The sequence below is a fragment of the Pinus tabuliformis genome, chromosome 9 (assembly GCF_031772625.1).
Source record: "Pinus tabuliformis cultivar Carrire ecotype Pingquan chromosome 9, CPIR1, whole genome shotgun sequence".
In the NCBI taxonomy this organism is placed as follows: domain Eukaryota; kingdom Viridiplantae; phylum Streptophyta; class Pinopsida; order Pinales; family Pinaceae; genus Pinus; species Pinus tabuliformis.
Window position 1 is genome coordinate 266,853,095 of NC_142307.1, and position 144,179 is coordinate 266,997,273.

General features: G+C 37.7%; 3 protein-coding genes and 1 pseudogene across 3 annotated transcripts; 2 read left to right on the forward strand and 2 right to left on the reverse strand.

The window, feature by feature from the left end:
* The first annotated feature begins 20,489 nt into the window (after nt 1-20,489).
* LOC149148227 (ABC transporter G family member 36 pseudogene) lies at nt 20,490-52,377 on the forward strand (annotated as a pseudogene).
* Nucleotides 52,378-57,823: 5,446 nt separating this feature from the next.
* LOC149148228 (ABC transporter G family member 37-like) lies at nt 57,824-58,964 on the forward strand. Its single transcript, XM_089442107.1, has 4 exons — nt 57,824-58,096; nt 58,343-58,455; nt 58,614-58,661; nt 58,802-58,964. Exons 1-4 carry the CDS (start codon nt 57,824-57,826, stop codon nt 58,962-58,964), a joined length of 597 nt encoding a protein of 198 aa, XP_089298233.1.
* A 16,922-nt stretch (nt 58,965-75,886) lies between these two features.
* Nucleotides 75,887-80,242, reverse strand: LOC149148229 (uncharacterized). The gene is made up of 5 exons (XM_089438037.1): nt 79,378-80,242; nt 78,829-79,242; nt 78,416-78,698; nt 76,588-76,698; nt 75,887-76,499 (listed from the first exon to the last, which is right to left on the reverse strand). Exons 1-5 carry the CDS (start codon nt 79,738-79,740, stop codon nt 76,315-76,317), a joined length of 1,356 nt encoding a protein of 451 aa, XP_089294163.1. The 5' UTR covers nt 79,741-80,242; the 3' UTR covers nt 75,887-76,314.
* A 26,018-nt stretch (nt 80,243-106,260) lies between these two features.
* Nucleotides 106,261-109,875, reverse strand: LOC149148230 (uncharacterized). Its single transcript, XM_089442108.1, has one exon. The coding sequence runs from the start codon at nt 109,873-109,875 to the stop codon at nt 106,261-106,263; it is 3,615 nt and encodes a 1,204-aa protein (XP_089298234.1).
* Between the last annotated feature and the right edge of the window lie 34,304 nt (nt 109,876-144,179).

Below are 144,179 nucleotides of genomic sequence, written 5' to 3' on the forward strand. Positions count from 1 at the left end.
GTCACACATCCATAGCATTGAAAATAAAAATAATAATAACACAAGTCTTCAAATTAACTCTTCAATCCAAAGGTGTCACAACATAAAGGTATAATAAGTCAATACATAAGCCATCAAAGTTTTGGACTTTAAATAAGAAGTCTCATGAAACAAACTGATCTATATTCACTCAAACAAACCCATATACTCTCATCCACCTATCTAAGTTGAATTCATTACTCCCATCCCAAGAAATATGACCAATCCTATAGAATCTCAAAACTGCCCTATTTCTATGGGATTTCTGAATGACTAGTCATGATTGACTAGCACCAAATGGGCCTAATAAAGCTTGTTCTGTTCAAGCTAAGCATAGCTGGCTTAGTCCTAGTTCCCAAGTTGTCCATCCATGCATTCAATTCGTGCCCAAGTGTCCTGAAACCATATCAACCATAGAGCTATTACGGGAATTTCTGAATCTGCCAATTTTGCACTAAAAACCAAACTTTCATAAAAACTTTATAAATTGAGAAATTAAAATTAAATACCTAAATGGATATCAAATATACATCAAAATGGGATGAATGAAGGGAAAATGGATGGAAAATATATGGATTAGTAAGTTTCTTAGAGCAAAAATAAGACCAAAACTAAGGCCCAACAATCCCCTCAAGTTTAAAACGGGACCTATATGCTAATTCCAATACCATAGACGTGTGCCTTAGTCCCTATAACCCTAGGATGTTGAAGAGTTATTTTGTCATTACCTTAATAACTACCCCTAAATCAATTAATGTATTAGTTATGGGCTTATTACCAATGTAAACAGTGACAGTAGGATTCCCTGGATCATTGTATTTGGTTAAAGGGGGATGATCACTCATCAACTCGGACAACTTCACCATCACATGAATAGTAGTAGGGTCCTTAGGCTTCCTTCCAGGTTTTTTAACACATAGTTCCGTTACTGGTTTTGCATAAATAGGTACATCTCTGATAGCCTGTAGTAGGGGAATCCGTATGTGTAAATTTCTCAACTCCTTAAGGAAACTTGATTCCAGGTGTGAATCCCTACTAGTTTTTGCAAGCCTCCGAGGATATGGGGGGTCTTTAGTTGTTATGGTCAAATTGGTTGTTTCAAGTGTATCAACTTTGTTTGAACTTGTTGTTACGAGTGCAACAGCCCCTTCCGAATTAGTTGTTATAGGTGTGATAGCAGCATCAAAATTTGTAGGAACCCTCCTGGGTGACCCACATTATTCTTCAGTTATATCAGGGGAGAGATTTGAGTTAACTACTTTCCCTGACCGAAGATGGATTTCATTACACCCGACAGGAGCGATACAATAAGTCTGGAAGGTAGTCGAAGGTTCAATGTTCTGGACTACCTTATTTTTCTGGTTAGGGTTAGGTTGCATAGGTAATTGGGTTCGTATAGAAGGTATAGCAATATGTGCTTGGAGAGGTGGTAGTTGTAACTGTTGCTACACTGGCATTATAGGAGGATATGGAACTAGAGAATTTCCTCTCCAATTTTGAGTCCAAGAATATGGTTGCGATGGAGGGAATTAGAAAGGTGATGAGGGAGACCACTAATTCCAAGGTGAAGGATATTGTGTCGGAGGAGGGGAAGAGTACTTCCATGGAAATTGTTGAGTGTTATATGTATTATTCCATGGATTGAAAGAAGAGAAGTCTTGAGGCATACATGGGGGTCACGATTGACAAGGTTTCCTGGATCCGATGAAGTAGGAATATTGAACCTCTTCGCTTGATTCCTTAAGCACAACGTTCAATCTGGGAAGCTCCCGACAATGACCTGTGTAATGTTCTAGATCACAAATGTTGCATAGGCTGGTGTTGTTCACCCTATAGTCCTTCCAGGAATGTTTATCCTTACATACTAGGAAAAACATGGCCAAAGCTGCATCAACCTCATTTTGTTCTTTCTTCACTTGTGTCATCGTTACTTGAGCAAACAAGTTACTGAGAAGATCAGTTTTAAGATTCTCAAATAAGTTCCCGATTTTTTCCCTGGTCATGCCACCAGTTTCATATTTCTATATCTAGGTAGAGGCATATCGTATCACGCTTCTCCCCTTCAATGATCCTCTAGAGCATCTCAAACAAAGCTTTACTATCTCGGCAAATGGTTCCTGAGATATGCCCCCTTCTCTAATATATTTAGGGTATCAAGGAAATCATCTCTCATTCCCCTTATGGATATGGTCTTCAAGATTTCTTGATCTAAGTCATTATGTTTAGATCTCTCCAAATTGTAGTGGAATCGCTCCACATAGTCGTCCAAGATTTCTTCCTCCTTTTGTGTCATCCTAAATATTTCTTCCATCAAGTCCCTGGTTCTACAATAATCTTGATACTTAGATAAAAATGTCTTCTTCATGTCACTCCATGTTTGAATGGAAGAAAAGCCTAATCCCATGAACCATCTCCAGGTTGATCCTTTTAGAGTAGTAGGAACTAATTTCAGTTTATGAATAATATCTAAAACATAATCATAGCTCCTGCATAATACATCAAATTCAAACAAGAAGGTATCAAGGTCTTATACAGTCATTCCTTGAAATGATGGAAGAGATGATAAAGGAATGTTTTTCATGGGAGCCTCACCTCTCATATCCCCTATTGGAAACTCAAAGGTGGTGATGGTAGCATCTGTTTTAGTGTTTTTGTTATTTTTTTCCCCCATTATTGACCCTCCTAATCCTTGTTGTGACAAGTCTTCTTCAGATCGTTCTAGTGATTGTCTTATGGGTGAAATTGATAGCTTAGGCTACTTTGAGGCTAGTTGTTTCACTGCACTGCCCAAATCCGGATATTGTTAAACCGATAAATGCTCCCTTGTTTCAGGCTTCTAGTTCTCCCCCTCATTTTCCATTATCCCTCGGTCCTAAGCTCCTATTCACTAGCTTCCCCCCATTGCTCCTAATTTGGATGCTTAGCTTTGGGAGTGTTCACACTAGTTTTAGAATGATATGGTCTGGAGACAGAGGAATTGGATGCTTTTGTTCTTATTATGGGAGTAACAACTTTTTGTGGCCCTATTTTCCTTGTGTCCCTTTGAGAATTTGACTTCTCTTTTTCTTCTTTTGAAATCATCTCATGAATAAATGCTTTCCTCCCCAGATCTGTGCTCTTCTTATTTCTTTTATGACCTGTTTTTCCTGTGATTTATTAGAGTGGTTGTACTTTGGAATTTCTATTATTCCTACACTTTACACATGGACCCTATGTGTATTTATTCAAGCCCTAAGTGTCTCATCTTATACAGTGGTGAGCCCACCCAGGTATGTTAGAGCGATGTGCAGGTTCTTACCTCTCGTATTACTGCCCAACACTTGTAAAGCTAAGGACACATCTAAAGAAAAATCAAGGAATTCACACACCCTAAGCATTCTAGTGACCACAGTAGTGAGCCCGCCTAGGTATATTAAAGTGATGTGTAGGTTATTACCTCTCGTCTTACCACCTAGCACCTGTGCACTAGAAACACTCTATTACAAGACACGCTTGGCTAATTGCATTTTTAGTTGCCTTCCCCGGCAGTGGCGCCAAAATGTTGAACCGATTTAATCACCATTAATTGACTAAAATGCAACCATTAATTGTCAAACCAGGGTAGTTCTGTTTATTTCAAAGAAGCATGCACTATCTGTGTTGATACACTTCATCCAAGAGTAAACATAAGTCAAAACAAATGAAGTTAAACTTAATTGCAGAAAGTAATCATTTATGCAGAAATCAAAAACATTCTTCAGAAATGAAATCAGACTTCATGTCACCAAATAAAAGGTGTGCCACACATCGGGATACTAACTAAGCTTTCTAGATGAACAGTATGCTTAAATCAATCATGTGTCATAGCATGTTAGAAATCTAGAAATAGAAATAAATTCATCCTGCAAATTCAAATTACACAGTGACAAGAATAGTTTAACACTTGCTGAAAAGAACCAATAATTAACCTACCACTATACTACTTCAATCCCTACTAAAGAGGAGGGACCTTCCGTTATGAAATTAGCTCAAAAAAGATAGAATGGATAGATCAACGCCATCAAATTCAGCCTCTTCAAGGGGGCAACTTCCTTTACATTACATAAATGAACAATTCTTGGATGATTCAAATGACAAAAACTCCTTTCTATATATAGGAGTCTAAGGAGTCACAATATAACCCAGCCAACCTAACAATAATAATATAAAGCCACAAAAATAATAATAGAGGGATTCTATGGGGCACAGTAATAACAATATGTGGACAATAGGGGCATAATAATATTAATAAGGGATCCAAATACAATAGTAATGGGGTAAGCACTAGTATTATAGGGACCTAACATGCCCCTCTCGTTCAAAAAAGTGTTTTCCTCAATGCTTGAGTAGTTCTGGATGCTTCTGTATAAAATTTTCATCCTCCCATGTGGAATCTTCAGTGGATAAGTTCTTCCACTTGATAAGATACTCCAAAATTGATCGATTTCGTAGTTGTCGAGTTCTTGTTTCTGTGATTGCTTTTGGTTCCAATATAATTTTTCCTTCCTCGTCAAGTTCTGGAAATATTGTTTGAACTGGGAGCTTGTCGCCTATAACCTTCTTTAAACATGAAACATGGAAAACTGGGTGCAATCAAGAAGTTGCAGGAAACTCCAATTTGTAAGCCACAGTACCAATCTTTTGCAATACCTTTTATGGACCATAATACTTTGGTGATAATTTATTATCCTTCTTAGCTTACTTGAGGTACATTTTCTTATATGGTTGTAGCCGTAGGAATACCCAATCACCTACATCAAAACTTCTTTCGTTGTGATGTTGATATGCATGTTGTTTCATTCTATTATGTGCCAACAAGAGGTTATCCTTTAAGAGTTGGAGGACTTGTTGTTGATGTTCGATGTGATGTTCCACTGCTTGAACCTTATAATTTTCTCTTAAATATGATGTGATGGATGGTGGCTGATATCCATAAAGTGCCATAAATGGGGTCAATTTTGTTGTTGTATGGAAGGAAGTGTTATACCACTATTCAGCCAAAGGCAACCATTTGACCCATTGTGTTTGTTTATCAGATACAAAGCAATGAAGATATCTTTCCAAACATTTGTTTACTATCTCAGTTTTCCCATCAGATTGAGGATGATAAGATGAGTTATGAGCTAACTGAGTACCAAGACAAGAAAATAATTATGTCCAAAAATTTCCAGTGAAAATGGGATCTTTGTCACTTACAATAATCTTTGGGTTTCCATGTAGCTTTTGAATTGTTTCCATAAATGCAGTAGAAACTGTACTAGCTTTAAATGGATGTGATAATGCAAAAAAGTGTGCATACTTGGTAAGTTTGTCAACTACCACCATAATGACACTCTTTCCCTCAGACTTGGGTAAACCTGTGATAAAATCCATTGAAACCTTATCCCAACGTTGGCTTGGAATGGATAAAGGTTGTAATAGACCCGGTGTCTTAATTGTTTCAACTTTATTTTGTTGGCAAACCAAACATTCTGCCACAAAATTTGAATATCCGATTTAAGGCCATCCCAAAAAAATTCCTTCTTAACCATGTGGTAAGTTTTTTAAAATCCTGAGTGCCCTCCTAAGGGAGAAGTGTGCAATTCCATAAGAATCTTTTGTTTTAGTTGGGAATTCTTACAGAGGTATAAGCGATCTTTGTACCATAACGAATCATTTTGCCAGCTAAATGTATCAGATGTACTGGAATCTTGTTGTAACTTTCGAATAAGTGCCCACACTTCTTCATCATTCTTCCACTCCTCCCTTGCTTTGTTTATCCAATCTGGTTGGATAATAGAAATGGCGCACAACAATGCTTCCACATCCTCATCCTTTCTTGAGAGTGCATCTGCCACCACATTTTGCTTCCCTTTTTTGTAGATGATTTCAAAGTCATAACCCAACATCTTTGTGACCCATTTTTGTTGCTCTTCAGAGGATAATCTTTGTTCTAAAAAGTGTTTAAGGCTATCATGATCCGTTTTTACCTTGAAGTGTCTTCCGATTAGTTATGGTCACCATTTCTTAAGTGCATGGAGTATTGGCAACATTTCCTTCTCATAAATAGCTTTGTGTAAAAACTTTCCCTTGATTGGATGACTTTCAAAAGTAATGGGTCTTTCATCTTGCATTAAAACAGCACCAATTCCATTTCCTGAAGCATCATATTACACAATAAAGGTTTTAGTGAAGTCCGGTGTAGCTAAGACCGGTGCTTGGCACATTGCCTCTTTAAGATTTTTGAAGGCCTTTGTTGCTTTTGGAGTCCATGAAAACGCATCTTTCTTCAATAATGTTGTTAGAGGTGCTGCTATTCTCCCATAATTCTTAACAAAATTCTGTTAATACCCTATCAACCCAAGAAATCCTCGCAAATGCTTTATGGATGTGGGGATTTTCCATTCCTTAATGGCTTTAATTTTGCTAGGGTCTACCTTAACTCCTTCATGAGATACAATATGACCCAGATATTCCACCTCTTGTACTCCAAAGAAGCATTTGGATGTTTTTGCTTATAATTTTTTCTCCTCCAATAGTTGTAGCACCCTGTCAACATGTTCAACATGATCCTTCCAAGACTGGCTATAGATTAGTATATCATCAAAAAATACTAACACAAATTTTCTAAGGAAGGGTTTAAAAATGGAATTCATCAAACCTTGAAATGTAGAAGGTGCATTGGTAAGGCCAAAAGGCATGACCAAAAATTCATAACAACCCTAATGAGTTCTAAATGTTGTTTTCGGAATGTCTTCAGTCTTCATTCTGATTTGATGATATCCTGAATGAAGATCCAACTTGGTGAATTAAATTGATCCATGCAATTCATCCAGTCATTCATCAATGACAGGAATGGGAAACTTATCTTTAATAGTGAGCTTGTTGAGCTCCCTATAATCTAGAGACATGCACCATGATCCATGATTCTTGTGCACCAATACTACTAGAGCAGAGAAAGAACTTTGACTAGGTTGAATTATACCCGCCTCTAGCATTTCTGCAACCATACGTTTAATTTCACTCTTTTGGGCATAGGGATATTTGTACGGCCTGATGTTTGGAGGAACACTTCCTAGAATTAGATGAATAGCATGATCGTGATCACGAATAGGTGGGAGACCTTTGGGAGTCTCAAATACCTTGGAATGATTGTCCAAGACTTTTTGGAGATCTGAAGAAATATATGATTCCAATGTGGAAACATCTAGTGAACATAATTGTGCAATTACACCTCTTTGTTATTTTTTAGAAGCTTTTTCATACCGTTAGAGTTGATTATCTTTCCTGGTTTCCCTACAATACCCCTTAATTCAACTTCCTTTCCTTCCACAGAAAATTTCTTGGAAATTAAAAGCTATTGTACCCAAGGATTGTAGCCATTAGACTCCTAGTACAACATCAGCACCTCCCATTGGAATGGAAAGCATTGGGCTATTCAATACATATTCTCCCATGGATAGCTTGATATTATGGCACTTTCTAGAGAAATTTATCGTTCCTCCATTTGCAACCATCACTTGACACTCTGGTGCTGGATATAGGAAGCAATTCAATTCTTTTGCTATCTTACAACGAATAAAATTGTGGGCACTTCCTGAATCAATCAACACTATTACCTTTTTCTTCTTGATTTTTCCTTCTATCTTGATGGTTTGAGGAGCGGTAATTCCATCCAATGCGTTACGAGATATGGTCGGATTCATTTCTTCTTTATCTAGGTTTTTTTCCTGGAGTATATCCTCTTCTTTTGACCTTTCTTTCTCCTTTTCTTCTTCCTCTTCACAATCGATGTAGAATAATTTCTTTTCAGCACACTTATGACCTTTAGTGTATTTGCTATCACAACTACAACAAAGCCCTTTTTCTATTTTTTCTTCCAATTGTTGTGGTGTCAACCTTATAGGTTGTGGAAGACTAGGGGAAACAACACTTCCATCTTTATAATTGTGAGCGGTATGCTTCCTGGTTGCCATAATTTTGATTTCCACTTTTCTTGCTAACCTGAATGCCTTCTCTAATGATTCATATTCCCAAAGGCAAACATCATCTTGGATATTATCCTTTAAAGTCCCTATGAACACATTAATCCTATGCTCCTCTGGAATATTTTTTACCCTTATGTTCAATTTTTGAAACTCCTCAATGTGCTCCTTTATTGAACCCTTTTGTTTGAGACTTATCCATTGGCTAAAAAAGTGTTGCTTTTGTATCCTCATAATGTGTTGTCAATTCTTCCGTAAAAATTGTCCAAGTGATAATTTGTTTACGAGAGCAATGCCATTGATACCATACAAACTGGTTTGGTTCCAAATATAAAGTTTCAATATGTACCTTTTGTGTGTTTTGCACATTATTGAGATCGAAAAATTGCTCCATTTGTAATATCCATGTTGCGGGATCCTTGCCATCAAAATTCCTCATATCGATTTTTGGAATATGGTGGGTCTTCGGTCCAACATTAGAGTCTATGAAATTGTGATTAACATTTATTTTTTTCTTTTTTTTTAACTAAAACGGTTGTGAATTTTATTTATATGTTAAAAACAGAGAGGGACTTTGCCGAGGCAACCCTGCATACATGGCTATAATCCTACTTTTGTTGCCTTTGGAGAGAGGCAGTTTCACAATTTATGATAAAAACTTTCCCCATTTACATTTAAGATCCCTTTCATGAGAGTGCTGCCTAAGTTCGTCATGTGGTCTGCTTCCTTGTTGGAATTTTTGAGAATATGATAAAATTTATATGAATCAAAACTCTGTAGGACCATCTTCAATCTGTCCATGATTTTGTTCAGCCCAGCATTGTTGAAATATTCCTCACTGATTAGTTTTTTGATTAAAATTTCTGAGTCTCCAAAAACTTGAATATCTTTGGCTCTTTTCTCTCTGGCAATGTGGCAGGCCTTAAGCAGCCCCAGAATCTCCGCTTGATTGTTTTTTTTCTCGCCAAGGCCCCAGGCAAAAGAAACAGTGGAGAGCCCTTCTATGAAGTAGATGATCCCACCAGCGCCTGTAGCTCCAGGATTCCTTTTAGACGCTCCGTCAAAGAAAATAGTAGTGAGATTTTGGGTCCTCCACCAGCTTTGAAAGATGTCATCAGTCTCTCTTTTTTTCCAATTTGGGTTTGCTTTCAGGGGAGAGATTCTATGCTTTCAGGGATGCAGTTCCAGGGCAAGCCACCTCTTTTCTTCCAGCCTGAGCAAGGAGTCTTCCTCGAAATATTGTTGTTGAGCCGATACCAATAGAAGGGCCTTAGCTTTTGTGGCAACTTGAGACGGGGAGTGCTGCACGTCTTTGAATATCTGTTGATTTCTTGTTAACCACAGTTGCCAACATACAAATTTGGGCAGCGCTATCCATATTCTGCACCAAAAGGACTTGGGAGGGATGCTTTTGGGGTAGCTGGAACTCCAAGTCGCAAATAAATCCGGGACAGAGGTTTGCTGAGGGAGAGAGATCTTAAAATCATGGAGAAGAAGCCCCCATACCTCCTTGGCAAAGGCGCAGTCTATAAACAAGTGCTGGGCAGTTTCTAAATGACATCTGTAAAGTGCACATCTGTGAGCCCCTTCAAACTTCCTTTTTGCCAGATTTTCCCTTGTCAATAACTTGTTCTGTACCAAGGTCCAAAAGAAAAAATTTATTTTTGGGAGAGCTAACAGCTCGCAAACCTGCTTCCAGAAGGTGGGAGAATGGTGGTTGTTCTTGTGTCCTTGAAGAGTCTTGTAACCCTCAGCTGAGGTGTATACTCCAGACTTTCGCCATCCCCATCTATCCTTTTTGACTTTGCTGACTGGGGTGGCTTCTTCGAGCAGGTTCTCGAGCTGAATCGATTGGTCTCTTAGGTGCTCTGGGACTCCATGGAAATCCCATATTATCCATTCTCCATGATTCTCCCAGCTTGCTAGATCGTAGACTCTATTTACTCCTGCTCGTTGCAGCCAATTTCTGAGCTCAGCGATATCCTCTCTTTCTTCCAACGGTTCTTTTCCAATAATGTGATCTTTCCATAAGTGAGTGGACTTACCATTTCCAGGAATTTTGTACATGTGTTTTTTGAATAACTCGTTGCTCTTACAACAGAGCCTCCATACCTGGGAACATGACGCTATAGACTGCAATTGCATTTTTCTTAGCACTTCTTTATCTGTGTATTTTGAGTGTAAAATCGTGCTAATTGGATGGGAGGGGTCGCTGACTATTTTCCACAATAGCTTGCCGCCCAGCGATTTGTTGACTAGGGAGGGGTCCCGAATTTGAAGTCTGCCCTCATCAATTGGCCTCTTAACCGTGTCCCGGTTAAATAAATGCACCTTTTACCGTTACCTTTCCCGCCTTGCCATAGGAAATTCCTGAGGAGGGTGGCAATCTGATCCGTGACATGTTTGGGGGCAAGGAGAAACGCTGCCTGATAAATGGACACAGCTAACAGCTGAGATTTTATTAGAGTGGATTTTCCACCTTTAGTTAACCAATATCCTCCCCAGGCAGCGATTTTGGATTTGATTTTGCTGATTATATGAGTCCATAGAGACCTCTTGTTCACCCCTGAGGAAATGGGAAGACCAAGATATTTGATGTTGTCCCATTTGGCTTGACCTTTGAATCCGAGGATATTCGAGATATTGGTGATCTCTTGTTGTTCAGTATTCCAACTGTATATTTCGCTTTTGCTCTCGTTGATAAGAGCACCAGTCACCTTGCAGAAACCTTTCAGCACATTTTCGAAGGTTTTCTCTATTCTGGTGGAAACACCTCCGAGGAGCAGAGAATCGTCCGCGAAGAGGGCATGGTTTAGAGAAGTTGCTGCATAAGAAGGTTTGAGCCCTGGGAGGGAGCCAGCGGTTTTTTCAGCTGCTAGCTTTCTGCTGAGAGAGTCGGCCATGAGGATATACAGGTAGGGAGAGAGTGGGCATCTCTGCCTGATACCTCTCTAAGCTTGGAAGAAGTTGGTTGGACGACCATTGATGAGAGGGGCAATCCACAGGGATTCTATGCATGCTTTAATGAGCTGGACAAAATGCTGAGAGAAACCAAAAGAAAGCAAGACTTTGCATAGGAACAAACGATTTACTCTATCGAATGCATTCGCCATATCGAGTTTGATCAACATACCTTTCTCACCCCGATGTTTGCTTGAATGGATGGTTTCCTAAACTTGAATGACATTGTCCATAATATATCTGCCTTCCACGAATCCGCCTTGAGTGCTGGAAATCAATTTTTTGAGCAGTGGCTTGAGATGATTTTCTAGGAGTTTGGCTATAATTTTCTAAGAAGCATTACACAGCGAGATAGGCCTGAATCTTGCAAAGGTGACTGGATTAGTTTCCTTGGGGATTAAAGCTAGATAGGTGGAGTTGATACCTCCTCCTATCTTAGCTTTTCTCATAAAACCTCTGATCATTTTGAGGAGATCATATTTGATAACTTCCCAATAGGACTGATAAAAGTGGATTGTGAATCCGTCAGGCCCAGGGGCCTTATCAGCTTCCATTGACCAGATTACTTTGATAACCTCCTCATTTTTTATGAGTCTGCAAAGGGCTGTGTTTTCATCTGCTTTAACTAGATGGGGAATATTAGATAGAAAGTCATGGACTTCCTCTTCATCGCCTTGAGTTCCTTTGTTGTATAGATTCCTGAAGTGTGCTTCAACAGCACCTTTCACCTGATCAAAGCCTTTGCAGACATGTCCCTCCAAAGTTTTAATCTCTACTATATGGTTCGGGACAATCTAGCTCTGTATTTTCTGTGGAAGTAAGAAGTGTTTCGGTCCCCTGACTTTAACCATAAACTTCTGGACTTTAATCTCCATTATTCTTCTTCAGTTCGGAAGGCCTGGTAGGTGGATCGTTGTGCTTTTACTTCCTCATCCAGAAGTTCTGTTGTAATATCTTTGATCTCCATTTCCATTTGCATTGAATGCAACCTATAAACTGCCTCTTTTCTCTAGTTGGTTGGATTGGGGTCTGGCTTTTTTATCCACTCCTTTAGCGGATATTTCGTAGCCTTCAACTTCTGTTCCCAAATGTAGCTAGGGGAGCATGTGATGGGTTTGACCCATGTAGCTTTCACTGTCTCAATAAAACCTGGTTTATCGATCCATAGAGGGTTGAATCGAAAGGGAACGGGGCCCAGATCTTCTTCGTCTTCCAATAGAAGTTGTATTGGCTTATGATCCGAAGTCGATTTGGGCAGGATTTTTGTGTTGGCAATGTTTTTGTTCATCACAAGGGCGCTTTGGATCATAAATTTGTCCAGCTGGGCGGAGATTTGTTCCGGCCCAACGCGATTATTCTACCATGTATACAGCCCATGGACTGGAGGGAAGTCTAAGAGATCCCAGTTCTGAACGAGCTCCTCCACCGTGGCCAGCATGGAGTCTCTGAAACTGGTGCCTCCCCTCTTCTCCTTTGGCTTCAGAACTATATTTAAATCTCCTGCTATGATAATATTATTTGGGGAATGTTGTTCTAGATAAGATGATAGAGAGTACCAGCATTCTCTTTTTTCTGCGTAGTTGACTGTAACATACAAATTGAAGAGAGAGACAGTCAACTTACTAACTTTGTGCGTCAATTCAGTGTATATCCAATGTTGGGTTTCTTGACAATTATTGAGCTGGAATGTGCTATCTGACCAAAGAGTAGCCAGTCCTCCAGAGGTACCCCTTGTGCTAACTACCTTGCCTGTATTTTTATTCCATTTTAGCCTGCTGATATCTAGAAGGGAATGCCCTTCAATTTTGGTCTCTTGGAGCATGAGGATGTCTGAGGGTTCAGCTTTAAGAAGATCCTTGACTGCTTCTAATTTTGCAGGGCTCCCCAGTCCTCTGCAATTCCAAGGGACGAACTTCATTATTTACTTAGTGGAGGGGTTGGACCTCCCTTGGAAGGTCTCGGCCTAATATTTCGCCCAATGATAATTTCTATTGTGGCTTGGCTCCCTTGGGTTTTAAGTATTTCGGCCTCTTCTTCTCTCATTTATTTACGGGATTTTCTTCCAACTCTTTTCGAAGGATGCTCGTAGGCTTCATCCTCCGAAGATCCTAAACTTTCTATTGTTTTTTATCTTGTAACTTCTGCATATGAATGGTTGGACAGGCTGCCCTATGAGGCTTCGACCTGCTTTTCTTTCTCGCCTTCTTTTCTTGGAGGGGTGCTTTCTACATGCACCTGGTTTTCTTGCTCCGGGTCTTTTGGGTTGATCTGTATGCTTGTTGTCCCTTGTACATTTGCTTCCTCTTCTTGGATGGGCTTCGAACTGCTTGGCTTCCCTGCTGTCTTTCCTTTTCTAGGGCCTTTTTTTGGGTGTGTTGTTTTCTGGACTAGGGTCCATTGTTCCTCTTTTTGTTTGTCTGTTTGCTCTTCTGCCTTCTTCTTGCAATACTTCGCGAAGTGTCTGTGCTCGTGGAAATGTCTGCATTTGAACGGGAGTTGTTCGTAGTCCAGTTCTTGAATATGCACCCAACCTGCAACTGTAAGTTTGATTGCTTCCGGTAACCCCTCCTCCAGATCGACTTCAACACATATTCGAGCGCATGAATACTAATCTTTCCTTGTAGCTTTGTCAATGTATTTACCCAGTGCATTGCCGATGTTTTCAAGGGATTTTTGATTCCAGCAATGGAGAGGCAGGTGGGGAAGTCTCACCCATACCGGGACTGCGGAGGGGACGTCTTGGGAGGGGTCGAAGTCTGGGGACCATTTATTCAGATACAGGCCCTGCGGTCCCATAAAATATGGGCCATTTCTGAAGATTAAGCTTCTGTCTTCCGGGTTTTCAAACACAAAGACAAAGTATCCTTTCCCGACAAAGTAGCTTTTCACACCCTCTTTGATCAGGGGGCTCCAATTTCTTTGAGTCCAATCTTCTACTGGCTTTGGTGAAGGCCAGATGCCCGTGAACTGGCCGATGAGGCCTCTCTCTGCCAGATTCAGTGCTGCTTTACACATCTCTTCTTCAGAAAGGGCAACTGAGGGGATCTTGTCCATCCTCTTGATAAAATTTTGTTGAGCCATCGTTGGGACTCTCTTCGGGCATGCTTCAACCAGTGCTTTGAATGCCAGAACCTCTGAAGGAGGGGGGGCCGAGCCCCCGTTGGGATCCATGTTCTCTGAGGGGCGCCTCAGGACTGAGCGCAGGGGCGCAGCAGCCACAAGGGCGCAAGGAGAGATCTCTGCGGTCAGAAGGAACAGACCCTCCGCGGCAGGCATAGGGTCGAGGCAGCCAGCGGCCTCTTGCTCAGGAGAAGTGCGATGGCTAGGTCAGGGCCGCAGCGCGAGAGTGATTAAAATAGAGATGGTCCATGATTAACATTTCTTTTGTTCTCATCATGAGTTTCCTTTACTACCCTTTCACCATTAGTAAGAATTTCTTGTAGAAACTTTGTCAAATCTATCTTCAATCTTCTATGCCTATCTTCAAATCATCCATCTTAGCTTCCATGCCATTCATCTTAGCTTCCATGCCATTTATATTAGCTTCTGTTAGATTTTGTGAGAGTGACATTTGTTGCACTTGGTCTTGTAATTTTGATATATCATGTAGCATTTCTTCCTCTTCTTCATGAGTCATACTAGCACTTTCAGGTTGCTTACTAGGTGTTTACATTTTCTTTCCTCAAGGCATCAGTTACCGATAATAATGCTCTACTATGCCCTTTGAATTCTTCAAAATAATTTTTCAAACCAAGCTTAAGAAAAAAATTTAAAAAATCTACACACCTTTTTTCAATTTGTAGGAGCTCAATATTTCCTCTAATGTATCTCTGTAATTTTGGATCATCCAGTTTTGAAATTGCGACCTGCAGTAGTCCTCTGTGTCCTCTTTCCAATGCAACCAATCTGATTCAAATTGGATTCTCCAAGGAATATTTATGCCAAATCTCCAAGAGTGACCTGATTATAGACTAGTTCAGTAGAACGAACTTGTACGACGTTCCACGAGTCACTGTTTTGACCTTTTTCTCTAAAAAATATATACAAGAAACTACAGTCCATCCTCTTTCTATACCTTCCTACGAAATTTCAATCTAATGTTCAGAGAGAAAGTTATGATGATTTTCCGGAGGTCACCTGTTTGGAATGTAATTCAAAAGTCTGCAAAAAGACCAACTTCCTCAGATCATATCTCCACAAATATAGCCCGAAAAGCTCTGAAATTTAGACCCGAGGTTCAATGCGATTTCTTCTCAAATTTGTTTTTTTTTTAGCTTCTGAAATGTCGCAAAAAAAAAAAAAGTTATAGCAAAAATGCCACCATAACCTATTTGGAGCAGCGAAACTCTAGAATCCAAAGCTCTGATACCAAATGTTATGAAACTAGCGCAAAAAAAGATAGAATGGATAGATCAACGCCTTAGAATCCAGCCTCTTCAAGGGGGCAACCTCATTTACATTACATAAATGAACAATTCTTGGATGATTCAAATGACAAAACCTCCTTTCTATATATAGGAATCTAAGGAGTCACAATATAACCCAGCCAACCTAACAATAATAATATAAAGCCACAAAAATAACAATAGAGGGATTCTATGGGGCACAGTAATAACAATATGGGGACAATAGGGGCACAACAATATTAATAAGGGATACAAATACAATAGTAATGGGGTAATCACTAGTATTATAGGGACCTAACACCTTCCCCCTAGAAGGGCGCAGGGATGAAATACGAATTAATAAAACTTCAACACCATAGTTAAGAAAGCATCAACAATGCTACTCTTTGTATTAAGAAATTGATCATGAATTACATGAGAAAAATAATGATATGCCTCCCCTCCTGTGTTTACATGGAACTGAGTTCATTTTATAATTTTGACATGTCCAAAATAAGAAACGGATCAATCATGAGAATCTCACGATTCTCATGCTGATCAATATAGAGAGAAAATAAGAATCGTTACAAGAAGTTCTAAATAAAAATCTTATTGTTGTTACATCATTCTTCAAAATCACAACTATCTTGATTCCCTAGATTCCTATGGATAATACAATCTTCGCGACAGTTGTCATGTGGAATAGTACCCACAGTCCTTAGACGGTTGCAAAGTAGTCAATGTCCCGCGATGTAACAACAACGCTTAAGGTGTAACAGCAACGCCTGAGGTGTAACATCAGTTTGGAGTGTAACAAAAGTGTTTGAGGTGTAACAACAAGTACTCAGAATCCGCTTTTCATCCTTTGGCTATGGTCTTGGAAGCATCACCTGAAAGAAATAGAACCATAGAGCCTTTTCTCCATAATTGCCTTGGTTAGCCATCAAAAAGGATATCACCTCATTCATATCTAACAAAAATGGAAAAATAATATGTTATGACAAAAATGAATTCTTATAACCAGGAAAAAGGTAATTGTGATGTAAGGTCCACAGGTTCGGAGGTGAAATGGTCAAGGATGGGGGGAAAAAGGTACTCAAAATATGCACAAATCTTGCACCTAACAAATATCAATGAAAGAACCTTAAAAAAAGTCTCATGTTTCTCTTATTTTGTGAACCTTGTTAGATGTAAATATGCATTCTTATTTTATCTAATTGATGAAATGTTCTACAGTGTGATGTCTATTACATTTACAAAGTCAATATTACTCATCTAAACTTTCTTATGCTTCTAAGGACCTCACAACCCTAGTTGCCTTGCCTCGAGTGGGAATCCATCAATTATGGTATTGATATGTCAACAAATACCTAAGCCTATTGGTCTTGTCTACACTTTATTAACATTAGTTAAACCATTATCAATTTGTTAGGTACCATATGCCTTCTATTTGATATTTCTCAAATATTGAAACAACTCCAATATGAAAGACATTATGATTAGGATTAGTGTTAAGAGATATTGATACCCTTATCTAAACCTTGCAAAAATAGGGGAATTGTTTACATAAAACAAGTTATAAAATTGGATTAGATGAGGAAATATTGCACATGAGCATATTTAACAAGCAAAATTTTGGAAAAATATCATAAAGTTCACTAGATCTATGAATTGTGCTAAGGTATAACCACAACAATGCTTCATTAGCGAGGCTTCTACTCAATGGACCAAATGAGGGGAAATTTCACGTGATAAAATGCACCTTTGTTATAAGAATATTTGGCAATAAGTTTTTGGAAAAAAATATTATAGATTTCACCTTATTGATGAATTTTTCTAAGGTATAACCACAATAATTCCTCATTAAAAGAGCCTTGTGACTTGGACCAAATGAGGAAACATGGAAAATGAGAAAATTCATCTTTGATATAAATAAATTGCAAAGAAAATTTTGGTAAACATATCAAAGAGTTCACGAGATTGTTGAATTGTACTAAGGTATGACCACAACAATGCCTCATTAAAATAGGCTTTATGGCCTATGCAAAGAGGTTGAATTTATATGCGTTCACCTTTACATTCAGTGCTTAAATGAAAAATAAGGTTATAATCAAACTTGTATTCAATTTTGTATCTTCAATTCTTGAAGAATATAAGGAATGGTATGCTCTTAAGTTATATCAAAGCCTCTTGTGTATTCGAAATTATAGTAATAGTTGTAATATAAGATCACCATGGTGAATCATATGGATTAAAGGTTGTAACATTTTATTGGTTACAATTTAGGTCGTCACTAAGATGTAGAGAAACTAAAAAATTATCAATTGAGTAAAAGGTTCCACCATTGTTAAAAGGTAAATGATAAGTTATTCAAGTAAATTTTCTATATATTTTTTTTCTTAAATTAGCTATTGTGACATGGAGGAGGATGGTGATGGTATGTGTTAGTCCCTTACAATTTCTTAGGCTAAGGAGGAAATTGAGAAGGGTAACCTCAAACCACTTCAGCTCAGTAGTTAGCCCTACTGAGCAAGAGAGGGATCTCTCAAAGTTTTTTATCAGTGAAATGAATATAAAGAAAATAATTTTTAGGCTAGATGTGTATAATTGTTTGCGTTGGTGAATTTTAGATTTTAGTGTTTGTTGGACTAGGGTTTGGAGCCACATATTAGGTCTGGGTTGTAAGAGTGAAAAAGCAAATATGGAAAGGAGCTAGATATCAAAAGGCCATGGTGTATTTGGAATATTGTCAATGTAGTATAGAATGGAAAGTGTGGAAGAGACTAATGAGCATAAGTAAGCATGAGTTCATTAGCTTTTATAAGACATAAACGTAACTATGAAAACCATATAAACAGAGCTTGAGATCAAGAATCCTATTTATTTCACTGCAAGGAATCCATAGAAAGAAGACATATCATGTGGATAAAGACATTTTAACCATTAGAAAATAGATAAAAATAAGAACAAACACCATGAACTCACTGGGCTAGAGTTCCTTAAAAATAGTTGCAATTGTCTCTGTATTAGCTGAGAAGATCATTACATGCAAGCCTCCTCCAAAAAAGTCCAACCCTTCTCTCTAAAAGAGAAATGATATATATAGTCTCACTTATACCACTTTCTCACCTTCAGGAGTCTAATTCCTAGGTGGTGGCACTGACTCCAAGATTCTCTCAACCAATAGGTGAGAGTGAGAAGGTGAAACTCAAACACTTCTTGGAGAGTTTGTTTAGGAGTTTGCTTCCTTAATGAGGCCTATTAAACATCTAAAAAAACCTATCATGAATAAATCACCTAGCCTCAAAACAAGTGCCATTACATTAAGATTTTTTACTTTGACCAAGTCAAATTGTAAGCTAGAAAATTTACACAGTGAAATTTACAATTAAAAACACAGGAAATTGCAGAAGCGCGGTGCCAACATTGAGACCACTTTACGGTGTCTTCCTAAGGTCCAAATGAATATATGAGAGAATGGTCAACTATATTTTCAAGTCTAATTTCCATAACACCTTGAATTTTTTAAAATGACCCATGGGAAGGCCTTAAAAAAGCTATTCTCCCAAGGTCGCTCTAAGAGCGCAGTGCCTATCAAAAAGAGGTCTAGAACGCTGATTTTTGGCCACTTTTTTCCACTTTTCTCAAAATTTAGGCCTCCTCTAGAAAATCTGAAGAAATGGGTTTTTATAGGATGCCAAGGGATTTCCAAAAATTCAATTTTTTCTTAAAATGGGTGCCTGAGGAAAAAGCATTGCTGATTTTCTGAATTAGGCCTCAAAATTTGTAAAACCAAAACTGATCAGAATTTCCTCAAAAAAGGTCAAGAGCTATAAAATTATGCATGTTAAGCCCTCATATATTCTTTAGCAAACATCTCTAAGTTTCCTTCATCATTTTGGTCATTTTGGGTTTCTTTGAGCTTGTTTTCAAGCTACTTGACCTTGACATTACAAATCATGTTTTGAGCCTGGTAATGGTGTGCCATGTGCCTTAGCAGTTGATTGTCTCTATTGGCTTTCTCTAGAAGCTTCTCCAAATGTTCATTGACCCTGTTCAACCAGTACTCTTTGTCTTGACTCACCTCTAAAGCAATTCTGTCCTCTAGGTCTAGCTCTTCATTCAGTAAAATGTGTTCTTCTTCTTCTTGTAATGCTTTCTTAAGCCCTTTAGTTCTTGGCCTTTTTCTCTTGCCTTTCCCTTGTGTTCCTTCAGGCTCATTTGTCTCCATGACTGATTTTCCCTTGCTGACCTGCTGCAATAGTTTGGTTTTCTCTTTCTCCATGATCAATTGTTTTTCTTTCAATTGACTATTTTCCTGTTCTAGGAATGAGATGATGTATCTTGCTCTTGCCATGTTGACTGTGAGTTCCTTGATCTGATAATATTTGTCTCTAATCATCTGATGCATTCTTGAAGTCTCATTCTCTTCCTCCAATTCAACCAACTCAAAATCATGCTCAACCATGTCCCTATCCTGCACTGATGGTCCATGTTTTGTTGATGTAGAAGGCTTGGCCCCTTTCTCACCATGAGAAGCAAACACAAACCTCTTTCCTCTCTTATACATCCTGGTCATATCAGGTTTAGGTGCTTTAGGGATTTCAACTGATTTTCTAGAAGAGCCAACTTCCATAGGTTGTGTTGATGTGTCTTGGTGATGGCTTGGTGAAGTAATCTCATTTCATTTTTGAAACCCTAGATGATAAGAAAGGGGAAAAACAGCAAGGGATGAGTGAAAAATGAAATGATGGGTAGGTGGAGTGGAAAAAATGGCAAGGGAAATTCTAGGAGGTGGATATGGACAGTAAGAAACTTATGAAAATGAAATGAGGTGGAATGAAGGAAATGAGTATTTGTAAAAAATGAAAAACAGAGTTTTTAGGAAAACTATCCAAATTCTTAGGAATGAGCTAGGGTTTCACTTTTAGTGAAGTAACTTAATGTTTTGAGGTTGGTTCAGTGGTTCATATAACATATTAAATATTTTTAGAGGTGTACGAAGAGATTTTACATGTTTAACATATGAAAACTAGACTAGCCATCATCAACCCTATCATCATTTCATGGCAAATTCACTTAAAACCCTAAATGAAGAAATCTTCGGCTTGAATTCGTCTTCCAATATAAAAATGTGAGTAAGATGGTGCACTTACATGTGGATGAGCTTAGGATTGCAATCAAACAGGTGAGAAATCTTTAAAATTCAATTTGGGTGAGTTTCGGGCAAATTTGAGGTACTCTGGAGCAAGTGCAACACAATCTTCCTTAGTGCAATGCAGTGTTCTTGAGCGCAGCACTGGCCTCCCAAGCGTAGTGGAGTGCCTCTCAACGCAACTCCATCTTCCAAACCACTTTTGGAGGCCTTAAACTACTCCAAATTGATAACTTGATATCTTGTTGGAAATCTCTTGAAGTCGGCTATAATATGGACTCCTCAAGCATGTAATTTGGACATTCCATCAGGGAAAAAAATCGATTTTCCGAAGGTCACTCCAAAAACCCAGGGTGTCTCTGACAAAAGCATAGTGCCAACTTGAAGAGCACTTTTGGATGCCTTTCTCTAATCCAAATCATGGGAAATATTAGGATGTCTACTACACAATATAGTCCTTAAGCATTACCAACACCTGCTCCAAACCCCTGAAACACTATATTGAAGTCAAGCTGTTCAAAAGTGCAGCAACTCTCCTGTAGCAAGTGTAGTTTTGGAATTTATTTAAATCATAATACCTGTGCATAAAGTAAAGGAGGTTTTTGTTCTTGGGCATATCATTGACAAAAACCTCTTTCACTTTTGTAAAATTCTTCTCCATTTGGTCAAAAGCATATTTTAAAAAAATGTCCCTATTAAGAATGATGAGACGAGGTAGTGTACTGCAGCATTGTCTTATTTGAAATAAAACATTACCTTTACCTTTATTTTGCTTTCCCTAAGCTTTTAACTCCATTTACCCATTGAATTACATGATGGACATGTTTTGTTTTGGCATATTGTATCATGACGACACATGGAGTGAAACCCTATACCATGACCTAAAATGAGGAATTTAACCATTTCATGACCCAAGACACTTAAATGAAGATATGATACCTTGAAGAAGACAATGACCATGATGAGTGATGAAGACCATGAGTAATTGAAGGGAGCAGCAGTGACCTAGACACAACAACCAGTGACCAAATTTTTATTTGAAGATTCACTGAAATGACAAAAGTTTGACTTGACATCGTAACAACACCTTGTAAGAGCATATTTGATCACTAGTGACAGGTTGAACTGGATGACACTAACAGTGTGCATGATAACAAAATAAAATGTTCCACCATTATTAAAAGGTAAATGATCAGTTATTCAAGTAAAATTTCTATACTATTTTTTCTTATATTAGTTATTGTGGCATGGAGGAGGATATTGATGGTATGCATGATAACAAAAGAAAAGTGTTATAACTATTAGGAGCAATAATGAAATTTACACTTTAAGATGATACTATGTATATATGTGATACTATGTATATATGTGTTCCTGGGACATCTCAAGCCTTTTCAAGTGTTAGAATGCTATAACAACATTGCAATAAAATGGTATACTTCAGTTTTACATGATCAATTGTCATCCTTCATCTTGCCAAACTTTTCACGTGGTACTAATGCTTAAGTTCAATGCATTGGTCTTTTTACACTAACATCTAGTATGATTGGTGCTAGATCAATGTTTGTTTTAGTAAATAGTAAAAAGTATGATATTTATATCATTTTAATATGAAACTCTACCACCATGACCATATTTGTCTCAAGCCATGAAGTAACTTGTCTCAAGCCATGATGTTACTTCAGAGTATTTCAAAGTCTACTTAAATTTACACTAGATTTTGTATTCACAAAAATCTCTCTATGTCCCATCTCCGATGTCAATATATGCAGTTTATGGTATTTTTGCTAAATTGTTTTAGTTGATAGTATGTGTCAAGATATGTATTGTATGGTAGGATTGTTTAATTGTATTAATGGTTTGTTGTTGAAATTTGCTTACACAAGGTAAATGTTAGTTGTGTACTTAAATTTTTCGATATTATCACATTAATTAGTGAAAATTATGTATGAAATTTCCAGCCTAAACATATTTTGCGTATATTATGCTAAATTTGTATATTGAAGTTCAATGATAATGACATTCACCCCATGTTTATTGTATTAACCATACAACTCGGCATTCCACTCATTACCTAAACATCATTTTAACTATTACTGCATTGCTATATATCTATTCGTGATTTATTATTAATGTTTCAATGCAAACTAAATATATAATCGAACTTGTGTTCAAGTTTGCGTCCTCAATTCTTCAACAGTATGAGGAATGGGGTGATCTTTAATTTATAGCAAAGCCCCTAACATAGTTAGAATTAAATTAAAATTTGTAATGAAAGAACACCATCGTAAAACATATGGATTGAAGGTTGTAGCTTCTTATGGTTGGAAAAATAGATCATCACTGAGAAGCAAAGTAACTAAGAAGCTATCAATTGAATGAGAGGTTCCACCATTGTTAAAAGGTAAACCATGAGATATTCATGTAAATTTTATATATGATAACTTGGTTTGTAGTTTTTTTTTTTAATTAGTTATTGTAATGTGGAGGAGAACGGCGATGATATACTTGATAATAAAAGTGAAGTGTTATGTCTATTAGGAATAGTAATGAAATTTACATTTTAGGATTATCTTTGTATATATGTGTTTATGATCTAAATTTGAAACTACTTGTAAATTGTTTGCAAGGTATTCAATTCAGAAATATACATGTTTAAAAGATTTCCATCTCTTGCAGAAAAAAAACAAATGAAATTTTCAGTTGTTCATGACCCATTTAAGCATAGCAGATTTATTTCATTTTACTGTTTAACACACAAACAAATTTGTTCTGCAAAATAAATCAACCACAAATGCAAAAGAAGTTGATAAAGCAGTTCACCCCTCCTGGGCTACGTCTACTGGGTCCAAAGCTCCCAAATGGGCTTGTCCTTGTTTTCATTAAATGCTCAAATTGAATATACAGTTGAATAGAAGCATCTATAGGTGGAATATATGGTAAAAATAGATTCATAACACTTGAATCCTTCAGGATTGACTACTGGTTCACCTCCAATGGATACCTGCAACCCTATACAGTCTTCACAATACTGGGCCCTAATGGCTCCTAGAACTTTCGTGGCTCCAAAACCTCTGCAAATGACCTTAGATTGCTATAAGACCTACACCAATGGATTTAGAAGGTCGAAAATATCCAAAATCAAAAAACAATTCGTCCAAAACCGCCTTTCATAGCCAAAGTTATGGCCAATTAAAGTTTTCCTCCAGTTATGCCTAGAAACACTCCAGCTAACTTTAGTTGGAGTCCAGTTAGGCCCGCCAAATATGGCGGGCTCGCCAATTTTGGTGCTCCGCCAATTCTGCCGCCAGTTTGACTGCAGTTGCATTAACAGCGCATGTGACCATTTCCTCGGATTGCGCGCTGGTGGTTAGTTCTAGCGGTTGGGGCTTAAGCCCTTGGTTCTGGGCCCGCGGTCATATGAAATGGGGGCCTGGCCCCCTTCGGGCCCCGCCCAACAGAAAGTTAAACGTTAAATAACATTTTTTCCACCCTTTTAACAAGCAGTGATACTGTGGCCTAATGGTAAGTCGTTGGAGTATCGTTCCATAGGTCGTGGGTTCAAAACTTTGAACTCCCAAAAATTTTGAATATGCGCCCATGAAGCTTGCTGACATCATCTGGGAGCCACGTGGCGGCCTCCGGGCCTGCCACGTGGCAGAATTATATTGGCTATGTGAAGTGAATATTCCCTGGAATATTCTGTGAAATATTCATTTTTTAATTTTTTTTTGAAAAATTAAAATTTTCAATGTTATTGACAAATTCTTCTTTTTGCCATAACTTCCTCATACGGCGACCGTTTTTCGAACCGTTTGCGGTACCGGAATCAGGAGGACAAGCACTTTAAAATCTTTCAACTTTGAAATAGTTTTGAGTATTTTAAATTTTGAGCATTTTACGACACTTAGGACATGAGCACCTGATCACGCCTCCCCATTGGGAAGCTTTTGGACCCCAAAAGCCTTCAACTACCTGTTAAATAGGTGAGGGTATAGCTCCCTCACTTTGTCCACCTCCATCCACTTTGCCTTGTTCAGTTTGTTGCCTTTGAAACCAACCCGAACATAATCTACACTGCCCCTCCTTGAAGTGTGTGTCCTTCTGTCAAGGATTGTATCTTCTTTCAGCTCATCTAAGAATTCTGGCGAGAAATCTTCTATAGATGGTAGCTGAACATCACTTTCATGATCAGCAATCAAAGAAGGTTCATACAAACGTAAGTTCTCCACATTGACAACAGAATACATTTGCATGTAGGAAGGAAAATCTAATTGAAAAGCATTATTTCCAACCTTCTTGAGGATTTTGAATGGACCATAACGAATAGGCTTAAGCTTTTTACCTTCTCCTTGCATCATTTCCTTACTAATGTACAGCCATACCTCATCCCCTTCTTGAAACTTGTGATCGACTCTATGCTTGTCGTGTCTTTCCTTGTACTTGCCTTGACTCTTCTCAAGTTGTTCTTGAATTTGCTGATGTGTTTGCTGAATTCTTTCAATGAATGAACGAGCTTTGTCAATATCACTATGTCCCTCAATGGCAACATCTTTCTCAAGAATGAAATCAAGAGGTGATTTTGGCAAGTAACAAAAACAAGCTTCAAACGGTGAGGTGTTTGTGGAAGAGTGCTTGGCACGACTGTAAGCATGTTGTAGGTAGTGCAAATGTTCATCCCATAGCTTGGGATGCTTGCTACAATATCCTCTCAAGAGGTGCACAATGGTTCTGTTCACAACTTCTGTTTGTCCATCTGTTTGCGGATGAAAAGCAGTACTTTTCTTCAACTTTGTGTCCATCATCTCCCATAGGTTGGACCAAAAATTCCCCACAAATCTGGAATCCCTGTCACTAATAATGGAAGTAGGCAAACCAAAGTGAATCCATACATGATGAAAAAATAATTCAACAGTTATAGTTTTCTTACAAGGCATAAGTATACACATTTCGCTGAAACAATCAACTACTACATATAAATAATCATGCTGCTTTCTAGATTTTTGCAAACCTCCTACAAAATCCATAGAGATGCTCTCCCATGGTCTAGAAGGTACCGGCAAAGGAGTATACAAGCCAAGTTTCCTATTGCTAGGCTTGCTTGTAGCACATAGAGAACATCCTCTTATGAACCTTGAAACAGAATCTACCATGCGAGGCCAATAGCAATACCTCTGTAGATGTGCAACTGTTTTGCTTACACCAAAATGGCCAGCAATAAGAGAAGAATGAGCTTCTCTTATGACATTTATTCTCTCCCCCTGTGGTATACACAACTTGCCCAAATGAAACAACAAATGGTTATGCATGTGATAGTCATTTTCCTCTACATGATTCCCTTTACTCAAGTTAGCATACACATCTTTAAAGTCATCATTAGATGCATATTGTTCTATGTAACTATCATGTACAATGGAATCATTCTTAAGTAAAGTAACAGCACCAATAATAGTTCTTGAAAGCATATCAGCAACCTTATTCAAAGTACCTTTCTTGTACCTTATTACCAAATGGAACTGTTGCAAGAAGCCCATCCATCTGAAGTGTCGTGACTGTTGTAACTTGCTTTGTGATTGCAAGTACTGTAAGGGCTGATGGTCGGTATGTATAATAGTTTCTTTTCCCATCAAATAGTGTTTCCACTTTTTGACGCTTTGTACCAACGCATACAACTCCTTATCATATGTAGGATAATTTACAACAGTACCATTAAAAGTTTCAGAATGAAAATCAATAGGCTTACCATGTTGTAGAAGAACTGCACCCATGGCATAATCACTAGCATCGGTTTGTATCTCAAATGGTTGTCGCAAATTTGGTAATGCAAGGACTGGAGCTGAACTAATCTTCTCTTTCAAAGATTCGAAAGTTTTTTGCTGCTTGACCAAGTCCTCTGATATAAGGTTTTCTTGTGACCCACTATCAAAAAGTGTGTCAATTTTAGTATGTTTTGAAATCACCCTCACATGAAACAGTTCAATTCTTTCTTCCTCATTAGGGGCTTGTACATGGCAGTTTGAGGTACTAGTGCTGGCTTGAGTTTCAATTTCTTTTCCCTTCAAGTTTTTCAAACCCATGGCTGCAATTTTAGTTTCATCACCTGAATCATCACCTAAATCTTGTGGTGTAGATATAGTAGCAATAGTTTTCTATTTACCTTTGGATTTGTTAGATTGAGGTCTTTTTTCAGGATGTAATTTCCAACAGTTTTTCTCCTCATGGCCTGGTTTAGAACAGTGTTTATAGATCACTTTCTCACTCTCTTGTTTGACAGATGCATTCTTTTTGCCCCTTCCCTTGGAGGTTTTCTCTTTGTTTTTCCCCTTGGGGGGCTTGTTTCTACCCTCTTCAAATGTGTTTTTCCCCTTGCCTCTAAATGGGTAGCTTGGACACAAACCTCGTCCAGGCTAGTAGGGTTAAACATCAAGATGGTGTGTCTAAGGTAGCTATGCAAGCCACCAATGTATTTCAGCAAGGTTTCCTGGGTCTGTAAATCTACCCCTAACAAGAGAGCTCTTCTCCTGAATTATTGGGTGTAGTCTTGGACACTCTGACCCTTAAGTTGTCTGAAATTTTTCCAATTCATAATGGATTTTTGCATGTGGGCAAGAGGATAAAATTGTTTTTTAATGGCTAACAGAAATTCAGGCCATGTTAAGGTAACCTTAGCAAATTTCTTGATCTCCTATTTAGTCTTGGCCTCCCACCAGACCCATTCTACTCCATCCATTCTCAAAGAAGTCAACTGAATCTTTGTGGCATCATCATGCATATTCTGGATCCTCAAGTAAACTTCCAACTGCCTAATCCAGTTGCCAAGCTTTTTTGCATTCACTTCACCATTAAACATAGGTAATTCGAATTTTACATCAAGCTTCAAAAAGGACTTTTTCTATAGGATCTATGCTTATGCATAGAAGAAGAAGAAGAGGATGAAGAGGAAGAAGGTGACGATGGGGGTGGTGGATCACCATTTCCTCCATGTCCTTTCTTGGAATGATCATTATCCTTCTTACCTCCTGAAGAGCCCTCTCCTTCATGTGGATGTTTGGACCCTTCTCCAGCCAATTTTTCATTTCTTTCTTGATACAATATCCTCACCATTTCAGTGAGGTCCAAGAAAGCCTTTCTGAAGACTCTTTCTTCTTCTTTTGGATCCATGTCTGCAGGAATTTCTCCTTCATGTCCATACATTCTTGAAGCTTCTGTTGAGACTCTTGAGGGTGAAATTGAAGGTGGAGGTGATGGTTCTCTGACCTTCCTTGACTGAGGATTCTCTCGTTCTCTAGTCAACTGCCCTTCCCCTCTTTTAAGTTTCAACCTGGTAAGCATCAATACTTGCAAGACAGTTAGAAGATCTTTGCACAAAACCCTGAGCTCTGATACCAACTTGATTTGAATTTGAAACTACTTGTAAATTGTTTGCAAGGTATTCAATTCAGAAATATACATGTTTAAAAGATTTCCATGTCTTGCAGAAAGAAAACAAATGAAATTTTCAGTTGTTCATGACCCATTTAAGCATAGCATATTTATTTCCTTTTACTGTTTAACACACTAAAATGAATTTTTTCTGCAAAATAAATCAACCACAGATGCAAAAGAAGTTGATAAAGCAGTTCACCCCTCCTGGGCTACGTCTACTGGGTCCAAAGCTCCCAAATGGGCTTGTCCTTGTTTTCATTAAATGCTCAAATTGAATATACAGCTGAATAGAAGCATCTACAAGTGGAATAGATGGTAAAAATGGATTCAGAACACTTGAATCCTTCAGGATTGACTACTGGTTCACCTCCAATGGATACCTACAACCCTATACAGTCTTCACAATACTGGGTCCTAGTGGCTCCTAGAACTTTCACGGCTCCAAAACCTCTACAAATGACCTCAGATGGCTGTAAGACCTGCACCAATGGCTTTAGAAGGTCGAAAATACCCAAAATCAAAAAAAAATCGTCCAAAACCGCCTTTCCTAGCCAAAGTTATGGCCAATTAAAGTTTTCCTCCAGTTATGCCTAGAAACGCTCCAGCTAACTTTAGTTGGAGTCCAGTTAGGCCCGCCAATTTTGGAGCTCCACCAATTCTGCCACCAGTCTGACTGCAGTTGCATTAACAGCGCATGTGACCGTTTCCTCGGATTGCACGCTGGTGGTTAGTTCTGGCGGTTGGGGCTTAAGCCCTTGGTTCTGGGCCCGTGGTCATATGAAATGGGGGCTGGCCCCCTTCGGGCCCTGCCCAATAGAAAGTTAAACGTTAAATAACATTTTTTCCGCCCTTTTAACAAGTAGTGATACCGTGGCATAACGGTAAGTCGTTGGAGTATTGTTCCATAGGTCGTGGGTTCAAAACTTTGAACTCCCAAAAATTTTGAATATGCGCCCATGAAGCTTGCTGACGTCATCTGGGGGCCACGTGGCGGCCTCCGGGCTTGCCACGTGGCATATTTATATTGGCTGTGTGAAGGGAATATTCCCTAGAATATTCCTTTTTTAATTGTTTTTTGAAAAATTAAAATTTTCAATGTTATTGACAAATTCTTCTTTTTGCCATAACTTCCTCATACGGCGACCATTTTTCGAACCGTTTGCGGTGCCAGAATAAGGAGGACGATCACTTTCCAGTCTTTCAACCTTAAACCAGTTCTAAGCATTTTAAATTTTGAGTATTTTACGACACATAGTACATGAGCACCTGATCAGTTTACAATCAATGTCAAACTTTTTTAAAGTTTCAAAAATTTCAAGTAATGTTATGATGAAATGGTATGCTTTATTTTTACATGATAAATGGCCATCCTTTTTTCTCCCCAAAATTGGTAATGGTAGAGAATTAATCCTTAGTGATATACAAATACTCCCTACTTATTTATAGAGGTGGTAGTCATTTTTCTCACTCAAATAATAAAACTTATTTTATTCAAAATAATAAGTTTATCCATTCATAACATCAACACTCGAGAGTGAACCAAATGGTAAAACCAAAATAATAGAATAATGATTTTAACTAGAAAACGCAAAGTAATTCATCCATTCTGTCATGATCATTCATCAAAATAATGTAAGGAGATATTTGAAGCAACACCATAAGATAAAAGGCAAGGCAATAGTCTTTTGCACATAACTTTAAATGGTTTCATGCATTTAATTTCATACGAATGTAAAAGAGACACATACTCAATATCTCATGCTTTAATGAAAGTAAAAAATCACAAAAGTTATGAGCTCCAGAATAGATCTCTATGAAACCTATTTTTAAATCATAACACAAGTTGATTGATTAAAATCAAATAAATGTTTGCAAAACAACACTACATAATATCCCTGATACTTAAAAAATCAAGTAAGAAAGTGTTTATCCTATTGGATTGGGATGGGGATACCATGGACAATATATATATTAGTAGAGGAAACTTGGAAAAGAAAAAGTAAACAATCAAGGATCAACCTTATAGACAGATTACATAATGGGGTTGGATGATCAGAGATTGAGAAGAAACAAAGGGAAATGCTTCTAATGGAAGTATACTCACAAAATTAGACGTGGGAAAGGATGGATGGATCAATATCTTCCAACTTTCTTCTCCTTAGAACTAGTCAAACATGTATCTTGGACCATGACCCTACCTAGCACAACCACTTCATGCATCTTGGAAGTTATAGAACATTAGTTATTGTATCTAATTCATTTTTGAGCCAAGTTTCAATATAATATCGTAATGATGCTATTTTTATATCGTGTTTGACTTATACCAAAAATAAATCATCTTCAATATATTTATGTATGGAAAGTATTTCATGTAACATTCATATGGTTTGTATTGTCATTCACAAAATTAACCAACCATATTTGGATTTTTTCTTCAAGGAAGTTAGTGAAGTTGTCAAACTCACTACCTCATGAAACTTTGGGTATATTTAACTTAGATTCAATTTGATATTTAGTTCGTAACATGGAATCTATTATTGTTGGTGGGACCTTAAGTTATTTTACTATATCGAGAGCTTTCATAAATCTTGTCTTCCCCTCCAAGGTGTCACGACTAGTTATTATTTGTTGAAGGAAGTCAATCCTTATGAGACAACAAGCCTTTATTTGCATTATTCCTCTTTTGGAAGGGAGATATATTGCTTTCTTGTGTAGTCATTGACACCTAATACCCTTGCCACAAATTTACCTAATGCATTTTTCTATAAAAAAATCCATGATTTTTTGAATCCTTTTGAATATAATAAAAAAGACAAGAAACTATACTTTCCAAATTACTTCCATGAACACCAATTTCCCGTGCTTCTATAATTGTGTTGATCCATTTATTTATGTTTTCAGTAACATTATATGTTATAATCCCAATCAATAACCCATTATCTTCTTTTACTTTAGAACCTAAGCCTAATGTTCTTGTAGGAGTTTTGTCTGGGTAATGATAGACGCTGGTTCCACAAACAGCGGTCTAGGACTCCAAGCATCTGCAAGCTCACTTATTTATTTTCTGACGCTGGTTCCACAAACAGCGGTCTAGGACTCCAAGCATCTGCAAGCTCACTTATTTATTTTCTTTATTTTCTAATTTTTTCTCTATTATTGAGTGAATCAGTGTGTCACCAGTGGCTTGATGAATTTTGAGAATCTTGGAGGCTTTTAATTCCTTTACCTCAATTTATGAGTTCTACTTCCCTGTAACTTTCTTATAATTTGTAATTATATGGTCTCTTTATTGTACATCATATGGTGTAATTTCATATATTATTCTTAAAAACAACTAGTCCTTCATGGGCTAACTACTTTACAATTCATTGGAATTTAGTCATTTGTATTTCCACTTAATCGAGGACTTTATAGACATTATAAATTTCCATTTATGCCATATTGACCTCTTGGTTCTTAGTCTCAAGCACATTTTGTGCTAGTGATTCGTTCTCTTTTGTGTTTTCTCCAGTTGAGAATGAGGAGGATCCCAACCATCACCATATGCTACATATTCGTCATTAGTCTCGATTATCTCTACAATAAGTTCATGACTCGTGGGTAAAAAAGGAACTCTTATGGGGGAGATGGGTATAACCAACATTAATATTTTTTTTATAGTTTCTCTTTTGTTTGTGTTTATATTGCCCATCATCCTTTTACGTCTTAACCTCTTTTTCATTGGTATTCAAGTTGGCTCATGTATTTGCATCTTCATTATAAGTTTGCTTCTTTTTAGTAGGAGTAGCATTGTCAATGATGGGATCATCAATATCAACTTCTTATATTATTTCTTATTCCCTTATGAAATAACTACTATAACCAACTGAAGATAGATGAGTTGTGAAAGTTTGTTATGGATCAAAAACCTTATATGTTTCAAACACCTTCAAGTGAAAAGGATTCAAAAACCTAGCTACCTCAACCAAATTTTACACGTTCCTAATTGAAATATCATCAATTTTAAAAGGTAAATAAATGAGTTGGCACTTTATTTTCTTGTAAAAGAAGAAATCCCAAAATTTATATTTTCTACAAACTTCAACAATGAAAATCCTATCACAGACAAAATAAGGAAGGACAAGAGGTTTTTGTTCAAAACAAATAAGTTTGATATGAGTAAATTCTTGTTCATATATATGGATTCCATATTTTACCAAAATCTAATGTTGATTCTGTGTGCCTTTTGAGCTCTTCTCCAGTGGACATATACATGAATTCTCTAACAAACAAATCTTGAACTTGGTGAAAATGAAATGGAGCCTTGTGTCTCCATAATGTAGGGTACCAGAATTGAATTGGTTCTTCATCAATATTAGAATTCCCCCTCAAGGGAAGATCATCAAATTTATTGCAATATATCGGGACAAAAACTAGAGATGAGGTCATGATGAACTACATTGTTTTCATAAAATTGGAAAGTTGAATCAATTTCATTGGAGATAATACATGCCTAATTAAATATTGTTTCCATCTTGTTAATTTGGAAAATCATGGACAAATTCCCTCCTTTGGATAATTTTCCTCATCAATAAATACCCCTCCTAGCCCTTGGAAGAATTTAATTTGGTTAAGGAAAAATATATTTTAATATGGAAGCCCACATGTAAACAAAGGACAAGTCAACCTAACAGAAAAATTTGACACCCTCGGAAACCTATAAATACAAGTCAAGCACCCCTCATTTGGAGATTATCATTAAGTATTTTCTTCTCTCTTTTTTGGTTTGGCTCGCATAGATTTGAATTTGGTTTGTGGAAATTGGTTTATACAAGTTTGAGATTGCAGGGTTTGAAGCTCACACACGTAGATTAGGGTTTTTGTCTACAGATGCGGGATTGTCACATGAAATTTTTGGTTATAATCGCTCGCATGTAATCCTATCCGTGCAACCGAAACACTGCAGCCGCACACATGATCGTTTTCTTTGTGCGGCCAAGAACTAGGGTATCTTCTGATAATTGACTACAGAGTCCAATAGTTGACCACAAATGTTGATAGTTGACTACATGCTTCTGAATCATTATTTTAATTATCATTTTTGGGTTCATCTCTAGGATGTCATTTGGGTGGTTTTGTTGAATAGTCTTGTGAATGAAGAATTGGATCATTGTACTCTCTCTTGGATGCACATTTTATGAAAATCTAATAAGGAGAATAATTTGAAAGGGTTTTCCCCCTTGTGAGGTTTTTCATTAGTATCTGACCAATCTTGGTGTCTTTGTGTGAATGTTTTTATTCTTGTTCCTTTATGTTCCATTTCATTGATGATGATATTTTTCTTTCTATATAGTTGCATATGTTGCTAATGATGTTATGATGTGTTGGGGTGAATTCAATATGTAAATAATGAAATGTAATTATCAAAGCAAAGAACAATATATCCCTAAGGAAAATTAACATGGTTTCATAGATAAGTTGAAGAAAATTCATTAAAGATCACTTCGGTGAAGACATCATTGATGGAAATAAGAGAAGATGGAGGAGACCTAAAATAATGCTAGGGTTTGAAGGAAACCCTAGGAAATTTATTTATTATATCTTGATGCATTACATGAGGTTAGGGTTTGGAAGAAAACCTGGAGTATGAAAAGGGTTTGAGTTACACAGTCTTGAAACCTAGCATGATCAGTGAGAAATTGTTATAACACTTGTGATATATTCAATGTAACCCTAGATGGGCTAGTCTCAATTAGGCCTAGTTGTCGATGAGTCAATTGGAAATATTGAAGGAAACATCGTTATATGGATAATGAAAAGTAATAACTCTTGAAGGATGGTTCAAGATGGATATGATCACCTCTCATTAATGACAAGTACCTTTTAGATTTATGTCTTCATGACACAATTCTTTTTTTTATTATTGCTTAGCCTTCCTGAATATTTGAGTATGTAAAAACTTCTAACCTAAAGACGATATGTGATAAGCATATCCTTATTGAGGATCGTCTAAGTTGCAGGAAAATAGAGCTACTGCAGGAAGAAAAGAGTCGGTGCTAGAAAAAAGAAATAAGTACTCAAGGAAATTTTTTGAAAGTTTTCAAAGTAGCATCCGGAAATTACAATATGCAAGTGCTACAGCTAACAATGGAAAATAAGTGTTACAAGTTACAAAGGTATATGATTGTTACAAGGTATGTATAGTATTTTGTTTCAGTGTTATGATTTAGCAAGTTAAGCCCTGAGGTATGACGAGAACATTACCTTTATAAATGACTCACGCATACATATGAAAGTAAGTTTGATTTCTAGTACATGTGATATATTGGTGCTCTTGATATTTGGAAAGTATCTTGCATGGTGGATTTCATGTTGATACATTGATTTTGGCTACATGGTAACCCTGATAATAAAAGTGATACTAATGATCTTCTTGTTGATCTTGGTTAGGTTTTGATAAGCTTAGTAAATTTAACAATGCGGCGAAATTGGATTCCCTAACTTGATGTTGTGATTATGATCCTTTAAGTATGAAGATACACCTATATGAAACTAACCCTTGATGAAAATTTGTTGATATGTTCATTTGTGATCATAAAGAAGTTGATGATGATTTGTTATGACTATGATATATATATATATATATATATATGTCTAAGAATTTGATATAGCTTGACTCTGTGATCTAACAGTTTTGTTGATGTATGGAAATATTATGATAGACAGATTGATGTCTTGATTCAAAGAGAAACTATCCATGAGATCCCATCACCTATTATTATTTAAATTAATAGAAGACTTTTTATTGTCGAAGCAAGGTTTCTAGACATGAATAGGTGATCATCTGATGTTGTTGAAGGAAGAAGTTTTGGCAAGTTTTGATCTGAGCAAAGAAGGTTTCTCCTAGTCTAAGCACTAGGCACTAGGAGAAAGGCTTAAAGGTGCATTTATAGGCCTCCCAATCGCACAGGGAATTTTTTTTGGATGCAGTTGAGCCTGTAGGATACAAAAAATAAAATATTATGAATGAGACCAAGGGTGCACTAGGAGTATGAAAAACCTACAAACATAATGCAGATGATAGATCTACATCATGTTTGACTTGTTTTAGAGAATGTGAATGTCTTGACTTATCTTGTGTTTGTAAGGGTCTGTAGTATGCAGTGATTTTTATTAAAGAAATCTCACAATGAATGAATGGCAAAAAAAATTGTGATTTTTCCTTGATGTATGCATTTACATTTAGTGACAAAAATGATTCATATTTTATCATGTGGATGGCTTGATATTTATTGGTAAATGACAATTGTTGACATTACAATAGATAAGGTTGTAACCTGGTACTTGGGTGTGAGCTCTACCTAGTACTTGGACTGAAGAGTTTGACAATAATATTGGCATAAACTTTCATGGCTTTGATATTAGTTTTGGTTTAGCATTTTAAGTTTGATAAGCAGACTTGGTTGATTTGATTACATTGATTTGTTTGAATTTTGGTATATTGGTTTGGTTAGTGTTATGTTTGCAGAAAAAAGAATTGTATGGTTTGAAGAAAGCTCCCCAAGCCTGGTATGTCCACATTGACAATTACCTGGTAAATATTGGAATTAGTATTGATCTAAACCTCCACTTCAAAGTGGTCCAAGGTATGCCTTTGATTTTGATTTTACATGTTGACAATCAATTCTTGATAGGTAATGAGCCTCTAATGATTAAAGTAAGAGGGAGTTGGGCTCTGAGTTTGAGATGAAGGATCTTGGCATGATACATTACTTTTTGAGAATAGAAATCTAGCAAAAACCCTGAGAATCTTCCTTTCTCAAGGAAAATATGATGTAACATTATTGGAGAAATTTGGAAACATGGAATACAAATCCTTAGACACCCTGATGGAATTGAATTTCAAGAAATTATGCAGATTTGTTTCTACACTTGACTTGGAAAATTCATTTGAGTACTGACAATTGATTGAGTCATTGGTGTTCCATGAAAACACCCGACTAGATACATTGATGATGGCTAGACAGGAAACATTATTAACAAAAAGAACACATATGGGTGTTATTATATCTTAGATGAGTATGAAATATAAATTTGTAGATTTAAGCACGGTCGAGGTTAAATACATTGTTGCTAGCATGGCTAGTTGTGAGGAAGTTTGGTTGAGGACGCTTTTTGAAGAGAAGCTTGAGTAGGTTCTAGATATTTGTTGTAGCGGCTACAACCACCCTCCAAAATTTTTCCTTAGCCTATTTTGGAACCTCCCTACCAACCTTACACAACACTTTGTCTTGCTTTGTCAAGTACTCAAGCTTCGACTATTTTCCTCGCACAAAGGCAACCTGTCGATCACAATTGATCCATTCCCCTCACAAGCTACTCACATGCACTTGGTCCAGCTGCAGGTTGAGCATCTTTCCCTTGAAAATTGTGCATTTCTGGAGGGAAACTAGCCTTCTCTCCAGGAATTTCACAATCCTCTCTGACAGCCTACTAGGCTCTAGGATTGCGCAATCCTTCCATCCAACCCTCCCAGCAGGATTTGCGTAAATTTTCCCAACAGCAGGCTATTTAGCCCAGGATTTGCACAGATCTAGGTAGAAGTTAGTGGCTCTGCCCAGGAATTGTGCAAACCCCCTGGGCAGTCAACCCAGCTCATAGCTAGGAATGCACATTATTCCCAAGCAATTGAGCAACTGCATGCATGAACAGTTTGATTTCCCAGTTCCACCCAGGACCGAAGAAACTTGACTTGCATGCATGCATGACTAATTCTTCCTAAAATAGCAAGAGACAACATGCAAAAGGAATCCCATGATTCAAGGAGCTATTTTTAGCAGTCGTGGTTTACATGCAAAGTTGTTTTAGAAGTTTCCCACCAAGTGTCGCTTTCCCTAGATTTGTGGCATGCGCGTCACAATCTTGATGTTATCAAAACTCACCAACCAAACGTTGCAGAGCTCATTCCTCACATCAATCTTACAACTCTGACATCCCACATCGTATCTAGGAGCAATTGGCACATTCAACTCAGTTGTTTTGGGGTAAGCTAGTTTCTTGTGCCTTGTGTTGCATTTCAATCACTTTTTGTGTTTTCACTTGTATGAGTACTGTTTTCTTGATTTCTTTGAACGCTTGCTATTGTTTACATGTGTACTAGCTTTTCCTAGCTTTGTTTCAGTTTTCATTACTATCTCAATGTTATCGCATGCATGAAACTGTTTTGCACGGACATTAGCCCAACCGACGAACTGCCTCACCCACATGCACGTTAATCTGTTTGTTGCAAATTTCATTCATGTTTTGCATGCACTATCAATCACTTCTTCCATCACTTAGTGTCGCCATGCATTTACTATCTTATTTTCTTTCAGATGCTTGTCAGCGAGTCGAGCCAACCTTGGCACAGGCTCTACCATCACCAAGGTTGCATTGCGCAATCTAGGAAAGGAAGGCTCACCTTCCTCTCCGGTTTCACGCATTCCTGCCTAGCACTAGCCTCTAGGAATGCTTTGCACATTTTTGGAGGACAGTGGCTGCTTGGCCCAAGAAATTGCGTAAATTTGTCCCCAGGCCAGCAGTCCTTCCGAGATGGAATTGTGCATTGCGTAATCCCAGCAGCTAGCAATCAAACTAGATTGTTCATTACACAATCACAGCAGTCAATCAATCTCCCAACAACCTAGACTGTGCTTTGGGTAGTCTTGGCAGTCGGTCTCCCGACCTCCCAGCCGAAATTTTCCAACCTTTATGATCATTTACACAGGTATGTTGCAAGTAAATTCTCAAGTTCATTTTGGTTTTCTACTAACAAATTTCTTTCCATGTGTGTTTCCACATCCCCAGGTATTGCAGGTTCTCATATGCCTCTCAGCAGTGCAAGTACAATGGTTTCCAAGAGAGCAGAGTCGAAGACACCGTTCAGAGCACACATGGAGATGCAGTCGATCAAGTGTCTATGAGCTTGCCTTCTCACGAAGACATCAAGTTGTTCGTAGACAAGGACATCAAGATATGATAACAGTAGCATCATAGCAAGAAACATCATGAACAGTAGCTGAAGGTAGCATACCGAATGCAGCGAACACAATGAATGCAAGAGGAAGGTTGTTGACAACACAAAGGCCGAACAAAGTTGCAATATCAAGCTGATCCACTAATAATGAAAGCAACTTTGGAGACTCAGGCTATGAGGTAACGATGCAACATGAAGGTCATGCGAAGACAGAGAATGGAAAAAAGAAGGAGTTGCATGTGTTGAAGCAACAACTCAAGGAAGAACATGAAGTTGTACAGAAATATGAATGAGTTGCAGCAGGATCAGGAACAGTAGTAGGCGCAATGTGCACTCACAGATGAAACTGCGCCCGTACAAGTTAAAGATCCATCCCAACAGCTAACACAGAGCAAACATGGTGAGAAATGGTGTTGATTGCATGCAAGGGAGTCAGCAGCATGCATGTCATTATGTTCACGCATGCAACCCAACCCATTCAGCACACTCACAAAGGCGAAGACAAGAAGCAAGTCCAACTGGAGTGGAACATGTACTTTAGCAAGTTTATGCACATGACCACCAATACACACTTGAAGATCAGCACAGACACTATGCATCAGTGTGCTACCTGTTCAGCCACACCAAAGAAGACCATGTGCATGTTAACAAACGAGTTGGATGAAAGGGTCGAACTAATGCACTGGTTGCAACGAAGGCAAGAGTTAGCTTCAGCAAGATCTCACCATGAGTGCATGCACACCATCACGAACGACCAATCTTGGCATCAGCTCACCACCTTCACCATCACAAGCATGTCAAAGAGTTGGTCTCATCATAGCGCACCGAGTGTCAGATTTCTTGCATGTCTTGCTCAAGCCATGTTGTCTCACATGATTACATGTGCATTGTAATGTTGATTCATATAAATTGTAAGTCAAGTGTCAATAGTTGGATGTAACAATCATAGAGTAGGCGAAGAGTCATGAGGGTAGTTGAATGGTCATAAAAGGGAATTTCAAGGGTCACCCCACCCTTTGCTTTAAATAGTCCCTCACAACTCATTGTAAGGGATTTTTGGCTAGCCAAGCTTCTACTAAGACTATCTTGAAGAAAGCTTGGATAATATTGTAACGTGCCTTGGCTTCTCCACTGCACTGAGCTAGTACATCCCTTTGGAGGAGCAGGCGGATGTGGCTGTAATGTTCCACTGTTGGGGCTAGCAGGTTTACATGGATATATTGTATGATTGAGACTTACACTTCTTTATATAATAAGAGCCAACACATTTTCATGCATATGTTGCTATTGTAGTTGAACTGCTCATGTTGCCTTAATGATATATGTTGTTTAACTTACGTACTTATGTATGAACTGATTCACATGTAATCATATGAATCTTGTTGTTAATGTGTTGTATAAGTTGTTAATGTTGTCACCGTCCTTGTTGACTTCTTTGCCGGACATTATATAGACCTTTCACATGAACCTTGTTGTAACAATTGTTGCACTTGTCTTGGACTGATCCATGAGTGTTGTACATGTTATCTTACCTTGTATGATGTGACTGCCGCATCTGAGTGGACTGCTCCACCGAAAGTTGTGCATGTCCTTTTCTGTTGTGTGTTCCTAGCTGAGTTGGTACTAATCCCTTTCAACCTGGAATTCACCTTCACCTTCTTCTCCTTTCGAAGTGTTAGAACCTCTCATACACCTTCATTGACTCACTGCATCAGTCACACCCTTGCTACTGATAGAGTTATCTTACTTGCCTCTGTGTGACATCGTGGTCAAGGCATTACCTTACGACCCATTTTTGGGACTCCTACACCAAACAGTCTGAGGTATAATTGGGATTTCTTACTGGGAAGATCCCCTTGACATGTTGGTGGGTCCAACATCGTCAACAATATGACAATGATATTTTGCGACAACAAAAGTGGGATCCAATTGACAGATAATCATGTATATAGCTAGGACAGAGATATCTTCATGAATTGAGATAGTGTTGATGTATGAGATAGGCTTAGGTTTGTGGTTGTTGCCTCTGTGAGAGGGAGAAAGGATGGATAAGGTATCTTTTTATGACATATATTTGTTCTAACATAATATTTGATTCGTTTTCCCCTATGAACAGGAAACCAGAGGACTATTTCTCTTGGTAATATATAAGGCAGTGTGATTAAACTCTTTAGTGAGTTTTTTCAGCCAATATCAAATACGATCACCGTGATATGTTTCTAATCTTCAGAGAGAAGCATGGATTGATGGATGTGACCCTCCTAGAAAAGGGTCTAGGATAATCGAGGAAACTGAGCTTTCTCTTCCCCTCTGTCTGAGCTATTTGGGTGAGGAATTGAGTTTTATATATCCTGGGGTTGTGGGACCTCTAGATTTGACAGAGTATACCCTAATTTGCATATGTCTTTCCCACCCATTTGCCCAATGGGTGTTAGCTACTTGAGTTATGTGTGATCCTTACCATTTATGGTATGTGGCATCCTGCTCAACCTAGAGATGCAAGTGTTCTACCACTTGAATATTCGGGGTCCTGATGGGAAGATCAGCGGACAATAGGATAGATGTAATCCTCACCTCTTGGTTGGTAGTATCTTAACTATTTTTCTAAATAATAGGAGAGTTGTGATCCTCACCTTTTAGTGATTCGTATCCTGCCTATTGTCTACATGTAAAGGGTTGAGACGGGCTCCCCGATGTGGTTCCAGGTTGGGTAGGGCTCCCTGATTTTGTTCTAGATTGAGCTAAGCTCTTTGATGTTGTTGAGGGTTGAGCTAGGCTCCCCGACTATGATGTGGGTTGAACTGGAACTCACTGATGATAATGTTTCCTAGGTAGTAGCATTAGGCTCCCCGTTGGAAAAGTTTCTCAGGTAGTAGCATTGGGATCCCTACTAGTAGAGTTTCTCGAATAGTAGCATTGGGATCCCCGCTGGAAACGTTTCCCAAGTAGTAGCATTGGGCTCCCCACTGGCAATGATTTTGGGTGGTAGCAATGGCCCCCCAATGAATAGAATGTGGTAGTTTGGTTTCCTCTCTGATTTCAAACTCTTCTTCGTTTATATTTGAGTGTTCAGCATATGAGTAGAGATGAGCACAGATGAGTCAAGAAGAGCAGAGACGACATTTGATGATGATGAGATATTTGTGATTGGACATATGCTGTAGTCAGTAATTTCTCCCTCGCTGAGAGGGAATGTTAATTTGGAAACTTAGGGACAAATTCTCTCCTTTGAATAATTTTACTCATCAAGAAAGACCCCTCCTAGCCCTTGGAAGAATTTAATTTGGTTAAGGAAAAATATATTTTAATATGGAAGCCCACATGTACACAAAAGGACAATTCAACCCAAAAGAGAAATTGGACACCCTTGAAAGCCTATAAATACAATTCAAGCGCCCCTCATTTGTAGATTATCATCAAGCATTTTCTTCTTCTCTCCTTTTCGGTTTGGCTCGCACAGGTTGAAGTTGGTTTGTGAATATTGGTTCATATAGGTATGAGGGTTTTGGTCTAGATTCGTAGGGTTGTCACAGGGAATTTTTGGTTGTAGCCACTCATATGCAATCATGTCTATGTGGTTGGAACAATTCAGTCGCACGCATAATCATTTTATGTGTGTGGCCAGGGAATAGGGTATCTTCTGACAATTGACCACAGATTCCGATAGTTGATCGCGGATGTTGACAGTTGACTGTAGGCTTCTGAATCATGATTTTGATTAGTATTGTTGGGTTCATCTCTGGGATGTTGTTTGGGTGGTTTTTCTTAGTAGTCTTGTGAATGAAGAATTGGATCATTGTACTCTTTCTTTTTTGAACATTCTATGACAATCTAATAAGAAGAATAATTTGAAAGGGTTTTCCCCCCTATGGGGTTTTTCCTTGGTCTCTGAACAATCCTAATGTTTTTATGTGTGAATTCTTTTCTTTTATTGTTCCTTTATGTTTTGTTGCATTAATGATGATATTGTTCTTTCTATATAATTTTGTATGTTGTTAATGATGTTATGACATTGTGGGGTGAGTTTAATATGTAAATAATGAAATGAAATTATCAAAGCAAAAAACAATATATCCCTAAGAAAAATTAAAAAATCTTAAGGTAGAAGTGTATAACATATAATACTTACATGGTAATATATAACAGTTGAGCCCTAACCAACAAATTGTGAGAAAATCTAGCTAAAATCTCAATATGGATGGGATAGAATGCATATGTCAATTTGAGATAGATCTATCATGACAAAGGTTTGAGCTAAAAAATATTTCAAAAAAATCACTCCACCACCCTTGGAATCAACAAAAGACTCAGTCCTAAGGAAATACTTTATACAGAGTTGGAAATCAGAACATCTTTCTAAATATGCTTAGAGTTAAAAGAGCATTGACTCCTTCCTTCTGCGTGGACTTCAATAATCTTATTTTTGGAATCAAATATGTTCGCACACTAGGAAACAAGTTATTTGAAGTCAAAATCTTCTAGCATGCAAACATCTTTGACTATACTAATAGGTCAAACTTCATTAACAAGGGTGGACTCTATGCAAAGAAAAGATTAACATGGTTTCTCCACATTGTAAGTAAAGGGAAATGAAAAATTAAACTAAGTGTACCATCAACACAAGCTAATATAAGCGTAAGTTTTGTCAATCCCTTTATGACAAATGTGGAGGATGAAATCCATGTGGGATGTAGAGCAAAGTCAATACAACAATTCTCCACATATCACAAAAGAGACTCAAGAAAATGACTAGGTGTGGAATAAGTGTATGCCTTTTAATAAATGATATGAAAGAGGGATATAATATGTACGTGAAATGCAGAGGATAAAACATGACTTCCTTCTCCATCCACATGAAAAAGAGGATAAATTAAAATGTTCAAATAGGAAAATATAGCAATAATCCTTCATCTTATCAAACCCTTCATGTGTGACCAATGCCTAATCCTCAATGTATCAATATTTAGCACCAACATTCAACGTGATTGGTGCTAGTTCAAAATTTATTTTAGCAACAGCAAAAAGTGTTATAGTTATATCTTTCCAAAATGAAACTCCACCATCATAACCATACATGTCTCAAGCCAAAATCTTATTTCACAATATTTCAAGCTCTACTTAATTTTGCGCTATACGTTGTATTCACAAAAACCTCCACAACTTACCAATTTTCAATTGAAATGCATTTTATGGTATGATTGCCATATTATTTTAATTGATATTCTATATCAATATATGTATTTATGGAAGGATTTCTCAATTGTTTTGATGTGTTATTGTTGAAGTTTCCTCGGACGCGATAAGAATTAATTATGTCCTTAACTTATTCAATATTGGTTTTGATAAATTCTTTCGGATTAATCACATCCTCGGGACAAAGGTATGATTGTTAGATTGTTTTAATATTGTCACATTAATAATATAACTAGGTATGAGAATCCTTGCCTAAACATTTTTTTGCTCATACTATGTTTTGATATGATACCATACGCATTCTATGTTATGATTGCTATATTGTTTTAATTGACATAGTATGATACCATATGCTTATACTATGTTATGATATCATACCATATGAGTTTTATGGTATGATTGTTAGATTGTTTTAATGATCTTCTATGTCAATATATGTATTTCATGGAAGGCTTGCTCAAGTGTTTTGATGGTTTATCGTTGAAATCTACTCAAACATGATAGGTGTTAATTATTTCCTTAACTTTCTACAAATTTATTCTCTAATTAATCATATAGGTATGAGATTCCTAGCCTAAACATCTTTTGGTTATACTATGTTAAATATCTCTATAGAAGTTTCCTCATTATGTCATTCATACTATGTTTATTGTGTTAATCATACAACTAGGCATGCCATTCCTTACATAAACATTACCTTTTACTATTATTGCACATCAATAAATCTGTCCCATGTCTTGCTATTAATGCTTCAATGAAAAATAGAGTTATAATCAAACTTCTATTCAATTTTGTATCTCCAATGCTTGAGGAATACAAAGAAGGGTATGCTCTTAGGTTATAGCAAAGCCCCTCACATGTTCATAATTAAATTGAAATCTGTAATAAAATATCACCATGGTGAAATATGGTTTGAGGTTGTAGCTTCTTATCAGTGACAAAATAGGACATCACTAGGTCATCACTAAGAGGTAGAGAAACAAGTTATCAATTCTATGAAATGATCCACCATTGTTGAAAGACAAATGATGAGATATTCATGAAAAGAATATATATGATAATATTTTTATAAAATAAAATAAAAATTAGTATGATGATGATATATATGATAATAAAGGTGAATTGTTGTATCTATTGGGAAAAATGATGAGATTTACATTTTACACTGATCTTTGCATTTGTATATTATTGCAATCCATATTTTCATTATTAAGTTTCATCCTTCCTCTCACTATATCCTTCATGTACAGCCATATCTAAGCAACGTTGGCTTAATATCTTTTAGGGAACAGTAAAAAGTGTTATCTTATTTTTTCTATTTTTTGTTATCTTTCCAAAATAAAATTTCATGATCAAAATCAAACTCCATCATCATAATCATAAATGCCTAGAGCTACAATGTTATTTCACAATGTTTCAAACTCTACTTAATTTCATACCAGATTCTGTATCCATAAAATTTCATCTAGCTTCACAAACTTCCATGTCAATATATGCAATATATATTATGATTGCTAGATTGTTTTAATTGAACCTTTATTTCAATATATGTGTGTAGGATCACTTAATCCTCTTAATGGTAAATTGGTTGAAGTTTGCTCACACAAGATATAGTGTTAATGTCCTTAATCAAATTAGGTATGTAGTTCTTAGATTAAATATTTTTCACTTATAATAGTTAAATTTGTTTAATAGAAATTTGTTTGTACCATTAATATTATTTTTAATGTGTTATCATGCAACGATGCATGTCATTCCTTAACATCATTTGTATCTAATATTACCCTCCTATAAATATGTTCCTTATCATACTATTTCATTTTTTTTTCAACATAGCAAGTATTGTTTTTTGAAAACTCTTCAGAGAAAGTTATGGGATAGTACAACTATTGAGCAACCATGTTGACAAACTGACTAACTCAACTTTCTAGACTAAACACATCTTTCACAGATACACTAGATTAATTAAATACTCTCATTCTTTAACCGCAAAGATTAATTAGTCCCGAGGTTAGCTCAGTTGATAGTTTTTGTAATTAAGCACATTTGCTCTTGAAAAGTCACGGATTCAATTTCTCTCAACCTATTAAAAAAACTATAAACTATATATATAAAACAAAACTTACAAAAAATAATTAAACAATCGCATTCCTCAATTGCAAAATTAAACTTCACTTCTCAATAAATGAATACGAACCATCACTACCTTACATTGCATGAATGAATCCAAATCCAAAAACATTAGAATATATGGCCATGACAATACCATAAATATAGTGGTTTCCAAAACTACATTTATTGCAGTTACAATTTAGGTTTATATCATGCATTTGAAGAATACTTAGATTTAGTGATTATTTTTCCTTTTTTACAAGTATTTTTTTGCTACCACATTTAAATTATAAATTAATTATAGGGTAGGGTGAGAATTACTATGTGGAAATAAAACTGTTTTATGGGACATTAAGACTATAAATTAATTACGCCGTAAGGCGTTCCCTTTGAAATAAACTTTTCTCTCTGCCTACGTGTCATTACTTTGCACCATTAGATGATATGTTAGACGATTGAGAAAAGCTAAACCGTTCGATGATTAGAAAATAGTTACGAATTTGTTGAAACCTTGTTAAGTTATGGTATGTTCTATGCTTATAACAGTTTACTTCTTTTTCTTATTATATTCCACCAATTAGCAATCACATGTACATAAAGTAAAGTGTAGATAGAACATTAAACGATCGACAGAAAACAAGCCAAGACAAGAGACACAAGATGTGGCGGCTAGCCATGGAAAAACCCCACAATGTGTGGGGAAACCCTTTGATCAAATCTTCTTTTATCTTCAATAATTCAGCAGAGAGAAATAGTACAATAAATCTGATTCATATCAGCAATAGCAAACCATAGATCAGTAGCATCAGCATTAGCGGCTTCATTATCAAAATAGGGCAGACCATATCTCACAAACCAACAGTCGGATTGACTTCATTCCACCACTAAAAGTTTCGGCTTCCAGACGAGGTTCAGATGAACCTACAGCGCAGTTCAGATGAGGAGATCTTCTAGGCCATGCAAGTCAATCTTTACTTCTGCAGTTGCAGCTTTAGTTTCAGCAGTTTCCGGCTTCAAACTAGGGCAGTCGATATCTTGCAAACCGTCCGTCGGATTGACTTCATTCCACCACCAAAAGTTGCGGCTTTCAAAGGAGGTTCAGATGAACCTACAACGCAGTTCCAAAGAGGAGATATTCTAGGCCACGCAAGTCAATCTTTACTTCTGCAGTTGCAGCTTCAGTTTCAACAGTTTCCGGCTTCAAACTAGGCAATCAATATCTTGCAAACCGTTCGTCGGATTGACTTCATTCCACCACCAAAAGTTGCGGCTTTCAAAGGAGGTTCAGATGAACCTATAGCGTAGTTCCAAAGAGGATATCTTCTAGGCCACGTAAGTCAATATTTACTTCCACAGTTGCAGCTTCAAATTCAACAGCTTCCGGCTTCACTTGTGTGAGAGAGAGAGACCCATTGCAGCGCAGTAGAGAAGAGACTCATATCTGCGCAGTAGAGAGAGAGAGATGTGATGAGATGAGTGAGTCCAAATGAGGAAAAGTCCTCTTATATTTGTACACAACTTTGGTGGGTGAATAGATGCGACTGTTGGGCTTCTGAGCCTACATGAGTTGTAGGTCGGCTTGATAATAATTCCATAATCAAAATAAATTCATATCTCTATGAATACTTATCGGAATTGGATGATCTTTATATCAATCCTACACCTCTCGACGAGAGGAATCTAATAAAATATTATTAGCCATGAATAAGATGACCCACATGAAGTTTTTCCCTGGTTTCCAATTTTAACACTCCCTCTCAACCATGGAGAACTTCATCTGCAATCTGTCTATCGGTCGTTACTATTCATCCATCAAATGCACTGCCTTGTACAGCCTGACCCTTGCCCTGATCTGCTCTATTTTGCCTGTTCTGCTTTGTCTTGTTCTGCCCTGCACTGATCTGTATTGTTTTGTTCTGTTCTGCTCTGCTCTTGCATTGTTCTGTTCTACTCTACTTTTGTCTGAATTATGAAGAAGAAGAAATGATCGAGGATGTATCATACTGGTCCTAGACCAGTCTCAACCAACCCAAAGTCAGCGTCATAGTGAGTACAACTCCAATGGTCCCAGACCAGTCTCAACCAACCCAAAGTCAGCGTCATATTATGGTACAACTCCTACCACTGGTCCCAGACCAGTATCATTGATCCCAGATCAATGGAGGTCATCCTAGCCTAGGGAGTACGGTAGTTACAACGATGCGTCCATCGGTACTACTATGGTCCCTAACTTCATTTCCCTGCTCATTGATCAGATGAGAGGTACTTCCCATGAGTCCCAGACTGCATGGGTAGGATGCCTCGACAGGAGAACTAATCAATCCTGTCCTCACAGGAGAACACATCAATCCTGCTACAATTGCCATGGAGAACACATCAATCCTGCTACAATTGCCATGGAGAACACATCAATCCAGGCCTCCATGGAGAACACATCAATCCAGGCCTCCATGGAGAACACATCAATCCAGGCCTCACATGAGAACTAATCGTCCTGCTACACAGGAGATCGAATCATCATGTTCCACAAGAGAGCGAATCATCTTGTCCCACAAGAGAGCGAATCATCTTGTTCCAGTGTGCACCACCAGGGGAGGGTGAGTCACCCTGTGGTCGTATGTTGCTCTAGTAATAACCGCAAGCCCTTAGAGCCCCCAGAGCTCAATGTATGCAACATGCAGGACCCTTGTACAAGGGTTTCTTACCGACTCCAAGTCGTTTGGGAAAATCACAGATTAGATCTTTCATCGGGGCTTTGACAAGGTGTATCAACCTGTACATCATCTTAATGCGATGGAGCCTCCTTGCTCATCAACTTACCATATCCAAGATGATGTCTATCTGCTGGAGCAATCGACGAATACAGGATTCCTCAATAATCGAATCCCACCTCTGGTTGTTATAGAGAATCACAGTGGTATCCAATGTAAATCCAAACAGCTCACTGAAGAGCTTTCGCAACCAGACTATCTCACACGAGGTTATGCTAGCAAAAATATATCCTGCTTCGGCGGTGCTCAAAGCCACCGACTTCTGCTTCCTGCTCATCCAGGATATCGAAGTAGATCCCAAGGTGAAACAGCACCCGGAAGTGCTCTTACGGTCCACCACACTGCCTGCCCAATCAACATCAGTATATCCAAGTAGTCTCACATCTCTGGAAATGTATCTTAACCCATAAGTGATAGTGCCACAAAGATATCTCAGTAGATTCTTGGCACCAATCCAGTGTATGTGGTGGGGTTCAACCATATGCTGGCTCAATGTATTGACTGCAAAGCATATATCTGGATGGGAGTTCACTAAGAACATTAATGCTCCGACGGGTTGCCGATACTCGGTAGCATTTCGTAAAACAGGTCTAGCAGCACTACCGCTTAACTTCTTGAAGTCAAGCTCCATCGGAGTAGTTACAAGCTTGCAGTCCACCATTCCGAATCTTTCCAATATCTCCACCACATATTTTCCTTGAGATAGGAAAATTTATCCTGGATTTTGCCACACTTCAAGTCCTAGGAAGTAGTGTGTCAGTCCTAGGTCTTTCATTTCAAATTCAGAGGCCAGCTCCCTCTTACATTTGTTGTTGAATTTGTCATTCCTTTGATTGCCATCAGAGGGATTTTGATCATCGTCCTAGAGTGAGTCCTTTCTATCAGGGCACTCCCTTGCATAGTGACTTGCTTTATCGCAAATGTAACATTGTCATTTTCTTCTAGCCTTAGGTCCAGCTTTTCTTTTCAATTTAGACCCAGAATTATTTCTTTTCTTAGCATGAGAAGGAAAAGCAGCAGGAGGACCTTTAGGCAAGGGCATTTCCTGCTCTTCTACCCTTGTTTGTTCTTGAATGCATCTAGCCATTAATTCCTCGAAACTAGGAATTACATTATTGTTCAGAAGAGTAGTCCTGAACACATACCATTCAGATGGTAATCCTCCGAGAGTTGTGAGTGCCATTTCTCTGTCAGTAATGGTTTCCCCGATAGATAGGAGATCGTTCTTGATCTCGGTGATTCTTAAGAAGTATGCTTGCATACTTTCATCTTTACCCTTCTTTATTTCCCTCAACTTATTTCTAAGAAACAAAACTTGATTTGCATCATTAACTTTAAATAAACTCACCAGTCTGTCGTAGATTTCCTTGGAGGTGTCTAGATCAGAGATGTAGACAACCAAGCACTTGTCGATAGAGTCCCGAATGATCTTCTTTGTTTTGACTTCTCCATTTTTCCATTTGTTCCAGGCAGCAGCAGATGCATTTGATGAAGGCTCAACAATATTGCCTCTTACATGGTCCAACACTCCTTGATCTTCAAGGATTAGATCGATAGACATCTTTCATCTGTGATAGTCAGCTTTCTCACGGAGCTTGTCTTCGGCAGGAAAGAGAGTTGAGGACCCCATAGTTCTTTTAGGATAGCCTTGCCAATCTTCTCTTCAATGATTGCTCTTGCTCTTGCTCAGGCTTTGTCTTCACCTCAGCTCCGATACCATGTTAAGTTATGGCATGTTCTATTCTTATAACAGTTTACTTCTTTTTCTTATTATATTCCACCGATTAGCAATCACATGTACATAAAGTAAAGTGCAGATAGAACATTAAACGATCGACAGAAAACAAGCCAAGACAAGAGACACAAGATGTGGCGGCTAGCCAAGGACAAACCCCACAATGTGTGGGGAAACCCTTTGATCAAATATTCTTTTATATTCAATAATTCAGCAGAGAGAAATAGTACAATAAATCTGATTCATATCAGCAGTAGCAAACCCTAGATCAGTAGCATCAGCATTAGCGGCTTCATTATCAAACTAGGGCAGACCATATCTCACAAACCGATAGTCGGATTGAATTCATTCCACCACCAAAAGTTTCGGCTTCCAGAGGAGGTTCAGATGAACCTACAGCGCAGTTCAGATGAGGAGATCTTCTAGGCCACGCAAGTCAATCTTTACTTCTGCAGTTGCAGCTTCAGTTTCAGCAGTTTCCGGCTTCAAACTAGGGCAGTCGATATCTTGCAAACCGTTTGCCGGATTGACTTCATTCCACCACCAAAAGTTGCGGCTTTCAAAGGAGGTTCAGATGAACCTACAGCGCAGTTCCAAAGAGGAGATCTTCTAGGCCAAGCAAGTCAATATTTACTTCTGCAGTTGCAGCTTCAGTTTCAGCAGTTTCCGGCTTCAAACTAGGGCAGTCGATATCTTGCAAACCGTTCGTCGGATTGACTTCATTCCACCACCAAAAGTTGTGGCTTTCAAAGGAGGTTCAGATGAACCTACAGTCCAGTTCCAAAGAGGAGATCTTCTAGGCCACGCAAGTCAATCTTTAATTCTGCAGTTGCAGCTTCAAATTCAACAGCTTCCGGCTTCACATGTGTGAGAGAGAGAGACCCATTTCAGCGCAGTAGAGAAGAGACTCATATCTACGCAGTAGAGAGAGAGATGTGATGAGATGAGTGAGTCCAAATGAGGAAAAGTCCTCTTATATTTATACACAACGTTGGTGGGTGAATAGATGCGACTGTTGGGCTTCTGAGCCTACATGAGTTGTAGGTCGGCTTGATAATAATTCCATAATCAAAATAAATTCATATCTCCATGAATACTTATCGGAATTGGATGATCTTTATATAATTCCTACACCTCTCGACGAGAGGAATCTAATAAAAATATTATTAGCCATGAATAATATGACCCACATGAAGTTTTGCCCTGGTTGCCAATTTTAACAAACCTAGTATTCGATTCACATAAGTAAAAACCTTGCGAACTCCAGCAGCGAGCTCTTCAATTTGGTTGTCGAAAAGAGGATATTGAAAGAAGAGAAAGCAAGAAAGTATTTTCAGCAACTGATTTGCGCGGTTGATTTCTTCCACAGTCGGAGCAGGGGTGTGTGTCACCAAGATTTGAAACCATAGAACCTGTTATTAGACGAAAATGGCGATATGAAAGTCACCAACGGAGCCAACGCCGACATCTGGTCGTGCGGAGGCATACTGTTCGTGCTCCTGGTGGGCTACCTGTCGTTCCAGGATTTGAATCTGATAGTGATGTATAAGAAGATATACCAGGGATTTCAAATGCATGCCCTGGTTTTTCCTCTGAAGTTCGGCATCTGGTTATCCGGCTGCTAGACCCTAACCCTCTCTAAGGAGGATCACCGTTCCATAGCTCATGGAGGTTTCTTGGTTCTGCTAGGGCTTCAAGCGTACGTAGGCCGACAATTATCTCTGGATTCCCCAAGAAGCAAGAAACATTTGCTTGCATCTTAGGGTATTGTGAAAAAAATGGTATTCATTCTCCAAATGTCAGTCTTTGAATCACTCGTGTATTCTTCTTGGCTCCATCTTCCTTGCGAGGTTGACGAGAAAACTAGAATGGTTGTTCTAAATTTCTCCCCCTTACATGCAATTCTTCAGATTGAAGATCTTTCTTATTAATGAGACTCTGCAAGTAGCTTTTACTCACATCTTTTTGATGTTACAATAAGTGCAGATGTTTGTGACAGAAGTCATGGAGCTCGTAGAGCTCACTCCTCTGAGAGATGCTCTTGTAGGGCTTCCTGGAGTGACAGGTCTTTCTACAAAGCAAAGGAAGAGACTTTCCATAGCAGTTGAACTAGTTTCCAACCCTTCTATAATCTTCATGGATGAGCCAACTTCAGGACTAGATGCCCGTGCTGCAGCGATTGTTATGCGTATTGTTCGCAACACAGTCAATACAGGTCGAACTGTTGTTTGTACCATCCATCAGCCCAACATTGATATCTTTGAAGCTTTTGATGAGGTGAATTCAAACACTTTCATGATCAATCTATGCAATGTGAAACAAAAGGCCTACTCTATGTTTCTTTGCTTGGCTTAAGAACAAATGAAGGGTTGCAAAGGGCTCGAACAAGTCAGGGAATAATTGCTAAATTTTCAGTTTTATTGGTTTGCTAAACTACAGCTCTTTATATAATCATAAAACTTATTTCCTTCAATTTTTTCCGAATCTTGGTTGTTTGTCCAGGCCATTCCAGAAATACCACAGATTAGCGAAGGATACAATCCAGCGACATGGGGGCAAGAAGTGAGTTCCATAGCTGTTGAGGAAAAACTTGGTGTAGAGTTTGCTGAGATCTATAGAAAATTAGCACTCTATGAGTATGTCTAACATAATTGTAGGAATTTGTTTCAGAACTTTGAGCTTTTTTTATTGTGCATCTCTAATTTTGTTACCCTATCTTTAGTTACATAATTTCTCCCAAGAAACTGTAATTTTTTGAAAGCCCTATTTGACAGTTATGTTGTTCTGTTTTCATATGTCTTCATTCCTAGAACTAATATATATGAATCTAACAAATAGATGTGCTTTTGTTTGGTCCTTCCTAACCAATGAGTAGATTCCATGATGCAGTATCTATCTCCAGCAATAACAAGGTCGTATAATAAATATAAGAGCAAGAACGTCAATCTATATTATTCCCACCGAGGAGCAAATAGCGGGTAGGTGTTTGATCTCTCTGATCCCATTATGTAATCCAATAAAGTATAATAGAATGATTTTGTGATGAAGTCTTGTGGTTTCTATGTTGGAAAGAAAGTCTTTAGAGAAGTCAAGATTTTCTATGAGTATAGAATAACCTATTTCTTAATGCTTGATTCTTTCTCTTTCTTTCTCACTTGTCGTTGTTATTGTTATGGCTGTTGTAGTTAAACCTCTCTAGTTCTACTAAATAATCAAAATCAAATCATTGATTGGTGTCAGGTAATAAAAACAACATAGGCGAAGTCTTGGTGGAACATCCATCACTTTCAAATCCTAGGTTGCTCGATAGAAGCACCTTGACCCTTGGAAGGGTTGTTTCTACTTCATGTATTGTTGACTTTGTGCACTTGAAACTTGTTCGGTATGCATAAAGTGACTCAATCTTCGAGAGTGTGATAGATTAGATGGAACTTACAATTTTGTTACATGGAAGCTCAGGCTTCAGATTCTTATGAAAGAGGCTGATCTTATGAGGGGAAGTGCTCAATGAGTTTCTACAGGATACATATTTCACAGAAACTATATACATAAAAAAAAATTCATTCCAGACTAACTTGGTCAAACTAACTTGTCTCTAAGGTGGATGAACTCAACAATGAGATGTTCAAATAGAAATGTTCCTCTGCTTCATAAGCAACGAGAATGCTATCAAACATATTGATCAACTACAAACGAAAAATAGCAACACATAAATATAAATAAACTAAAATATCATAACAGCAAAGGCAACCGATTCCAGCTGGGTTGCAATGCAAGATCTTCCATTGGCTCAGCTATACAGAGTATGAAGGATGAGATTATTTCCATGGCAGGGTAACCCAATTAGGCAATTTTCATAACCAGGTCTGAAAAGGCCACAATCAACTCCTCTTTGCTTCAATTTACCCCAATCAATTTTCCAACTGAGCCTTTCATCTAGCAGATTGTGAACAACATAATTGAGGAAACACTAAATATCCTTTGAATTGTGGTCATTGGAGCAATAACACCTACCCATGTTCGTTAGACCAAAGAGTGGGTAGGAGGGGAGAGGGATGGCAGGGGAGGCAACGATATTTGGAGGGATAGACGAGGATCTGGGAGAGAAGGGCATCACAACAACATTCCCAGGGCATCACAGCAACACAAAGGAGGGAGAAGGTTGAGTCACAAGGGAGGATCATAAAAGTTATAGACAGAATGAAGAAGGGTTGTGGAGGTTGGGAGGAAGAAGGCAGGGAGGGAGGTGGCAACCTTCAGCAACAAGAAGGATGGGGAGGGAGGGAGCTAGCAGCCTTCAGCAACAAGAAGGATGCAAGCAACATTAAGGTTCATGGAGGGTGAAGAGGGCCCTCCTTGTAACAATCCCACCTCATAACATCCATGCAACATTAAGGATCGTGGACGGTGAAAGGGGTCCTCCTTATAACAATCCCAGCTCATAACACCCATTGCCAATTTAGAAGTGTCATTTGCAAGAAGCCTAATAAACATGGGATGATCATGCATTCTCTTAGGGTCACCCATACGTTGGCCATTACATATCTGCTTCCTTGTTTGATTCATGGCTGACATGAAAAAGGGTTACTTTGTTGATTATAAGAAGTATCAATTGCAAAAAATGCAATAATCATGGATGTGCTTGATGGTCATTTTTTATCCATCATATTTCCAAGGATAATCATGCCTTCTCCTAGGATCACACCTAGATTGACCATTACATATGCTTTTCTATCTGGACGATGCTTGACATGAAAGGAGGGTTCTCTAGAGAGTGTTACTTTACTAAAACTTAAGTTTAAATGTAAATATAAAGTTTCCATACATTGGCCATTTTTTTCTAATATAAAATTTGCATGCATAAGCCATTTGTTGCTTTAGACGAATTACTTTGCTGTAATAAAATTTATTCAAAGTATTGCTTATAATTGTCAGTGCATCCCATTTATTTGAGCCTGTACCATTCTAGAATCCTTCTTTTCAGGCACTCCAATTTTAGTCGACCCTAGTACCTATAATATTTTAGGAGAGTATTCTGAAGCATACTCGCAAGTTTTGAAAACCTAAATGTAAGACAACAGTATATATTTTGAAAAAATAGTGGTAAAGGGAAGTTAATATAGAAATGAATTTTTGAGACCTTATGACACCTTACACACGTATTCAATTTTTTTATATAAGATGAAGACCAGAATCAGAAGGCAATTTAAGTCAGGATTCACTGATCAAGATCAGGGTTCAGATTCAATTTTCATGTTACATACAGTTATCTTGTCAGGCAATGAATCCCATTGACGTCTATCTTCTCAGGTAATGGATCCCGTTGAATTTTAGCAAGCCTAATAACATTGTTGAACTATCTAGAAATGCAAGGCTAGGATGGACTCAGTGGTAAGATAAAGTCAGAATTCTCACTGACATAAGAAATTCACTCCCATTTTTTTTAAATCACTAGTTTACCAACAACTATTCATTTTAATATTTTTGTTCAAAATAGCCATTTTCTTACTATGTTCCAGAGACAGACCATTCATATTATGTCCCCTACCCCTAGATCAGTGCAAGCTTAGGGGACTATCACCACTTCTCAACGACCCTGGCAACATGCCCATTCCAGACCCCACACTAACATCCTAAGTTACATGGTTCAGGTTCGAGTTCAAATTTTTTCATGAGGTTTGGGTGAGGTTAGCCATTAGGTTCGTCTATATAGTAAGAAATCAACATCACTAAACATAAAAAAATGCTATCATGGAACTTGGAAATTGAAAAGACAGATTACAAACTTGGGTTGCGACATGACATTGTGAGTTTTGATCTACGAATTTGGTCAATGGCTATGAGGTTCAATAAGATTTGCCAAACCTCGAAAAATATTTTAGAGGTTGCCAAAATTTTGAACCTCAAGGTTGAAGTTCAACAAACCTTGTGACCTAGCTAACAGCCAGGGGAGTCCTCCTTGGCTTCCACGGTGGGAAAATCCATCGTGACAGCAGCACCATTTTCAGTCTAGATTATATAATAGTTCCTCTTCTAGACAGTTTTCTATCCAGAAATTCATTAGACCTTGGATGTTAGAAGAGTGGTTACTAGTAGAGTCTGATTTGCTCTCACTTTTTGTATTCCAGATTCTAGGCATATCTCCCCAATCTGTTTTTGGCTATCAGAGCCAGTTTATATCTTCGTTTAGGGCAGTATGTAATTTTGTCTCTTACTTTCTGCTTCTTGCTTGGTCTCCCACTCTGTATCGATACAGTGGTACAGAGCAGTCCCAATGACATACTTTTGTGGTCATTCGTTGGACATTAATAAAAGTATCTTATATTATCTCATCTTATCATCCATACCCCACTGCTACCTTTTTTTATATTATCATGCGCCAACCTATGCCAAACTTCACATAAGTGTTATGCATAGACATCACACATCTCCCTCCCTCTGGGCTGTAAAATGCACCTTATTTCTCTTGGTGCAATCATAACTAGGATTCTCCAACTGATTTCAAATTGGCTTGGGATATGTTCACCTCCGACATTTTTTAAATTGTTACCCTAAACTGGTCTGAAATTAAATTCATTTCTTCTTAAGTTTAATTGTCTATTTAAGTACATTGAAATAGAATCAAGCAATTAACAGCTCTGATCAATTTCCAGAAGCATTGATTATCAGATAAAAGCGTATTAGAAACCAGAAAAAATATCAGGACGTCAGCTACAAAAACATACACTCTAAGCCTCTTTTCATCAAAGAACAGGATTTGGATATGGGTGAGAGGTAAGTTCATGGTGTCAGATTGTAGAATCAACTAAACAGATCAAATAACTAACGAAATAAAACACCCTCTTTCATCTCTACCCACTGACAACCATGAAACAAAAATAAGTACCCTCCCATGAACAAACGCAAATGTCTAAAGATACTACTCTGTCAATTGCTTTAAGGTAGCTATCTCCTCGTGAGAAAATTGATCCTTTGAGAATTCCCTTAGAATTGATATTTATTATGAGAACAATTTATTTCTGCATAGTCTGAAAATAGTACCCATTTAACAGTATTCTTAAGAAATTGAACAGAAAAGGAATGAAAAGGAATTCAGGTATGCATATTAATAGTTTTCTTTAAAAAATGAGCAGAAAAGGAATGAAAAGGTAATTAGTTACCATTTTGGGGGGCATCTTGCAAATCCTCAGCGGTATTTGATGCCTCCACCTTTAATCTCTTTGACTGTCTGTCCACGCCCTTTTTTCCATCTTCACTTTCATCTTCATCATCTTCATCACTGCCCAGCTTCATAGGGGAAGCTACAAGTTTTTACTTTTGTTTCAAACTGAACGCAAACTTCCCATTTGCAGGAGCGGGTGCAGGCTTAACTGTTGGTTTGAAACTAGTTGTCTTTTTAACAGTCAAGCTAGTCTTGAAGCTATTTGCAGATTCCAAAGAAACACCTGCCATAACGCCTTGTGTGGAAGCTTGTTCTTTCTGTTGTTGCTGCTGGAGTTGCCTAAACCTTTATAAGAATGACCCATCATTTACAAACAAACCTGAATTACTTTCTCCCTCCATCACCTTCGAATACACAATATTGTCTGAATGCAGATGGGCAAGCTATCCAACTACTTTCTCACAAAATCTCTTGCATGTAGAAAAAATTCCTCCCAACTGATCAAAGCATGTGTCATGTAATAACTGACTGCATTACTTAAAGTAAAAGTCAGACAAGATTACAAGGAAAAGAGAAAAACAGAAACCTCACATGAATGTAGCCAAAAAAACAAGGGGTTAGCGTAATCACGAAAGTGGGTTCCCTAGCCGATATGTCAAAACAAATTTCAGTCTGAGAAATTTGATTCATACTACATTTTTCGAATGTTATCTACTCTCCAAATGTCAGGCTTTGAATCACTCGTGTATTCTGCATGGCTCCGTCTTCCTTGCGAGGTTGACGAGAAAACTAGAATGGTTGTTCTAAATTTCTCCCCCTTGCATGCAGTTCTTCAGATTGAAGATCTTTCTTATTAATGAGACTCTGCAAGCAGTGTTTACTCGCATCTTTTTGATGTTATAATAAGTGCAAATGTTTGTGATAGAAGTCATGGAGCTCGTAGAGCTCACTCCTCTGAGAGATGCTCTTGTAGGGCTTCCTGGAGTGACAGGTCTTTCTACAGAGCAATGGAAGAGACTTTCCATAGCAGTTGAACTAGTTTCCAACCCTTCTATAATCTTCATGGATGAGCCAACTTCAGGACTAGATGCCCGTGCTGCAGCAATTGTTATGCGTATTGTTCGCAACACAGTCAATACAAGTCGAACTGTTGTTTGTACCATCCATCAGCCCAACATTGATATCTTTGAAGCTTTTGATGAGGTGAATTCAAACACTTTCATGATCAATCTATGCAATGTGAAACAAAAGGCCTACTCTATGTTTCTTTGCTTGGCTTAATAACAAATGAAGGGTTGCAAAGGGCTCGAACAAGTCAGGGAATAATTGCTAAATTTTCAGTTTTATTGGTTTGCTAAACTACAGCTCTTTTTATAATCATAAAACTTATTTCCTTCAATTTTTTCCGATTCTTGGTTGTTTGGCCAGGTTGTTCCAGAAATACCATAGATTAGTGAAGGATACAATCCAGCGACATGGGCGCCGGAAGTGAGTTCCATAGCTGTTGAGGAAAAACTTGGTGTAGAGTTTGCTGAGATGTACAGAAAATTAGCACTCTATGAGTATGTCTAACATAATTGTAGGAATTTGTTTCAGAACTTTGAGTTTTTTTTATTGTGCATCTCTAATTTTGTTACCCTATCTTTAGTTACATAATTTCTCCCAAGAAACTGTAATTTTTTGAAAGCCCTATTTGACAGTTATGTTGTTCTATTTTCAGATGGAATCAAGCCCTTATTCAAGAGCTAAGCACCCCTGCTCTTGGCTCGTAGAATCTGAGTTTTCCAACACAATATGCACAGTCCTTCAAGGTTCAGTGTGTGGCATGCCTTTGGAAGCAATAATTTCTCCCAAGAAACTGTAATTGTTTTAAAGCCCTATTTGACAATTATGTTGTTCTGTTTTCAGATGGAATCAAGCCCTTATTCAAGAGCTAAGCACCCCTGCTCCTGGCTCACAGGATCTGAGTTTTCCAACACAGTATGCACGGTCCTTCAAGGTTCAGTGCGTGGCATGCCTTTGGAAGCAACATTGGTCATATTGGAGGAATCCACACTATAATGTTGTGTGATTTTTCTTCACTACAGTCGTTGCCCTACTATTTGGGACCACCTTTTGGGACCTTGGAACACTCTCTTGACAAGCATAGCAGACTTATTTGCAAAACTAGTCCCGCCTCACTTTGACATTTTATTTTCTCTATCATTGATTAGTTTATTGTCTATTACATATTTGAGTCAAGAAAGTGACTTAGCATATTGAGAAATCAAGCATTATATGGTATTTGCATTCACATTTTTTATTTGATCGCTTGAGCTTAGATCTGTACTACAAAAAAATTTACCCATTTTCAATTTGGTCAACTGATTCAAAAATTTCGATTTCTGGCACTTATGCAGATTCACATTCTTCCAAATGATAGCCTTTTCATTTGAAGACCTTGTTTGACTCTCTTTCTCTGGAAGAGCAAGCAAGTTAGCAGGGCAATTTTGGTTTCAAAGAAAGGCAATTTCCTGTACCGAACAGGTTGTTTAGGAGTGTTCATCAATATGTAAGGGTAAGGTATGAATGGGGAGGTTACAATACAATATGCCACATTGAGGAATTTGTCAGAGTGAAATGCAATTAGGTCGTTCCTTCAATAGACAATGAAGTGAGAAACTTGAATGAACTACATAACTAATTGCTAAATTTTCAGTGTTATTGGTTTGCTAAACTACAGCTCTTTTTATAATCATAAAACTTATTTCCTTCAATTTTGTTCGATTCTTGGTTGTTTGGCCAGGCCATTCTAGAAATACCACAGATTAGCGAAGGATAAAATCCAATGACATGGGCGCCGGAAGTGAGTTCCATAGCTGTTGAGGAAAAACTTGGTGTAGAGTTTGTTGAGATCTACAAAAAATTAGCACTCTATGAGTATGTCTAACATAATTGTAGGAATTTTTTTCAGAACTTTGAGCTTTTTTTATTGTGTATCTCTAATTTTGTTACCCTATCTTTAGTTACATAATTTCTCCCAAGAAATTGTAATTTTTTGAAAGCCCTATTTGACAGTTATGTTGTTCTGTTTTCAGATGGAATCAAGCCCTTATTCAAGAGATAAGCACCCCTGCTCTTGGCTCATAGAATCTGAGTTTTCCAACACAATATGCACGGTCCTTCAAGGTTCAGTGCGTGGCATGCCTTTGGAAGCAATAATTTCTCCCAAGAAACTGTAATTTTTTTAAAGCCTTGTTTGACAATTATGTTGTTCTGTTTTTAGATGGAATCAAGCCCTTATTCAAGAGCTAAGCACCCCTGCTCCTGGCTCGCAGGATCTAAGTTTTCCAACATAGTATGCACAGTCCTTCAAGGTTCAGTGTGTGGCATGCCTTTGGAAGCAACATTGGTCATATTGGAGGAATCCACACTATAATGTTGTGTGATTTTTCTTCACTACAGTCGTTGCCCTACTGTTTGGGACCTTGGAACAAAGCGCTGGACACTCTCTTGACAGGCATAGCAGACTTATTTGCAAAACTGGTCCCACCTCACTTTGACATTTTATTTTCTCTATCATTGATTATTTTATTGTCTATTACATATTTGAGTCAACATAGTGACTTAGCATATTGAGAAATCAAAGCATTATATGGGTAATATATCAAAGCCTTATATGGTATGTGCATTCACATTTTTTATTTGATCGCGTGAGCTTAGATCTGTACTACAAAAAAAACAATTTACCCATTGTCAATTTGGTCAACTGATTCAAAAATTTCGATTTCTGGCACTTCTGCAAATTCACATTCTTCCAAATGATAGCCTTTTCATTTGAAGACCTTGTTTGACTCTCTTTCTCTGGAATAGCGAGTAGGTTAGCAGGGCAATTTTGGTTTTAAAGAAAGGAAATTTCTTGTACCGAACAGGTTGTTTAGGAGTGTTCATCAATATGTAAGGGTAAGGTATGAATGGGGAGGTTACAATACAATATGCCACATTGAGGAATTTGTCAGAGTGAAATGCAATTAGGTCGTTCCTTCAATAGACAACGAAGTGAGAAACTTGAATGTACTACATAACTTCTCTGTAACACATTCTCTCAGACAACTAAGTGAGAGACATTAGAAAACCTTTGTGTTGATCTTGAATTAGGCTCAAAAGCACTGTTTTTGGTTTTTCTTGAAAGAAAAGATGAAAAGATTGAACTATAAAGATTGCAATCTATAAAAGTATATAACCTATTCACATCCAAATCTTTGAAAATATATGATAAAAACAAGCACTATTATTTCATAGATTTAATAATTTTTTTAGTCATGTTTACTTGTTAGAGAGGAGAGATAATCTAACCTCTGAAGACAATTCTACACCTGCTAGAGAATTCAGTGTCACTCATGTCTCGACACAATAGAAGAAAGGAATGATCCTTCCTTTCAGTCCATTGTCGATGGCTTTTGAGAACATAAACTATTACGTTAACATGCCACCAATATGTGTATCTATAAATCATTCAATTGAATTTGTAATATGTGAGTAGTTTGACATACCTAGGTTCTCTTCAATGGGATATCTAGAAATAATGTTTAGTTTCGTTACAGGAGATGAAAAGTGAAGGGTTGGGTCAAGACAGGCTACAACTCCTTTCCAATGTAAGTGGATCCTTTAGACCAGGGGTACTTAGAGCCTTGATGGGAGTTAGTGGTGCTGGAAAAACTACCCTAATGGATGTCTTAGTACTTTGACAAATTCAAATTCTTCCAAATGATAGCCTTTTCATTTGAAGACCTTGTTTGACTCTCTTTCTCTCGTAGAGGGAGCAAGTTAGCAGGGAAATGTTGGTTTCAAAGAAAGGCAATTTCTTGTACTGAATAGGTTGGTTAGGATCGTTCATCAGTATTGCTTCCCTGTTGTGGAAGGTCAGGTTAGGGTAAGGTATATCCCATAATGAAAATATATGTTCTTATATCCTTCCATGTCTTGGTGTCAACCCATACCTTGCCTTACCTTTAATGAGGATATTTCGGAATTTGAATCTGAAAGGAAATCAAGGACACCAGTTGAAATCACAAAGCTAAATTCAAGAACTTCGTTTAACTACATCAAGATGCTTGAAAATGATGAAATCATAAGCCTCACTAGAAAATTTTGAACCTGAATTTGGAAGTCATGCAATGGTGGTAGGTAAAATGCCAAAGGCAGATTCAAGGACAATATTTAGAAGCAGTCCAGACATTCTTTATGTGGGGGAGTTAACGATCACATTGCCAAACATTTCCATTGTAGCCTCTGCAGAAAAGTTTAAGGTGGATATTTTGGAACCTAAACCTGGATATCAAGAAAGGATGGTAAGTGAAATGGAAAAGTTGGATTTAGGGACTTCATTTAAATGCTTGAAGATGATTGCATATGAAAAAATCAATAGAAGTGGGGAATCTCCAAGGGAAATGAATGACAAAAGGCCTACTTTATGTATCTTTGCTTGGCTTAACAACAAATGAAGGGTTGCAAAGGGCTCAAACAAGTCAGGGAATAATTGCTAAATTTTCAGTTTTATTGGTTTGCTAAACTACAGCGCTTTTTATAATCATAAAACTTATTTCCTTCAATTTTTTCCAATTCTTGGTTGTTTGGCCAAGTCGTTCCAGAAATACCACAGATTAGCAAAGGATACAATCCAGCGACATGGGCGCCAAAAGTGAGTTCCATAGCTGCTGAGGAAAAACTTGGTGTAGAGTTTGTTGAGATATACAGAAAATTAGCACTCTATGAGTATGTCTAACATAATTGTAGGAATTTGTTTCAGAACTGTGAGCTTTTTTTATTGTGCATCTCTAATTTTGTTACCCTATCTTTAGTTACATAATTTCTCCCAAGAAACTGTTATTTTTTTAAAGCCCTATTTGACAGTTATGTTGTTCTGTTTTCATATGGAATCAAGACCTTATTCAAGAGCTAAGCACCCCTGCTCTCGGCTCATAGAATCTGAGTTTTCCAACACAATATGCACGGTCCTTCAAGGTTCAGTGCGTGGCATACATCAAGATGCCTGCAAATGATGAAATCATCTGCAGTGATCAATTTGCAATGGAAAGGAATGCGACCCCAAATTACAACGCACAAACATGGAGAGTAGAAACAAAGATTCCTGAGCAATCAGATGAAGCTATAAACATGAAAGGTGATGCAATCAAGAGAGAAAGGGCACGTCGTAAGAGGTCTATTTCGAAGTTTGAATCACAAATACAACCAAGGAAGATTCCTAAACAATGAAATGAAGCTATAAACATCAATAGTGATGCAATCAAGAGAAAAAGGGCACGTCATAGGAAGGCTACTTCTAAGCTTGAATCTCAAATACAAGCAAGCAATTCTGCTGAAGCAGAAAACACAAGTTTGGAGATGACAACGAATAAATTAATGGCAATTCTAGACAGTATTTACAAGCAGGAATTAATGACAATACAATCTGTGTTGCCAAATGCTTCTTCTGAAGCCTCTCTAGAAAATTTTGAACTTGAATTTGGAAGTCATGCGATGGTGGTAGGTAAAATGCCAAAGGCAGATTCAAGGACAATATTTAGAAGCAGTCCAGACATTCTTTATGTGGGGGAGTTAACGGTCACATTGCCAAACATTTCCACTGTAGCCTCTGCAGAAAATTTTAAGGTGGATATTTTGGAACCTAAACTTGGATGTCAAGAAAGGATGGTAGGTGAAATGGAAAAGGTGGATTTACATTCACTCCCTAAACCTCCATTCACCATATTCATAAATTACCATCTACCTTTTATCCATACCAACACTTCTACCTATTATCCATTTCATTCCAAGCCAGATTCTTAACTGCTATAGGATCCTATAGAAGTATGCATCTACAGGTCTTCTGAATGAGAATTCCAGTTATATCTACAGAAGTGTCCACTTCTAGCATCGTACAGGAAACTTAGGGGGTTTATCAAACAAATTTTGTTCTAATTATAAATGGTCTACTAGAATTTTATGAAGAGACTATATTTGATGGATTAGTTAATGTTTCTTACAAATTTCAAGTGTGTAACCCTCGGTGATTATTTTTTGTCAAAGTGGCTTTGTTTTTATGAGATTATTCTTTTAGGAACTCTGATTCCTAGTTAAGAGGACATGTATTAGGTGAAGAATTTTGATTACAATGTTTCTTTAGTATTGATAGATTTGGTCAAGAATTTTGATAAATTTGAATAACGTTTTGATAAGATTAAATAAAGGTTTTTTTTTAACAATTCTAGGATACAATATACTTAATTGGAGAAAATCTTAGGGTGATCATATTTACTTTAACGATAGACTTTATTGAATCTACATTATAAGATTTAAGATTTCAATAAAGTTTATAAGAATGATTAGTGTTTTGTTCAAAGATGTTTCTACTCATTTGGAAGTTAATGACAAGTTATTGATAATGTTTATCTTCAAAGTGCAATCAAACAATGTTGTCTTATTATTTTAGTGTTTTGTTTCATATGTTGAAGCTCCACATTATGTCACAAGAGCTCGAAATATCATCTATGTCAGTGTGATATGATCACATGATGTGTCACCATTGGCATACCACCTAACAACACTGCATTATGCAAATTGTTAGCAACACTATACTCAATGCAACCCCTTTTACAAATCTTAGAAATTTGTTCTGAAGCCAGCTCATAAATTATTGTGAATTGCATAGCCATTACGTTGCTTCATGTCATCTTATAAAATTTTAATATTCTATCAGAGAGGATATATTGAAATTCTAGGAAGATGCTATATTTGGTGGCGTTTGACTAGAGGTTTTAATAAATATATTCCCAAGCCATATGATGGATTAGTTAACATTTACAAATTTCAAGCGTGTAACCCTTGGTAATTTTTTTTGTCAAAGTGGCTTTCTGTTTATGAGATTATTCTTTTAGGAACTCTGGTTCCTAGTTAAGAGGAAATGTATTAGGTGAAGAATTTTGATTACAATGTTGCTTTAGTATTGATAGATTATGTTAAGAATTTTGATAGATTTTGAATAACGTTTTGATAAGATTAAATAAAGTTGTTTTTTAACAATGCTAGGATACAATATACTTAATTGGAGAAAGTTTTAGGGTGATCATATTTACTTCTTTTTTTTCTGTGTAAAGACTATTCTATTAAGATTAAAAAGAGAAAAAATATGTACAAAGAGGTTTGAACCTCTGAGGGAGTCGTAGCCATCCCTCTGTCAAAAAACCTTTGCAGATATTGTTATTCCTTCTGTATACAAAAGTAGTAATCATAACCTTAAAACCTGAACAGACCTATATAGACCCAAAACTAAACAGTAGATTACTAATTACTGTCCTTTAACAGCATTACAAGAAAGGAGATCCAAAACAAAATCCATGCGTATGAGCAACTACGAGCTAGAGTTGTCAGGTACCGAGCTCGCTGAGAATTAACCACGAAATCTGGAAATCCAAAAACTGATATACTATCCTCAAGCTGAAGGCAAATGAAATTAGACCTACTTTGGCTCACCAGTATCATTATCATTGACCTTGGTCGGGGAGTGCTCCCATGTAACCATCACCTCATCTTCGACTTCCATCAAATTGCCATCCGGAGGAGGCACAAGATGCAGGACGATTTCATATAGGTTCACTGGCTCACAGGCAATGATATGCTCCTGAGGAGAGTCCAGATGAGTGCAGGCCTCTCCCTGACGATCCTCTTCATGCACCGCAGCAGAAACCTTGAGGACAGCTTCCGCGAAGCTACTCTGAGAAGCAATGGCGTTCTGAGAAGGCGACTGTTCCTTGGGGACTTCATCTGAGCTAGCGAGCTCATCTTCTTCCTCCGAGAAGATGACCATGATTATGGCAAAGATGAGCGGTCTGTTGAGCTTGCTTTTGAATTTGAACCTGGAGGTATGCAGCGAACTGTTTAGGGAGGGACCAGACTCATCTGAGGGCGGAGAAGAAGGCGAGGCCGTGGCTAACAGGGATATATGACGAGGTGCAAGACTCCCCCGCCCCCCCGGCCCTCCCCGGGACCCCGAATTACTCCCGCGCCTGGGAATGCCCCGACGACGGGGGGCCATGATCGAATAAGACAACGGAATGAAAAAACTCAAAGACTGAGGGTAAGGGAAAAGCGACTTACAGCTTGAAGGAACCCAAAGTGAAGACCAGACTATAAAATATAAGACCCAGACTCTAAGCTCACATGAGAAAGACCCGGCTAGCAGACAATGCCCAGCCACGACCGAGTGAACCCAATTCCCAACCCAGACACCTACAGCAGGGACAGAGACCAAATTTCTTACAGAGTATATGCCGAAGATTGACCTAAGACCCCAGACACAAAAGGCGAAGACTGACTTAGAGCGCCCAACACCTACACAGAGAAGCAGAATAGAATTCCTTAGGCTGATCAACTGGGGACTGTTATGAGTCCATGGTGGCTTCCCCTAAGCCTGGGACCACCAGAGGAGACCTCTGCTTGCAAAGAGCGGACACACAGCGAAGTTTCCTAAAAGAACCAGAGCAAATGAAACCAGGAGAATGCGCACCATCCTATTAACCTCCGTCTGCGTACCTCGGGCTCGTGCCTGCATTAATGATAAATGAATTCCTGCCTTTTACTGCCTTACCTTGCTTGTATGCTTGCCAGTTTCCGGCTGCGCATGCATGAGCATTAACAGCTATTAAAGACAGCCGCATCCAGGTGTGATCATATTTACTTTAAGGATAAACTTTATTGAATCTAAAATATAAGATTTAAGATTTGAAGAAATTTTTAAGAATGATTAGTGTTTTGTTCAAAGATGTTTCTACTCATTTGGAAATTTAATGACAAGTTATTGATAATGTTTATCTTCAAAGTTCAATCAAACAATGATGTCTTCTTATTTTAGTGTTTTGTTTGAGGAACCAATTGTGCCACTTATCATTGACTTCTTAAATGATATTTTCATGAACAAGCATTATGATGCCAATATCATCATGGTCAAATAAAAATTAGAATGGGGATTTCACAATTGTGAGGAACAAATTGTGCCACTTATCTTTGACTTCCTAAATGATATTCTCACAAAAAGGATTATGATGCAAATATCATCATGGTAAAACAACAATTAGAATGGAAAATTTCATAAGTGGGGAGAAATTTTCAAGATTTATATGCCATCATCACATGGTAAGAGCAATACAATTTTACCCCAACCAATGTGCACTCCTACAAAGTGAAATATATTGGTTTTCCACTAACATTTATTAAACCAAATTTATGAAATGCATTTGAAGACATTGAGTCACTATGGAAAGAGAATGATGGGCACCTAGTTGAGGCTTTGGAAATGATTGAGTTAGATAAAATAAGATGGTCCAAAGAGACAACAAATAATACCATTCTTTTATAGTTTGGACATTTTACACGATTGAAGTAAGGATAACAAGCAACAACTAACTAAATTAACATCATATAACAAATGATGAGGGAGTTCATTAATGTTCCCCTTACTACTAAAATCTTTCTATTAAGTTTTCCTCATAAAATTAGACCAATTTCTAATGAACAAAAACTATTATCCATTGCATTGTGAATTAAGGTGATATGAGATAACTTTGTTATGAAATATTTGATTTAAATCATTTACTTATAAAGGTTCCAAAATCTTAATGAAGAGCATTTTCATAAATCCTTCACTTTGACCCTGAAACATAATATATGATTAAAAAGAAACACCAATAAAGAAACAAAATTGCATAAAATTTTGACTTCTTTCTTCTATGCTATTGTTTCTTATGCCATTGCCTTAAGGCGTTTCCTTTGCAACATGTAGTGCAAATGCTAGTTATAGGGTTAGAGTGAGAATTACTTTGTTGAAATAAAACTGTTCTATAAAGCATTAAGCTTGACCTTTTCGTGACAACATCCTATAAATAGATAGATGGTTTTTCCATTAAATAACATCTTACATGTAATTGTTCTTCCATTCAATAACATTCCACAAAATAGTTTTTACAATGATGCTGACCCTAGCTACCCTAGCCTAGCTAACCCAAAAGTAAACAATAATTTGATTTAACAATTAAGTTGCCATACTGGAAAATAATCTAAATATACCTAACAGCCAAACGTGGAATTTGAGGTTCTGTGAAAAATAAGCATATTTGACCATGAATAAAAATTCTACAACATCAAAAGTAACCAGCAAAAAAAATTTGAAACTATAAATTTTAGATGCAAACATTGAAGTTGCCGATCCTAAATTCCTCACTGGTTAAATTAGAGGTTTACAAGCGGAGAAGGCCAATGGCCACTATCTCAAATCTAAGGATTTGTAGAATCTTTCCCGGATTGTTCCATATCTGTGATTGTTTTTTTATCTTATTGTGGATAACTTTCTTCACTCCTAAGAAATGAATGTAGGTAAACCCGTACCTTTTTCTGCAGAGGTCATTTACTCTTCATTTTTATTTGCATGTACATGCTAGGAATTTGCACAATTTCAAATAAACAAAAAATGATGTTAACAGGTCTAAGTATATTGGAATTTGAAAATATTAAAAAATATAATTAATATATTTTTGCAAAAATCAATGGCTATATTTTTTTAAAATGTGGGGGTGAGTCTCACTTATAAAAGTTTTATTAATCTAAATTTACAATTTGTACATATATACATATTTACAGAAGCCTGATTGAAACCATAGGTTGCTAAAATGTGGGGGTGAGTTCCACTTATACAAGTTTTATTAACTTAAATTTACAAACATATTTACAGAAGCCTGATTGAAACCATAGGTTGCTAAAATGTGGAGGTGAGTTCCACTTACACAAGTTTTATTAACTTAAATTTACAATTTGTATATATATACATATTTTCATAAGTGTGATTGAAACCATACGCTACAAAGTGAAATAAGTTACATATTACACATGCTGCGGAATAACAAATCATGCAACGAGGGTCGAACCCAAGTGGGGAGGCTATAAGCAGCCGTCCCTAACCACACCAGATAAAAAAACCATGTGCAAATCAATCGCTATATTTAACCAAATAAAATGGCACTAATAACTTTTTTACTTATTTTAGATCTAGTTCAATCTTAAACCAATAAGAGGATGGCAGTAGTGACATTTTTGCTCAATGCTGACCACGGGAAAGTGTCATTTTGAGTGCCGTAACTTCGATAGTAGATAAAACAACCCCTTCAAGTGAATCACATGGTACTGTTAACCAAAAAAAAAAAACTGCTTATAAATCACTCGATGATGACTGCATAGTCCCCTCTCCCCCAACTTCCTAAATTTTATTCAGATATCTTGGCTTTCGAGTATCACTAGACTCTACCCTACTTATTTTCGGTGCCATCAAGTTAGACCAATGTTCTTTTAGGATGATTACTTTTAGTTATTATTATACAAATATTTATATATAATAAATATAAATAAATAATGGAAAATTCTGTGTCATAAAATTAGAGTAATGTTATTTTTAAATTAATTATTATTTAAAAATTTATATATAATCAATAAATAAATAAAATTGACTTTCAGAAAGGTACAAAATACAAATATTCATCCCCCAATTTTGAGTAGATAAATATGACAAACAGTCACCAAATTTTCCGTAGACAGGTGAAGTAAATTTGAAATTCCAGAACTGCAGCAGTCTTCATTCATCAGAAGAGTCTCGTGCATTAGATGTATCATCATCCTTCCCTCCCTGCAAAGTTGCTTCCCTCCAACTGTCTATCGTAGCATTATAGTGCTCTTCTTATGTACTGCAGGGAAAGTACTAAAACACCACTGGTCTCCTGGCAGGGTATAAAAATAAAGCAAGGTATAAAATTAATCGAGTATCACATTCACAACTCTTTCTGTAGTCAGCATAATAATGAGGCTGAGGCTGTCTGTTTCCTTGTCAGTACATCCAACACCCTACTTCGCTGGTAAACTCTAAAGATGCCACAGAACAAAATGGGACCATGAGCATGCATCTCGCCACTGTAACATACTAGAAAACAATACTACAACCATGAGAATGCATCTCGCCACTGTAACATACTAGAAAACAATACTGCAACCATGAGAATGCATCTCGCTGACCTGCCGAGAAAACTAGAAATTTGTAATCTTATAAAACATAGTTAATTGTGAGTTAAAACAAAAGAAGCCCTGCGAATAAGCTGAAGTCCTTATTTTACCTATTAAAAAAACCATTCACTGGATTTGACAGCAGAGTTATTTGATTTAGAGGGGCACCGTCAGTGAAAGCTCGGTGCTATTATTACCTCCATTAAAATTTGATTCTTTGGCATGTTCAACCCTCCTGCTAAAATCATTATTTATCTAATAAAATAAACCACTAACAGAGCCGTACCATAAAATTATCACATTACATTTGATGACTCGACATGTTCAACCCTCTTACTAAAACCCTTCTTTATATCATAAAATAACCCATTAACTGATCCATTCAACAAATTTAGCCACTATAACAGTGATATATTTAAAGTCATTCGCTTTGCCTGCTTAGTAAACAGTGCCACTGACCCATAAACAAAATCATTAAATTTCAATTGAATGTAATTTAATCTCTATATTAATGTTCAACAAAGTTCAATATTGATTCACGGTATTGAAAAGGCGCAAATAATAAAAAAACAACTCAATCCCAAATCCATAGGTCGCATAAAAACAAAAGATTCAAAGCTAAACATAGAGAACACAGCAGAAAAAACAAAGGAAAAGTGAATTTAATATTGATGATACAGGTTTGATTATGTTTTAAAAGTGTTTTTTTATTAGGATTTTTTTCCGAGACTTAAAGATATAGGTTAAGGGTTTAAGACTAACAGGTATCTACGAAGAATGAAAGCTTGCATGATGGATTATTAACAAATTATTTTAAATGACGTGGTTTTTTTTGAATAATTGTGATGAGTCAATCTGCATACACAGTTAGCAGCCAGAATTCACAATGAACAGCCAGAGATAATTATCCTCATTGCTAATTTGACAACTAAATTAGATAAATTTTTCCACTGTAAAAAAACAAAAACTTACTTTTTTTTTTTAATAAAAACCAAATATAACTTACTTTTTTTTTACTGAAAACCAAATATTTTTGTCAATTCCCAAATACATAAAAGACAAAATAAAAAATACAAAATTAATAATGACAATGGAAAAGAAAATTGTACTATCAAGTACTTGCCTAGTTAAATAAAAATTGAGCAATCCTGTTTCATATTATTCCACAGATTATGTTTCCAAATGACATGCTTACCATCAAGAAATTTAAAAAATTACCACAGGGATATCTGTTGCATATCTGCGTTAAGCTAATATCTCAATTCAAATACGTTGAAAGTAAAAACAAATTCCCAATAATTATCTGTTTAGACAAAAAGCCGTGTTTGGTAATTTATCAAATATTTTTGTAATTATCAAAATGTATATACAAAAAGCCGTGTTTGGTAATTTATCAAATATTTTTGTAATTATCAAAATGTATATATTAGCTAATATCTCAATTCAAATACGTTGAAAGTAAAAACAAATTCCCAATAATTATCTGTTTAGACAAAAAGCCGTGTTTGGTAATTTATCAAATATTTTTGTAATTATCAAAATGTATATACAAAAAGCCGTGTTTGGTAATTTATCAAATATTTTTGTAATTATCAAAATGTATATATTGGATTGATAATAGGGGTGGAAATGAAGTCTTACTCAACCTGTTCCAATATTGTACTATCCCAATTGAAGCCAGTTCCCATATTGTACTATCCCAATTGAAGTGTAAGGTTAAACATGATAAAACCAGTTCCCATATGTACTATCCCAATTGAAGTGTAAAGTTAAACATGATAATAACTAATTAGACAAATATATATATATATATATATATATATATTTACAATTTATCAAATACATATGCTCAACAGGTTATTTCAAATGCAACAATTGCTGTGTTCAGCAGAAATACTTCAATCCAAAAATAATGGTAATCAAACACCACCCTGGAGTATACCAAAGCATTTTTTTAAGACCGATTTCAAATGAAACAATTGCTGTGTTTAGCAGAAACACTTCAATCCAAAAATAATGGTAATCAAACACCACCCTGGCGTACACCAAAGGATTTTTTTGAAGACCGGCGGCTACTCACTTTTTAAAAATCCAGTGTTAGTTTGAATAATAGGTTACTCACCTTCCAAACTTCAATTCACTTTTATCAATTGAATTAATCTGGCTTGTCCCGAGCAGAAATCAAAATTCTAGTATATGCATTGAGAATTTAAAAAGATTTGAATCTTTATAACTTTCAGCATATTAAAAGTATAAGAATGCAAAAGCTTTTTTGAAGATCACGCAGCTCACCTTTTAAAAATATAGTAAACTACGCTACTCGACTTTTCAAACTTAATTACAATTTTATTAATTGAATTTATCTTGTTTATCCCCAGCAAAATTAAAAATTTAGTATAGGTATTTAGTGGATCTTTATAATTTACAACCTATTAAAAAAAAAAACCACACATTTCTTAAAAAGAATCATATAAAAATAAACCACACATTTCTTAAAAAGAATCATATAAAAAGTATTAAAAGCAGAATAAAAAAATTGAATGAAAGAAATTTACATTTCATATAAATTTTAATGGAAGGAATGTGAACCAAGAAATTCAAATTTTATATAATTTTTAAAGCAAGGAATGCGAATTGATTTATGTGGAGTTAAGTTTTTACTGGGTTGAGTTTCAAACTAAACCGGGAGGGTTGAAAATGGAAGTTTTCTTATGAAAATGAAGTTTTTTTAAGAAAAGAAAATGAAGTTTTTTTAAGAAAAGAAAATTAAACTATCTTTAAAAACATCTAAATTCAACACTCACCAAAACTTTGTTGGATCCTAATAAATAGAAAATAATCTGTCAAAGCTTACTAGTGCACAATCTTGGTAATAGAAAATAATGTCTCAAGGTTAAATCAATTTTTCTAATCAGTAATAATAACTCATTCAAAATAACTAACTCAACAAAACAATCACATAAATATAAATATGCAAAGTATAATTTATTATGCATATAATTCCACTTCCACATAACCAACCTATATAAATATAAATATAAATGTGCAAGTATAATTTTATCCGGAGCAAATTTGTTTCAAATACATATGAATATACAGATATAAATATGCAACTTTATAGAGCAGAATTGTTTCAAATCAGCATGTTTCACAATAAACCTCGCCATATAGGAATATAACTGACTTTAAAAGCTAATAAGTAATAAGCCTTGGATGAATTTTTTTAACAACATACCAGGAGAATATAACAGAACGAACCACTTCAAAACTAAATGGGGTTTTACCTTCACATGAAAATGATCAGGGCTTGTGCGCTACTAGTTAAGAGAAGCATTAAGCTGGCATTGTGCTGGTATTAGAGAGGCCTTTTTTAAGGAGGTGGAAGATGGCTAAGTGTAGTTAAAATCCAGATTTAAAAAATCAAAAAAAAATTGCAGTAGTAGTGTGTGAATCAAAATTTTGATGGTGGAAATGGATTCGGCACAATCAAAAATCTTGGGGCACTCAAATTCTTGAAAGGCGGAAGATGGTTAAAAGTGGCTAGAAACGGGACAAAAAAAAAAATCAAAGAAACCCGACAGAAAAAATCAAAAAATCTTGCAGTTGTAGTGTTTGAACCGTATTTTTTATGGTGGAAATGGATTCAGCACCATCAAAAACCTCTGGGCACCCAAATTTTTTAAGTTTGACAGCTGTAACTTGGATTTACAACAATCCCTGCAAAATTTTATCAAAAATATATGCCTGGAAGCTCTGGGGCACCCAAATTCTTTAAATTTGACAGCTGTGACTTGGTTTTACAACAATCCCTGCCAGATTTTATCAAAATATATCCTGAATTTCTATGATTTTCAAGACAAAAAAGCAGTCTGGTTAAACCAGTGTTAAGAGAACATTATGCTGGCAGTTGCCTAGTTAGAAGCAGAAGCAGCATTGAGATTGGCTTTGTAGTGCAGATTGGCTTTGCAATTCCAGTTATGCAGATTAATAATCTTATTTTATTTTGTCGTCAGCACCAAAGACCAGTGATGTACATTAATAATCTATGTTTTTTCTTATGGTTTTTTTCTGGGCAGAACCAAAGAAACAGACCTTCTGCTGATACTGGTTTGGAGATGCACTGAACTAAGCCTTGTGCTGATCCTAGTTAGAAGCATTTGCGATGGGCTTTGTACTGCAATATATATTATGCATTCCAGTTATGCACACATTAATAATCTTATTTTATTTTTTTGTCAGAACCAAAGAAACAGGACTTCTGCTGGTACTGATTAAGAGTACTGCTGATACTGGTGTGGAGATGCACTGAACTAGCCTTGTGCTGATCCTAGTTAGAAGCATTGAGATGGGCTTTGTACTGCAATATACATTATGCATTCCAGTTATGCACACATTAATAATCTTGTTTTACTTTTTTGTCAGAACCAAAAAAACAGGACTTCTGAACTTCTGCTGGTACTGATTAAGAGTAGCATTAATGCTAGCGTTGTGCTGGTACTGATTAAGAGTAGCAGTAATGCTGGCCTTGTGCTGGTACTGATTAAGAGTAGCAATAAAGCTGGCCTTGTGCTGGTCCTATAGTTAGGAGAAGAATAAAAATGGGCTTTGTACTGCAGTCAATGTTATGTATTTAGCTATATACATTATTAATCTTAATTCTTCTCAGAACCAAAGAGATTTTAAACGATCCAAGATAACATAATGCCAGACTGGTCGCTTGCCCTTTCCATCCACAGACAAAATATTTACAAAACCCACAAATGACAATATTTACAAACTCCACTGCCCACTGGAAATGGCCAAAGCACGGTCACCTCCTGTGACTGTCAAGCAGTCCATGTAATGATGGCAGCTAAGAAGTAAACAGAACCAATGTGTTAAGCTCACATAAAACCACTGACCGGATGAAGAAAACCTGGAAAATAACGAATACATGAAATTGTACAAAGACCTGCCACTCGACCCCAAACTGAACACTGAATTTCTTTTGTCGCTACATAGATATGGAATATGTGATGTTACTGCAGAAGCATGACGGGAACAAAATGTAGACATGTCTTTTGATAAAAACTTTCATATTTGAAACGAAGACGAGATTTAAATGTTGTGTACTTGATTGTTAGGCCCACTGTTCCGAGGCATATAGCGTCTCTAGGCCTTTGAAAGGAAAAGACAAAATAGATTCTAAATTGAAACCAAGTGAGCAACTCGTGTTGCCTCGAACATCTAGTGCGGAAAAATATGTGTTCTCACCATCGACAAGATATTAATTTGTTATTTAACGAGTCCCGTGTTATAACCTTTTACTGGCAATTGTGAACAGCCTGTAACCTTTTACTGGCAATTGTAAACAGCCTTGCAGGCTGGAATAGGATTTAAAAGAAAGCAATCATTTCACTGGCTCCTTGAAGGCTTTCTCTAGACGCTCAAACCTTCTAAGCAAATGAAATAAGGTGGTTATAAAACAGCCTTACAGGCTGGAATAGGTTTTAAAAGAAAGTTATCATTTCACTCGATCCTTGAAGGTTTTATCCAGAAGCTCAAGCCTTCTAAGCCAATGAAATATGGTGATCAAGTATAACAGCCAATATTTTCTACATATAAATACAGAACACTTTATTTGCCTGTTTGGCAGCCACTAGCTTGTTCTATTATTTTGCCCAGCCTATATTGCACGCAGAGCCTGTCCCCTCGCATGGCAACCGGAAACCGTTGGAAAAATAACTTTTAATCACCATAGCTGGCTTTAAAATGTGGTCAGGGTAATCATGTCTATAATAGGTGTAAAGTTCCACAACAACTCTGATAATCGCTTCCCAAACTGATATGTTTTGGAACTGAATCGCTTCCAAATTTATATGTTTTGGAACTGAATGTAATAGCAATGGTTTCACTTACAATACATATAACAGAATATTTAGCAAGAAATTCACTGCAATGGATTTCATTATATTCAATTTATTACAAAATGCTAGAACCGTTTCCTCAAGACCGTGGAAACTGCCACATTATTGAATAATATTTCCCTGGTGCTTCCAGAGCATCATTTCATGTAATGATGCTTATACAAAAGGTAAATTAATCTATCACAGCTTTTTCACTTACTGTACAACTGGAAGTTGGAAAACCATGGACTAGATAAAATACAAGCCTTCAACCATGACCATCACTTCCATGATGCGTTTTACAACAAAACTTATTTGTATAGCAGACCAATTTCCAACCAACCAACCACAATAGTTACCACCCCTCCCAACAAGCCTGAACTATAAAAATTTAGTCAACTAGATTAGAAATTATCTGAGGATCCTAGATAAACATTGTATATTAGCAGTCGGTAAAAATTAATAGGTCCACTCCTGAGGTAGGCTGATCTCTGAAGATGCTGTCTGGATCGGAGACGAGACTGGATAGCAGGGTTTTTTCTGGTATTCGGAGAATCCATTTCTAGCAGGGAAACTGCAATAGTCAACTGGTCTCCCAACATAGTTTGCTGTGGAAGGGACTCCAGGTGATGAAGTTAAAGCATCTGTAACACAGATATTTAGTAGGTCAAGAGAGATTCACATAAAAGTAAAGAAAGTCATAAACAAATCACAAGGGGCACTAGACTTCACCCCGATAATTATGCAAAAGACCACATTGTGTGCTTGGCTGAGAATTTATGTCTTCCACATTGAGGTTCAATGCATGGACAATCCTGGTTGGAAGCAGAACTGTAGAACAACCTGAAAAAAAGGGTGTCCACGTTAAAATTTTGAAAATTAATCAACACCTGTATTATCCTAGTAGACCAAATCCTATATGTGACCAGGAACTTCACCACACATATATACACGACCACACAAGATCAAATAAACACTTTCACCGAACACAACTTAAAGATTTAGCATAACCATGTAACAACCGACCTTGATTTGGGTAATAGGACAGTTCACACATTATGACAGACATAAAAGGACAGAACATCGTTCAGTTAACATCAACAAATCATGAAGAGGGCAGGTTCAAAATAACATAACAATCTACTACGCTATCCTATACTAATCCATTAAGGCAAAATCGGCTTGATGAGGTCACGAAAATCCAACGAGATCTCTGACTAGAGGCAAGGAATCAAAAATCCAACCAAAACAAGGCAATGATAAGGTTCAAATCTCACTGGCCATAACCATCTAACCATAACTTTATAAAGATGTAAAATATAAAGATGTATAAATCTAATAAACACCAAACCATGAACATCGGGATGAAAACATAGAAACTACGTGTTCAAGTATAAAAACCAAGCATGTTGGATTAACATAAATAAGTAAAGAGATACTATTTGACAGCCAGCATATGATGGATAGGGAAAAAAATACAAGCATGGGCAATGAACCCATATGATAGTCCTAATCTTTACAAAACAATCGCCTTCTCCTCAGCAACGAACAATCAGGGAAAAAATACAAGCATGGGCAATGAACCCATATGATGATCCTAATCTTTACAAAACAATCGCCTTCTCCTCAACAACGAACAAGCAGGGAAAAAATACAAGCATGGGCAATGAACCCCAATGATGGTCCTAATCTTTACAAAACTATTGCCTTCTCCTCAACAACGAACAGGCACAAAAAGGCATGTAAAGCCCATGACTTTGGCATAGAAAATACAGTTAACACCCTAGCAGGGGAAAGGCGTTGAGGACTGAACTTTGTCAGTGATCAATGCATGGGAAGAAACATAAGCACTGAAAATGATCACATTTGGCAATCCTAATCTTCCAGTGAAAAAGCCCTTTCACCTAAACCATGAAAAAGCATTGAAGATCATGTAAGGACCGTCATCTGGGCATGCATATAGAAAATACAGTTACACCTGAGTGATTGAAAGGCGTAGAAGAGGATCTAAAAAAATTTCAGTGACCATAAACAGATTATGAAAAGGGTATGTGCAGAACAACGTAACAATAGGACAACATATATAGACTTATCATATGAAAAAGGTCAACCCAACTGACGAGGCCATGAAAACCTAGCTTATCCTTTGCCAGTAGCAAAATATAATAAACCCAACAACATGCACCATGATGTTGCTAAAAACTAACACCCCGACCAGGAAATAAACAGACACAGCTTGACCAACATCTAACCATAACTAATTAGAGATGCAAACTATAATAAACAATAAATCTAATAAACACCTGATTTTGAACAAAAAGATAACATAGAATCTAGATGTCAGAGTAAACACGTCTAACATATATAGACGACCATGAACTAGGAGATTGTATCTAAAGGCCACCACCATGATAAAAGTGAAGGCTAATGCATGGGCATTGAACCATATGATTATGTTGTCTTTAAAGAAAAAGGGAAAGATACTCTTTGACCTGGAACATGAACCAGCATAAAAACACAACTCTGCTGCTTAAATAGTATTTGAAAACATTACACTTACTTGGCTTCCTTCTCAGATCAGAGTTGTTGCCCGCCCTTCTAGGTAGGAAAACACCAGTACCTCCAGACTCTCTGCCTGAGCCATTAGTTCCAAGAAAAACTGCTCTCATACCAGTCCCACCAGCTTGTTTCACAGGAGGCCACGGTGGGGAACTGAACTCAGACCTTAACGAACGATTGCCCACACTAGATTTGTTCCCTGGTCTAGTTTGCAAGTGCTGAACTTGCATGGGTTTTGCCTGCCTTCCCCATGCAGTTACATGGTTCTGCTTGGGTTGCCTATACTGTTAAAAATAGAGAAAAATATAAGGCAAAACCCACTTGTTAGAAATAATATCCACACACAAATCCAGCTCTGGGATCTAGTTCTAAGCATACCAAAATAATAATCACAAGGGGCTAGTGTAAGCATACTTGGTGGGTAAGGAGCTTTCTGTCGTCTTCGCTTATTTTGTCACTCCAACTTCTCTGGAGCATTTGGGAACTATTGATTCTGTCCTTGGAAGAGAGCGCAGAGAAACTACAGCTCTTTCCCGGGAGGTCTTTATTCAGAAAAGCTGGAGACTGTGATGCAGAGAAGTTTTGCCTTCTAACATGCCCTTGAAACCCTGGGGCATGCATCTGAGATGTGGATATTGGATTAGCTCCATCCATCTCCAGCCTGACAACTTCGCCGGCCGCTGCATAGAGCAAATCCCATGCATCAGTATTCTCTGTCAAAGGAGTTGTTGGCGGGGATGAGACCTGTGAAGGACCCTTCGAGCTTCCCCTGGACCAACTGCCAACTGCAGATAAGGTCGACTGCGGAGACCTTGCCAGACTATTTGACTGCAAATCAAGTTTTACAAAAAGAATTAGATATTATGTGTATGCTATAGGCTTAAATGAACAAGCATATAAAAGAGTCTGGCATATTGTAGATATGGAGTACTCGGAAAAATGAATAAGACTTCAATACAATACCTTGTTTGCACCCTCTTTTGCAAACATCTTCTGCCTGCACGCCCACTGAGAAGACTGATTCATATCACTGTTTTCGTCATCATCAAGCATGGCATGAGCAATCTGGCTGGCCAAACCAGCCATATATTCATCTTCCTCGTCACTTTCTGTTTCAGTTGATCCTACAACTGATTCTACAGGGGAGTTATAGGATGAATCCGGAGGAAGCCCAAAAGAGCACCACTCATAGGGAAACTCATTGGGTATTTGGGGTTCAGTGCTTCTATGCATGACTCTTTCTTTAGGCGGAGCTTCTTCACTCAGGAAATCAGAGGGCAGCCAGAGTTCTCCATCATCTAAGTTCTGAGGGCACTGGAAATCCATTTCTATACCCTCTTTGAATGCCTAGACCGGCGACTTAAAAAAAAATAACGGTACCAGGCAGATTATTAAACACTCTTCCTCCCGCCCACTTGATTGCATCTATCACAGCGAGGTTTGAACTTTAAGGCTCACAGACAACATGAAAAGAAGGGGACTCACTGCACAAGTCTCACTTCCCCTTAGTGGGTGGGCAAGGGCAATAGATTTCCTCAGTTGGTGGGCAAAGGCAATAGATTTGCTCAGTTATACTTGCTGAGAAGTGAAGTAAAGATTGTGGAGCTAGGGACATAATTATAATCACATGAAAAGGATAACAGAGCACTTCTGTCCCAAAACTCGCTATAACCCAATACGGAACAGGCCTATAGCAGCAAAGATATCATTTATAATAGGCTGTGATGGGGGCCAGCGAGGAGATATATTGATTATAGCATCAGGCGCTCGGTAGCCATGTTATTAGTACAAAGAAAAAGTTATTTAATAGGAAAAAAAAATTATCCTAGCAAGGAATGTCCTGTGCAGCTGATGGGGTGCAGCTTTTATAGGAAGGAGAACGAGGGCTTCTTCCTACCTTCCACTTCTACAGTAACTTTCACTCTCACTGCAAATCATCATCACTTCCCGCTGCCTGAGGGAAAAGGTTGAACATGGACAAAAGCCCAGTCAGTCTCATATTTCCAAGTGGTGGGTTCAGATGATTGTCTCCTCTGCTCCCTGCCAGCCAGATGTATCCTCCATACTACATACTAACTTTAACACTCCCCCACTACTACAAAAGGAATCTCTATGACCACATTTACCCTTACCTTCACAACCCACCCCACTCTTAAATTCAAAATTCAGTTAGCCCACATGGCTACCATCAAGGAATCCACTAACCCGTTAAGAGTTATCTCCATATTTACAGTAAAAAACAACAGAAAGCTCCATACCCATCGGATAACTCCATAAAGATGCCAGATTTAACGAGGTATCCCACCAAAGCAACAGAAACCCTAACTCCATCGTCTAACCCGAAAAAGGTACCAGATTCAGCGAGGCTCAGGATACCAGTTTCCATCCGTACAAATATTGTGGTTGTCCACGTTCGAAACACTGCCAACGTGGCGAAATCCAACAACCCATCTCAGCAGCCAAATGACGCATTCAATTTAGCTTAAGAATACTCCATTTCTAGAGGTTCTACTCACCATGCTTGCATATCCAACTCATCCATTTGTCCTCGCCATAAAAACAATAATCGGAACAACCTCCCATTAGAGCTGCTATATTTATTGCCTACGGTGCGAACTCCAACCAATCACGTACCCAGGGCATTAATGGGCCACGTGGCAAAATAGTTAACCAAATGGAAGATTAATTTGCCCAATTGAAACTTCCGCATCCTAACAGCTACTAAACTGGTCGTTAGTTGAGGCCCCAAATTTAGCGGGCCTTCGCAATCCGTTATGCCACATGCATAAATAACCACACAAAATTCCATGTCATCAAACACACAAAAAAAAACGCTTAGAGCACACCTCCAAATCTAGCAATCGCGGTAGCGGGATCCTCATTTCCTCTAACGGATTCCTTATCATTATCGCATGATTCTAATTCTTCCAATTCCAACAGATTACCTCACCTCCAAAGTTAGTAGCCTTGAATTCCACCAACTTTGGCCCAAGGCCGCTATTCCGTCGCCAAACCTAAAGTTCTCCCAATTATCTGTTAAAATCTCCTAAATTCCACTTTTGGCGCCCTACAAAGCCCTTTCACCGAACCCCTCACCCAGGAGGAGCCCCACCCTTCAACAAGGGACCGGATATTTCTTTTTCATTTTTAGTTTTTCAAAAATAAACTATCTGATTATGACGGCGACGTGCGGAAAACCGGGTAATCTACGCGCGCCGGCAAATGACGGCGCACCAAATCAAATCAGCGGACGTCAAAATGATGACAATTCATTTAATTATATTTCATATCAAATCCGCGAGACGGTGAAAATGACCAGGAGAGCCAGTGACGGACATAAGTTTCCCGGTTTCCAAAAGTAAATCGAGATGGAATAAAAAATATTATTTTGAAAGCTGAAAAGGTACGCCGGTGAACGGCTGCTGTCTGCTGACTGGCAATCCGGACGGCTTGTGGGCAGTTATATAATTACTCACTTCTTTTATTTCTTTTTCCAAATATATATTTGATTTTTAAATGGATGGAAATTTATGGAAATCACAGCATCGCTATGTCCAAGGTTCGTCAGAGATGCAGAGGGTGAAAGAAATTTCCGTGAGTTCAGTGAGAGGGAATCTATGATGATTTTTGGAGGGAATCTATAGTTGATTTTTGGAATCGTTGAGATATTTTTAAATGAAAGAATACAATGCAAGTAGGATTGGTGAGTGAAAATGAAGTGTTGTTTTTTTTAATATTTTGATGGTCTTTTCTCAAAATAACCATTTTTATTTATAAATGTATTTCTATTTGATTAAATAAATTAGCGTCATAATATTATATTAGGATGAAGAGTATACATCATTAATATCTATATTTCACTACTACATTAAAAATATATGAAACACATTGAAGTATCCAGAAAACTTTGAATACCTTTCTTTTTTTATTTAATCTTATAACATAGTCAAAGTAACTTCTTAGGGAAACACATACACCCTAGCATGTCATTTATGAAGGTAATGAGTTTCTTATAAGCTCATTAAAGCACCTTAAAAGGATGAGTTTGTATGGGTGTTTTAAAATAGTTGAGGGTGCTTAAAGGTAAGAGTTAAGTGTGTTTTAAAATAGTTTAGGGTGCTTAAAGGTAAGAGTTAAGTTTATAATTAAGAAGTGAATATTTACATAAATATAGTGTGTACTTCGTTTAATTTTACATTACATTTTTTAAGGTGGAAATATTGAGTTCTATTTTTATAGACATTTTTGTCCTTTTAAAATAGAGATGAGAGATGAGGGCAATTAGAAGTAAGGAATGGTAATCACTAATTGAGTTCCATTTCCCTGGACTTTTACATTTTAAAATAAAGATGAGGGCACTTAGAAGTAAGGATTTGGCAGTGTAGTGTGTTGATGTTGTAATTTATGTATATATATTATAGATATAAGTCCACCTTCATATTCTATTTGAGACATGTCATTTAACCAGATTATGGTGTAATGATAAATTAATGGAATTTTTAACAATTCCATTAACATGGTTTTAATATATTAATTTAATTCTTAATGCATTTTTATTGGTATTTTATTTAAAATTATCTAAATGAAACATACAATAGCTTTTTATCACATTTAAAATGAGTGAATTTTATTTAAAAAAAATATAGAAAATGTGTTTTAATTCTATATATATATATATAAGTGATTAGTGTGATATTTTTAAAATTTTATGAGAAAATGAATATTCATTAAATATGGAGCTATGATTAAGTCATAAGTTTTTTTTTAATCCAAAATCAAAATCTTGCTCTTAATATTGTGGGGTTTATCAAATAGATATAGTTGATTTAGCTTTAAAGCATTGCAGAAAATGTTATTAATTGTACATTGTATTTTTGGAAGATGTACAATCTTGTATGCATGCTAGGTTATAACACCAATGTGTTAAGTTGATGTCAACCACATTAGCCTTATAGTATGGTTGTACCCATATATAGTTTGGTACTACCTTACCAAGCACAGCCATATCACTAATGTATAAATTCCATCATCCGTCAAGGCCATATAAATTATATATATGCCATATGGATTAGGTCAACTCGTTTATTTCTCTTGGACCTGCTTTGTTGACAAAAGTATTGATCACAATGGTCCTTGTGCTTATCTTTGATCTTAAATTTATTAGATTTGTTAAAGTAATCGAAAATAAAATATGTGTGGATATATTATTTTAGTGAATGTAAACAAGTGATCTTATCCAATTCGAGATAATACAATGAGGAAAACACATCCCACATGCTAAACCCTATCCTTTGACTAAGCAATGGTGACAAAGGGTGTTTATTCCATCAAAATGAACTAGGTATTACAACTACACCTAGCCACATTAAATGACATGCTTGAATAATGACACTAGCAATGAAAGAAATCATGTATATAGTTGTAGTTGAATCTTCTTTAAGGAAATAACAACAACCCTCTTTACCAACCATCTAAACTCACGTTGACTAAATAAAAAATCTTAATTAAGAAAAGAAATGTTGATCTTCTAACGTTTGATGTATCATGAGAACTTTGGTTTTGTATGTTTTATCTATAATGAAATTTATGATAAATAATATTTTATATCTAGAGATCCTTTCACTTCAAGATTTTAGATTTATTATGAATATATATGTAAATGACCTAATGAGAAGTCTTAATCAAGAAAATATTTATTATGAATATATATGTAAATGACCTAATGAGAAGTCTTAATAAAGAAAAGAAATGTTGATCTTCTAGCTATGAGAATTTTAGTTTTGTATGTTTGATTTATTATGAAATTTACGATAAATAATAGTTTATATCTAAAGATCCTTCCACTTCAAGATCTTAAATTTATTATGAAGGTGAAGATGAAAAAAAATATGTTATACATTTTATTATAATAATTATTACTTAATGTCATAATAAGTTGTTTCACACTCTTAAATAAGACTTAATGACAATATTTTATCTTATTGCTCATAATAAGTTGTTGCATCATTGAAAGAGAGAAACAGAAACGCATAGATCTTGTTAACTTTTTAGAAAAGAATTCAACTACAGATACCTTTTATAGTCTAGATCTCAAGTTCAACTTAAATCATGAGATCATTATAACATATTGTTCATTTTTTCTCAATCTCAAATGTAAACCACTACTCTCTCCATTTCTATATGTAATTCTCTCTCTAAGCTTAGTGTTATGTCTTCCTATTGTTTCTCCCTTCATCTTTCTCTAACTTCTTTTAATAACAAGTCTTTATATAATAAGTCGTATGCTTGACTAAGAGCTTGTCGTCCTTGGATGTAAGGAAACAGGTTAACGGCCCAAGACCTAGAGGCATCTCACAAGAGTGAAAGTCTGCCCCCTTACAGATCACCAATGGGTAATTCCAGGTGGTGTGGTCTTCCTTGAATAACGATGATGAGTCAACCTGTCTTCACAAATAACAACTAGTGATGATTGTTCCTGCTACTGATTTGACAACTAAATTATGATATATTTTCCCACAATGTGTGTGTGTGAAAACAATGGTTGGGTTAATAACTCCTTTAACATGTATAGAGGATCTAATATACAACAAGCAACTCTATCAACTAAGAAGAGAAATTAGATAAAACAATAACTAACCAAGCCATGAATTTGACTATTGAGCAACAATAAATAGTTCACTTGCTCTCTCGATAATAAACACATATTTTTACTAATTCTATTCTTACAAATATCTTTCCACTCCTTCAAAGAGGTCGAAATTGGTGCAAGTCCATGTAAAACCCACAATAAAATCATTAGTTAACTTATATTGTTGTCAAAAACCACATCACATTGTTGTCAAAAACCCCATCACATATAAGAGCAAAGTTTATTTCTAGATAGAGTGATATAAATCATAAAATCATCTACATGAAGTATTTGATTTTTTAATAACCGGTTAGTTTCAATTTTTTAAACCAATATTACCATTCCTTAATTTCAAAAAGATTTAATTAAAATTACCCTTCCTTACCATGGAATGGGCACTTGGGACTTCAATCAACCCATCAAGATCATATAAAATACTTTCTTATTTTAAGAATTTTCCAAGATTCAAATTTCAATATTTAAATTAGCTACTAAAATACTTTCTTATTTTAAAAATTTTCTAAGATTCAAATTTCAATATTTAAATTAGTTACTACTACATAGTAGCTAGTCCATGTTGCTTAGTTTAAATATAGTTCTATTAAAGAAAACAATAAAAATATAATGAAAATTGACTTATTTTACCGGAAATAATGTGATAAATTGTACCAAAAATATAGATAAAATAGTAATTTTAGTGTGACCCAACTATTAATTCTCACCTAAAAATTTTTAATGTAAAAGATGTCTTTTACATTAAATATTGTAATCGATATTAATAGGAGTTGTCTCTAGTGCGACTTTTTGGAGATTCTGATGACGAATCCGGCAGAAAAAATTGAGGTTAAATCTTGATTTGCATTATTTAAAATGGTTTTTTAAGTGCATATTTGGATTAGCACCCTGAAATACCCCTAGGACACTTTGATTGTGCAGAAATTAGCTATCAAACTTGCGATTTCAATAAATTGCTGCCGATTTTTAGAGAAATTTAACTTGAAAAACCCACCGAAAAAGCTTCCAAAAAGTCTCACTAAAGACAACTCCATATTAAGAATTTATCAAATATATAAAATATGAAAATTTAATAAATATCAAATATAATAAATAAAATTTTATAATAATAAACCCAAATCAAATGGGTGACCAAAATTGAGATTCAAAAATACAAAATCATTTGATATTAGTATGTACAAGCTTATTAAAGATTTAAATATAAAAATTTAATAAATATCGAATATAATAAATAAAAGTGTGTAATGATAAACTTTAATCAAATGCCATTGATGTTTGTGACAAAAGTTGGGACAATTGTTTTCGAAAATTTATGTTATTACACCCGCGTACATGCAACATATATGGTGTTGCACTTTGTTTACTAAATATTTGAAAGAGGAAAACTTTTATTTTACAAGCACTGAAAGAAGTTAAATCTTTGGTATATTTTACAGCGGTAGAGAATATATGTTAAGTTTTTTTTATTGGTTTCAATGTATATATTTTGTTTTAAAATTAATTAATTTAAAAAAAAAAAAAAAAAATATTTTACAGATAAAAATATGAACACAAAAATCATCAATAACAAAAAAACAAGTTTCGAGATTCTTTCAGGTGTAAAAATCTAGTTGTTTCACTGAATTATTGGGCAGCCAGCGCAATACCAAATGCGTAAACCCGTCAAGTGATAGGAATAATAAATTATAAATTTACTTTTTCTTTTTTTTTTCTTTTATAGGGCTAAGTCAAACTTAAAGTGAAACCAACTTCTACTTAATTTAAACACATATAGTCAAATTTTCAACAAACTCTACATTTACAAAGCATATTTTCATAACCAATTAACTTAATGCTCCTTCTACTTACTTTTTTCTCAATGCTCTTTCTACTTACTTCTTTCTCTCTTTTCCATTTAAAAACATGCATACTTTAAATAGAAAAATTCTCAACATATTCTATATTTACAAACTGTATTATCATAACCCAATAATTTAATTCTCATTTACTCTTTTTTTTCTTTTTTCTTTTCTTCTTTTCTCTTTTTTTTTTTTCTTCAGGAAGAAAAAGCTGTATATATTCATAAAAGAAGAAATTACATATTGCAGATGCCTGAAGCATATGCAGAAATGTGGACCGAGCCACAGACAAAAATACTCCAAATGAAGTATCCAGATATGCCCTCTGACAGGGCAGCAAATAAAGGTATAAACCCCAGAAAAACTGCTTAACAGTGCCCAATATATTGCGCCCCCGAAAAAAACAGTCCTGAAGAGACAACCCATCTATAAGGTGCAGAAGAACAAAGCACCAAGCAGACAAGCTTTTGTGGAAAGAAATGAGAACAAAAAGCGCTAGATCTGTCTGCCCAATACAAAAGGAGAGGCACGAAATGAGGAAAAGAGCAGCAAAAGTAGCCACTCCTTCCCCACCCCCTCAAACTCTCCACCCGAATCAGACGAAAAATAGAGGTAGAAATACTGCCTCAATCCTCCACATCTGCCTGCAGAAAAAGAACTAGCGGAAACATCCATGGTTGCGACACGAAACAGTGCAGAGCGCCCTGCTCCCTCAAGGCTCCAAAAGATATGCCGCGGCCAAAACAAAACCAAGTTGCTACTTCCTTCTATCTTGTCCATTTAAATACATTAAAAAAGATAACAACTCTCTTCCCAATTTTATTGACCAAATTTGATTACAGATTAAATTAAATAAAAATACCAATTGGGCCATGGATTCCGATTCACCCATCACATGAAGGGAAAAGTGTACAGCTTGTACAATGAGAATAGCGCATAAGCCATTGACAAATGCAAACAAGAACAACTAGCTTTACTTATACCACTTTACTTTTTCATTTATGCACATAGTTCTCTCTTTGTCTTCTTTTCTTTTCTTACTCTACTTATACTAGTTTACAATTTCATATATCTACATAGTTTTCCCTTTTGTCTTCATTTACCTTTATCTTTTTTGATATGGAGATTGCTTTATAGCAGTGATTCCAGGTACATAGATTGACAACCCAACATAGTAACTTGATAATGATGTACAATTTGTGTGGCATACAAAGGTTATTTTACGATTATTTTCAAAGTTTGTTTCAAAATCATTATAATATTCAGTAACCTGAAATATAATATTCAATGATGGAAAGTACAATCAATCTCCCTCCATGATCGGGTATTGTATTAATTGAAACTAGGGGTGGGATCCTAATGTTGACTTAATTACTAGGGTTATTAAGTGATATGTGTTAATCAAAATCATAAGTGGGATCCTAAGGTTGGTTTAATGATAGGTATTATTAATGTTCCTATATTGGTGGCAATAAATTACTTGAATTAAGGTCTCCAATAAGAGGGAAAAAACGAAAGAGCATATCTATGTCCTTTTCCTAATTGAAAAACCCATAATGATACATAAAACTTTATAAATTTTGATGTACAATTACATTAGATTTTTGCTTGTATTAAAATTAAAGTGGACAGGTTTCCTTAACTAACAATGAGAGTGTGGTCTTTGGTAAAATATCTACATCATTAATAATGTTTTTACCCAATTAAAGCGATCAGCAACTCCTCCATGTCATGTCATACCGAAGAGTCCAGCATCTTTTTTCGCTTTTAGATAGCAATAGAAAAATTAGACCCTTTGAGTATTCTTCAATCCTAGATTTTTCTTTGGAGGATATTTCTTTAATGGATATCTATAAATAGATTTTTCGTTGGAGGATATTTCTTTGATGGATATTTATAAATTGATATTATATAATTGCATCCAACTTTGTTGAGAGTTAAAGTGGGTTATCCATACATTATCATCACCATGTTTATCTGGTCGTAGTGTATTCACAATATTAAATATACATGTGCTGCAATCTTTGTTTAGTAAGATATAGCAAACCCACAATTTTGAGTAAGTTGTTAAATAAAAATAAAAAATTATAAAAGTAATGTTATTAGTTAAATATCGTTTGTATGTTAAAGGAGGCTTGCTAGGTCAATGAAAGAGAAGTATTTTCATTATTTCTATCTTAAGTAAGTGATATGTTTATTTTTTTAATGGATATCTATAAATTAATATTAAGCAAAGTTTTTTGGTAGAAATTACATAAGAGAAATTTTTGGCCTATGTGTTTCAAACCAAAAAGTGTGATCCATTATCAGAACTAGATGATGAACCACACTTGTTGGTTCGAAAAGCGTTAGCCAAAAATTTCTCTTATGTAATTTCTACCGAAAGACTTTATTTAATTCATTATGGATCACAAAAACCTGAATACGTAAAATAAATTGATATTGCATAATTGCATCTAATTTTATCCAGAGTCAAAGTGTGTTTTCCATACATTATCATCACCATGTTCATTTGATCGTAGTGTATTCACACTATTAAAGATACATGTTCTCCAACTCTTGTTTAATAAGATATAATAGACCCACAACGTTGAGTAAGTTGTTAAATAAAAAAAATTAAAAAAAAAATTATAAAGTAATGGCATTAGTTAAATATGGTTTACATGTTAAAAGAGGCTTGCTAGGTCAATGAAAGAGGAGTACTATTATTATTCTATTATAAGTGATATGCTCACCCTCTTTTTTAATGGGTGAATGTGTTTATATAAAAAGATTATTTTATAAAAGTAGTTATAAATATTTAAATTAAGTTAGAAATAATATATTATAATTGCAATATGACATTTCACCTTTTAAGAAATGATATTTAATCAAAATATTAAAACTTTTTTTACCATTTTAAAAATTATAATAAAAGTAATATTTAAATGTAAATAAAGAAGTTACAAAATAGATATTAGAATTTATAATTAATAATATATTGATGTTTAAAGGGAATAAATTAGTTAAAGAGACTCGAGGAGAATTGTTCAAAAATTAGAAATTAGTTAAAGGAAATTCTAGAGAAACAAATTAAATAATAGAAAGGGAATGTTTAAAGTGATTCCAAAAAAAATAAATGGATTAATATATCTAGATTTGTTTTAATAAAAGTTTGGAAAAAAAATAGACATGATTGAACTTAAGAAAAGAGTCCACAAGGGTGGTTTAATTTGCAATAGTCTTCTTATGAAATATTATGTAAAGTCTGAGATTCAAAGTTCAAATCCCTATGGGTCAAGCCAACCAAACAAAAAGTCTATAAGAAAATATGGGAAGAGTGGTTTCTCTTAACAGTCAAGGGTTAAGAGAAAGTAAATAATATATCTCAATATTCTAAGAAAGACATGAGCTCTAAATTATGGAAGAGATATGGCAACAAATTTTATTTTAAAAGTCAATAGAATCCATTGGCTCTCCCTATATGTTTCAATAATATAATAATAAGATCATTAATTTTCTATAAAACTGTATCAAGGTATGTAATGTCTTTCTCCAAAATTGAGTTGGATCTCTTAAATCAAAGTTGTATTGGGATAAAGTGACTTCATCAAGAAGTCTTGGTTATTGTGTGTAAGTCTCTAAAGTGATAATTGACATTATGGGATTTATTTTGCTAGTTTTGATATCACTTCTTCACTCCTATGAGCATTGTGATGTTATGAGTCTAAGTGGTATACTTAAGCTCATAAAAATATATCATTAGTAAATGATGCTCATGAGAAATGTTTCATAGTGAATAATTGAGTTTTAAATTATCTACAAAGTTAAAGTCAAAAAATGTGGGAATGTGGAAATGCCATTGTGCTTAAATGAAGTGTGAGGAGTTATGAACAAATGACTAAAAATACAATATGGATAATGTTTTGCAAATGAGATAACAAGATAGTGGGCTTAACCATGGGAAAACTAACTAGGTCACTTAAAGTGAGGTATTGTTATTGTCCCCACCAGGATTTAATCCCACAAGTGGCATGTTTCCCTTCATGATTTGGCATGTGCTTGACAATGGGACCATTGTTTAAAGAAGCCAATATGCATGTTAAATAAAGCTAGAAGTTCGTACATTATGATTACTAATTACATTCTACCTCTTGTGATCAAGATGGATATTGGTAGCCACCCACCTATTCCATTTAGACCTCCAGTCGGTTTCTTTTGTTTCATTGTTTATTTCAGCATTTACTATTTTCGCAGTTTTTTGGGTCCTGAACTTCCAGAGCATTATTGACGCCCTAAACAAAGTTTTTTTAGGTTCGTTGCAGGTCCGTAGCCATAGGCAAAGGCTTGCAACAAAACCTATAGTACTCGGAGATACCTTTCCATAAGGTATCATATGCGTCAAATGAAGATAATATGACCAAGTTATGACCCCGGGAAGTTCGATGCCCAACTAACCCCAATGGGGTCCACAAACTCTTGGTGTTACATCTCCTGGGGTTAAGGTTTTGGTTGTTTAGGGTTTTCTCATGTTTTTCAATAATAGATAGGCCCTTGAGCCTCATTGTAACATAGTTTAGAGGCATGTAGCCCCACATCTCTTCTCAAAGATAAACTACCATTGCCTGAACTAGTCTTATTTCCATTCTGTTTGTAAGCATAATTCAATATTTGATATTAATGAAACGAAGCGTTTGTGTTTATGGTTATATCTGTAATTTGTTGTGTTCCTATTTAATTTTGGATTAGTGGTATCAGACTGGTTTTCTCTATCTCTGTTTTTTTTTTCATGTCCCCAACAAGGGCAAGATATAAGGAATTAGGGCTCAAATGGGTCGAACCTTTACAAGACCAGCCTCACAAATCTCGATGGCCTCCCATGGCAGAAGAGAAGAAAGATGAGGGGGCAGGAGATCCTTTCAAAATCTTGCTCAAAGAAGCCATCGAGCGACAAATGAACGTGATGATGGGCAACTTTGCCCAAATTCTTCAACGGCTACCCAAAGGCGATGCATCTACTTCCGGCATCTACTCTAGAAGCACCACACCCTTTAAGGTACAAGTTAACTTTGACATCCACATATTTGAAGGTCAAATAGATGCAATTGTCGTAGATAAATGGTTAAATTTTCTAGAAGGATATTTTTTTGTTCATGATTTTTCCAATCGGGAAAATATTACTTTTGCATTTCTCAAAGTCGCTCCCCACGTCGAGGACTAGTGGGAAAACTACGATGAGCAAAAAGATGAAAGTTCACCCTCACTATTTTAAGCACACCCACTTGGAATTCGTTCCACGATGCCATCAAGGAACTATACTACCATGTCAGGAGCTATGAGGATAAATACATAAAGTGGACCATGCTATGGCAAGGAAGAGACCGGGACATGTTGGAGTTTACCAATGTTTTCCATACCCTTTGCATAAAGTTGCGTATAAAGGATTCTAAGAAACATTTGGTACTCAAATATCGTGGCTGCCTACACAAGTACATCCAGGATGAGATGGAGTTCCTGGAGGGTGGGCTGCTTGACCGTGTTGAGGTTGAGCAACGACAAATCCTTGTTGAGAGAAAGGATTTGTAAGCACGACCAGTTGAGATGGTGCAAGATTATTAGGCGATTGTTGCATGGGCAGTTGACCTCTAGAAACTGTTTGAGCTTCCCACATTTGGCGCATCTAGGGTAAGAAGGGACACTCATAAGTATAAGGGCCATGTACACCACAACATGCACAAGGCTTGTTCATACGAATAACCTTGTTCTACTTGGTTTGGTCGCCCTATTGCTGGTTGTTGGTGTTAGGCTAGTTCCCTTGGGGTTCATTACCTTGGTTACCCTGGTTACCCTTGTTACCCTTCCCCTTATTCTTTTTCTTTGAATTTTGGGGATTGGTCGCACTCTGTTGTGCATACACTTGACCCTGAGGGGGTGGTGGCTGTTGGGGCTGAGGATGCATGGGAGGTTGTGGCGCTAATGCCTAAGGGGTTGGAGCGCTCGGCGGTGCATAGGTGTAAGATGATGAGGGGCAACAGTTTGGTAGACAGGTTGAGTATTAGCTTGGCCTGAAATTTGTTGATGTGGTTGGGTAAATGCATAAGATGTGCTTTGTCTTGAATACACGTTGCTAGCAAGAGGGGGATAAGTGTTGGAGGAACTGGTGCCCCCCTACGGATAGCCATAACTCTACTGAGTATATGGTGAAGGATGTGAAATATCTCCAACGATGTTGTCGGTGGTGTGAAATGCCCCCGGTGCATTATCACCGCCAGGACGAGGGAGGTCTGGTATAACGGTATAGATATAATCGGATTGAGCATAAATCAAGTCATATCTCAGAGCGGTCTGGAGAGCTTCTTCCTCTGTCTGAGGAAAGTGAGACGCGACATCTTTGGTAGTAGGCGCTAAAAGGGTCCTAAGAAACCAATCGAGGTAGACACGGTCTTCGAAGGGCGGGGCATGGCACATGCTTCTCCTTCTATTCCATTCCTGAACATAATCAGAAAGACGGGTGGTATATGATTGACGAAATGCGGTCAAGAACTCCGTATTGGTGTCGTATCGGAGAGGTAACTAAAAATATGAAAGGAACTCTTTAGCAAGCATCGCAAAAGTGGAATGAGAAGCAGCGGGTTGGTAAACATACCACTTTGTAGCATCTCTAGTGAGCGTGCGTTGGAACAACCAAAGATGAATGGAATCATCGATGATGGAATTGGATGAACACCACATATGGAAGGAGCAGACATGATTGGTGGAGTCCTCTCCAGAATTACCCTTAAACTTGGGAATGTCGGAGGGAAGCTTAGTCGACATAGCTGGCCAACCAGCATCATGGTGTATAGGGTCGTTAATCAACTGGCTAAAATCTGGGAGGCTTAACCTAGCCATGAAAAGTAGCGCTAGAGCTGCCAAAATGGTTCCTATAACGATTCCGCTAGATGTGAATACTAGTGTAGAACTGAAGCCAACACCAGGTTGGTTTCCTACACCTGCAGTGGGTCCTAACATGATGATGGTATGTGGTGAAGGAGGTTCATTCATGACCATGTTCTTGAAGTGCAATAGTGTTCAACCGATAATCAAGTTGCAGACATATTTACAAAGGCTCTCACAGAGGCGAAGTTTACTAAACTTCAATTTATGGTTGGATTTCAGGAAGTTATCACTAAGGGGGGATAGGCTCTAATGCCTCCTTCCTTCTCATTTTGTGTCATATTTGTGCATCCTTCAATCCTATCCCAAGTTGTTCTTAAGGGGGATGTTAGGATATTCCGACACATAGGAAATATTTAAATATAACTTGGTCTAGTGTAGAGTTATGTAAAATGTGTTTTTTTATTATGTACTTTTGTAACTTACAATCCGACGGTCACGATATGTTCTATACATGGAGTGATCTGACAGTTCATTCTCTCCTCGGTATTACCGACACTTGATTCGTGGCTTAACACTCGATTGGTCCATGATCTCTATTTAAATATCATGGAGGGTCATTTGTAAGGTGACCGTTCATGAGAGAAGCTTATGTAATTTTTCTTTCTTTTACATTAATAAATTTCCTGAAGTGGCTGCATTGGTTCAGGTCGTGGACTGTATCCCTCTTTGAGGGTTTTAAACACGTCAAGAATACTGGTGTATTAATCTGTGATCTGTTTATGAGCATTGTCCTTTGGTGTTCTATCTAAGGAACTTACCCTGTAAATTCCTACATCAGATGAACCAGAAGAAGAGTCGGTGTGGGGAATCAAGGGAGGATGAACTGGAAACCTGCGGGGAGGAGTAATATGCCCAAGCGGAAACTAGGGATGAAGGCCTAAGAGTCTTCGCGACAAACGCCTTGGTGGCACAATGGTTGTAAGACACAAGTGACATGGAAATGGTGAAGGGAGATAAACAAAATGTCTTTGTCTCTATGTGGGGAGATAAATTAATTAAGTTAAGAATCGGCTTAGCGGTGTAAACCAAACCCCCTTCGCTTAAGGTGTGCTTGTGTGTTTATTAATTAAGCCCAAATCATGTTTGAAAAAAGAAAAAGATTGTTGAATCAATGTAAACTTTGAAACGAGAACTAATATTGTTACCCGTTTTGTAGAGATAGCAAAAAAGTGACTTGATTTTGAAAAGGGGTGATGCAGAACACACATGTTTTTTTTAGAGTATAGTTTTTGGCATTTTAATTTTTTTTATGTACATTACGTTTTAGAATGATAGTGATTTTCATGTTGATTTGAAAAAGTGGGTATTCTGCATCAGACATTTTTTTTTTAAAAGCCCTGTTTTTTGGCTTTAAATTTTCTAATGTATAAAATGTAAATAATTATTTTGTAAATTTGATAATTTTTGAAGTGGTTGTTTTCTTCATATATATATATATATATATATTTGTAGTGAGGTTTTTATTGTTTTGCATTTTTAAATTAGAAAGTCGATATTTTGAATTTTCGATATTCTACATATTTATACATCTTTAATTAAATTTTCAATCCACATGAAATAATTGTTTCTAAAAAACAATATTTTTAACAATGGACATAAAAATAACCATTTTTAACATAAATATAACAAAAAACTACACGTTTTGATAATTTTTTGCTAAATTGACATGTCAAAATCACAATTTTTATACGAAAATTTTAACTAAAAATGGTTAAATAATTTATTTTTTTTTGAATTTCATGTCAAAAAAAAAATAATAATCATTTTTTTTTGTCAAAAAATAATTATTAACTTAAAAATCAATGCGAAAATCACATATTATAAATATTGAACACATAACAACCCTAATTGAGTGTTTATTCTTCTCATAAAATGTCAAAGTCAAAACATTACAAAGCTTGATTTCCAAGCATAGCTTAAATTTAATCAACAATGTCACGTAATCCAAACTCTTCGTCCTCTAGAGTTTCATAATTGCCTTCTTCCACAATATTTTCTGCTTCCTTTTGCTCATCTTCCTCTTCTAATGGATCTTTGATGTCTGCAAATCTCCCAATGTATGTCTTTCCAAATATTCCATGTAATGGTGGTTGGGGTTCCTTTTCCTTTTTTGCCACACGTGATTCACTAAACTCCCATTTCTTCAACCCAATTTCTTGCATTGCATCTGGAAGAAATTGAAGAGCATTAATTCTTTAATGAATGAAATTGCACTGTACTGGATCTTTTTCAATTGTAATGCAATTTCTTCTTTTTTGAAGGCAACATGCTAATGTTGTACCTAATTATCAATCACAAAAGAAATAATGAACTAAATTAGTACAATGACATATTAATTGAAAAATAACATATTGAAATTCAATTCCATATAATAAAACTTACCTGAGCCAGAAAATAAACCCAGAACCCAATCTCCTTCATTTGAACATATGTCTATAAGATAGTTAATCATTTATTGTGGTTTTTGATAAATGTTAATTATCTCTCCTTTTGCTTATTTGTCTTCATATGTTAGTTTTCTCCCAACAACATCATAAGTCAGTGATTGGCTATGACTCTTTCTGTCTACCCGATTAAAAATCATAGACATATGGTTATCATCTTTTGCCCAACTATCAATATGAATGAACTCACAATCATTTATGAATTGTTGATCTTCGTTGTTAAGAAGATTTGATTTTTGCCTGTAACATGAAATAGTAAAAGTTCAATTAACTTGTACGTAAATGAATTTTTCAACATTAATCAAATATACATTTTAAACGTCTTACCATGTAAGTTGCATCCTTGAATTTGTTTTCCCCTTGAAGCTTGACAATATCATTGCCAATTGTGTGTCTGAATGAAATGTCACAAATCTCCATAATGGTGATGACGTGACTTATACAAATCCCGCAACCACTTTACTAAGAGCTTAATAAGTATAAGGGTCACTATCATAGTCAATGTTTGGAATATTGAAACCATGGGGAATATCTGCAATGACTAGGGCATAATCCCTTTTAGGTATGAGTTTAGCAATGTCTTCACAATCACTTTGTATTACTTGATAATGAATAGTGTCTAGACCATTCCAAATGAAATGATTAAGAGTTGGATCAAGTTCAACATTCTTAATACGGTTCTTCCTCAGTCTTTCGATCTTTATTTTTTCAATAGAGGTTTTGAAATTATCTGGCGCTCCATTATCATCCTTCCTCATCTTTTATAAAATAAACAAATATATGTGTAAGTTATAAACTAAAAATAGTACATAGATGAATAAAAATGAATGTATAAATCAAGATACATCTTTAAATGCAAAATAAAAAGCTTTTAATGTTGATGTAGAACTTGAATCTGGATAGTTGCGTACAACATCATCCCAACTATCTTCATTCAACAATTTAACCATTTGTTCTTGAATTTTCATGTAAACTTTGTGACTGCATAGATAAAGTAACAAAAAGTTAATATAATGATTTGTATAACAAATACTACCAAGAACAACATGTTTTGTTTAAAAAATAAATATAATCTAGAAATAAATAAAAATAATTCAACAAACTTACTTTTGAAATTCTTCAGACATTTCCTCCAGTGATAATTCTCCTGACTTCACATGAGATAATATTGTTTTGACAATTTTTTCATTTTTCACTCCTTGCATCGCCCTCCAAGGTGTGATAGTCATATCGTCTGGACGTTGCTTCATTTTAGGAGCTAATTTACTGTTGCTACATATCAATGGCTTAGACTTTTTGAACCTCTGGTTTTTAATGGCAATGTCTTCCCACATGCTAAAAATCTCATCAATCAACTTCCAAACATCTCTAGTTCTAAATGCCAATTGGAAAATGTTATCAATACCTCTAAATAAATCACTATTTTTGTTGCTTTTTCCACCTTTTGAATTGGTTTCTCTTCAATTTGATAGCCTATTTCCATACAACATTCCTTTCGAAAATCTGAAGTAACATTTATCCTATCCCCACCACATTTTTCTTGAAATTCACTATTAATAAATCTAACCCTTTGGATGAAAGTCATAGACACCCTATATTCATTATCTGAATTATGATCCCATGCCACTAACTTTGCTTCTGTATCTGATAAACCAGCATAAATTATACATTTCATTGTTTCAAAATGTGGGTTATTAGGATAATCCTCCATCAATTGTCTTTGAGCTTCTACAGAATGGTTCCCCCCAAGCACATAATAATTGTATTCAAAACATTTTGACTTATCAAATGCTTCTTTGTTGGGAACTTGAAGTGGATCAACAAGAAGCACATAACTAACCACATGAGCATATGGATTGTACCTCATCAATGTCTTCAAGTTGTGAACATGCAGATGATGTGGCTTTCTGACTTGATATTGACATTGTCCTTCACTTGCCTTATAGGTTTGTCTAACATTAAGCTGAAATGTACGACCACCATCAATTAAGTTTCTCTTTGTCAAATTATGTCGAATGGCATTTTGTTTTGTTTTGATAATGCCATCATCTAAATCAGCTCCTGGTGTAATGATTTCTCTGCTTTCTTTTGAAGTTTCACTAGGTTCTTGACTGCTGGTAATGACTACTTCAAAATCTTCAACTTTATTTTTCTTCGTCATAACATTCTCAACAGATTTATTCTTGGGCATTTTTACTTTTGGTCTTTTACGACTCTTCTTAGTTCCAATGTCATCTTCAGTAATGGCAACATATGCTTCACTGTCAGTTTCAACTTCATCGTCCCCAAAAGTAACTTGTTTACCCTTACTAGATTTATCCACCAGAGGCCTTTTTTTTTCTAATTCTTTGGATGTAGTTTTGTAGCATCATCAGTTACTACATTTTGCTTGTTTTCCATATCTTCTTCTGACACTGAGTAAAAACTGCTGACAACTTTCATGATATCATGCTATATGAAATGAATGCCTCCCAACCTAATTGAACAACTTTCAACAAAATTCTTCCAAACAAAATATCATATTTCAATAAAAACAAAGTTAAAAAAATATAGCGAGACACTTTCAAGAACGAAAAATACAAATATAAATAACAATACTTACGATGTTTTGTGTTATTTCATTTATGATTTGTTTACACAACTTTGTAGATACCTCTCTCGTGTCATACAATGAATATGATAGTCAGTATTTAATCCTTTCATGTGACTTGGGAGTTTTTGTAAGTATGTAAACAACTTCAGTCTCTGGTACCAAACACATATCTATGACTCTTCCCATCACCTCAAAAATTCCATTATCATTCGGTATATCAATATATAGATATATATTCACAGTTGTGTTTTATTTTTCTTTCACATACCAGATTCTTGATGGAAATTTCACCTCTTTTGAATTCTTCCAATCTGAAATCATCTTCTTATCACTTGAGGCACTTGAAAGATTTGGAGCCATGAGCTTAGGTGGAGTTCGTTCACTAATGTTTCTTGAAGATGCACTTTTAAGAGTCTTTGGTCTAGAAAGACTTACAGAAATTTTCTTTGATGCCATTTTCCTGAAAAATAGAAACACATAAATTAGTAAATAACAAAAACATATTAACTTAAAATAACAACAAAATTATATCATACATTTCTTATTTGTATAATCAGAATCGCCCAGCCACCCCTAATGGGTGGGTGGGTGCGCGGACGGGAGATCGGGTGAGGGACGGCGGGGTGGGGTGGGCAGCCGGGCAGGTGAGGGCGGGCAGGGTTGGCAGGCGGGTGTGGGCGAGAGGGGTGCGCGTGTGTGGGCGGGCGGGCCGGGTGGGTGTGGGCGAGAGGGGTGCGCGTGTGTGGGCGGGCGGGCGGTGGGGGGGGGGGGAGGGGGCGGCCCCCAACCTCCCCATTCTCACCCGCACCTGGCCCCCTTCCACCCCCACGCCGACCGTCTTCACTCACACCTTCACCACCTGCCCCCCTTCCAATCAATCCTCCCCCTCACTCGCCCTCCCCACGCCCTTCTCCACCTCTCCCCTAACCCACCTTCTCCAACCCCTCACCTCCTCCCCTTCCCCTAACGCACCCTCCCCTCACCCACTCCTCTCACACACCCTTCCCATCCCTTCCCCACTCCCCTCCCCTCCCCTCCTTCCATACTAAATGGTGAATATCACCATTTAGAAACACCAAATAAATGGTGATATAACAACTAAATATCACGAAATACTCTATGATACTAAATGGTGAAATAGCAACTAAATATGACCATTTAGAAATAGCAAATATATATATATATATCAAATAATTTAACTAAATATCAAATAAAATAAATATCACCATTTAGAAATAGGGAAAAAAGTTTAACTAAATATCACCAAAATTAACTAAATATCAAATAAAATTAATATCACAAAAATTAATTAATTAAATGTCAAATAAAATAAATATCATTATTTAAAAATAGCCAATATAAATATATAGAAATAGCTAAAAAAAAATTACCTAAATATAGCCAAAAAAATAAATTTAACTAAATATCAAATAAAATAAATATCACCATTTAGAAATAGCATAAAAAATGAAAAACAACAATTATTGTAGATGTGGGGCCTATAAGTTAACTAAATATCACCATTTAGAAATAGCGTAAAAAAATAAAAAACAATAAATAACACTAAAAAAGGAAAAACAACAATTATTGTAGATGTAGGACCTATATATAAAGACGAGTATAATATCACCATCTAAAAATAGCATGAAAATTGAAAGACAATAAATAGCATAAAAAATGAAAAACAACAATTATTGTAGATGTCGGGCCTATATATAAGAACCTAAGTATAATATCACCATTTAGAAATAACATAAAAAATGAAAAACAATAAATAACATAAAAAATGAAAAACAACAATTATTGTAGATGTGGGGCCTATATATGAAGACCTAAGTATAATATCACTATTTAGAAATAACATAAAAAATGAAAAACCTCCCCTAATCCACCCTCCCCTCACCCACTCCGCTCACCCAACCATCCCCTCCCCTCCTTTCATGACCTCACCCATCCCACCCACACTCCACCTCCCCCTCACGCCTCCCCTGTGCGCGGGGGGTGTTGGCGGAGGCCGTGGGCGAGGGCCGTGGGCGGGGGCCTGAGGGAGGGCACAGCGGGCGGGCGGGGCGGAGGTGTGGGGGGAGGGGCACGAGGGGCAGGCGAGACGGAGGTGAGGGGGAGGGTACGGGGAGAGGGGAGGGCGCAGGGGGGAGGGTGAGCGTGAGAAGGAGGGGACGGGGAAGGGGGAGGGAAGGTGGTGAGCGGGTGGGGAGGCATGAGGGGGAGGGGAGGCGAGGGTGGCGTGGCAGGAGGGCGAGAGGAGTGGGTGACGGGGAGAAGGTGAGGGGTTGGGGAAGGTGGTGAAGGGCGTGGGGAGGGTGAGTGAGGGGGAGGGTTGGTTAGGAGGGGGGAGGTGAGGGGGAGGGCGTGCGGGTCAGGGGGGTGAGTGAGGGGTTGATGTGGGGGAAGAATGTGGAGGGGGGGTTAAGGGGGCCGGGGCGCGGGGTGTGGGTGAAGGGGGTGCGGGTGTCGGGAAGGGGGGAAGGCACACCCCCTACCGCCCCCCTACCCTCACACTCCACCCGCTCGCCCGTCCTCCCCGCCCACCCCGCGACACCACAGCGGCCCACCCACGGCGATTGGGCGATTGAGTTTGATCAGGCCCACCATGCTCATGACGAACGTAATTGTTATTTTGGCTCAGATAAATTATTGATTTAAAAAAAAAAAAAAATCTTCTTCATTAAAGTAATTTAATATGAAAATTTTTAAGGAAAAAAATTTAACTTACCTTTCAATTGCGAGAATTCTTCATTGAATATGTTGTTGATAGCAATGTAGCTGCTCCACAAATTCACGAGTCTTTCAACGAACTTCAGAAAACCTGGATGTGATGTGAGTAATAGTGATAATGAAATTTAATATATAAGTGAAACTACAGAGATGTTTTACCGTACGGTTAATGTAGGATAATTTGTTTTAAAATATTATAAAGCGAATATTGTAAAATTGTTTTACAACGGGTTGAATGTGGGATTAATTTATTTTAGAATATATTAAAAAAATCAATTGTTTAGTAAATATTATATACTTTAACTATTTAAAATAATTAATGTAGAAGTTGTAGTTTACAATTTTAATTTTAATTTTAATGATTTACTTCATAAAAAAATTAGTTTACATTTTTCAATAAATTGTAGAATAAAATAATGAAAGTAAATAAATCTAACAAACTTTTTGGAGGGAAATATTTTCTCGAAACTTTTTGGAGGGAAAATTTCATTATTTAAGCTATATAATATCTTTAGGAGACTCTCCATTTGTATCATTCAACATATTCTATTTGAAAGGGATGGATTGTTCTGATAGTGAAGTTTCGATTTATACAGCATCAACATCTTCATCGCGTAACAACTTTATTCATATTGATGAATATAGCGGGAATTCTTCCACTATGAATAGAAAGTCAATTCTTTCACTTAGTCCTGATTTTAAGGACTATGAGAGCAACACTGATGAAAGAGGGGATGGAGAATTTCAAATAAATAGTCACAGATTCCACTTAGTCCTAATTCTAAGGACTATGAAAGCAGCAGTGATAAAGAGCATGATGGTGAAGTTCAAAAGAATGGAGTGTCACGATGTCCACTTAGTCCCAATTCTGAGGACTATGAGAGCAGCAATTTTGAAGAGCATGATGGTGAAGTTCAAAAGAATGGAGTGTCACGGTGTCCACTTAGTCCTAATTCTGAGGACTATGAAAGCAGCAGTTTTGAAGAGCATAATGGTGAATTTCAAAAGAATGGAGTGTCACGGTGTCCACTTAGTCCTAATTCTAAGGAATATGAGAGTAGCAGTGATGAAGAGCGTGATAATGAATTTCAAAAGAATGGAGTGTCAAAGTGTCCACTTAGTCCTAATTCTAAGGACTATGAGAGCAGTAGTGATGAAGAGCATGATGATGAATTTCAAAAGTATGGAGTGTCACGGTGTCCAGTTAGTCCTAATTCTAAGGACTATGAGAGCAACAGAGATGAAGAGAGGGATGAATTTCAAAAGATTGGAGTGTCACGGTATCCACTTAGTCCTAATTCTAAGGACTATGAGAGCAACAGCGATGAAGAGTGTGATGATGAATTTCAAAAGAATGGAGTGTCACAGTGTCCTCTTAGTCCTAATTCTAAGGACTGTGAGAGCAACAACGATGAAGAACAGGATGATGCACTTAGTCCTAATTCTAATGAGTGTAAAGGTAGCAGTGACAAAGGACATGATGTAGCATCTTCAATAAGTAAACAATCACATTTTCGATGTAGTCCTAATTCTATGGACTATGAGAGTAGCACTAACAATGCACATGAGGAAGAATATCCATTAAACATCGAGTCAAATTTTCCATTCAGTCTAAATTCTAAGGACTATGACAGTAGCACTGAAGAACGAGAAGATGAAGAATATCTTCCAAGTCAATATTTGAAAAGCAGAGCTGATCATAGTGTGGATAACACTCCTCTTAATGATGATGAAAATCCTTATACAAATGATGATCCAATGATGGAGATGTTGCAAAGAAATATTGTATCGAGGAGTAGGAGCAGACCTTTTCATATCAATGCAAGTTGTTCTAGTTATACAAGGGGTAGAGCAGAATATCTGACAAGAAGAAGTTCTATCAACGCTATCATTTCAAGTGAATGTTTCCAAAAAGATTGTTTGAAACATATGGATTTCAAATTTGCATTAGAAAGCAGGAAGAGATATTTGTAAATGAATAAAAGCATGCAAAATTCATATTTAGTTGGGTGCATGCAATCTACATTTTCAGGTTATGATTATCATATTAGGACTTTATTTATTTGTAGAAAAACTTTCAAAATGTTTCATTCGATTGGGAATTTTCGTCTCTCGAGAATTCAAGAAAATTTGGAAAAGGATCCCACATTTTATTTAGAAGTACGTAATAAAAGGCAGTTTGGGCCATTATCAAATACTGGAATGTCATGGATGAAACATTTCTTTTCAAAGCATGGAGAGTGTATGCCAAATAGAAAGACAATACATATTCCAGATAAGTTTTCAAGATAAGAAATCTACAACTTATAAAAAGAATATGCAGAAGTTGCTGAGGGACATGGCAGGTTTATTACATATCAATATTTTGTGAAAGTATGGAAGAAAGAATTCAACAATGTCCGTATTCCTAAGAAGACAAGGATGGGGATTTGCAGTACACGTGCTTCTCTTAAATAAAAAAGGGACAAATGTGAAGGGTCAGAAAGAGGTAAGCATTCATAACTTTAACTTTTAAAATTGTATAGTCATCAACTATAAAAACATATTTCTTAATGAATTTCTTTTATGTTGTGTATATTTAATTGTCAAATAACTTCAGGAGCATCGCGAAAAACAAACAAACGAAAGGAAGAAGTTGTACAAGCATCGAAAGAAGTGTTATGATAATCCAAATAAATATTTGGGTTTGATAATTGATTGTATGGACTAGAAGAAAACACTTTTACCACATTTTGTTCACACACCCAAAAATTTACAGGAGGAAAATTTTATTTAGTTTCACTTGGTCGGTTGTATGGTCTTCAATGGGAAAATGTTTCCAAGGGTGTACTTCACAGCTCCAAATATTCATAATGATGCAAATCTGGCCATAACCATAATTCATGATGTGATTTCTCATTGGTCTGGTAATCTTCCTGAAGTTCTGTATCTACAATTGGACAACACTTGCCGTGAAAACAAAAATCAGGTTGTTTTTGGATATCTAAACATGCTTGTTGAATTGAGAATTTTTCAAAAGGTAAAGGTTGGTTTCCTTCTTGTTGGGCACACTCATGACCATATTGATCAGATGTTCAGTCATTTTTCAGTCATATTGAGGAGGAAGCAATTTGGGAGCTTGCCATCACTAATTGAATGTCTTAAGAAATCATACATGCAGAGCCTACTTTTGATGTGTTGGAAGAAACTGTTGACATGCGAAGGTTTATTCTGGGATCATATGGTGAGGGGAAATGCATTGAACAACTTAATGACATTAGCTTCCAACATCAATTTCGTATCAAAAAAATTGATGGGAAAACACTAATATGGGCCAAGAAGTATTCAACTACTGCAGAATGTGCACCATCATCAGGTTTGCAATTTTTTAAGTTCATTCTATATCATCCAATATTTGCATCAAAAATATTGTTATTACAATCATTTGGTGAAGTTCAGAATGCACGTAAACAAAATAGAGAGATAAATTATTCTGATTGCCTGGAAGAAAAAAATGTATTAGATATACATATGAGTACTTTGACATTGCTGATTTAGTTTGGTGGGAGTCATTTTTCAATAATCAAAGTGATATCATTTCAACAACAACAAATGAAGATATACCTTTGAAAAATCCATTTATTTGGCCACAAAATGTGTCGAATGGACATGAAGAAATAAACATTGTTGAACGGCAACAATCTCAAGGTATTATTAATTCTTCACAAGCACAGGAAAGAGAGATGTATATTGGTTTCAGAAGATCTCATGCACAACGTGAAGCCATGGAAGTCCTTTACCGGGGTTGAGTACAAGATATTAAGGAGGGTTGCATGATTGCAGTGCTAGCAGATGGAGATCCCAATGGCCATCCATTCTGGGTTGCTAAAGTTATAAAGGTCTTTACAGAAAATGACGATGTTACAAGTGTTGAAGTACACTGGTATGCCACAAATACACACCCTTTCAATGGTGTGTATAAGCCAGAGATGGTAGTTGATAAAAAAAAATGGCAAAAAGAGAAAAATAAAGGGTACAAATATAAATCGTCGCCGCACAGACATATTAAAATTAGAAGATGTTGACATACTTGTTTATGACTTCAATTTAACAAAGAGAGGAACTCTTCGCTTCAAGACGATAGAGATTCTGAAAAGGTTGCTACCAGAAGGAAGAGTGTTGAGATGGGAGTCTGTTGAAACCAGTCATAGATCTAGAAGAATTTTGAAACCTGAAATGTTGGGCATGCATGTGGACTTAGATGGGGCACTGGTTGATGAAAGAGAAGAATATGAAACATCTTCATCAACATCCAGTCACTCATCTGAATATGTGAATTCTGATGGTGTGCAAGAAAATATGAGTGATTTTGAATAATTGTTTAAAACAGTTTACATAACTGATGTATGCATCGTATCTTGAAATAAAATTAATGATTTCCATATGGTGTTAAATGAGAAGTTGTGAGGCATTTTTATGTTGTTGGATTATATGTCTTGATTATGGTAATTTTTATTGTTTAAAATATCTACAATGCAATATTAAATTAGAGATATAATGTATGTTTTTTTTTTCTTTTTTAACTAAAACGGTTATTTGATTTTTATTTATCTGGAAACAAATGGGACTTTTTCTTGCTGTCCTCCATTACATTGCATTTCTCTGGATACTGCCTTTTTTCCTCTATTACGAAATTCAGGGCATTTGCATAAAACTATTTTCGTTAACGAAGATAAGCCCTTTCATGATTGCACTTCCTTTGTTTGCCATTTTGTCCGCTTCACTGTTTAAATTTCTGAGAATATGATAGAATTTGCAGCTGTCAAAGAATTGGAGTACTCTTTTCAGTCTTTCCAGCATTTTGTTGAGGCTAGGATTGTTGAATCGATCCCCCATATTTAAATTTTTTATTATCAATTCTGAGTCTCCGAAGACTTGCAGCTTTTTCACTCCTTTATCTCTTGCAATTTGACAGGCTTTGAGAAGTCCTAACAGCTCAGCCTGGTTATTGGACTTCTGTCCTAATCCCCAGTAAAAGATGTCTTTTGAGTCACCGTCCGGAGAGTAGAAGACTCCCCCTGCTCCAGCTGTCCCTGGATTCCCTTTTGACGCCCCATCAAAGAAGGCTGTGTGTATTTTTTGTGATCTCCACCAATTCTGAAAGTAGTCCTCTTTATCTCTTAATCGCCATTCCTGATTGTTACTTTGTGGTTTAGGATGGTTTCTGCTCGGATAAGGCACTAGAGAGCCTAACCACCTCTTTTCTTCTGGCAGAAGCAAGGAATCTTCTTTTATATACTGTTGTTGGGCTGCTTCCATCAAAAAGGCCTTAGCTTTTGCAGCTATTTGCAGCGATGTGTGTCTCACCTCATTGAAAATCTGTTGATTGCGTGCCAACCAGATCTGCCAGCAAACGTATTTGGGAATCGCTGTCCAGATTCTGTTCCAGAAGGATTTTTGGGGAATTTGATGTGGGTAATGATGCTTCCATGAGGCAAACAGGTCAGCTGCGGAGTTAAAAGAAGGAACAGTTGTCTGCAAATCCATTAATATGAGTCCCCAAACTTCTTGAGCTATGCTGCATTCCATAAATAGATGATGGGCTGTTTCTGAGTTGTTTTTGCACATAGCACACCTATGAGGCCCTGCTATTTTCCGCTTCTCCAGGTTATCTCCCGTGAGAATTTTGTTATGGATCAGTGTCCAGCAAAAGAAATTTACCTTTGGAGTGGCAAACGAATCCCATACGCTTTTCCAGAAAGTTGAAGAATGATTGCTATTTCTTATCCCCTGCAGAACGCGGTAGCCATATGTTGTGGAGTAAACTCCAGTTTGACCCCACCCCCAGCAGTCTTTTGCGGCTCTATGAACAAGGGCGGCGTCCTCCAGGTATTCTTCCAGCAGTGTTTGTTGATTTTTCAACCTGTTCGGGACTCCAAAGAGGTCCCAGCCCTCCCACTCGCCTCGCTGATTCCACTTCGATAGATCGTAGAGGCGATTGACTCCCGCGCGCTCTAACCAGGTTCTCAGCTCTGTTATATCCACTTTATCTGCTAAGGGGGCGTTCCTCATTATACTATCCGTCCATATATTGATATGCTTGCCACTTCCAGGGATACGATACAGGGGATTTTTGAAGTGTTGACTGCTTTTACAGCACAGGTTCCAGAGTTGCGTGCTTTTGGCTGTGGATATATGAGTTACGTTGCTGAGGTCTTTGCTTATTCCATACTTTGACCGCAGAGTGCTACTGACAGGATGGGTGCGATCGTGGATCAATTTCCACAGGATTTTTCCTCCCAGGGCCAGGTTCACAAGATGAGGGTCTCTTATCTGTAATCCCCCCTCTTCCTTCGTTCTCTTTACAACATCCCAATTCACCAGATGAAATCTTTTTTCACTGCCTTTCCCTCCTTGCCACAAAAATTCTCTGAGTAGTTTGGAGATCTGCTCCATAACATTGCGAGGGGCCAAGAGGAAAGCTGCCTGGAAGATTGGGTACGCTGACAGCACCGATTTGATCAAGACAACTTTGCCACCCTTAGTCAACCAGTAACCCCCCCATGCTGCGATCTTGTTTTTCATTTTTGAGATTATTCCACTCCATAAGGCTCTTTTATTGATTCCAGAGATAATAGGCAGGCCAAGGTAGGTGAATCTATCCCATTCTGTGTGTCCTTTGAACCCAAGAATGGATGTTATACCAGCTAGTTCATGCTGATTTATATTCCAACTAAAAACTTCGCTCTTGTTGTTGTTAACTGCCGCTCCAGTGACTCTGCAATAGCTTCTAAGGACCGAGTCAAATGCTCGGGCTATTCTTGTGGATGCTCCACCTAGGAGGAGAGAATCATCTGCAAAAAGTGCATGGTTTGAAGGCTCAGTTCCTATTGTTGTTTTGAGGCCTGGTAAGATACCTGTGTCTCTTTCTGCATTGAGCTTTCTGCTTAGAGAGTCTGCCATAAGAATGTACAGATAAGGGGAGAGTGGGCATCCCTGTCGTATGCCTCTCTTAGCTTTAAAAAAGTTTGTTGGTCGACCATTAACAAGGGGCGTGATCCATGGATTGTCAATGCAGGCTTTGATGAGTTGAACAAAAGTAGGCGAGAAGCCAAATGTGAGAAGCACTTTGCTAAGGAAATTGCGGTTTACTCTATCAAACGCATTTGCCATGTCTAATTTTATCACCATTCCTTTCTCTTTCCTCTGTTTGCTGGAGTGGATTGTCTCTTGAACTTGGATTACATTATCCAGAATATGTCGACCTTCTACAAAGCCACTTTGGGAGCTGGATATCACCCTTTTTAGCAGTGGCTTTATTCTGTTTGCTAACAATTTGGCCAATATTTTGTAAGACACATTACACAACGATATTGGTCGAAATCTGGAAAAAGTTTCTGGATTGGAGTCTTTGGGGATTAAAGCAAGGTAAGTAGAGTTGGTACCTCCACCTATCTTGGCTTTTGCCATAAACCCTCTTATCATTTTCTGCAGGTCTTCCTTGGTAATATGCCAGCATGTTTTATAGAAGTGGATTGTAAATCCATCGGGCCCCGGTGCCTTGTCCGCTTCCATGGCCCAAATTACATTTATGATTTCCTTTTCTGTTATGGGTTTGCAGAGGGTTGCATTTTCTTCAGGGTTGATGAGTGTGGGGATATTTGAAAGGAATGCAGCAGTTTCCTCTTCGTTATTTTGAGCATCTGAATTGTAGAGATTCTGGAAGTGTGCTTCAGCAGCTGCCTTGACTTGATTGTATCCTTTACAGACTTGCCCATCTGCTGTTTTAACTTCTGCTATATAATTTCTTGACAGTCTTGCTCTATATTGCCTGTGGAAGTAAGCAGTATTCCGATCTCCCGCCTTTAACCACAGGCTTCTAGATTTTATTCTCCAGTATTCTTCCTCCTTTCGGAATGACTGATGTACTGATCGTTGTGCTTGAGTTTCTGTTTCCAACACTTCTGTTGTGATCTCTTTAATTTCCATGTCAGTTTGCAGTGCTTGTAATGATTGAACTGCTTCTTTTCTTTGTTCTGTTGGCGTATGGATTGGTTTCTTAATCCAGTCTTTCAAGGCTTGTTTGGTAGCTTTTAACTTTTGTTCCCAAACATAACTAGTTGATCCATTGATGGGTTTGGACCAAGCTTCTTTTACCGTGTCTAAGAAACCCTCTCTCTCAATCCACTGGGGACTGAAACGAAATGGGATTGGTCCTAGATCTTCTTCTTCTTCTAGGAGGAGCTGAACTGGCTTATGATCTGATGTAAGTTTAGGTAAAATTTTTGTGATGATGATTTTTTTTGCCATCATTATGGAGCTTTGCACTAGAAAGCGGTCAAGTCTTGCAGATATGTGATCCGAGCCAGTCCGGTTATTGGACCAGGTATATATACCCCGTACTGGATTGAAATCCAATAGGTCCCAGGTTTGGGTGAGTTCCTCAACCATGGGTAGCAAGGGGTCCCTGCTGTCTATTCCTCCTCTCTTCTCTTTTGCTTTCATAATAATATTTAGATCGCCTGCTATAATGATATTGTTGGGAGATGATAATTCTAAAAAGGCAGAGAGGCTGTTCCAGCATTCTCTTTTTTCAGTATAAGAAACTGGCACATAAAGATTAAATAGAGATATAGTTAACTTGCTTTGTGTTTCAATTCCGTGAAGATCCAGTGCTGGGTTGCTTGGAAGTTATTCAGTTGGAAGAGCTCTTCAGACCAAAGGGTTGCCAAGCCCCCGGAGGTGCCTCTTGCACTGACTGCTTTACCTGCTTTTTTATTCCACTTTGATTTACTGATCTCTAAAAGGGCTTGCCCTTCTAGTTTTGTCTCTTGGAGCATGAGAATTTTTGAGGGTTCATCTTTCAATAGGTCCTTGACGGCCTCGATTTTGGAGGGATTCCCCAGTCCTCTACAATTCCAAGAGACTAATTTCATTATTTATTATTTTGATTGATGAGTCCTCCCTTGGAGGGCTTTGGCCTGGTGTTTCGCCCTATAGACATTTCTATTGTTGGCTGACTTCCTTGTGTTTTGTGTCTTTCTGCCTCCTCCTCCCTTTTTTCCTTTCGGGATTTCCTTCCTGCTTTTTTTGATGGGTGTTCGTAGATTTCATCTTCCGAAGAATCCGAGCTCTCCCTTGGTTTTTTCTTTGCCATATCAGCATATGATAGGTTGGTGGGGCTGCCCTGATTGGGTTCACTCAGTTCTGCTTCCTCTCCCTCTTTGTGCAATGGAGTATTATTTTCCTACTCCTCGTGCTCCTTTGTTGGGTTCACTTGGTGGCTCTGCTGTTCGCCTTCTGTCCCTTTTGATCTGGCTTCTGTCTCTTGGTTTATTTTGGGTCTGCTAGTTTCTCCATTCCTATGTTGTTCACTTTGTGTCTCATTTGGATTTTCTTCCTCCTCTTGATTTATTTTGGATCTGCTGGTTTCTCCATTCCTATTGCCTTTTCCTGTGCCTTTTTTTGCATTTGCATTTTTCTGCACTAGGGTCCACTGATCCCCATTTTGTTTGCCCATTTGATCCTCAGTTTTTTTCTTGCAGTGCTTTGCGAAATGACCATGGCCATGGCAATGTCTGCATTTAAACGGCAACTGCTCATAGTCTAGCTCCTGTACATACGTCCACCCAGCTACTGTAAGTTTGATGGCTTCTGGGAGCCCTTCTTCCAGGTCCACTTCGACACAGATGCGTGCACAGGAATATTGGTCCTTCCTTGCTGCTTGATCTATGTATTTTCCCAAGGCATTCCCTATGATCTGGAGGTGATTCCAACAGTGGAGGGGCAGATGGGGAAGCCTGACCCAAACCGGGACAGCTGAAGGAACGTCTTGAGTAGGATCAAAGTCAGGTGACCATTTGTTTAGGTAAAGGCCCTGAGGGCCCATGAAGTAAGGTCCATTTCTGAAGATTAATCCTTTATCATCAGGGCTTTCGAATACAAAAACAAAGAATCCCTTACCCACGAAGTAGCTTTTGACACCCTCTTTAATGAGAGGCTTCCAATTCCTTTGAGTCCACTCCTCTACCGTTTTTGGCGATGGCCAGAGGCCTGTGAACTGGCCTATGAGGCCTTTTTCAGCCAGATTCAAGGCAGCTTTGCAAGTATCTTCTTCCGGCAGAGCCACTGATGGGATAGTGTCCATCTTTTTGACAAACTTCTGCATGGTCGCAGAAGGAGGACGCTTGGGGCCAGAAGCCACTAACGACTTGAAGGCCAGGACCTCCGGTGGCAGGGGATCCATGATCCACCCGTATCAGACCAAACAGAGCTGCGTTACACTGGTACGATCATCCTTTCTCACCGCTGTAGATGGCAGAGACGCAGAGAAGTGGGGGCAGAGGGCCACCCCCGATCAGATCAGGAAGAACTCCAACAACACCGACCAGAGCAGCTGAGCACCTGCAGCGCAGACAACCTCAGGCCCGGGCCTGAGCGCCTCTCCGGCAACCCTGATCGCAGTCTGACCTAGCTCGTTTCGCAGAGCTCTTCCGCGCTAAAATACCCAATCTAGAAACATAATGTATGTTTTATTCAATATACAAATAATGACTTTTGAATTCATTTAGTGATGTAATTTGTTCATAATGTCATGGTTTTTTAATTTTATAGTTGAAAAAATTTCAATTTCTTTTGTATCTAGCATGTTATGGTTGAAAACATGTTGAATTTATACTTAGGAAAGAAAAATGATATTCTACCAAAAAAATTAATGTGTTTTTTTCCTCATAAACAACTTTGTTTGGCACATAAAAATTTGGTTTTACTAGCATTTTTAAAAAAGTTTGAAAATTGACCCTAAAAAAAAAAAAAAAAAAAAAAAAATCATTGTTCCAGTATCATCACTTTCGTTTTGAAGCTATATTTTGCACGAAAATTTCGTAGTCACTGCCATTTTTAAAACATGTTCAAAATTGACCCCTAAAAAATAAAATCATCGTTCCAATATACACACTTTTCATTTTTAGCACTGCTTTTGATGTTTTTTTGGGGTTTTTTTGCCAGAGTTCCCGTTTTGAGTTTATAGTTCCTGTTTCAAAGTTTAAATAGTTTTGAAATGAATTGAAATTAAAAACAAGTAAACTATCTAAACCCCACCCAAACTAGGTTTGCAAACACTATGTTGGCTGGTGGTGAAATCGAATGAAAACACACAGAAAAGGCCAAGATATCTAAGCATTGATGTGGCTGGGATCAAATGACACTACGTTGTTAGAATGTGGTGCAGCAACAACAAAAACTAGTGAGGAAAATCGCTGCAAAAGATAGGGCGATGGGTGTGAAAACTAGGGAAAACAGTGGCACTTTAAGGCAAATGACTAAACAAGGTTCAAGAGGGAACTTTGGATGGAAACAACCTATCTTTGAAGATCTGAAGAAAGAAGGTACACATCTGGAAAATATGGTTGAAGGCGCTACAAAAACTCAGACTTCTTACTCAGCTAAACTCCTCCTATAAAGGTGGAAGCGTACTAGAATCTCTAAGGGGATAAATTCCACTTCAATGAGTGAAACAGAGTAAACCAAGGCCTAAGCAGGTTAAGGCAGTGGTCAACCAACCCAATAGACTACTCTCAGCAAAACCTAGAAAAAGATCAGAAAAAATCCCAAAAACCCTAAAATCGCAGGTACTAGCCTGTTTAGGGGGATATCACACTTTTTGGGCCAGAAAGTGCGTTTTGGAATTCCATATCGTAGGTTTGGGGTAGGAAAGTGTGAATTCTTCTCCTCGGTTCTCGAGCAGCAAATCTCGAGGAAATTTGTCATCTCTCTTGCGGCTAGTTCCTATGACCTGCGGAAATAACCAGAAAACTTGCGAAAGTTAGAAATTTCACTGATCTAGGGTTAGAATGCTAGTAAACAAAATTAAGAAACTGAAAAAGAAAAACCTTAATTTGAAAACTGAAGATCAAAGGTTTCTGAATCGGAATTAAAAAAATGTTGTGGAGTTGCCAATTTGTTATGTAGTATTTTTCTCGAAGGTGTACGAAAAGAAACCACTATAGGTTGTGGATGAGAAACAACCCTAATAGTAAAATGGTTGTTAAATAGTGTGGATCTGCAGCAAATGATAGAAAGAAAACATTCCAAAGCCCTGATCTATGCAACAGAAATAGTTAAACAACAAAATGAAATAAGAAAATAAGCGTAAGTAGCCCTAATAATCTAATGGAAACCAGATATATAAAGAATATATTTTATTAAACGACACTTATGAAAGGAACGAATAATGTTACCAGTCCCCATCTATGGGATGGGTTCTTGGCTATCCTAAATGTCTTCAGCTTTTGTAGAGTCTCTCTCCTCTATAATGTGTAAAACTCAGAAATCAAAGTGTTTGAGCTCAATGAGAACTCAAATGGAAAAGAAAAATTGTGTGCGACAATGATAATAATCAGAGTTACTATAGTGAGTGCAACAATGAAAATAATCAAAAGTGAAGAATGAATGTAAAACCCTCCAATTTATAGCAAAATATTAATTTATTCTTGTGTAATGGGAAATAATAAAATATTATTAACCAAATTCTAGAATTAAACATTTGGAATATTTTATTATATTTGGTTGGAGGGAAAAAGTATTTAAACTTTTATCTGAAAATAATAAATAAATAAATGATTTATTTATCATCTCAAGAAATATGGTTAAGGAATAAGAAACAAATAATGATTTATTTAAGTAATCCTAGGGGATTTAGTCAAACTTGACAAGGAATAATAACTAATTAGTGATTAATTAATTATTCCTAGAGAAAAAATAAGATAATTAATGATTTATCTATTTATTTCTCATAAATGGGTCAAATATGACAAGGAATATTAGTTAAATAATGGTTTAATTAATTATTCTTAGAATGTAATTAAATAAATAACGATTTATTTAATTAATCTTCATGGGTTTAATTATAAATGACTTAACAAATGTGGTTTATTAAGTAATTTCTTACAGCGAAAGCAATATTACTATGGTAAAATTGGCCCTACATGGTGTACTTCTATCCATATAGTAAATTATGGCTCGATGATCAATTTTTGGTGATAACAACCTATTATGAGCAGAAAGATGAAAGTTCACCCTCATTGTTTTAAGTCATGCCCACTTGGAATTCGTTTTAGGATGCCATCAAGGAATAGTACTACCCTGTCGGGAGCTACGAGGATAAATACATAAAGTGGACCACGCTACGACAGGGAAGAGACCAGGACATGCCGAAGTTTACCAATGTTTTCCATACCCTTTGCATGAAGTTGGGTATCAAGGATTCTGAGAAACAGTTGGTACTCAAGTATCGTGGCTGCCTACACAAGTACATCTAGGATGAGATGGAGTTCCTCGACATCTCCTCACTCGGCACGATGTACCGGTACACTGTCAAGATTGAGCATAAGTTTAAACAGAAAAAGTGAGATTTCAAATCTGTGAATCTGAAGCAAGGGAAAGGTACCCCCAAACTGTAGAACAAAGGGCAAAGCCAAGGCGTGGCGACCTTGGATAACCCGTCGAAGCAACAAGCAAGAACAACACCACGAAGAAAAAGGACACGAGAAAGTGGTGTGGCTTCCATAAGAGTTCCACTCACAACACAACTGAGTGTCAGGCCAAGCAATCACTAGTGGCTGAGTTGAAGGCGTTTGAGTCAGACGCATGTTCCGACTCCGAGTCAGAACCAACAACAAGGGGAAGAAGATCATTGATGCGGAGCCTAGTGCTACTGTGGCCACCACCAAGATCTAAAAGATCGAGCTTGAAGATCCAGAAGAGGGGGAACACCTTTTCCACTCACATATGTGGGTGAAGGCTTCTCCGTTGTAATTCATTGTCAACAGCGAGAGCCAAAAGAACATCATTTCAGCAGAGGTCATGAAGTGGCTGAGCCTACTGACTACAGTACACCTGCAGCCATACACCATCGGGTGGATTAACCAAGGGCAATATCTCCATGTCAGCTAGCTGTGTCTCCTTCCCTACAACATCAAGCCCTTCATGGATGAGGTATTGTGTGATGTTTCTCCTCTTGAAGTTTGTGATGTATTATTAAGAAAACCATACTTATGGAAGCAACATGATGTATATGAGTCTAGACCTCGCTCTATTATTATTTATTTGGGTAGTAAGTTATATAGGATACCGAAGGTAGCGCCACCTACTGCCATCTCCTTTATATATGCTAAGTAATGCAGTAAGGTCATCTCCTAGACTGGAAAATTTGTTTTCTTTCTGATTCTCTCTCAAAGTAAGGGGAAGGTCATATCCACATCCATGGTCCCCAGGAAGGGTTCCTCCAAGCAGTAGAATTAGGAGGATACAGTCGTGGAAGAATACAGGGACATCTTCTCCTCACCCAGGAGGGTACCTTTGCACTATCAGGTCAAGCATTCAATCGATCTGACTCCCGGAGCACCTCTACCAAATGGGCCGATATATTGTTGCTCCATTCTGTAAAATTAATAGATCAAGCCACAAATCCAGGAGTTTCTGCAAAAGGGTCACATCCAACAAAGTTGCTCACCTTGTGGGAGCCCGATTGTACTTGTACAGAAGAAGGATGGGACCTAGAGGCTTTGCATTAATTATTGGGCATTAAACAAAATCAATGTCAGGAACAGGTATCTAATCCCACAGATTGATGACCTGTTGGACCAACTGTTAGGGTCCAACCCTAACCCTCTTATTTATGTAATAGGGTCGAGTCATAGTATAGTTAAGTAAAGAGTCAATAAAACCCATATTAATAATTGTAAGTGGTTGACCCGCATTTAAAGAAGGGACCACAGTTAGTTGCAAATGGGCCATGGTATTAATAAGAACCATGGTATTGACCCATGGTATTGCATGTATGAATCCTATATAAAGGATAGAGGCTCCCCTCGAGGAGCTTCGTGTTTTATTTTGTAATTGAGCCCAACTTCATTGGAGGTTGCCCCCTTGAAGAGGCAAGTGAACATTGCTTTCCTTTCTGAATAATAAAATACTTGCTGTTATTTCTTATTGTTCTGTGTTCTGGGTATATTTCTCGCATATTTGGTATTCTGGTATCTTCTAGCAGGTCAATAGTATAACAAGTGGTATCAGAGCACTTTCTAGGGCCGGTGGGATCTCCATTTTTAGCAAAAAAGAAAATTGGCTAGAGACGTGTTTCAGCGTCTTTAAACCATGGGATCTGTCATTGAGCGCATAAACCCGTGGATTTGGGAAGGCATGCACACATGAAACACAAGAGGTGGTCATGCTTGTTGGACTCCCTTGTAACCCTTGTGGGTACCCCTTCGAGTAGTAGCGCATTAGACAGAACCACGCATAGACTGTCTTCCAAGTACCCTTTGGCTATTTCGGAAGCCCCCCTAGGCTCTCTTGAAACCTTGCCATAGATAAACCGTTAGCCATCTTGCTGCTACAGTACACCGAGAACAACACTCGGGGAGATTACTCGTGCATACAATAAGGTAGTCGGGTTGTACGGCTAAGGGTACGGTTGATCCTCCTTGGTTAGTGCCCTGAAAGATTGGGTTGAGTACTACTGTCAGACCCTTATGTATATTGCGATCTGTAGCACCTGACACTCCTTGAGACCATATCTCCCTTGTCTCTCTCTAGATGAAACATCATCTTTTCCAGATCAGATCTAGTAGGTGGGGTTCTGTCGCAGTTGCAACAATCAGTTCTGCCATTCAAATCTCTTAGATTCGTCGTTCATATCTATCAGATCTGCCAATCAGATCTATCAAATCCGCCATTCAGATCTAACCGTTGGGTTCTGTAGCAGTCGCCACAATCAAATTTTCCATTCAGATCTAGCAGTCGGGGTTTGATCACTGCCACATTCCTACTCATACTTTGCAGTTGAGGGTTAACCAACGGATCAGACTATTTGTGTGGGCCCTTATACCTGGGCGTGATTCTCGCAGGACATTGGGCAGAATTGAATTTTCTGGGATTCGGCTATTGCAGTATTCCTAAGCGAGGAGTAAAACTCCTTTCGGAGTAAAAAAAAAAGAGTTTGAGACCCTCCCAGGAGCTTATAGGAGACTTAGCCCATAAGAATCAGGTCGACGAACTGAGCAAGGTGGTACCATTCACTTGTTAGCGTAAAATTTTTTGGGTGGTCCCAAATTTTAAGTGCACCGGATCGGTGCATGGTACAAGCCAGAGCTCAAGCTATGGCCAATGAGAATATCGACACCCTTGAACAAAAGTTGGACGCAGTACTGACGTTGATAAAGACCTTAGCTGACACACTCACAAAGGGCAAGTCGGAGAAACAATCGGAGGCATATACTTTCAATGAAAATATTGAGCGCGAATCTAGCCATTCTCTTCACCTATTTGGTAACCACCAACAGTCCCAACCGCGACCACCCAAGATGGACATGTATAAATTTGATGGCTCTCATCTAGTCACATGGCTAGCACAAATGGAGCAATATTTCACACTGAATCATGTCAGAGATGATGCGACTCAGCTTAGTGTGGGTTGCATGTACTTGGACAACGAAAGATGGTAATGGTGGCAGTGGCATCAACGTTGCTATGGAAGGCCCGTGATTTGGCAGGTATTCACAAAAGCCCTTATGGATCCCTTCGACCATGAATCTATTTTTTTGGATCATCTTACTAAGCTCTGACAGACAGGAACAATGCAAGAATATATTACAGCCTTTGAAGCCTTAGCCTTCCGCACACGAGGTCTACGAGATGAGTTCTACTTGGAATGTTTTGTCAGTAGTCTCAAGGAAGCCATACAAGCCCACTTCCGGCTGTAACACCCAATCTCATGGCTCGATGCTTGCAAGATAGCTCATGAAGTAGAATGCGCATTAGCGGCTCAGTCGACTCGTCCAAATTTCATAGCCAACAGTCACCCCACCCAGGCTCCAAACACTACCCAAACACTTAAGGTTCAAAAGGTGTCACCAGTAGAAATGGTGGAAAGAAGAAAGCAAGGATTGTGTTACTACTGTGATGAGAAATACTTCCCCAGGCATAAATGCAAGGAACCCAAATTCTTTCAAATTGATGCTACTGATCCCAGTTCAGCGGAGGAAGCCCCACCATTTGAGGAACCAGAGGAGGAAGATGAGGACAACCAGCCGGACAATGCGCTCCTAGCTACACCTGATGAACCAATTATCTCGCTTCATGCTTTGGCAGGGATTTCTTCTCCCCAAACTCTCAAAATCAGAGGTTTTATTAAGCATCGCCCTGTAGTAGTCTTGATTGATAGTGGCAGTACACATAACTTTATCCATCAAAGAGTCGCTGAAGCAGTGCATTGTTTTGTCAGAGCAGTCTCTAATTTCTAGGTCCAAATTGCTGATGGGGGGACAATGAAATGTGAAGGCCGCTGTGAAAATGTCAAACTTCAAATGGGGGATTATCAGCTAAAGACCCACATGTTTGCCATACACATGGGAGGGTGTGACATTGTCTTGGGTGCTAAATGGCTCCGCACACTCGGCCCAATCACAATGGATTTCCAGGAGTTATATATGAGCTTTAAGTAGAACAACCACACACATACCCTCCGAGGACTCCAGGCGGGTGCTCCCTCTATCATCAGCTTGCACAGGATGGAAAAATTGTTAAAAAGGGCCACCATGGAGTTATAGCCCAATTTAATGCCATCCAGGCCTTTGAATCCACTTCTCTTCATATTCATCCTGAGATGCAACAGATCTTAAACAACCATTTGTCGGTCTTTGACAAGCCTCATGATCTTCCACCCTCAAGAGGGGAACATGATCATAGCATTACTTTGGTCCCAGGGGCCTAACCACCAAATGTGCACCCATATAGATATCCATTCGCCCAAAAGAATGAAATTGAAAAAATCATCAAGGAACTCCTGGAAGCAGCCATCATTCGTCCTAGCATTAGTCCTTATTCATCGCCTGTAGTCATGGTGCTCAAGAAAGATGGGGAATGGAGTATGTGTCCAGAATTAAGGTCCCTCAACAAGCTGACGGTCAAAGATAAATTTCCCATCCCGGTTGTCGATGATTTGTTGGATGAACTAAATGGGGCTCAATTCTTTACTAAGCTCGACCTTCGCTCAGGCTATCACCAAATTCACATGAAAGAAGTAGGCATTCCAAAGACTACTTTCCGAACTGATGAAGGCCATTATGAATTCTTGGTCGTGCCATTTGGCCTTTGTAATGCCCCATCCACTTTTCAGAGCCTCATGAACCACTTGCTCAAACCATATCTCAGAAAATTTGTCCTTATTTTCTTGATGACATCCTCATCTACAGTCACACCTGGGCCACACATCTTCAGCATGTAGATCTGCTCTTGCAACTTCTCCAAATGCATAAATTATTTGTCAAGATGTCCAAGTTCTCTTTTGGCATGGTAGAAGTTGAGTATTTGGGCCACATTATGGGGCGCGAAGGTGTCAGGGTGGACCCCAAAAAGATCCAGGCAATGCAGGATTGGCCTCAACCAAAGATCTTGAAGAGCTTGAGAGGATTCTTGGGTCTCACTGGCTACTATCGCAAATTTTTCCACAATTATGGTCGCATTGCTAGACCCTCCACTCACCTTCTCAAGAAAAACTCATTTCTATGGAATGATGAAGCGCAACACGCATTTATAGCTCTCAAACATGCCATGTGTTCCACTCCTGTATTAGCACTACTCGACTTCACCAAATCTTTTGTGATTGAATGCTTCAGGTACGGGTATTGGGGCGGTGTTAATGCAGGAAGGTCGACCCTTGGCCTTCACTAGCCAACAACTAAGTGGGACAAATCTGGGACAATCTACCTATGAGAAGGAGATGATGGCCATCTTACATGCAGTAGATACCTGGTGACCATACTTATTGGGGCGGCGTTTCCAAATCCGCACAAATCATCAAAGCCTTAAATATTTTTTGGAGCAACACCTATCCTCGCCACAACAAAATAAATGGCTTGCCAAAATGTTGGGATATGATTATGAGATAATTTACAAGAAAGGGCACAAAAATGTCGTAGCAGATGCTTTATCATGCTAATTTGAGGAGGAAAGCACCCTGCTCGCAATCTCCCTTCCTATTCCAGAATGGATTGAAGAGGCTCGCAAGGAATGGTTTTCACATCCTTTGCTCTCCCAACTCATTAATAAATTGCAGGCGGATCCAAATTCCACAGCGGGCTACTCTTGGTAGGATGAGATTCTTCGCTACAAGGACAGAGTCATGATATCACCAACATCCACCCTCAAAAGTCGCATTTTGGCGGAGTTGCACTCATCTCCCACTGTAGGCCATTCAGGCTTTTAGAAGACTTATGCTCGCACTCGACGTTCATTCTTTTGGACAAACATGAAAAAGGACATTCTTACTTTTGTAGTTGACTGTGACATATGTCAGCGCCACAAAGGAGAAACATTCAAATCCCCAGGCACATTACAGCCATTGCCCATCCCGGCCTCAATCTAGACGGAGGTTTCTATGGACTTCATTACGGGTCTTCCGAAGTCAGGTAACAAGTCAGTCATCATGGTGGTTGTGGATAGACTTTCTAAGTATGCTCATTTTTGTGCCCTACCCCACCCTTTTACACCGGCTTTGGTGGCTCAATCTTTCATGGACCAGATCTTCAAATTGCATGGCATGCCCACTTCCATTGTGTCTGATCGTGACCCGATCTTCACCAGTAACTTTTGGCAGAAACTCTTCAGGTTACAAGGTACCCAACTACAACTCAGTACTTCCTATCATCCCCAAATTGATGGTCAAACTGAAGCAGTCAAAAAATGTCTAGAGACCTACCTTAAGTGTTTCACTTCAGAAAAGCAACATCTATGGGTACAATGGTTACCTATAGCCGAATGGTGGTATAACACTAACTATCATGCCACCACCAAAATGACTCCATATGAAGTAGTTTATGGTCAACTCCCTCCTTCACCTACTTCTTATATCCAGGGAGGTTCGAAGGTACAAGCAGTGGATCAACTCCTACAGAACCGCACAACCATGTTGGCCCACCTCAGAGAGAATCTCCATCAAGCTCAAAATCGCATGAAGTAACAGGCAGATCAACATCATTTAGAACACAAATTTCAAGAAGGGGATCAGGTATTTTTGAGGCTGCAACCATATAAGAAAACATCACTTAAAGACAAGGGTTGCTAGAAATTATCTCCAAAATTCTACAGACCGTATCAAGTACTTCAGCGCATCGAAGAAGTAGCCTATAAGCTAGCTTTGCCATCCACGAAAAAAATCCATCCAGTCTTCCATGTCTCATGCCTCAAGAAAGTGATTGGGAACCATTGCCGAATTCAAACCAGTCGACCAGAATTGGATGAATAAGGTTCAATCTAGCTCCAACCTAAACAAGTTATTGATAAGAGAGAATGGCACCTGCGCGGCCGCATGCTCAAGGAAGTCCTCGTCAAGTGGAAAGACACCTCTCCAGAAGATGCGCCTTGGGAACCAACCACTGTCCTTCAGCAGTTTTTGCAGCTTCAGACTTAAGGACAAGGCTAATTTTATGGGGGAGGGCATGTTAGGGTCCAACCCTAACCCCCTTATTTATGTAATAGGGTCGAGTCATGTATAGTTAAGTAAAGAGTAAATAAAGCCCATATTAATAATTGTAAGTGGTTGACCCGCATTTAAAGAAGGGACCACAGTTAGTTGCAAATGGGCCATGGTATTAGATAGGTGGTATTAATAAGAACCATGGTATTGACCCATGGTATTACATGTATGAATCCTATATAAAGGATAGGGACTCCCCTCGAGGAGCATCATGTCTTATTTTGTAATTGAGCCCAGCTTTATTGGAGGTTGCCCCCTCGAAGAGGCAAGTGAACATTGCTTTCCTTTCTGAATAATAAAATACTTGCTATTATTTCTTATTGTTTTGTGTTCTGGGTATATTTCTCGCATATTTGGTATTCTGGTATCTTCTCGCAGGTCAAGAGCATAACACCAACTCAAGGGGACCAAGTACTTCAACAATATTAATTTGAAGTCTAGTTATCACCAGCTTCCGATAGAGCCCACAAATGTATGGAAGGTCGCCTTTAAATCCATGGAAGGCATTTTCAAATGGTTAGTTGTGCCCTTTGGGTTGACAAATGCCCCTGCTACTTTTATGAGGCTAATAAATGACATCCTACGGCCCTTCACGAACTCGTTCTTGGTGGTTTATCTGGATGACATCCTCATCTTCAACAAGAGTTGGGAGGAACAATTGCAACACATTCGACAGGGCCTTCAAACCCTTCGACAACACAAACTATATGCCAACTTGGAGAAATGCACCTTTGGCATGACCCAGGTCCAATAATTAGGTTACATCATAGATGAGCGTGGCATGCATGTGGACCCGACTAATATCCAAGCCATTCGGGATTGGACATCCCCGACCACTCTAATGGATCTTCGCATCTTTTTGGGCCTTGCAAATTTTTATCGGAGGTTCGCATTGGGATTCTCCCATATTACTTGGCCTTTGAGTAAGATTACTAAGGGCAGGGTGAAAGCAAAGTTTTCTTTGTCTAAGTCCCAACAGAAGGTGTTTGTTGATTTGAAGCACCGCCTCTGCTCTGCACCGATACTCACACTTATAAACCTGCGACAACCTTTTGAAATTGAGACAGATGCCTCAGATTATGCTATTGGTACAATCCTCACCCAGCACGGGCATCCAATGGCCTATCATAGTGATACACTTTCCTATACAATTTAGAAGTACCCCACCTATGATAAAGAGATGTATTCTATTGTGCAGCCTTGTCGATAGTGGAAGAACTTCATTCTAGGGAAGGAGATGACCATCCACACCAATCGCTGACCTATTAAGTTTATACAGACACAGGGGAAGTTGTAGAATGATCGCCATCAGAAGTGGTCTACATATCTGCAAAAATTCCACTTGAACATTAAATACAAAAAGGGCAGCACCAATCATGTTGCAGACTACCTCAACCAGCCCCTAGTTGCAACACTTGTTGGCATTATGACACAGATTTGGCACTATGACAAAGGTGTTGTCCTTGAAAACAACTCACTTAGATGGCAGATTGGTGAGCTCCAGTATTGTAGCAATAATGCTACAACTCCTGGGGCTTCCTGTCTCTTAATTTTATCAACCCGGTAGTTCGTACAAACTTGGAAGCGACGGTGCTGTATGCACAAGTACTAGCTCTTGTCGCAGCTGTCACTTGGTCAGCTGGCACAAGTCTGCTAGGGCTCAAGCCAACTTCTATAGGCTCTCAGAAGAAGCTTGTTAAATGATGGACGAAAGCTAGCTCAAAGAAGACTAATCTACTTGGCAAAAATGAACTGAAAGCAAATCAAAACATGGAAACCCTAGGAAACCCTAATTTAACTAGTCTAACCTCTATGATGCAAAGAATGTGAAGGAAACTTCTACCAATGATGCGATTACTTCTAATAAGTGAAAATGCACGAATCTAATCTACTTGCATCTTAAAAGACATGTTTTTGTATTTTTTCTTTAAGTGGATGGAGTGATTGTGATTTTGTGCTTATTAGGGTTTGGTTGTGCAGATGTGATGCGGAAGGAAGGAAAGCTTGGGAAAGGTTGGGGAGGCTAGGAGAGGTCCCCAGAGATCCTTAGCATCAGTCCACAGAGGTTCCTCACGTTTAGAGGCTCAGCAACCGAGTGAGTGGCCTCCTACAGGATGTCTGCAGGGGATTCTACAGGAAACGCAGGGGTTTCTACAGGAAGGTCTGCAATTCTTCTACAGGATGTTCTGAAATGGGATGTTTGAGGATGGATGGTTGATGGAAGATGCATGGATGGTTATGGAGGTAGGATGGGGGTTTGAAGTGATCCAGGAGCTGATGGATGGAGTGGTGAGATGATGTGGGAAGCTGACTCGACTTGAAGGTGGTTGAGACAACAATGGGGAAGAAGGTAAGGTTACTTGGCAAAAGAGAAGATGGGAGATGAGGGAACATACTTGGTGATGGAGGAGCTGATCTGAACGAGGCTCAAATGAACGAGGAGGTGATGAAGATGATAGAGATGCCCTGCACAATGCTTATTCCAACAAATCAATGAATTCTTGCAAACAAACCAAGTCCTAGCTAATTCAATCCAACTGTTAATGAATGAGTAAACAGCAGCCTTGTTTGAAAAGAGAACCATATACATCACATGAGAAAGAACATGCCAAAAGATCTAAATGCATACAAACTCCTACCAATCTATTATAAACATGAGAAGCTACTTGAACCATCAAAAGAAACCTAAGTAACAAAGCACGAATTAAATCTAAAGAGCAGATTTTATTTCAAGAACGCAGCAAACACATAAAGATAAACAAGGGAGGTACTGGGCGCTTGAGATGGGCCCAACCCCAAGAGCTACAGCCTCCCATGAAAGATTTAGAGCTGGTGCAAAGCTGGATCCATCTTTATTAATCAAGAAATGAAAAGTACATCAAAACTGTCCACAAGGAGAACTTGAACATGAGCTGAAAGCAAAGCTAATCTATTGCATAAAAATCGAACTACAAACTAGCTAACTAATGGCTAAAACAAAATGACTAACTGGCTACAAAATGACTAACCACTAGCTAACCAAAATGACTAACTCAAATGAGGTCTTAAGCCCTCTTATTTATACAATTTGAGGACCCAACAGTCCTCCTAAAATTTAGGGACTTGGCTGCCCAAGACTTGTAGTTAACAACAGTCCTACTTGACTTGCTTGGCTGCCCTTGTGCTCATTGATTTGGTGGCCTTTGAACTCCAAGCTGATGGTGGAGAATTCGAGGTAAGGGCCCATAAATGAGGGGGACACCTTCCTACAAATCCTCTAGCTTGTTCTCCCACGAATTTGGCTGCCAAGTGCTCATTAAGACCTTCAATTTTGTCTCCAAGTTGACCAAAAAGGCTACACAAAGCACCCATTAGACTTGTTAGCATAATGACTAACCAAATTCACTCTATTAACATAAAAATAATAAAAAACATGCAATAAACAAATGAGAATGGTGGACTAAGCCAAATTAGGAGGTTGAATGAGCCCAAATAATTGTACATTTTTGGGGCTCATCATCACCCCCCTACTGAAAGTGTTGCTCATCCTCTGAGCAACCAATCTCTCTCCTTGTCTTTGATGGCCCTGATGGCCTCCTTGTCATGCCAAGCTTCTGAAGTGATGTCCTCTTCTCTGTCATGAAACCATGCTTCTTTGCTTCTTCCCACTACTTGCTCCTTTTCCTAAAGAATTCTCAGCTTGGGTATGATTGTGCAAGTGTATTCAATCTGATGGCGGAAATGGTGGTGAAAGGAGATGAAACCAGTGGAGGATGGAAGAAAAGAGTGGTTGCATGCCTCCTCAATAGACTTCAAGCTTCAAATCCCTCTCCATAATTGATTCTGGCCTGCCAAAAGGCTTCTACAGGATGTTTTTGGTAAAAATACAGAACTTCCTGTAGAAGGTTGAACCGTGACTAAATTGTGCCCGAACTTTGAAAGAAATGAGTGTTCATGGAGGGGATGGATGTGCTTAGGGTGGCCAACACAGGTGCTGCCTCCTTAGCTAAAATCCCGGCCGATTTCTCCTTTTGCTGCCCTTTTTCCAAGCTTCCTGTAGAAACTGTTCGCTGGCTTCCTGTAGAAACAGTCCTGTAGTGGCTTTTTCTGTCTTCCTGTAGAAACAGTTCGCTGTTTTGGCCTGCTTGGCTGAGGGTGCCTTCTCCTCGACCTGTGCTGTGGTTGCCTTGGGTGTGTCCCTACTTGTTTTGACATTTTTAGTCCTCTCTGCCCGTGTTTGAAACCATTTCTCCCTTGGTGTTTGCGTTTTTACTCCACCCACAGCTTTGGCCTCAACAGCTTGTCGTTTTTCTTGCTTTTCCTCTAGCTTTTCTTGTTCTTTTACCTGTGGCTTTTCCTTTGGTGGTCTGTCTGGTTATATTGCTGCTGCTGCCCCAAAACTTGACGGTTAAACTGAAATATGGCTCTCACAAACAGAGTGCAGAGCTAATTTTCATACTAACCATATAGCAGTCACAAAAGAAAAACATGTATATGTGCACAGGTGAGCCTTACAGCGGTTTCAATTTTTCTACATGAGAGATTTTAATTCAAGACCCTGGAGAAAATCTCACATGCAGACCATGAAGACAATTCCAGGCAGCGATAATAAAAACAACTTTTGAATTCGTAGACAGACTCCCATTCACATTTTCCTTACCCCCTCAACACATCGAATTCACCACCTTTTGAATTATTTGCATGGGAAAGTTATGTTCAGGCCTACCTCACTGAGAATTTCCACCTTTACCAAGAACACTTGAACCAGGCCTATGTGATTTCAACTCTGTCAAATGCTGGTTAGACATATTTCCATTACCCTTAGAGACTCCATTCTTTTTATCGCCAGTCACATTAGATTGGCCTGCAGTTGAATCACGTACTTCAGACTGATGTTTGTGGTCATCATATGCTTCACCATCTGTCTCAGTACTGTCTTGAACAATTGCTTTCTCTTCTGCTTGTTTTCTTTTTGCAGGGCAGTTTTCTGCGTTTCCTGTAGAAGACTTCCTGTAGAAACGCCTGTAGGGTGTCTCTGCGTCTTTGAATGATCTTGGCATGCGGGAGGATTTTTAACAAGCTGAAAAACTTGGCGAAGGACGTCAGTTTAACAAAATTCAGAGGCAGAGGATTCGGCTGAAGAGGTGTGCAAGTGTAAGTGAATCAGCAGTTAACGCGAGTCTTCAGCCGAGCCATCATTAATTGCTGCGTGATTTGCATGAGAGAGTGAAGTGGCCAAGTGTACGTGGCCACATGAAACGGCAGTGCTGTGAAGCTGCATGTCCTCTCCCCGTTAATCAACTGCACTAGAGTTAAACTTTCTGCTTTTTTTTTTCTTTTAAATTTTTTTTAATTTTTACGTGAGTCCATTGTCCACGTGCACTGCGTGGCTGCCGGCGAAGTTCTGAAGCTGACAATCAGTTGAGCCTTGCTACATTCGTGGCTTAATCTCTCATCCCATTCGTTTATGCAGTTCCCAATTAAATCTATGCAATAGAAGAATGAGATTAGTCACATACCTCGAAGTTGAATGGTTGCCGTGAGCTGCTGTGGCCTGTCATTGCTGCATGCACTTGATTTTATGGTTGCATGATGGCTTGGTTGCTGATTCATGGCTGGTTTCCTTGTGCAGGTGTCCTCTGGCCAGATGCATGCAACAAGAGTTCATTTCCACGTTCAGATCTGCACCCTCAAACTGCTGCCATTGAATTTTCACAGGACCAGAACTTCTTTTTGCCATTTCTCCCAAACGGTAGATCGGTTTGATCTGAAACTCGGTGAGCATGTTCCTACCATCATTATGCATCTCCCATAGCAAATTCGTGATCAATGGATGCACGGATTTCGAGAAAAATGGAAAATGGCTGAAGAATTCAGAGCTCAATTTCTCGGAAACCGTGCATCGGAATCGGCTGAAACTGCTTGGGTAGGTTACTATCACCCATGTGCATCTCCCCATGAAACAGGTTTTGAAACAGATGCACGGATATGGAGAAAAGGCAAAAATGGCTGATGGTGATGGAGGCTGATTCCTTGGAAACCGTGCACCGGAATTGCATGAAACTGCTCAGGCATGTTGTCATCAACCTTGTACAATACCCCATAAAACGGTTTGTCAAATGGATGCATGGTTTTCAAGTTATGGCAAAAACAAATTTGGCTCTAGGTATTTTTGCTTCAAGGCCTTTTGCATTTTGGTTGCATGGTATGACAAAATGAATTTTGGCTGTGATGCAGGTATGGAGCTGATGGAGGAGGAGTTGGAAGATTGCATGAGGGCTTCTGGACCCTTGAGGAAGCTACCATGCTTGCCAAACCACTTTTTGAAATGCATGCCTAGTTTCCCACAATTTCTACAGGAAGTTCCTGTAGAAGCACAATGAGAAGCACAAGGAGGTGAAAAAATGATGGAGAAAGGCAAGGGATGGACACACAAGTGCTTGTAGGCCTAATCAACAGATTCCCACCATTAGATTCACTTTTGAAATTGGATTTGGCTCGTCCAAAGGTTCTACAGGATGTTTCATGTAGAAATACAGAGCTTCCTGTAGAAGACACAGTTTTGAGGAAAGAAGCATAATGACATGAAAAAAATGATGGGAAAGGGGTGAGGAATGGAAACATGGATGTGGGTAGGCCTCATGGACATATTCCAAGCCTTCAGGTCCTCCTCAGAGATCAATTTGGCTTTTTTGTAAGCTTCCTGTAGAAGATACGAAACTTCCTGTAGAAGGCACAAAAACTCCTTTGTCTTTGTGTTGAGTGATCCACCTGACCTACAATGTCCTTCTTGCAACCTGCAATGTCATTGCTGCAACATGAAATTATTCAATGGAGATTAGCTTTTTTTTTTTTTTTTTCTTTTTTTTTTTTTTTTGAAAAACAACTAGGGCGCCTCATGGAGGTTTTCACCCTAATTGCCTGCCTTGGGCGCCTCCAAGGGAGGTTTTCACCCAGAGATCTTATTCTCTTTTCCCTTTTTTCCCAACCCATTGACCGCCTCATGGAGGTTTTCAATCAATGAGCCAATCTAAGGCGCCTCCGAGGAGGTTTTCACCTTAGATTTCTATTTTCCTTTTTTTTTCATTTTTTTTCTTTTCCTTTTTTCCCTTTTTTTCTTTTTTCTTTTTCTCTACCCTACCCTACGTGAAAAAACAAAATCATTTTCAAGTATAAGAATACTTCCAATGGAGCCATGTGCACATCGAGATTAGAGACAAGATGATGTGAAGGCTCGGAATGCATGCTTTGACAACTATCCAAGTTTCAGAGACAAAATGATCTGACTTTGAAAGTACAAAACATAGCTGAGGAAGAGAGTACTGCTGCAACTGAGTGACCTTCTGAAACCATATCTCAATATAGCTTTGATATCCTTGGTTCTTTTGCTGATCTGGATCATTCTTCATGTCACCTTCTATCATGACCTTCTGATCTTCCTCTTTTTGTTGATCTTTCTCTTGAATACATGGAAGATTTAATGGTAACCATGAGGGAACTCTCTCGATCTCTGACTCTGATCTCTTCTCTTCATTAAGTGCAGCCCATGGTTCTTTGATCTCCTCTTTGGAATCTTCTTTTGCTTTTGGTCCTTCAATGTTGTCAATAGATTCTCTCTTTTGCAACACTCTTCCTGAGCTTTGGTGAACATCATTAAGCTCAAAAGGAGTCATTTGCACATGTTGTGCCTCAGCTTTGCAATTGGGTTGAGCTACTCCATTGCATGGTTTTGGAAATGGAGGTACGGGTAGCTGAGTGGGGGTGTGAAATTGAGATGGAGATGGATGGCATTGTGGTTGGGTAGGCATTTTGGGTTGCCTTGGTGGAGGAGGAGGCGATGGTTGTGGATGAGCAGGTGGTGGAGGAAAATGAGCGGGATGAGAGTTGTACTGGGGCCTCCACTCCTGATAAGGTGCATTCCACTGAGGCTGTGGCTGAGCATAAGAGTGAAACGAATGAGCAACTAGTTGGGCATAATATGGATCTGTGAAGGAACAAGGAGAATATGACCAAGGAGGAGGTGTAGACCAGGAAGGATGAGTAGGGGGACCCCAAGAAGGCATGAAAGTGGCTTGATAAGGGTCATAATAGGTCTCGGGTATCCCTTGCAGCTCCTGCTGGTAAGATCTAGGTCCATGTGGCCTCCTTTGGTTCATATAATAGAGTGATTCAGTGGCTCCCTTGGCTCTTTGATATGCAGCTTTGATTCTGAGCAAGGAAGGGCACTGATCTGTAGGATGGTATTCTTCACATACAAAACACACTTCTAGGGAGTGCATTGGACATTCGTTCCTAGGATGCTTTTTAAGGCACCTAGGACAAAAAATGACCAAAACCCTCTTGGCTTCCTCTTGCTTCTTTTGGATCCGCAAGGTATCCAGTTGCATGGCAAGAAACTGCCTCATGTCACTCTTGAAATCTTCGATCTGATTTGCAAATTCATCTTTGGATAAGGGACTGCTCCCAACATTTCTGCTTGTAGCCATTTGCTCCAGAGGAATGTTTTCTTCTTCTTCTCCCCTAGAGGTTCTTCAGATATGTCTTGATGTCCACCCTGGGGTTCTTCAATCACAGCCATCGAAGAAGAGAGAATCTTGGCTGTGTGAAGCAGTGGGGGTGTTGTGCAATCATTTTTCTAACTTATCTCTACTCCTACAAGGCATGAAATAGATTGAACTGCAACTAACTATCTTGCGAAATTGAAATGAAAGCAGGAAAGGACTAATCTATTTTGCTCAAATGAAATTGCAAGAATGAAATGCTAGTCTACACTTGCGGAATTGAAATGCTAATCTACGCTTGCAGAATTGAAATGCGGAATTGAAAGGCTATTCTAGGAAAGCAGGAAATGCTAATCTATGAAAGCAGGAAATGCTAATCTATGAAAGCAAGAAATGCTAATCTACTTTTGCATAAATGAAATTTCATAATGGAAATGAAATAAACTACTTAGCAGAAGGTTGTAGTAGAAAATAGAAGAATAGCAACAATCACCAATACTCTGCCGCTTCCCCGGCAACGGCGCCAAAAAGATGGTGAGCTCCAGTATTGTAGCAATAATGCTACAACTCCTGGGGCTTCCTGTCTCTTAATTTTATCAACCCGGTAGTTCGTACAAACTTGGAAGCGACGGTGCTGTATGCACAAGTACTAGCTCTTGTCGCAACTGTCACTTGGTCAGCTGGCACAAGTCTGCTAGGGCTCAAGCCAACTTCTATAGGCTCTCAGAAGAAGCTTGTTAAATGATGGACGAAAGCTAGCTCAAAGAAGACTAATCTACTTGGCAAAAATGAACTGAAAGCAAATCAAAACATGGAAACCCTAGGAAACCCTAATTTAACTAGTCTAACCTCTATGATGCAAAGAATGTGAAGGAAACTTCTACCAATGATGCCATTACTTCTAATAAGTGAAAATGCATGAATCTAATCTACTTGCATCATAAAAGACATGTTTTTGTATTTTTTCTTTAAGTGGATGGAGTGATTGTGATTTTGTGCTTATTAGGGTTTGGTTGTGCAAATGTGATGCGGAAGGAAGGAAAGCTTGGGAAAGGTTGGGGAGGCTAGGAGAGGTCCCCAGAGATCCTTAGCATCAGTCCACAGAGGTTCCTCACGTTTAGAGGCTCAGCAACCGAGTGAGTGGCCTCCTACAGGATGTCTGCAGGGGATTCTACAGGAAACGCAGGGGTTTCTACAGGAAGGTCTGCAATTCTTCTACAGGATGTTCTGAAATGGGATGTTTGAGGATGGATGGTTGATGGAAGATGCATGGATGGTTATGGAGGTAGGATGGGGGTCTGAAGTGATCCAGGAGCTGATGGATGGAGTGGTGAGATGATGTGGGAAGCTAACTCGGCTTGAAGGTGGTTGAGACAACAATGGGGAAGAAGGTAAGGTTACTTGGCAAAAGAGAAGATGGGAGATGAGGGAACATACTTGGTGATGGAGGAGCTGATCTGAATGAGGCTCAAATGAACGAGGAGGTGATGAAGATGATAGAGATGCCCTGCACAATGCTTATTCCAACAAATCAATGAATTCTTGCAAACAAACCAAGTCCTAGCTAATTCAATCCAACTGTTAATGAATGAGTAAACAACAGCCTTGTTTGAAAAGAGAACCATATACATCACATGAGAAAGAACATGCCAAAAGATCTAAATGCATACAAACTCCTACCAATCTATTATAAACATGAGAAGCTACTTGAACCATCAAAAGAAACCTAAGTAACAAAGCACGAATTAAATCTAAAGAGCAGATTTTATTTCAAGAACGCAGCAAACACATAAATATAAACAAGGGAGGTACTGGGCGCTTGAGATGGGCCCAACCCCAAGAGCTACAGCCTCCCATGAAAGATTTAGAGCTGGTGCAAAGCTGGATCCATCTTTATTAATCAAGAAATGAAAAGTACATCAAAACTGTCCACAAGGAGAACTTGAACATGAGCTGAAAGAAAAGCTAATCTATTGCATAAAAATCGAACTACAAACTAGCTAACTAATGGCTAAAACAAAATGACTAACTGGCTACAAAATGACTAACCACTAGCTAACCAAAATGACTAACTCAAATGAGGTCTTAAGCCCTCTTATTTATACAATTTGAGGACCCAACAGTCCTCCTAAAATTTAGGGACTTGGCTGCCCAAGACTTGTAGTTAACAACAGTCCTACTTGACTTGCTTGGCTGCCCTTGTGCTCATTGATTTGGTGGCCTTTGAACTCCGAGCTGATGGTGGAGAATTCGAGGTAAGGGCCCATAAATGAGGGGGACACCTTCCTACAAATCCTCTAACTTGTTCTCCCACGAATTTGGCTGCCAAGTGCTCATTAAGACCTTCAATTTTGTCTCCAAGTTGACCAAAAAGGCTACACAAAGCACCCATTAGACTTGTTGGCATAATGACTAACCAAATTCACTCTATTAACATAAAAATAATCAAAAACATGCAATAAACAAATGAGAATGGTGGACTAAGCCAAATTAGGAGGCTGAATGAGCCCAAATAATTGTACATTTTTGGGGCTCATCACAGATCACATTTCAGTCTCACAGAATGAAGAAAGAGAGGTATACGCAAGTTCCACATTGACCAAGCCATGTGTATACGCGGGTTAGCAGACCAAAAGGCGCGTATAGCGTACACACACACTTTCATGGAAGGAAAGGCGTGTACATGTTGGAAAACTCAGTTTTGGTCCGTGGTATTTTGATCCATGGTATTGGTCCAAGGTATCTTGTCTGAAGTGTTGAACCCAAGGATTTGGTCCAAGGTATTGGTTCTAAGTGGTTTTGGTCCATGATATTGAGTAAGGCCTAAGACTATAAAAGGAGGAGAAGATCATTAGGCAAAGGCACTCAATTATTAAATATCTAATGAAGAGCAAGATCTAGAATACAGATTATTGGGTTATGGTGCATAGCTGGAACTGAATCAAAGATGAACCTTAGCACTTGATGAAAGATAAGATCTAATGATGGGTCATGATCTTAAGGCTTGAAGTGAAGTATCTTTATGTGGTTTTTGATCATTTATCTGAATAACTGGCGCATGTTGTAGTCTGTAAATATGATGATCTGGGTATAACTGAAGTCTGAAATTGTTGTAAAGTTTGAATCATCATTTACAAATCTATACGTAGGTTCACCTTAGAAAAGGCATGTATACATGCCGGTTCTGCATATCAAAACAGTATATACATATCAAATTTGACAGATCTGTACGCAGGTTCGCCTTGAGAAAAGAGCGTATGCATGCAGGTTCGACACATTGAAGTAGCGTATACCTCATAAAATATGTTTTAGCTGCTTCTGTTTGCTGTTGCAGTGTTCTGAGTTCTGGTTATTGTGCTCTGGTTACTGTATTTTGGTTACAACATTTTGGAAAGTGATTGATTGATTCAGTTGTGATTGGTGAAAAGGAGATTGGTTGATGCAGATATATTTGATGGTTGATTGATGTTATTGATGGATCTAGTCTGAAAATTTATGAAATGTGGTCCTTGGAAGAAAAGAGAAGGTTGTAGCCTTCTGTATGCCAGCACCTACATACTAGTACTCATATTAGCTAATACAAGAGCTAGGGGGTTGTAGCTCCCTTCCAGGAGAAGCTGGAGAACGAGAGAAGGTTGTAGCCTTCAACAGGTAGAAGCCTACATACTGGTATAAGACTGCACCAGTAAAAAAATTGTAAAAAGAAGTTTCTAATTTAAAAAGAATATAGAGACGATTGCAGTAGGTGGTTTTCACCCACATTGGGTTTCCACCTTATATCTCGTGTTCTTGTGTGTGATTGTCTGTTCTGTTTTTACTGCACCTGGTTACTATTTATATGGTTCTGATGCACTGTTTAAAGATCAACATATGATGAATTCACTGAATCATAAGTCTACAGGATATACACTAGTTGCCTTAAACACAGTTGCGTATACACATGAGTTCCATTAACTGAAGTAGTGTATATGAATTTGATTATGGAAATGAAAAATTATTGACTTGCTAACACTGATTCACCCCCCCTCTCAGTATTATTTCCAACAATTGCTATCGGAGCAAGTCCTGTAGAAGAAGCTTGATCGCTTGAAGGAAGATCTATCATCATGAGTAACTACGAAAGAGAGGGATCCATTAGACCACCAATCTTTGATAGGAGAAAATTTGTTTATTGGAAGGTAAGAACCACAACCTATCTTCAATCTTTTGGAACAGATGTCTGGGAAATCGTGGAAGGAGGATATACATTTCCATCAACAATTCCTACAGATACGGCAGGTAAAAAGAAATATGAAACCAATGCCAAGGCTGTGAATACATTATTGGGGAGTCTGTCACAATCAGAATTTGGCAAAGTTATGCAGCTCAAAACCGCCAAAGAAATATGGGACAAGATCGTTCTAAGATATGAAGGAGACAATCAGGTAAAACGTGCAAAACTGCAAACTCTCAGAATTCAATATGAAACTCTCAAAATGCACAATGATGAAAGTATAGCTAGTTACTTCTTACGTATAGATGAGATTGTTAAGTGCATGATGAACTTGGGTGAAGAGATAAAAGAGGTTACTTTAGTTGAAAAAGTTTTAAGATCCTTGTCTACTAAGTTTGAATCAAAAGTATCTGCCATAGAAGAAAAGCAAGATCTTTAGATTATTACTATGACACAGTTGCACGGAATCTTAACTTCTTTCGAAATGAGAAAAGGAGGTCCATCAGATATGATAGAAGCCGCATTCAAAGCTTCTGGAAGAGAAGAAATCAATGAATCAGGACATATTTCAGAAGGAGAGGAAGAAGCAAACTTTGTCAAGAACCTTCAAAGGGGTTCTGGAAGATTCAAAGGTAAACTACCCTTCAAATGTTTTGCTTATGGAAGAGTCGGTCATTATGCTGTGAAATGTCCTCATAAAGATAAGCTTGATAAAGGTAAGGAATCAACAAAATGGAATAGAAAACAAAGTGTAAGTAAGAAGAGCTACTATACGCATGAATATAGCGATGGTTTATCAAATAGTGATGAAGATGAAAATAGTAATGACTATAGACTTCTGATGGATTTCGAAGATGATGATTTCCTGGATGCTTTAGATGAAGATGACCTTTATGAAAAAATCTCTAAACTCAAAATCTATTTAGAAGAAAATAATATGATTATAGATACTCTAACATTCCCACTTGCTGAAAGAGAAAAACACAATGAAAACCTACAATGTGAAATTGTGGGTCTAAGAAAGGATATTGAGAAAACAAAAGCTCTCAATCTTAGATTTGCTAAAGGATCAGAAACCTTAAATGAAATTATCAAAGTGCAGCGTTCTCCTCTGATAAAGTCAGGACTTGGATATACTAAAGAAGCATCCCAAGCATAGAAGCCGTCGACTTCCACTAAAAGCTATCTTGATGCAACAAAGAGTAGTGAACAGTTTGACAATCGACAGCAAAGGAATAAAGCAGATCACCAAGTAAATCAGGCTCAATTTACTTCAAGGATGAACAGAAGCTACAACCAACCTCAGGTAAATCATACTCAATCTGTTTCAAGAATGAATATCAATAGGAACTTCAATCACCAAGTCAGTAGATTTGATAATTGCAGGAACTTCTTTAATGGCCAATGTTTTTCATGTCATAACTTTGGACACAAAGTTGCTCAATGTGTTTCTTACAAGACCATCATGACTAGAGAAGCACAAAATCAAAGGAATGTGACGGGGATCATGAAATGGACCTACAATAACTTTTTTCTTCTTGAAAATGAAATAGAATGCTCTATCTGCAACAAGTTTGGTCATGAAGAATCTGAATGCAGGAGTAAATTTCAGCAAACATCTCAGAAGGAGCAAACTTCATTAAATCCAAAAATATGGAGAAAGAAAGAACCACGAACAGAAAGATGTGGTATAGCCCTGTATGCAGAAGGATAAGAAAATTAGTGGTACATCGACAGTGGATGCTCGAAACACATGACAAGTGATAAAGAAAAATTTTAGCCATATAATGCCTTAGAAAAGAAAAAGAAGGTCTCAATTGGAAATGACACTCCTGCTGTCATAAAAGGTAAAGGTTTTGTTCTTTTAAAAGAAAAAGTTAAAGCTGGGAATGTTATGTATGTTGATGGTATAAAGCATAACCTGTTGAGTGTCAGTCAAATGTGTCATCAAGGAAATGAAGTAGTATTTCGATCAAATGAATGTGTTGTTCTTGAGCTTGATACAGGAGAAACTGTGATCAAAGGTATAAGAACTCCTAACAACTTATACATACTCAAGGGAGGACAACAACAGTGCTATCTAAGCAAAAATTATGAACACTAGCTATGGCACAGAAGGTTGGGGCATCTAAGCTTCTCTCAAATAAGAAAAGCAAGCAAATTCCAGGTCATTCATGATCTTCCTGATATCAGCATTCCAGAAAATACAATATGAAAATCATGTCAATTTGGTAAGCAAACCAGGTCGCAATTCCCTGAAAAGGAAGGATTAGCTAGTAAGCCTCTTAAACTTGTTCATACTGATTTATGTGATCCATCAAGGAAAAAGTCACCTCATGGAGAAGAATACTTTATATTTTTCATTGATGATTTTTCCAGAATGTGTTGAATAGGACTTCTAAAGCATAAAGATGAAGCATTTGAAAAATTCAAAGCCTTCAAAGCATTGGTTGAGAATGAATCAGATCGCAAAATCAAATGCCTCAGATCTGATCAAGGAGGGGAATTTACCTCGGACGAATTTTTTGACTTTTGTGAAGAACATAGAATAAAAAGGAAATTCTCCAAAGCAAGGACTCCTCAGCAAAATGGAGTGGTAGAAAGGATGAACATAACTGTTCAACAAATGGCTCGTGCTATGCTAGATGAGTCTGGAACTCCTGCAACCTTCTGGGGTGAAGCTGCATTTGCCACCATCACTATTTTCAACAAAGCAAATGTTTGGGTAAACACCACTCAAACTCCACATGAACTTTGGTATGGTAATATTCCTAATGTAAAATACTTCAAAGTTTTTGGAAGAAAATGTTACATCAAAAGGACTGATGAAAAACTTGGCAGTTGAACCTAGAGTAGATGAAGGCATTCTCCTTGGTTACTCTTCCCAAAGTAAAGGATATAAGTCTTATAATAAAATACTTGGGAAAATTATTGAAAGTATTGATGTTGTGGTTGATGAAGCATGCAAAAATCCAAAGCAGGTAAAAACTGAAGATTGCGGAGTAGATGAGGATTATCCTCCCACATCAAATCAGACTAATTCTGAGAAGAAACCAATGAAGTACCAGAAGAACAGATAACGGAAGAGGAAAAGACTTCATCCATGTATGTTCAGAAAAATCATCCAGAGATTCAAATTTTGGGACAAAAAGAGGCAGGTGTGCAGACAAGAAGAACTATTACAGAAGCTTCAAACTATTTAGCATTGCTTTCCTCCATCGAACCTCAAAATGTAAATGAAGCATGCAAAGATGGATGTTGGGTCAAGGCCATGAATAAAGAACCTAAGCAAATTGAAAAGAATAATACTTGGGAATTAGTTCCTAGACCTCATGATAAGAATATCATAGGAACCAATTGGATATTAAAAAACAAGCTGAATGAAAATGGTGAAGTCATTAGAAACAAGGCCAGACTTGTTTGTAAAGGATATGCTCAACAAGAAGGTATAGATTTTGAAGAAACTTTTGCACCTGTTGCTAGACTGGAAGCCATAAGAATGTTCCTTTCTCTTTCTAGTTTTCAGAAGTTCAAAGTATACCAAATGGATGTAAAATCTGCCTTTCTTAATGGAGACTTAGAAGAAGAAGTATATATTTAGCAACCAGACGGATTCATCCTTGGAAATGATGCAAAACTTGTATGTAGACTTAGAAAGGCTCTCTATGGTCTAAAACAAGCTCCAAGGGCCTGGCATTACCATTTTGACAGATACCTCCATCAACAAGGTTTTTCAAAAGGATCAGCTGATAGCAATCTATATACAAAGATTGACAATAATAAATTGCTAATACTTGTTGTGTATGTTGATGATATCATTTTTGGTAGCAATGAAGAAGCCATGAGTCAAAACTTTGCTTTGGTAATGCAGCAAGAATTTGAAATGTCCCTGCTTGGTGAGCTCACATATTTTCTTGGTCTACAAGTTCAACAAAATAAAGATGGTATTCTTTTGTCACAAACCAAGTATCTCAAGAAGATCTTGAAAAAAATATGGCATGGAAGATTCTAAACCAATATGTACCCCTATGGTAACAGGATGCAGTCTAAGCTCAAATGATGAATTAGCAGTAGTACATCAACCAACATACAGATCCATGATTGGTAATATGCTTTATCTAACACGTACCCGAACAGACATCATGCATGCAGTGGGAATAGTTGGAAGATTACAAGCAAATCCAAAGGAATCACACCTTCAGGCAGTCAAAAGGATTTTCAAATATCTCCAAGGAACATAGAATTTTGGTTTATGGTATCCTAGAGATATAGATATTACACTTCATGCATATACAGATGCAGATTGGGCAGGAAGCTTTGATGACAGAAAAATCACTAATGGTGGTGCATTCTATATGGGTTCTAGATTAGTGTCTTGGTTCAGCAAGAAACAAATTTCAATTACATTATCTACAGCTGAAGCTGAATATGTGGCTGTTGCATCTTGTTGCACACAATTCCTTTGGATGATGCAAACATTGCAAGACATTCAGATCACATGTACTCCACCCATCTCCATTCTATGTGATAATACAAGTGACATCAGTATTTCAAAGAATCCAGTCATGCATTCCAAGACCAAGCACATACCCATCAAATATCATTTTCTACGTGAATAAGTGCTTGAACAAAAGGTCAAATTGGAGTATGTTCCCTCCAAAGACAAGTTGTTGATATATTCACCAAACCACTGCCCAGAGAGACATTTGAATATCTCAAACAGAAGCTGGGAGTAGTCGATGCATCATCCTGCTGTCAAAACTTGTATGTTTTAGAGAAAAGTGGTTATACGTGAGTTTCATGAAGTGTATCCGCATACATACGTCGGTTTTTGTGGATAAAGTCGTGTATATGTTGGTTGAAGAAAAGCAATGGGCTAGACTTAGGATGAAAGGAGTCTGATATGGGTCTGACAGTGATCATTTGGCACAGGTTCAGGGGGAGCATATTCTTCTAATAATGCATTGTTGGCATTATCTTAGAAGATCTTGGTACAAATTCATAGTTGTTTTTTATTCAGGTGGAACAGGTTCAGGGGGAGATCATGGTTGCTGATCTGGATGGTGATTGACAGATGTTGCTGATGACTATCATGGTCTTGTTTCAGATATTTGGTCTCTATGTCATGTATATCTTTTAATGTCAAGGTCATGAAACGACCTATTTTGTTTCCCCACTATGCATGGGATGGATGATGTAATGTTCTTGTTTTGACATGTATAAAAAATTGGTATATCCCCACTTGGTTGGGTGGATGAGTCAAACTTGGTATATCCCCACTTGGTTGGGAGATGGATGTATGTATGAGTCATTGGTGATAGGAAGGTCATTTATGATGTATGTATAGAGTCATGTTCTTCTTTTAGAACATCTTTTTACAGACCTTGCTTATATTCAGGGGGAGCATGGACTCGAGCATGGAGCTCAATTAGCACACTTCAGCATATCAGAGAATTCAGCATGTACTCAGGGGGAGCATAGATCTTTGTCTTTGATGAAAAAGGGGGAGAGTGACTTGGGGTTGCCATCAAGTCCAAAGGGGGAGATTTTTGGCATTATGACACGGATTTGGCACTATGACACAGGTGTTGTCCTTGATGGAAACTCACTCAGATGACAGATCATAGTTCAGTCTCATAGAATGAAGAAAGAGAGGTATACGCAGGTTCCCCATTGACCAAGCCCTGTGTACACACAGGTTAGCAGACCAAAAGGCGTGTATAGCGTACACACGCACTTTCACGGAAGGAAAGGCACGTACATGTTGGAAAACTTAGTTTTGGTCCGTGGTATTTGGTCCATGGTACTTTGATCCGTGGTATTGGTCCAAGGTATCTTGTTCGAAGTGTTGACCCTAGGTATTTGGTCCAAGGTATTGGCTCTAAGTGGTTTTGGTCCATGGTATTGAGTAAGGCCTAAGACTATAAAAGGAGGAGAAGATCATTAGGCAAAGGCACTCAAGTATTGAATATCTAATGAAGAGAAAGATCTAGAATACAGGTCGTTGGGTTATGGTGCATAGCTGGATCTGAATCAAGGATGAACCTTAGCGCTTGATGAAGGATAAGATCTCATGATGGGTCATGATCTTAAGGCTTGAAGTGAAGCATCTTTATGTGGCTTTTGATCATTTATCTGAATAACTGGCACATGTTGTAGTCTGTAAATATGATGATCTGGGTATAACTAAAGTATGGAATTGTTGTAAAGTTTGAATCATCATTTACAGATCTGTACACAGGTTCACCTTAGAAAAGGTGCGTATACATGCTGGTTTTGCATATCAAAATAGCGTATACATCTTAAATTTGATTTGTAGATCTGTACGTAAGTTCGCCTTGAGAAAAGATCATATGCACGCAGGTTCGACACATTGAAGTAGTGTATACCTCATAAAATATGTTTTAGTTGCTTTTGTTTGCTGTTGCAGTGTTCTGAGTTCTGGTTACTATGCTCTGGTTATTGTATTCTGGTTACAACATTATGAAAAGTGATTGATTGATTCAGTTGTGATTGGTGCAAAGGAGATTGGTTGATGCAGATATATTTGATGGTTGATTGATGTTATTGATGGATCCAGTCTGAAAATTTATGAAACATTGTCTCTGGAAGAAAAGAGAAGGTTGTAGCCTTCTATAGGCCGGCACCTACGTACTAGTACTCATATCAGCTAGTACAAGAGCTAGGGGGTTGTAGCTCCCTTCTAGGAGAAGCTAGAGAACGAGAGAAGGTTGTAGCCTTCTGCAGGTAGAAGCCTTCGTACTGGTATAAGACTGCACTAGTACAAAAATTGTAAAAAGAAGTTTCTAATTTAAAAAGAAGATAGAGACGATTGCAGCAGGTGGTATTCACCCACATTGAGTTTCCATCTTATATCTTGTGTTCCTGTGTGTGATTGTCTGTTCTTTTTTTACTACACCTGGTTACTGTTTATATGGTTCCGATGCACTGATTAAATATCAACATATGATGAATTAACTGAATCATAAGTCTGCAGGATATACGCTAGTTGCCTTAAACACAGTTGTGTATACACGCGAGTTCCATTAACTGAAGTAGCGTATATGAATCTGATTTTGGAAATGAAAAATTATTGACTTGCTAATATTGATTCAGCCCCCCTCTCAGTATTATTTCCAACAACACTGACTACTGTTCTCAACTCTTGTGGTCATGAGACCTCTGGATGGCTGCAACTATATAAAAATGATCCAGAGTTCACCTCCACATACTAGATTCTAGTAGATGGAAAGAAAGTTCTTGATTTCCACCTCCATGACACATTATTATGCTATGTGGGCCACCTTTTTGTTCCTTCAAGTGAGCATGCCAAGCTGATTTGGGAGGCACACTACAACCAGGTCAAAGGACACTTTAGTGTGGAGAAAACTGTGGTTGTTATACAAAGTACTTTTATTGGCCCACACACTGACTAGATGTTGGGAAGTATATCATATCATGCACTACTTGTGTGCACCATTGCCAAGCCAACCATCAAGAAGCAAGGCTTGTACACTCCTTTGCCTACTCCTAGCCAGTCGTGGGAATCCATTTCCATGGACTATCTGTCTGGCCTCCCTTCTACCAAGCATGGTAATGACTGTGTATTTGTGGTTGTGGGCAGGTTTTCTAAGATGGCTATATTGTCGGCATGCAAGAAGAGTATCACTGCAAAGGACACTGCCAAACTCTTCTTTGAACGAGTATGGGTACATTTTGCGATCCCGCAGACCATTATATCAGATCGGGATAGCAAGTTCTTAAGCACATTATGGTCAAGTATTTGGACACTATTAGACACCAAGCTCACCAAGTTGATTTCCTTCCATCCCCAGACTGATGGGTAGATGGAGGCCGTTAATCGGATGAGAGTCTTCCATATGTGAAACACAGTTATAATAGAGCTCTCTATAGCTTGACTAGTCGCAGTCCCTTTCAAGTGGGTCTACGATTTCAACCATTGTGTTCGATTGATGTTTCCATGCCTCACACGACTACACAGACATAATCCACACATGTATTGTCTGAGGCTGATAAAGTAAATAGATTTATTGAACGCATCCAACGCATCTGCCAGCAGGTTCATGACATCCTTGAGAAGTTGAATGCCAAGTACAAGCAGTGACATAACCAACATTAGGTGCCACACAAGTTTCAGGTGGGCAACAAAGTTTGGTTACATTTGCAGAAAGAATGCCTTACCAAACCCCATGGAAAACTCAGACCACTTTGATATGGTCCTTACACCATTACCACGGTTGTGGGAAACAATTCTTTTGAGCTCAGAATTCCCCCATTCCTTGGCCTGCACTGAGTGTTCAGTGTGGACTGCCTGCAACCATACTTCCCACAATTACTGGATACATCAAACATTGCTAAACAACTCACACCAACAGAGTTAAACCTAGACTGCATGGAATAGGCCACAATTGATTAGTTATGGACACACAGGGAAAGAACACTCACCAATAGAAGATCCAACTATCTCGCGTTGTCAAAGTTGGCCAACTCCTACACCAAGGCAAGTGGCTCACTAGAGACCAGGTTCAACGGAAATTTCCTCACCTCATGGAGGCTTTGCACACAATGGGGACCATTTCTTCCTAAGGGGGGAGGAATTATCCAGGTGGATATTGATGGCCACCCACCTATTCCACTTAGACCTCCAGTCGGTTTCTTTTGTTTCCTTGTTTATTTCAGCATTTTTTTCGGGTCCTTAACTTCCAGAGCAATTTTGACCCCCTAAACGGCATTTTATTTTTTTGGTAAGGTTCATTGCAAGCCCATAGTCATAGGAAAGGGCCTATGAAAAAACCTGTAGTACTCATAGAGACCTTTCCAACAAGGTATCGTATGCGCCAAACGGAGATAATATGACCAAGTTATGACCCCGGGAAGTTCGTTGCCCAACTAACCCCAACAGGGTCCACAAACTATTGTTGTTACATCTCCTGGGGTTAGGGTTTTGGTTGTTTATGGTTTTCTCATGTTTTTTAATAATAAATAGGCCCTTGAGCATCATTGTAACACAGTTCAAAGGCATGTAGTAGCCACATCTCTTCTCAGAGATAAGCTACCATCGCCCGAGCTAGTCTTATTTCCATTCTGTTTGTAAGCATATTTCAGTATTTGATATTAATGAAATGAAGTGTTATTTTTGTTGCATCTTTGTATTTATGGTTATATATGTAATTTGTTGCGTTCAATTTTCAGTTCAGATTATCCTAAATTTGTCTACATAAAGGAAAACTAATATGGAAATAGAAGTATAAAACTATTGGAAAAATATAATGTATTTTAGAATTAAATAAAATATTAATTTTGATGAGTAATGGAAATTAGTTAAAATAAATTGAAGAAAAACAAATTTAAAAAGAGAAAGATA

Excerpts from the sequence above, each read along its gene's own strand:
- LOC149148228 (XM_089442107.1), top strand. The coding sequence starts at position 57,824 with ATGGAGCTCGTAGAGCTCACTCCTCTGAGAGATGCTCTTGTAGGGCTT. Across the intron at positions 58,097-58,342 it reads TCTTTGAAGCTTTTGATGAG|ATTAGTGAAGGATACAATCC; the intron begins GTGAATTCAAAC and ends GAAATACCATAG. Across the intron at positions 58,456-58,613 it reads AGAAAATTAGCACTCTATGA|ATGGAATCAAGCCCTTATTC; the intron begins GTATGTCTAACA and ends TTCTATTTTCAG.
- LOC149148229 (XM_089438037.1), bottom strand. The coding sequence starts at position 79,740 with ATGGATTTCCAGTGCCCTCAGAACTTAGATGATGGAGAACTCTGGCTG. Across the intron at positions 79,243-79,377 it reads CAAAAGAGGGTGCAAACAAG|TCAAATAGTCTGGCAAGGTC; the intron begins GTATTGTATTGA and ends CTTGATTTGCAG. Across the intron at positions 76,699-78,415 it reads TGATCTGAGAAGGAAGCCAA|GTTGTTCTACAGTTCTGCTT; the intron begins GTAAGTGTAATG and ends CCTTTTTTTCAG.
- LOC149148230 (XM_089442108.1), bottom strand. The coding sequence starts at position 109,875 with ATGGCAAAAAAAATCATCATCACAAAAATTTTACCTAAACTTACATCA.